This window comes from Epinephelus lanceolatus, chromosome 23 (genome assembly GCF_041903045.1).
Source record: "Epinephelus lanceolatus isolate andai-2023 chromosome 23, ASM4190304v1, whole genome shotgun sequence".
NCBI classification, from domain to species: Eukaryota; Metazoa; Chordata; class Actinopteri; order Perciformes; family Serranidae; genus Epinephelus; species Epinephelus lanceolatus.
In genome coordinates, this window is record NC_135756.1 from 24843127 (window position 1) to 24953565 (window position 110439).

General features: G+C 41.4%; 6 protein-coding genes across 8 annotated transcripts; 4 read left to right on the plus strand and 2 right to left on the minus strand.

Moving 5' to 3' along the window:
- Positions 1-1811: 1811 nt before the first annotated feature.
- LOC117249541 (suppressor APC domain-containing protein 1) lies at positions 1812-7409 on the plus strand. Its single transcript, XM_033615260.2, has 4 exons — positions 1812-2060; positions 6544-6711; positions 6818-6973; positions 7201-7409. Exons 1-4 carry the CDS (start codon positions 1962-1964, stop codon positions 7288-7290), a joined length of 513 nt encoding a protein of 170 aa, XP_033471151.1. The 5' UTR covers positions 1812-1961; the 3' UTR covers positions 7291-7409.
- A 7069-nt stretch (positions 7410-14478) lies between these two features.
- On the minus strand, positions 14479-15460 carry LOC117248924 (achaete-scute homolog 4). Its single transcript, XM_033614151.2, has 2 exons — positions 15327-15460; positions 14479-15237 (listed from the first exon to the last, which is right to left on the minus strand). The coding sequence occupies exon 2, from the start codon at positions 15231-15233 to the stop codon at positions 14694-14696; it is 540 nt and encodes a 179-aa protein (XP_033470042.1). The 5' UTR covers positions 15234-15237; positions 15327-15460; the 3' UTR covers positions 14479-14693.
- A 1479-nt stretch (positions 15461-16939) lies between these two features.
- Positions 16940-21978, minus strand: LOC117249634 (uncharacterized). The gene is made up of 9 exons (XM_078165495.1): positions 21967-21978; positions 18946-19561; positions 18568-18707; positions 18396-18495; positions 18111-18243; positions 17826-17931; positions 17472-17710; positions 17206-17364; positions 16940-17066 (listed from the first exon to the last, which is right to left on the minus strand). Exons 1-9 carry the CDS (start codon positions 21976-21978, stop codon positions 16940-16942), a joined length of 1632 nt encoding a protein of 543 aa, XP_078021621.1.
- Positions 21979-23294: 1316 nt separating this feature from the next.
- prdm4 (PR domain containing 4) lies at positions 23295-31614 on the plus strand. Its single transcript, XM_033614244.2, has 12 exons — positions 23295-23350; positions 23674-23737; positions 23944-24059; positions 24209-24397; positions 24523-25293; positions 25552-25701; positions 27289-27407; positions 27494-27579; positions 27695-27822; positions 27911-28486; positions 28907-29075; positions 30573-31614. Exons 3-12 carry the CDS (start codon positions 23945-23947, stop codon positions 30925-30927), a joined length of 2658 nt encoding a protein of 885 aa, XP_033470135.2. The 5' UTR covers positions 23295-23350; positions 23674-23737; position 23944; the 3' UTR covers positions 30928-31614.
- A 939-nt stretch (positions 31615-32553) lies between these two features.
- On the plus strand, positions 32554-42804 carry tmem209 (transmembrane protein 209). The gene is made up of 15 exons (XM_033614255.2): positions 32554-32622; positions 33009-33170; positions 33283-33341; positions 34367-34498; positions 34639-34868; positions 34991-35195; positions 35298-35473; positions 35692-35763; positions 35910-36006; positions 38168-38293; positions 38438-38535; positions 39629-39743; positions 39886-39983; positions 41676-41749; positions 41952-42804. The coding sequence occupies exons 2-15, from the start codon at positions 33031-33033 to the stop codon at positions 42004-42006; spliced, it is 1677 nt and encodes a 558-aa protein (XP_033470146.1). The 5' UTR covers positions 32554-32622; positions 33009-33030; the 3' UTR covers positions 42007-42804.
- A 740-nt stretch (positions 42805-43544) lies between these two features.
- On the plus strand, positions 43545-110107 carry ahcyl2b (adenosylhomocysteinase like 2b). 3 transcript variants are annotated; one of them, XM_033614662.2, is made up of 17 exons: positions 43545-43944; positions 84301-84412; positions 94223-94366; positions 95054-95154; positions 95249-95351; positions 95464-95558; positions 96000-96106; positions 97996-98112; positions 98279-98342; positions 100213-100301; positions 100389-100459; positions 101426-101520; positions 103570-103668; positions 105983-106051; positions 106225-106303; positions 107046-107166; positions 108662-110107. In XM_033614662.2, exons 1-17 carry the CDS (start codon positions 43609-43611, stop codon positions 108666-108668), a joined length of 1809 nt encoding a protein of 602 aa, XP_033470553.2. In that variant the 5' UTR covers positions 43545-43608; the 3' UTR covers positions 108669-110107. The 3 variants fall into 3 exon arrangements, with proteins under 3 accessions (XP_033470553.2, XP_033470554.2, XP_033470555.2); XM_033614663.2 differs by having other exon boundaries at positions 84304-84412; XM_033614664.2 differs by lacking the exon at positions 43545-43944 and adding an exon at positions 80384-80514.
- The last annotated feature ends 332 nt before the right edge of the window (positions 110108-110439 follow it).

The window sequence follows — 110439 nt, forward strand, 5'->3', positions numbered from 1 at the left end:
CCACTGCTGAAGGGTACCTTCAGTGTTTTCCAACCTGGACCCTATTTTCTTATATTTTCGTGTTTCTAAATGACTCACAGGAACAAGAATTTCTGAAACTGGTCCAGTATTAACGGAGAGGGCTGCAGCTAGCAGCTGCAAAACAGATTGTAATGTTACCATTTGGAGGAACATGCAATGTCAATGTACATCCAAGTTTCTGACAACTTATGGAAAAGATCCCTAGATAGACCTTTTTGTTAAGGAGTAAGATCCTTTTTGTTTAACCAGAAGTGGCTCCAAAATCATCATTGCAAATTCCACCAGACTCCATTTAAATAAACAGTATTTTTATTGTTATAAGACACACTCCAATTCAGTGTTGACAGAAACAAAATGAAACAAAATAAAACCATCTTGGCTCGTCTTTCCACTGCTCCAACAATCACCAACTCTGGTATGGTTGAAATAAACCCTTAACTCACGCAGTTAGATGTGAAAATATGCTGGCTCTATGTACACTAAAATGACCATTTATTTAAATGGAGTTTGGTGGACTTGGCGATGGCAATTTTGGGGCTGTTTGTGGTTAAACAAAAAGGATCTTATTCTTTTAACAAAAGATCTAACTCTGTATGGATCATTTCTACAATGTTGTCAAACACTTAAAATAAGAATCTGAGCTGTCAATGGCAAAAACAAGCACTTTTAGTGGATGTAGATGTGGTGCACAAATGCCCCGAGTGGGTACATTGCACTCGGTTTCGCCTCTGTTGGCTGCAGCCCTCTTGCTCAATATTGGACCAATTCCAAATATTATTGTTCCTATTAGTCACTTAGACACAAAAACATGGGAAAATAAGATCCAGGTTGAAAAATCAATCTTACCCTTTAATTTCTATTTCAGTTATTTTGCCCAAGAAAAAAAATAGGCTGAATCTTCATATTCTTCCCTCATATATCAGTGCACTAAAATCTTTCCAACAGAGTAACTGAGGATGTGAACCCATCCACTTGGTCTAACGGCCAATTTGGCCTGAGGCAGTAATAAAAAAAACATGTGCCACTGATTTTCTGTGCTGGCACTGACCAGCTGAACAGCTGAGCGCTGATAGTAATGACGTTAATGTCAATGCAGCGGTGCTGAAATCCATGAGCGCCCCACCCCTCTATCCCACAAGCAAAAACAGTGCCTGACTGCTCTGTTTGTTTGTCTTAACTGCTATACTCTGTTGCTAAAATGTCCACTGGCACGCATTCGTCTCGTCCCCAGGTTATGTCACATTCCTAAGAACGTGTCAGGACAGAGTGCTCACCTGAAACTTGGCAGGGAGCAATCACGCGCGCTCTCTTTTCATTCAGCAGAGGAATGTCATGTTTCCACCTCAGCTGCAGGATGACATGATTCCTTAACATTCTGCCAATCCCCTGAGCTGAGGAGCACCTTCAGAGCCTCTGGTTTGTCTCCTATCTGTCTTGGCAAACTGAGATTTTGAGTGAACAGCAGTAGTTTTGGACACACAAGCTGGGAAATGTCTGATCACACCTGTATCCTGCTCTCAAATCTCACATCCACAGCTCCCATTTCACACTTCCTGCCTCTCTCTGTTGTCTTTTCTCTTGCATTTGATCCTGTGCTGCCAGTTTCACCTTTTTTTCCACCCCATCTCTCTCACTCTGTGTCACTATATGTCGATGAACCAGTCATGGCAGTGACATGTGGAATTTTTCATTACCTCGCCCCAGGGGCACCATGCTGCCTCTGCCTGTGTATACTACTGCTTTTTTTTTCCAACCCTGCCTTCCCTCTCTCTCTCTCACACACACACACACACACTCTCACACACACACACACACTCATTCTCTCTGTGGCATTATTCTGAGTCAGCCCGTGGCGAGGTCTGTGGTTTGTTGTTTGTCATGCAGCCAGCTGTATGGGGCAGTCGTAGTAGTAGCAGCCATCAGTGACTGATCTCCTCTCCATGGCCTGTCGTCCCCCCGGCTGTGGCTCCTACACTGTGGTTATCATCCCACTCAGGACCAGCCTCTACAGCCTGGATGCACTTCGCTTCTTCCTATGGGTGAGGAGGGGGTTGGTGTGTGTGTGTGTGTGTGTGTGTGTGTGCATATGTGTTTTGAAAAAGGAACTGAGTCTAATCAGTTACATCTCACTGTGTCTTTGCCGTGTGTGAATGTAAGTGTGATTCCTATCAGCTGCTGTGCGTATACTCACATGTTTGAAGCACAATATTTTCTGGACAACAGGCAAAATGACTGTAGTTATACTCCACAGACTTGTTGTTATGTATGTTTAAAAGCTGGCTTTAAATTTTCAGTTGAAAGGACATGATGTATTACTCAAAGTTAAAAGCGTTCACCGCTTCTCGAGTGTGTGTAAGTGTCACCAGATTGGTACATTTGGCTGAGGCACATTCACATGACCTTTTCTTCTCTTCTGGAATGTGGAACAAATGATTTACGTGTCTATTTTTGGGAATTTTATAGAGGAGGGTGCACCATTTTTCAAAAATGTAATATTTCAGGTTGAGGGTTTCTTTATGTTTTGGCTCAGTTTAGACATATATGCTGCACAGTACATACAGTACATGCAATACATATAATGTTGTGGTACTAGACTACATCATATTGAGAGGTGTTTGTAATTTTTTGTCCTTCTCATTTACATACATGAGGGGGCAAAAAAATAGAAACACCTGTGGTTATAGTGCAGTTCAGTACACAACCATCACCACTAACTATGATCTCAATTATACACATATAACTGAATTATAAACCTCTATAACTGTCAAAAAACTGAACATTAGAGACATCATAAAAATAGATTATGGATTGGATTGCATTAGACTGTGCAGGTGTACCTAATAAAGTGGCCACTGAGTGTATTTAAATATGTATTTCTAAAATGGAGTCTCTTTAATGATGGCATTTAAAGCAATTCTCAAATTCTCAACCAGCTGCACGATATCTGTACATTATGTTAATGTTCACACTAAGAGCACTGGCAAGTACACGTGTCTACGTAGAGGAGACAATCAGGACCAGGCATCAGGGGGCAAAAAAGAAGGGGAAAATTATTTATTTTGCATTATGATAATGAAATTGAAATGCCCAGAATGAAGTTGAAATATCAAGAATTAAGTTGAAATATTGAAAACAGAATAGGTAAAAAAATATCTAGACTTAAAACAAATAAAGTCCTAAAACAATAAAGTCAAAATATCGAGAATAAGGTCGAAATGTCATGAATTAAGTTTAACTTTCAGTATTAGTGCCAGGCATAAGAAGAGATAAATCAGAGGAGGTTTTTTGTTTGTTTGTTTGTTTGTTTTTCGCATATTCTCAAAATTTTGACTTATTTCTTATGATGCAATATTTAAAATAAAAAAAAAAAAATCTTGATTCTCTAATTTGTTGTCCTTGAACCTGGCCCCAACACTCTTCTCTATCTTTAAGCATTTGAAAGCTCTATATATAAAATGTATCATATTATTTTAATATATGGAAGGAGTGTCAACAGAAATGCATAGTTGCAGTATGATGCCATGAGTAATGGAAAAATTGAAATAATAATTTCAAGTTCCGGCACCAATCCCCTTCAGAAAAAATGAAAAATTATTTATCACTTTAATTTTCTTAAATTTTGATTCATTATTTTGATTTTTTTTTATACTTTATTAATCTAGTCATACTGTCAACTTATATTTACTTTGACTTTACTTAAATGTTATCAAATTTAAATATATTTGCTTTAAAAAGACTGGATTCGGCCTTTAAAACACTCAGTATGTGTACTTTTCTCAGTTTATGTTACAAAACAAACATCAGGACAATAATTATATTTTCTCTGCTGACTACAAATATTTTGTCAAAATTTAATAATTTACATTTTGTGAAAGATAAAGAGTGGACAAAGAGCAATGACAAATATATTAGGGAGAGACATGGGAAAAAAATATTATGAAAATCAACAAGGTTTGCTAAATTAAACAAGATTACAATGTCATTCATTTGATACTGCCATAATATATGTGTACATTTTTAATTGTGAATTGAAAAACAAAATTATATTGACGACTGAACTGATCTTGTCTGACCAAACTGCAGCACTTACTGTGTATTTTTGAGACAGCTAAATTATTTGTGTAAACACGATATAAACATGCTTTCTTTTCATACTGGACATTTAACTTAAATGCTTAAATTGACTCTGTTTCCAGGCAGTTTTTTTTCACCCTTGCTACGTGTCTAAGTGTTTTGGAGGTAGCATGGCTGCAGTCATCCCGGTGACACATTCCCACGAGTCAAGTCTGCACCTCGCAACTTCCTGTTAAAGGCTCAATATAACCAGTTTCCCAGTAACTGTAAATCTATTATAATGAGAGGAGCTGTCAAACAGTAACTGACATTTCATATTGTTATTGTTATTATTATGGTAGATATACAGCTGTAAGGCCCTACCTAAAGCTGATTTTTTTGGGGGGGTATTTTGAAATTTGATTAATCAAACACAGCTAAAATTAAATATTCACTCATGATACAACAGTGTCAAGAGTTTCTAATTTCCTCCACTGATTACATTTCAATTGACAAAGTGACTGCGACGTCCTGCTCTAACTAGAGGTGGATCGCCCACCATCATATATTATGATTCCCTGCTTGTTAGCTCTGTGTGAGGCCATTTAAAGTGCATGTTATCCAACAGCGAGTGGACAATGGAACTAAAGGCCTCCTGCTGCTCTGTAGATTGGCTCTGCTGATAGAAACAAAGCCTTGGGGCCTCTGGAAGACAACAGGCAGCGCTGTGCCCATCACGCTGCTTTACATCAGGCTGCAGGCCCGGTTTTTGGTGGTCAGGCTTGTTAGTCAGCCCCATGGTGCTGTCAAAATACACACCCTCAACTAACCAAACTGGTTCTGTCATCAAACTTAACATTTAGGATGGATTTTAAAGGGACAGTTCACCCCAAAATCAAAAATACATATTTTCCCTCTTACCTGTAGTGTTGTTTATCACTCTAGATTGTTTTGGTGTGAGTTGACAGGTGTTGGAGATATCGGCCATAGAGATGTCTGCCTTCTCTCTAATATAGATGGCACTCAGCTTGTGGTCCTCAAAGTGCCAAAAACACACATTTGAAAAACTCAACAGTAATGTCTCTTTCCAGAAATCATGACCTGGTTACTCAAGATAATCAACAGAGCTTGTTGTGAGAAGTTTCACGTAGGAACTATTTTCTTTCTACTGAACTACACCCTCCAATGGTATCACTCCACAGAAGGAAGCATGCTTTTTAACTTGGTTGAACACCCAACTCGTCAAATACCAACACTTCGTCAGTGGCCCTTGGCATCAGATATGTACTGACGGCTGAGGAACACTTAGAGCAACTGCCATAGTATAAAGAGTGAAAGTCTGCATAGGGCAGGCAGCAGGGGAGGTGGATGGGTCAAACAAGCTCGGGACTTTCACCCGGGAGACCGCTGTTCATTTACTGTGGGAAACCAAAAGTCAGCTGAGTTATTTTAGTAACAACATAGTGTTCTAGCATGTGTAGCAAAGTATGCTAGTGACATGACACTGATGACTGCAATACTTTCATAAGTGTCTTATGTCATCTGCCACATGACAGAATAAGTTTCCTACAAGGTTGATGAGCATCAGAAACATAAACAGTGACACATGGGAAGTATGTTTTTCTAAACCTGAACACGTGTTTTGTTGCCCACACCAAAGAAAGTAAACCTAAAATCGGAAGGGGTTTTGTACCTACTTTCTAAGTTTATTTTAAAAAAGAATATACACATTTAACTGTGCATTTCCTGTCAAAACAGAAGTTTATTTTGAAAAGACACAATGCATTTAACCAACATAAATTGTCACACCATCCCTAAGGATCATAAACTGATGCTTGAGGGGTACATACAGTGTTACAGTTGGACAAGAAGGGCCACTGACCAAGTGTTGGTCAAGATGGGAGTGAGACTGTGTTGTGCATCCGCTCATGTACAAGAGACTCATGATCATGACAGCACAAGATGTTAACGTCAAAAGTATCTTCCTTGGCTGAGTTGTAACTTTAGCTAGCCCAGTGATGGTAGGTAAGCTAGCAGTAGATGCACACTTCCTTCTGCGCAATGATACAACTGGTGGATGTAGTTCAGTAGACAGAAAGTAGTTCCTATATGAAACTGTTCACAACAAGGTCTGTGGATTATATTGAGTAACCGGGTCATGATTTCAGGAAAGAGACATTGCTGTTGAGTTTCTCAAATGTATTTTTTGATACTTTGAGCCACAAGCTGAGTGCCATCCATAATATTGGAGAAAAGGCAAACAGTCCCTGTAAGTATTTGTGGGAACTTTTCTGCTTTATTGGAAAGGTAGACAGTGAAACTGAAGGGGGGTGACATGCAAAGGTCGGCTGCTTAACTTGACCCAGGGTGTGATAATATGGTCAGCATTTTGGGAAGCTCCAATTGTTCAGTTTAGGTTACGATTTAAAATTCACATAAACCTGATCAAGCTGTGTTCTCCCACCTCAGGTTAGGCGTCTGAGGGAGCTAGAGAAAGAGAAGGACGCTCTGTGCTCCGGTCTGGAGGTCCTGGAGAAGGCCCGTCTCTGGTACCTCCAGCGGCTGGAGGAGAACAGAGCGAGGCAGGAAAACATCGAAATCAAGACGGGGCTCAGTTGCCAGGAAGGTGCAGCAGAGGTACGAGGCAGGAGTGGGTATGGGGCCTCACTGATTTAACCAATCATAATTCAGTGTACTGTCACTTATGGAGTCTCTAAGCGCCCACCTGTCTGTATGTGTGCAGGCTCAGTCTTGCCTCCTCAGGTCTCGCATTCAGCGGGTGAACGGCTCCCTGGGTTCCGTGATGAGTGAACCCAATGTCACCAGCCGCAGCAACCCCTCTCTGCCTGACGCGGTGGCAGACAGCGACCTCCGGTGGCACAACACAGTACTGACTCAGGTAAGGAGAAGAGAAACTGAAGGTGAGGTAGAGGAAGGAGGAGGTAAATTGTACGTAGGCCTTGAAAGGCTTCAAACACATCTTTAAGGTCATGTTTTATGCTCATCTATTGTGACATAATTATTTTAAAGTGAGTGTTTTCCCCCTTTAATTTGCCTTTAGTAACAGAGGATGATTTTTCCATAACTCTTGATTGATGATATGTCTGTATTCTTCTCCTCTGACAGGAGGTGTGTAACAAGAATCATCAGATCTCCATATTAGAATGGGAAAAGGACGCGCTCCTCGAACAGCTCGATGAGCTGCAGGCCCACTGATGGCACACACACACATGAGCTGTAATGCAAATTTACATTGACCTTTGGGTAACACAGTTGCTAACTTTAAACCACTTGTAAATATGTATTTAAGTGAATAAATTAAAGATGCACCATTAGCTTCTGTGTGCTCCTTTCAATACGAACCAGTTTTGCTGAAGCATTGAATAACCTGACTAACGTGTTAATGTTGCTGTAATGAGTCAGTAACTGATTTTATCATAGCCGAGCCCTGCAGTTATATACACCCTGAAATAACTTCCCATTAACAGCACACACTTTGAACATAATAGGGATTTGCAGTTAATCTTATAATGATACCAATAAGCCTTTTTTCCTCTTGATGTAACAATTACTGCAATTTTGGGATTCATTATATTATCATAAGGCTCAGGCTGTTAGCTTTTAAGTACACTTTGTACTCCTGTAGGTGACTGTATGAAAAAGGTGCAGTGGGTGGACAAAATAATAGAAATACTTCTCAATACAGCACAATAGAGCTGCAACGATTTTAAATGCCAACTATTTAAATAATCGATCAAACGTTTCAAGCAAAAATATCAAACATTTACTGTTTCCAGCCTCTTAAATTCAAGAACTGGCTGCTGATCTTTGTCATTTATGATAGTGAATAAGGAGTCTTTGGGTTTGGGGCTTTCTGGTTGGACAAAAGAAGCTTGTCACTTTTGGTTCTGGCAAATTGTGATGAGCATTTTTCACATTTTTTTTTTAAATTTTACATTTTTAGACTAATCGATGAGTTGATTAATGGTGAAAACAATCAGCCAATTAGACAAGAATGAAAATAATCATTAGTTGCAACCCTACAGGGCAATATGTCTGATGGTCGTCGGTCATTCCTGTTATGCAGCATCATTTCTGTCCCCATGGATTACTTCCTCATATTTTCTTAAAACATGTCAAATATTTATTGCAGATGGTTCAAATTATAATGCACATTAAAAATACTTTTTGTTTTACTCTACTGGCATTTTTTGGTACATGTGCTCGAAATTACCACATCCCTAGAGCAAAGTAATTAACACCCTACAAGAACTACAAGCCAAAATATTCCTTAATAGCTTCATAGGCTATACAGCTATATAACTACAAGAACTATACCCATTCATTATTACTATTATCATTGTGATTATTTTACTATTTTCATAATTTCCTGTGTATCCCTGAAGTCATTTCCTCTCTGCTAGTTTGTAGTTTCTTGACTCGCACACAAAAAACTACAATTCCATTGAGACCATTTTCAGGAAGAGACACAGCCATGTGTTTTTTGGAGGGAACTCAAACAAGCAAAATAGGGTGAGCATACACTATCACTCATTTTCCCTAATGTTTCACATATTGATCTGTATGTCACACTCTTGAAGTTTTACCCTGTCAGGCAGAATTATGAAGACAGTTGGTATGGAAAAAAAATGTAAAAATTTATTTGATATATAATCAAAAAAATGTTGTGTTAATATGTATGTGCTAGCTTATCTCAAAATACCTGATAGATCTGTAGACCAATACAAACCAGTCCCCCCATAAAGATTAGTATTTAAGTGCCTGAGACTGGCCAGTATGTTTTCCCTTAAACATTACACTGCTCTTATATAATGCAAACCCTGACCCAACCCTACAAAACATTGTTTTTCCAAAAGTTGTGGGGCCCAAATGCTGTGGCACAAGTACTGTACTTAAGAACAATTTTAGGCTATTTAGGTATTTTCAGGTAAATAACATAACTCCACTACATTTTTTCCAACACTCGTGTTACTTTTGAAATTAAAAGTTCACATAAAAAACATGATCAATACTTAAAATATGATCTTTTTCTGTAGATTAACTACAAAAAAATTATTCAAAGCAGTTATGAAATTGTTTCGCCTTGACCAATTACAACATGAATGTACTGCTTGCATTTTAATGCATCAATCTTTTTGGATTTTAACACTTTTATCAACATGCCACAGATTTAATTACTATTATATTTTATCTATTGACAATGTTTAGCTGCAAAATTGGCACTATTTTTTTGTAGGAAAGCAAAATCAGTTGAATCCAAATAATTTTTCAGCATTGATACATTAAATGTGCTTTTGCAGTGAAATTAAATTTCCAAGGCAGCAAAGAGACCTTTAAGTATTTTAGCTGAAGTGTATCAGTATTTTCCCTGCAGCATGCAGAGGACAGCCCTGCATCATTGTGTGTCCTGTTCCTCGTACTTGTTCCGTTTCCGTGTCTGAATGTGGGCTCTCTGTCTCGACATGTCGCAGCAGCCTTTCCCGGTGGTCCTGCACTGATCTTACCTCAACTGATAAACTTTATCTGTCCAAGCCATCGTGCATGCTTGCAGGTATTTTCTCTCCTGTTTTGCACAAATCTGCAGCCATACACACAGAGGACAACATTAGCAGAGCTCAAATATAGAAATCTAATCTCTTTTCTTGCTACATTTCAACAAACCAATCTCTGTTTCACTGCTTAGCTACTTTACTTTTCTTTTGCCTTCTCATTTTTATGCTCCATATCTTTAATCAGAATCCTTGTTTGTTTGCTCATCCCCACAAGGTGAATAGTGAAGTTATTGTCTGCAAGTGTGTGTGTACTCTGAGGTATGGTGGCTGTGTGTCTCTGCCTGTATGTGTGGAAAGATGTTTTGTTACTTTGCGCTTCAGTGACTGGCCAGAAGTTTGGGAGGTAAATGGATTTGATAGAAGAGAGTAGTCCATGCGGTACGAGGGAGATGTGTTGGTCTCCTGGTTTAAGACAACAGGTAGTACATGTTGTAACATATTCACAGAATTTGATAATGTAGGGCAGGGATACTCAACTTGCTTTGCCCCAGGGACTGCAACAACCCTGTCACCAGAAGAAAATGTTGGCATTGTATGTTTTTTGTGAACCATGAATATGTTAAAATTTTTTAAAAGAATCATATCCACATTTTATAAAGTGGTGTAGTATATGAGCTGACTGTCATCTGGAGGTGGAGGGGATAGTGGATGGTTTGTCACCTATGCCAGGCGCAGACCACTTTTTAAGGCCAACAAACAAAACCAGTTGTGAAAGAAAAAGGTAGCAGGAGCGCTACTGGTGTCCCTCAGATGGCGCACATAGAGGAAAACATATTCCCAAAAAATGCATAAATAATCAGGTCCAGGCACTCAAAAGCACTAGAAACATTAAACATACACCAAGGCCCAAGCCAATACATGTTGGTGATGTATTTTTCAAACCATCTTAAGTGCCTGCACCTGCATCATTGATGCCTTTTTTGGTAATGCCTTTTGACCTCTTTTTCCTGGAACAAACCCAGTTGTCTTGTAACGAGTCGTTGCTGTGTTTCCAGCGGCTTTTCGGGTTCCAAATGTAGATGTTTTGTCGGCATGCCATGAAAAATGCTTGTTTTTTCAGAAATGGCTGCTTTTTCTGCTGGGACTGTGCCCCTCACCACAACCAAATGTTTTTGTGCCTAAAGTTTCAACATATCCACAACATAATACCTTGCAAATGTAATGTATCCATGGTTTGTTGAAACGTACAATGCCAATTTAACATGCCAATGTAACATATTTGTGGTTTTCCTAAGTGCTATATCGTAGGCAACTGGACTTGCTTGCGTTTCTTGAAGACCTTTCGCCTCTCATCCAAGAAGCTTCTTCAGTTCTAAATGACTGGTACAAAGTTGCAGGCTATAAACCCTGCAAAACATCTTCAAGAAGCGCAAGCAAGTCCAGTTGCCTACGATATTAGCACTTACGATTACCATGACCTGGATGACTGAGAATCTTCACCAACTATCTGTGGTTTGCAGACATGTACAATGCCAACATAATGTGCACATGTAAGATATGCATGGTTTGCAGAAACGTACAAAGCCAACATAGCATACACGTTACACATCCGTGGTTTGTAGAAACGTAAAATGCCAACATAACTTGCAAGTGTAACCAATTACCCCTCACTGCAATGTGCAGTGCAGGGCAGTGCTCAAGTAATGCATCTGTGGTTTGCAGAAACATACAATGCCAACATAATGTGCAAATGTAATGTACCCATAGTTTGCAGAAACGTACAATGCCAATTTAAGGTGCCAGCGTAACATATCCTCAGTTTGCAGAAATGTACAATGCCAACATAACATGACAATGTAATGTACTCTTAGTTTGCAGAAATGTACAACATAATGTGCAAATGTAAGGTATCCTCGGTTTGGAGAAACATACGTAAACATTACGTACACATGTAACATATCCATTGTTTGTAGAAACATACAATGCCAATATAACATGCAAATGTGACCAATTACCCCTCACTGCAATGTGCAGTAACATATGTGTGGTTTGCAGAAACGTACAATACCAAGTGAGTTGTTTGGAAAATAACAGGAAGCAAAGGTCTATGATTGACCCTTAAATGCAGTCAACAATTTCCTTACTGACTTAAATCACTGATAACACAAGTTATATGTTAGAATTAGAGCACATTTTAACATGCATCTGATACTCCCCTTCTGGTGCAGGTAGTGTGAAATGGTGCAGTCCATCAGACACGGGTCAGGTACGTGATGCGCAGAACTCACAAGTGGCAGTTGAGTGAGGATGAGGGGCCCGCTTTTTAAAATGTTTTCCCATTGTTTTAATTTCCTAACGGCTGGGCTGTCTGGGGGATCCTCCCTTGGCACTTTTTCTAATAATCAGGCACTATTTTGATGCTTACTATGCACTCTGATACTTAAAAGTACTAAAAAATCCCATATGTGCATTAGAAAATGGTAGCCTATTTCTACACTGTGGTACTGCTACGTCTACCTAACTGGAAGATGTGAGTACTTCAAATTTGGCCCCTTTAACAGTAAGTTGAATGTAGGAAGGAATACATTGAAATGATCCAGTGATTCCCGACAGTTATAAATTCTTCCTCTGTATTCAATCACATTCGTGCATTATCAACAACCTTTCCTGTAAAATAGAACGATGCCTGAAAGGAATCTGAGCTGGGGCCTGATTAGAATCAGCTTGTGTGCATCAGGGGAGAAAACATCCATTATGGCGGTGGCTTTCATTTAAGTAGCTTCATGTTCTCTATCTTCAGAGTGCCACTGAACCATCAAGCCCAGGGTACCAGCACTTGACTAATTATTGGGTCTAATTCACAAACTGCTCACCTTTTGTTATGGGTAAGTCACGCCGCTGTGGCTGTCAATGTCATTCTTCCATACCAGAACGGTTCAGCTGAGCTGCACTCTGCTGGTCTCTCCAATCCCCTTTTACTTGTATACAATATCATGTTTACTTTTTTATCCACGATTTGTGGTTTTGGTATTACTGAGAATAAGAAATTGTGAGCTGTTTCCGTGCAGGTCAGCGGAGGTGGGAAGTGTAAACACAAAGTATGGTGGAGAGGAGGAGGTGTTGGTGGAGGTTCCTCTTGCAGGGCTAAGGGCTTCCTGATAAGTGCATTCCTAATGATATTAGGGGAGAAAAACTTCCTGAGGACCCAGAGATATACGTATGGTACTGTAAGTAGGTGGTCTTTGAAGAGCACTCAGGCAACTCCTCTGAACAGACACTTGTGGTTTGAGGTGTCAGTTACTGTGCTTTGGGGACCAGTGAAGCTTTATGGCTGTAATGGTGACTTCACTGGCCAGAACTAAAACACGACACAAAACAATCAGTTTCAGACAGAATGAGCCTTGTTCATTGAAAATATTTTGACTTGTCACAGCAAGAAAATCATAACATAATGAAATGGCTGCATTATATTAAGGTGTAGGAACTGAGTTACTAATTAATGTTATCACCCACACTTGTGCCTCTCCTGCTATGACCATGCGTCCCTTTAACTTGCATTATACAACATTTCTGATGGCTGCACGACCTCTATACTTTTTGAGTCTTTCTTTATAGCTCTGGATTTATTATTCAGTCAGTTTCAAATGGTTCTTATTAAGTTCACAATAATTTTATATAGAAATATCAAAGTGATGGATGGAACTATTCTTAATTAATCTTTAAGACTATGTAAACTAGGCTGTGATAGTAATATATATATATCATATAACACACATTCAGGGGCATACATCCCCTTCAATATCCAAATATGCTCAGAACATCCACAGCTTTGCTATGACAGGCACCCATGCACTGCCATCATCAGCGAATGCAATCATAATCGTAAATATACGTAACAAATTGTCATTATTATCATTATTACCACAGGTATTAGTTTCACAGTGTACTGCAGTCCTGTGTGTGGTTTGTCCAAGTGGTGTTGCCGTATCCCAGAGGCTGTGGCTAGACTGCTGTGGTCAAACACTGTACTCTCTATTTCATTACCTTCAAATGTATTAAAAAGTGGAAAAACTGGAATGTAATATGGATGTTATGTAAGCTACATCACTGTGGGTGGGTTGTGATTGTTTTGTAAAATGTTAGTATGGCATAAAAAAGTCATCTAAAAAATCATATAGTATGACATAAAACATAGTAGGCTATGTGCATTAATACTTTGAAAATACCCACCACCCCCCGCCAGTGTTAAACAGGCCTATGTGCATTCAACTTGTTAACTGTCCCACAAAATAGTCATAATTCAATAGACACTGTTGTTTTTTTGTTTGTTTGATTTTTTTTTTTTTTTTTCCAAATCTTACATTTTCAATTTTCTAAAATTGTATTTACCTCATTCGGTTTATTATATATGGTAAAGAATTTGATCACCTAATTTTTTATTCTCAGCAATTTATTTTTATTTTTATTTTATTTATTTATTTGTATTTTTAAAATACAAACAATTATTTTATAGTAATAAAACCTACCGGTTTTACCACTATATATAGCTATTTATTTTTCTTTCTCCCTTTTTTTTTTTTTTTTTTTTTTTGACCAAATACCACACTATCAGTATTGCCACGATAGAGTAGGGTTGACTATTGGTGCTTCAACAAAATATTTACATAATGTACTTGAATCTAATATAATCTAATTTATATACACAATGAGTTTTTATTTAAATAATCACTATCAATGTGGATATAATGAGTAAAGGCAAATAATACAGCTAGAACAGTCTGGTAATTTCACATGACTTTACTGTGTTGCAGCCTTTAAAACCAGGAAAAGACGCTTATACGATATTACCATATCCAAAATCTAAGATGGTATCCATTTCATATCACCATATAGATATATTATCCATTGTGAATTTGCGTCTTATCTACACCTGAAAACAACTGCTGATGGGTGTTTATCCTATAGCTCCCTGTAAACAAGCGGTGTTTATGCTAGATGTACAGACTGATGAATTAAACCAGACAGTGGAAATAGTGTCCATCACGCATCTTTTACTTCCTTTACAATTTGATAAATGTACAGCAGATCACAAAGAGAGAGTGAGATCTAGTAGACTGTTTCCCCACTGTCGCTGAGGCCAGTTTTGGATTCTCCATCACTGTCTCTCCTCTGCGGCAGCGGCGCACGGTTACGCGCGTCTCCAAGCGACATCTCCATCCCGGACACGTTTAAGTCCAGCATGCTCTGCAGATGTTTGATATAGTTTATAGCCGCCCGCAGGGTCTCCACCTTGCTGAGCCGTTTGTCCTCAAACTCGTGCGGCAGATGCTCCCTGAGCCGCGCGTAACCCTCGTTTACGCAGCGCACTCGATGCCGCTCCCTTTCGTTCCTTTTCCGGATGAACGCAGGCTCAAAGGAATAATCACACACACCGAGGGGGACGTGGAAGGGGAAGTAGGATAACTGTCTGTAGGGTAACCTCTGACCGTGCACGGGGTCGAGGTATGCAGCGTCCAGGTGGAAGGACAGCCCGAGTCTGAGCGCATCCTTGTAGTGCGCGCCGCTGTTCTCCATGGAGAAGCCGTGGAGAGCCAGTGGAGGGACATATGGAATATGGTCCGTGAAGTCTTTATTATGATAAGACATCTCTCTAAGAGTAAAAAATGTAATCTTAAATTAAAAACATGGAAAATATGCAATTAATTACGCACAATATGACCTGTAATCGATCTAACTCACCCTGTCAGAGTCTCCTCACAGTCATCTTGTGTTCTCAGCCAGAGTTTCCTCAGAAGTCTCGCCACTTTGTGATTTAATATCTAAACTGAACACTGAAAACATGTTTGTTGGGGGTTTTGAGTCTGGAGGCATGGTGGTGGGTGTGATCCAGGGCGGAGATGCAGCTCTTCTTATCAAGATGAAACTGTTTACATAACGTTTTCATACTTCCGCTGACACTGTGAAGCAACCCTAACCCTCTCATCACGAGGCTCACTTTAAGGACTAATAATTACTGGTTGTATTGATTTTAAACCTTTATAAAATGTATATATCAACAATGAAAAGTTTTCTCCTGGAGGAGTCATTTGATTAATGCAGAGAATTAGAATAACATCATATATTTCATGACCACACACCCCTCCTCACTGTTAATCAGCATCTATTTTTCACTAAAACTATCGGGATTTTCTGTACATGGCAGCTCCTCTGGACACTGGGTGAATTCCTGCATTCAATATAACATGTTTTTTATTTAAATTACCTTAAATGCCAAAATATCTTTTTTCCTGTCTACAGAAATGACTAGGTTTTTCTCCTCGACATCCTTAAATCTTAAACCAATTCTCTTTGTTTGCATTTTTGTGTTTCCCCCGTCTGTGCCTATATTTTTTTTTACTGTTGTGTGTTTTCTACATATGTTGGATTTTATTTTGTTAATCACACATAAAGGTTTTACTGCAGCAATTCTGGCTTACTGCTGTTTTCTGCTGCAGGCTACACTCTAAAATGTAAGATGACTAATTCATTTTTACATAATATGTTGCAAAAAATGCACACATTCAACACTCAACCACAATATACAGAGTGGTTTATGGTAAAACGACTCTAAATGATTAAAAACAAACAAACAATGGATTTCCTGTTGTTTATTGTATGCAGGTGGTTTTGCAGGTAGTATTTTGATTGCGTTCATGTACATAGAGAAAGTTTTTTTTATAATTTGAAATGTAGAGTTGGTATTTAATGAACAAAATGTGGTTTTAAGCAGAAAATTGACCAATTGACTAATTGTAAGAGGCAGGTAGAAAGGTAAAAAAGTATCTTACGGAAAGTTTAGGTTAACACTTGTTAGCAATTGTAAAACTATTGATTTTATATAGCAAATATCACAAATTTGCCTCAAGAGGCTTCACAATCTGAACAGCATATGACACCCTCTGTCCTTAGACCCTACATATGGATGAGGAGAATCTCCACAGAGGTGGGATCCCTTTCCCAGGACGGACAGGTAGGCAATAAATGTCAATGTGAACAGACCAACAAGTAAAGTCACAGTATGAACATTAAGAATGACAAAGTAATAGACATGTTGTAAATGATTATGAATGTGTATTTTGGACAGTGATTACAACAATATAAAAATATATAACTATACATATTTACATTTATATATACATATATATATGAACAGTATAATAAATAGATAAATGAATGAATGAATAAATAAATAAATAAATAAATAGATAGATAAATAAATGAATAGGCCTAAATAGATAAATATATAAATAAATAAATAAATAGATAGCTGAATAATAAATAAATAAATAAATAAATAATATTTCAGATGTCCTCTATTTCTTGGCCTTCTTTAAGATCTTGTCCATTGATGATCTTTCGTTTACTAGAACGATCTTTGTCCACAGTTTGATGAAGTCCTTGTGGTCGGCCAATTTTAAGAGGACTATCTGTCCATGGTGCCTGTGGAGGAAGACATTTCTCATTTGTAGTCAGGAAAATTAAATTATGACTGTGGAAACACTGGACGAAGAAACAGGAGCTGCAAGACCACAAGATTGTGCAAAATGTTACACTAAATCTAAAGAACTTGATAACTCACCTCACTTCTGGTGCGCCATCGACACACATCTTGGAGACAGCAAGAAGGAAGCGCTCTGTGAGTGTCCTTCCTGCTGTCAAGATGCCAGCTGCTCCCAGGCTGTCAGCCAGCTGGTGCAGATGTTGAGCCATGCTGCCTCTGACTGCAGCACATCGGTGGCTGAGGAGGGACAAAGACAGGGGAATATGAGACACTATGTTTCATTATCCTATTTAACTTTGTTTTAAGGTTTTTGCTGATAAAATAAACCTCTTCTCTCCTCTCACCTCAGGCCTGCGTTCAAAAGAACGCTCACAATGCGACCACGGCTGCAGCTGTCTACCAGGGCGTCGAGAGCAAGATTAGCCTGCTGGTGAATGAAGGCACTCGTTGTCTGTGCCAGTTTCAGCAGCAAGGCTCGGCCTGTTCCCTCTGCCTCTGGGTCCATGGCCTTTTGGAGGTGAATGAACAGCTCTGCCAAGGTGTCCATTGCTTCACAAGCAACGGCTGAGCGTAAGTTGTTCACCTGTATAGTGAGAAGAAACATCATCAGTCAGAGCTGTAGTGTGCACACTCATAGACACATGTTGGCAAATGAAAATGCATGAATATAGATAGAAAGAGGAGAGTGTGTACAATACCTCCTCGATGAGAACCAGACACACTTCATGCAGTTTTGTCCTCAGTGTGTCTGGGTGGTGCTGTGCAAGAGCCTGAATGATTTTCAAGCCGTTGATTTTCTTCTCCCTGTATGTTAAAATGTAAAGTATAATTAACCTCATAAAAGTTAGTTACCAACATGTACTGGCCCCATATTGATGTGACACTGACAGGCTTCATGTCAAGCTAGTTGCAACATGACTGACTTAAGATTAAACATTTGTTGAGCTGGTACAACAGACTGCTCTGTGTTATCAGTGTCTTACCAGTCATCTAGGGAGAGCAGCTTGAAACAGGCAGACAGGCTCTGCACAGGGTCGGTCAACGGCTGTAGCTCCGTCTTCTTGACCTTTTTATCCATTGCAGCATTAGGGCTGCAGTCAGTGGTTGTGTCCTTGTCTGGTAAAAAGCAAAACAGTCTTTACTCACATGTCCTGTCATTCATAGCACTGTACTCACAGTAGCTATTATAATTCTTTACAGAAAACTATAAGAAACCCATGAGTACAGTTCACAGCTTCGACTACAATTATCAGGATATCAGAACTTACCTGCCACGCTGACGGCTTTTGCGGAACACAGGGCCACCCCGGGTCGAGTCCCTCGTTTCTGGGCCTGGGGAACTCTTGGAGGGGTGGGAGCCAAAGGCGTCTCCACAGGGGTTGCTGTTGGAGTAGGTGCAGGCCGTGTCATGGGAGGTGGTGCAGGGACCCTTTTGGGTGCCGCTGCAGGGGTCGTCTTTGGAGCTGCTGGAGGTCGAGGTGAAGGGATGGAGGCGAGCTGGAGGCATTTCAGTCTCTCCACAAAAGCCTCGACTTTCCCTTTAGCCGATTGTAGCCTACATCCATCAACTACCTCTTTCTCTGTTAGGGCAAAAAAAGGATCACATAAATTTCGACTGTTGTCATACCCAGTGAGTAACTTAGATGTAAGTGTTGTACTTGTAATAAAGTGTTTTAATATTTGAGATGATGTCCAATGATTTAGCAAAAAATTCCCATGCTGTTTGAATCTAACAGGAACACAAACAACCAGAAGAAACAGCAGGTGTTCCCACAAAAGCTAACCTGTCCCTAAAAGAGTTTGTCTTGAGGAACTGACCTGCTCCACTGTGTTTGGCTGAAAGCACAGGCAGACGAGACATTCTTCTCCTGAACAGTGGGACTGCTCGACGAGGAGGAGGAGGAGGAGGAGGAGTTGTTGGTTCCTCAATCAGAGCAATGGCCCTTAGCTCACTGGGTATTTGACAATCAACGGAGCTGAGGGAGGAGGTTGAGCTCTGGTCTCGGTCTGCCATTTGAGCCTCCTTGCATATGAGGGCAGCCATCTGGCTGCCAAGAAGCACCTTCTCCCAGAAGGAGTCGTCCTCCTCATCAAGACTTCCAGGGCTCTGGTGTCTGTCGATGACCTCAGTGTTGAAACGAGGAACATCTGAAAGAGGGGCGATCCTCCTTCTTCGTTGGGGGGATCTGATGCTTCTTTTTGGGAAAGGTGGTGGTCGAGGTGAAGGCAGGGTGATGTCCTGAACGGGGAGTCCCAGTCTCCCCAGAGCAGCGTCATTTCGGACTTTCGTCGCAGTGCACAGGTTTTCTGCCTGGCGAACTAACGTAGCCCTCCCTGCCCTCTGGGAGTCCAGGATGCTGGACTCACTGGTCGAGCCATCAGGATTTTGACGTCCACTGTGGCTCCCAGTTTGCTGTGGAAATAAAGCACAACACTATTGAGTAACTTGGTAATCATTACAGTTGAGATGATCCACTTTGACTCAGTTATGAACAGAAGGAAGATCAGAGATGATGGTCTTTCCTCAATTGTTTCAGCACATTTCCTGAAACTGTAGCTCAACTTCTCAAAACTCTAAACACAAAACTATTCTTTTGAAAACTCAATAAATGTCTTGCAGAATGAAACACTGCACTTAAAACCACATTCCCGCTTCTCAAGACCAATTCTTTCCACCAAAACAAAGCAAAACTTGCAGAATAGTTGATACTGCAACACTGTCAGAGCTCTGAGAATACACAGATGTTACCTATTTTGACAAAACTCACAATAACTGAACTGATACTATAGCTAGGTAACATGAGAAACAGCACGGTAAAAATATGATTTAGAATTTCGATTGTAGTGAAAACAATTAGAGTTTAGCAGTCTGGAGTCTTTTTGATGAAACATCAGCTTCAAGTTTTCAGAGCTGGGAGAATATTTGTGTTTTTGTGTGCAAAAGAGCTGATTACTTACACCACCATCCTCGTTGTTCTTGTGGATCCACTTCCAAAATGGGAGGCAGATCTTCGACAAGTTACAATTCTCCATTAGTTTTTCAAAAACCAACTCAAAAGTTGTTCGAAAGACGAAACAACTGTGTGTGTACTCTTCTCTCAGTGAGATCAGTGTGAGACTGACAAGTGCAGGGGGTATTTGTAGAGATCCAGGCAATCAAAGAGATTCTGTGTTCCATTCTAAACTGTCCTGTTCCATTCTGTTCTGTGCATGTGTGTAATTTACAATTAGCAACATAAATATTAGATTTGCATTGTACATACTATATTTCATCTCAAAACATGGTTCAAGTTGAAGGACAGGAACAACCCTGACCCAGCTCACCTGCACACCTCACCCTCACTTCTGCATATTTTCAGCTCTTTTACATCAATTCCCACTTTCTCTTCAACTGATCCATCTGTACATCCCTCAGTATGTCATCTCCAATCATATTTTGATGACTGTTTACTATAACCAGATCTAAATAGCTTGAATCAGACATTTACTGCCAAAAATTATTTTAATGGGAGAAAGAGAGAAAGGGTGTTCTGATACCTAATGTGAACTCTCTCTCTCTCTCTCTGTATTGGGGCCTCAAAGGGTAACTTTGGTATTTTTCAGCCTGGACATTATTTTCCCATGTTTTTGTGTCTAAGTAACTAATGGAGACAGAACTAAGCACTCGAGGCATTTGTGCACAGTCAATGTACATCCAAGTAAAGCTTGTTTTGGTGACTGACAGGCTCAGATTGTTACTATAAGTGTCTGACAACATGATAGAAAGGCTCCCGACAGAGACAGAGCTTTGCATTAATGAGTAACATCCTTTTTGTTTAATCAGAAACAGCCCCGAACTCACCAAACACACCACGGGTAGTCCATTACTATGCAATGACACATCACTTATTGTACAACAGCAGCTCCAAAAAAAAGTTGGGATGCTGTGTAAAACATAAATAAAAACAGAATGTAAGAATTTTCAAAAACTGATGTTCACTGCTCAAAAAAACACCTGTTAAAGCATTTCACAGGTTAACTGGTTAACTGGTGGTGCAAGGTTCACTACTTTGTGAAAAACTGTGTGGGCAAATAGTCCAACAAAATGTTTCTCAATGCACAATTACAGAATGCCCCTGTCCCAACTTTTATGGAACGTGTCCCAGGGATCAAATTCAGTGTGTTTATTTACAATAAACAATAAATTTTATCACTTTGAACATTAAATATCTCCTTTTTGGACTGTATTCAATTGAACATGGGTCAAAAATGATTTGCAGTTCTGTTTTTATTTACATTTTACACAGCCTCCCCACTTTTCTGGACTCGAGGTTGCTGCTGTAAGTTTAACTTTGAGGCAGCCTTTGGGCCTTGTACTATTTCCCAATTCTGTCTCATGACAAATTTTCCTCGTTGCACTTTTAAAAACGTCACTATCTACACATTGAAATTTAATTTAATTTTGAAACTTTATAAAACTAACAAACAAACAAAAAAAACGATTATTTTGTTCAGATCCAGATCAGATTTGTCCTATCATGCTGCTGCATAAACAATAAGTGAACATTTTTATTATCATTTCGTCAGGATAACATTAAGACAGGAGGAGCCTGTGTAAGAATGACCTACCAACACAATGTGTGCATTTGCAATGTGTGTTAAGTGGCAATAAAATATATTTCAGAGGACATGTCTGTACTATTAACAACATTTATGAGATGGTCGCACATTCTGTTGTAAATTTCATACCTGACAGAATGAGCTATACTGTACCTTTCACTACAATAACAGAGGTAGCAGTAGTACTCGGTGGTGTTAACAAACACATAAGGGAATTAATTTTGTGGCTTTTCAACATACCTCTACTGGCATGGTCATAAAAGGTATTAAGGTGAAAGCCATGCCCTATTGCCTTTATAAACTAATTATTATTTTGCTGGAAAGGTGACCGCTGTTTACTGAAGGTCAAAGTTTGGGACCATTTTCCCAACATACATATGGATAAAGAGAATTACACACATACAGTATTTTACAGTCTTTTTATTACAGTGGCGCACACATAAAACCAATGTTTCCATGGAGCATTTCCCTGCGTCATCTACGACCCTCAATGTAACAGTTCACTACAACAAATACTCACAATGCAGGTATTTTCAGTTGTGTTAAAACAGGAACTGACATTTTAAAGTTTAGTCTGTCTTGTTGTTTGATTAAATACTTTTCACATCAAGAGACCCTTCCTTTCTGGCACCCTTTGAAGGGTTATAGCCATTGTTACACTGTTTGACTAAAACATGGCAGCTTGCTGTTAGGAGTATATGCTGATATGCAGGTTGTTTTTATTTTGCTACCTGAGGTGTCAGTGCAGACATTTTTTCACAACAGTACTTGAGAAGGAAGAAAACAGACTGAAATTCAAAACGTCCATGTATCCCTGTCTTTGAGCCAATGATGTACCAAATATCAGAGGCATATGCAAGTACACAAGTAGCACACACAGCTACTAAACCAGCCATCTTGCTTTGATTTGGAAACTTCAGGTGTATAGTGAAGCTTAGCTGCTGAATGCACCCTGACGAAAAGCCATCATGTTTCCATTCATCATCATCATCATTCAGCTTGATTTGACTGTATTGAGTGTAAATATTTTCACACACGTACATCAGAAATCGAATAAGAACTTCTCCCAATATATGAAAATGAGCAGTTTAGGTTTGCGTCTTGAGACTCGTAGATCTATTTATCTTTTAAACTAAACTGTTAACAGGAATGTAAGACACCGCAATGTTAGTTATTTAAATAGGTCTAGGTAGACAAAAATGGTAAATTAAAACTATGCATCAGTGCTTGTACTTCATGCCACCCCTGCATAAGTCAGTGCCCTACTTGGGCCACCCCAACAAAAAAAAAGTTTGGACACGCCACTGCTTTATGTATTTCTCCTACCTAAAATGTTTTGGGATGGTAAGGGGATACTTGGCTTAAAAAAAGAATTCACAGGGTATTCATTGATGATGAAAGAAGTTTGACAACCACTAATTTATATCCCAAAAAGTGAAATTTTTTATTTGGCTCCTCTTTGCCTTCCTGGCCCCTGATGATCCGCTGTTTTTCTGGGAGCAGAGACGGACAGAAAAACTGACCTGTGATCAGCCAAATACTCCTCCCACGCTTACAGCGCGATTGCGCATGCGCACCAGGAGCACTATGCTGTCATGGCCCCGTTCAGGGAGGTATTGTGCTGGTATGTTGTTGATTTTAATGCGTCTTTCTTTACCTATAGTCATTATTTTTGTAAGGAAGCAACACACTCGGTCGTCACATATATATCTGTACTTTTAGCAAACTGAAAAACACGATATTTATCTGTTTTGACGATGTATGTAGGTGTAAGTTAGCAAGGCTAATGTTAGCGGTGTGACAACACTGGCTGGTGTTTCGCTAACTAGTTGCAAACAAGTCCTTATAAATGACATGTTTGCTGTTGTTTAGCTGTCTAATACATAGCTGTGTGAGAAGTGTCAGTGGCAAGTTAATTGTCTTCATAGCAGGTGTGTTATTTCACAGGGAGAGAAGTATAAAGGCTCCATTCAGCAGGACACGGTTACTGATGGACAGTTGTTGAATTCAGGTAAGCTAACGGTGCTACACTGCATACGTGTGTCTATGAAAGGCTCTGCACCACTCACAAGATTACAGAGCTGAAATTCATGTCTTGAAATTATTAACTGTGTCTAAACAGCAGCCAGAATCCCAAACACACACTTAATTGTTTGTATATTAGTTAGCTGGCTGGCCCATTGCTCATTCTTGGTTTAACTGATGTTGTTTCTGCAGGATGAACGACATGAACCTGAGTCCTGTGGGCATGGACCAGCTCAGTGTGCCCTCAGTGAGTGCCAGCCACCTGGGTCTGCCCACCTCTCCCACACACAACCCCATTCCCACCCCAGGTACGGAAGACACTGCAAGCCAGGCGTGTTTGCATTTCACTTTTAATGCCTTTGGATTGGAAAAGGTTTTGTCTCATGCTCCAGCTTTTCTCTCTTTGCTGGAGTCAGTCTTGGTTTATCATCTGCTCCGTCTCTTGATTATGGTCCAGGCATGCCAGTGGCCATCCCCAGCCTGGGCCCTTCCCTGGGCTCCCTTCCCTCTGCCCTCTCGCTAATGCTCCCCATGGGTCCGCTGAGTGACAGAGGAGTCATGTGCGGCCTGCCAGAGAGGAACTACTCCCTGCCACCGCCTCCATACCCCCACCTGGAGAGCAGCTACTTCCGACACATTTTGCCAGGTGGGGTGCTGTTTGTGTGTGAGATGTATCTCGCTTTATTGGACATGCTCTTACTTGAAGACTAGTGTTCCACCTATTCCATTTTTAAAATGTTAATCAATTTCCATCTGTCTTTCCTGCTGTAGGTATCCTGTCCTATCTGGCAGACCGTCCACCACCTCAGTACATTCATCCCAGCAGCCTTAACATGGACGGGACCCTTTCTGTTGCCAGCAACAACCCCTCAGGTCTGGATCCCTACAGTGGCCCTGGTGGCCCACTGGAGCAGGGCCTGGTGCCCATGGACTCCAGACAAGTCAGCGGCCAGGGAGACCTCCACCAGACCGGTGCTCATGAGCTGGACTCGACAGGATTGGCCATGGAGTCACGTGTCAGCAGCCCCATGTCCCCTGACCGGATGGGAGAGGAGCTGGCCACTATGGATGGAGTCGGGGTGGTGGCGGTGTCTGACACCCAGCAGCAGCTCGGAGGGGGAAGGCAGCCTCAGCCGCATGAGGGATTGACCGGGGTGGACTCATCTGGTGGGGTGATGCCCCTCCACGGACCCCCTGTGCTGGAACTGCCGGTGGTGATGGAGCAAGATCACATGGGGGGCAGAGTGGGGAACGCAGGGGGAGGAGGAGCAGGAGGACTTGGGGAGCAGCTTCACACAAACGGGGAGCTGAACTCGGGCGTTGTCAGCGTGGTGCTCACTGGCTCCATGGCCAACCAGGGCCAGCTGGAGCCGGTGTCGCTCCATGGACACTCTGGGATGGGGCTGGATGCTGTGAATGTGTCCCCCATCACTGCAGAGGTGTCACTGGGGCCAGAAAACAACCTGGTGCTGGTTAACTCCACCTTGCAGCTGGAGGATTCTACCTCCAACAAGGAGAACATGGTCACTGCCTACACCATCTGTGAGTGTGTATTTATAATACTTAAAAATTGATTTGGGAATCGTGTTTTTTAGATCTGACAAAAGTAATGGAAATCATATACAGCTAAAGCTTTGGAAAATACTACTTATTTAAACAGCAAGTATTTGTAACAAACAGTCGTAGAACTGAAGTGAAATGATTTTGGTGTTCATCAAGCAAGCACTTGACACTGTTATCAGGCAGTGTCTATAAGTGTCTCTCACCTGAACCAGCCTTTGTGCTGTTGTTGTCTTCCAGGGTGTACACTGTGTGAGCGCTCATATACCTCAGACTGCCCAGAGCACGGCCCAGTCACCTTCATCCCAGACGCCCCTATTCAAAGCCGGGCTCGCCTCTCTCTGCCGCGTCCACTGTGCCTGCGCATCTCAGTGGCTGACGAACCGCTCGGTAAGAGAATATACTACCTTAATAAAGGGTTTTTGGTTTAAAGTGGCCCACTTGTGATTTAATTCCTAGATGGAATTTTATGTAGAACCAAAAGACATCTCTTCAGCAATCTGTGAATCTTATTCATTGACATTTATGAAACAGAGCAAGAGACGTTTAAAGGATCACAAAAGATTTTATGCACACAAACATGAGTATTGAGACACTTTCTGGGAGTCATAACAAAGTAAAATCACTGTCAAAATGTCCTTATATAAATAAAAGATTAAAAAGGATGTAGGGCTGGACTACATGGCAAAAAAAAATGATAACGATAATTTTTTTCGTATTGATAGATAGATATTTATCACAACATATCATTTGATGTTACTGCCAGTTTAAAGAGTGTCCTGATGTGGCATCTGTGTCTTAGTGGATGGAGCAGGCACCCCATGTTCAAAGGCTTTGTCCTTGCCACAGCGGCCATGCTCGATTCCAGCCTGCGGCCCTTTGCTGCACGTCATTCTCTCTCTCTCCTCCACTTTCACACTTAACTGTCCTTTCAAGTAAAGGCAAAAACACCCAAAAATAATCATAGAGTATCCTGATAATGACTAAAGCCTGAAGGAGCCAGAGGGTTCATTAGTTAAACTGTAGAATATTGTTTATTTACGATATTTAATAGAATAACATTGAACTGTGCAAACATGCCTTGGTTTAGATTATATTTTGTGATAAAATGATATATTGAATACCATCTGTAAACAATGTAACAATGTAAACATTTAACTTTGCAAACATGTTTCATTTGACTTGACAAAATAGTACAAGTTAGCTTGCTTTGTAACATATATAAAAAATGGTGTGTTCAGTGGGAAGGTAGCTTTTCAAGTGATGGAAAAGATTTGTTGTGTTTCTTTTCTTGGTTGTCACCGACCGACGGCATATTTTGCTTTGTCGCCTTTGAGATATCCAAACCACTTCCATGTAATTGACGTCGTGTTGCCTTTTTTTGTCATCATTTTCCTCATCTATGGAGGATAAGCTGACTTTCAGCACTTAAGCATAATAAGCTCTGTGGCTGTGTGAAACAAACTGGATGTGGGTTAAGAGGAGGCAGCAAGTTACATCACATTTTCTGCAAGTTTGCGTTCTGCTTGCTCAGCAGATATTTCATAAATTACTCATTACTGTCTCATTTTGTTGCACTTATGTATAATCAGGTGAGCATAGTTGTCTGACTCCAGTAAAATAAATCCCTAAAGTCTGTTTTATTCTCTGTGCTGTGGGTTCTGCTCTTTAGTAACGCTGTGTGGAGCTTAGCCCTGCCTTTCTGCAGACAGGCAGCAAATCAGAGCAGAGACAGAGAAGACTGACTGGCTGTTGTCATGTTTATTTCTGCTGTGTTATAGACTGTTAGATCCATACAAAGTAAATACATCCAAAGCTTATCATCGTTATCGACATGATTTTTATCCTGATCCCCTGTAGAGAGCTTTCTATCACCTAGCCCTAAGAGAAAGGTAGCACATACCACAAATGATTTGACAAAAAAAAACATTTGGTACACCATCAGTTCGATCACTGACACAGTGTTTCTCCTTTCAGGAGTTTTTGCACGGGACGTCATTCCCCCAAGGACCTGCTTTGGACCAATGGTGGGCCAGCATTGTAGCAATGTAGATCTCTCTGACTGGCCAGAAAAGGACACACCACAAATATGGAAGGTCAGTGAGTGGTTTGGTTGGATCTTGGGTTGTCACAGTCAATGCAAAAAGCATTCTAAGTACATGAACCCATCTGTCCACTTCAGATGTACCACAACAATGTGCTGGAATTCTACATCGTGACCACAGATGAGAACGAGTGCAACTGGATGATGTTTGTCCGCAAAGCGAGGTATGAGTTCAAGTTCTCCTCCAAAATGTCAGTGCTTGTGATCACCATTATTCAACATGCCGTAAACCAATTGTTAAACTATTCGTCTGTGCTGTTTATATATTTGTGTGTTTAGGACCCGTGAGGAGCAGAACTTGGTGGCGTACCCTGCCAATGGTAAACTGTTCTTCTGTACAACCACAGAGATCCACCCAGACCAGGAGCTGCTCTTCTACTATAGCAGAGACTACTGCAGGCTGATGGGTGAGATGACAGATGATTAAAAATAGTGTAGTTTTGATTTTAAAGAAGCTGCTCTAAAGCACAGCTGACACCTTTTTCGTCGCCACAGGTATTCCTCAGGTGCCCGAGGGTCAGATCTGCCAGTGTGGTAAAGAGTGCTCCTCCTTCTCTGAGCTCAAGTCTCATCTTAGCAGCCATAACAGTAACCACAGCCATAACCAACCTCCGCACAGCCACAGTCCATCGCAGCAGGACCACTCTCAGCAACAGCAACAACCACAGCAGCAGCAGCAACAGCAGCAGCAGCAGCAACAGCAAGAGCAACAACCACAGCAACAGCAACACACTCACCAGGAGGAGAAGCTGACCAATGGGACCTCGAGCTCCTCCTCTTCCCCGTGGCCCTGCCACGCCCACGCTGCAGGACAAACAAACAGTGATAATAACAGCAGCAGGGGCAGCAGTGATACGAACTCTAATAATGTTACCGTCAGAGCAAAAGGTCAGGGTCATGCACGGGAGAAGAAATTTAAGTGCAGCATGTGCTCCCGGGCGTTTATCACATCCACTAAGCTCAATGTGCACTTCATGGGGCATGTTGGGATGAAACCGCACAAGTGTGAATACTGCAGTAAGGCCTTCAGCGATCCCAGCAACCTCAGGATGCACCTCAAGATTCACACAGGTGGGTACAGGGATAACTGAAGTGTAACAGGTCTGATTTTTGGAAACCAAAAAGCCATGTATGAAAAGTCACAAATAAGATGTGTTGCAACAGAGTGAATGCACAAATTAAAAGCAATTAACATTCTTGAGTTGATGTATACCACTCTCATATCTGTCAAGTTAAACATGAAGCTACAGCTAGAAGGCATATTTTGTTACCGTTGGACGCAGCCAGGCTAGCTGTTTCCCCCTGTTTCCGGTCTTTGTGCTAAGCTAAGCTAAGCTAACCAGCTGCTGGCCTTAGCTTCATATCAAATGGACAGACATTAAAATGGTATCTGTCTCCTCAACTAATGCTCACCAAGGAGTGTGTTTCATGAGTGTCAAACTTTTGCTTTAAAACTTTTCCACTTCTGACTCTCTTTTTCTCCACTAACAGGTCAGAAGAACTACAGATGCACTGTTTGTGAGAAATCATTTACCCAGAAATCCCATGTGGCGTCGCATATGCTCATCCACACCGGTGCAGAGAAGCTCAAGTGTGACCTCTGTGACCGGGCCTTCATCAGGAAACACGACCTGAAACAACACATGTTCTCTCACACACAGTACGTGACTTATTTATTGCATTCTTTATAAAGCTGTAGAATTAAATGGTTATTTTATGAGTTGGACTTGGTAAAGCCAATGTGGAAGTGCCTCAAACCTGCATTCTTTCTAATGGCCAGTAGGGAGCGACTCCACCATTGTAAGTCTGATTGTATGCAAGTCTATGAGAAAATGTTTGTTTACCTCAGTAAACATTTTCCGAATGAGTTTATGGCAGGCCCCCAGGAAGTGTGCCGGGGTTTGAAGACAATTTTTGTGTTGGCCAAATCGTGGAATTACAATGTCGGGGTCCATCACGTGATGCCATGGGGCCTATAAAAACTTTTCCCATAGGCTTACAGTTTGAAAGAGACATTTGTAAATCAGTGGATATCAGTTGATAAGATAAGATTTCTAAAGTAGCAGAGTTGTAAAATTTAAATAATTTTATCCCAAAATTATTCAAGTCAAGTTAGCTGATGGCTAAACTCGAAGTAGCTGGCTTGGCCAGAGGAAGTCTCTAGTGCACCTGCTCTATGGGCCCAGTGAAGCAGAAGCAGTGCTATTTTTCAGCGTTATTTGCCACTGAGTTACTTTCATAGGAATAAACTGGTCTCGCCTCAAATGCTGTATCCAGTTCTGTTTATACGTCCATGGTTTATGGTCTCTATTGCTATTAAGTCTTCTTCAACATTCATTGTGTAGCAGATACATTTATACTTTACTTTCCAACAGTGCTGTGGTTAGGATGTGGTTAGGTTTAGGCACAAAAACTACTGGAAATGCAGCGATGTCTTGGTGAAAACAACTGCTTTTTGGGAGCACAATCCTGCCTTAAAACACAGCGATGTCTCTGTAAAAAGCAACTGCTTTGCATGGCACTTATCCTGGTGAAAACACAGAGATGTGTCAATAAAGTCACCCTCATTTGGTGGCTAAAAATCCACTGGAGGATGCAGCAATGACTCACTAAAACAAAACCGGTTGTGTTGTTGTGACATGCCATCCACCACCATCCCCTCCACCTCTCAATTACAAAGTCAGCTCATATACTTTACTTTAGAAATGTTGATATGATAGGTATAAAAGTCCAAATGTTATGTATCCATGGTTTGCAGAAACGTACAATTCCAACACTTTTTTTTCTTATGACTTGGCTGCCCATTTAGAGTGAAATAGAAGATAAAGCAGAGTATGTTTTAGGTTGTGGCTACCTTATGACTGAGAAGTCGCCACCACAGCTATCTCCTCAGGTTCTCAGTCAAATCCACCCCTCACTCCTCCAGAATTCCAACCCCTCTTCCATATATGATCACACAATAGTCCACAAACCAGTGGGTGACGTCACGGTGGCTACTTTCATTATTTTATACAGTCCGTGGTTGGCAGACAAAAGGATTGTGATTTATTTTGCACTGACATTTTTGCAAAACAGATCTTGATCTCTTGAGATTACCTGATGAATAAAGGTTAGATAATGCGTATACTGTTTCTAAACTCTCTCTTTTTCACCACAGTGAGCGCCGGATACAGTGCCCAAAGTGCAACAAACATTTCCTCAAGACCAACCACCTGAAGAAGCACATGAACTCTCACGAGGGCCGAAGAGACTTTGTCTGCGAGAAATGCCACAAAGCGTTCCTCACCAAATACCACCTCACCCGGCACCTCAAAATATGCAAAGGGCCCAAGATGGAAAGGGCGTCCCGCAAGGAGCAGGATGTGGACGAGGAAGAAGACGAAGAGGAGGAAGAGGAGGAGGATGGTAGGGGAAGAGGAGGAGAGAGACTCGCTGACTCAGGCAGCAATGAAGACTGTGGTTTAGACGTTGGAGGATATAACTCTGAAAAGTCCCTGTCGCCCCCTCATTGACAACACTGTGCCTCTTGAGATGTTTATTTATTTAAATACTGATGTTTACCTCTAGTTTTTGCCAAATATCAGTTACTTTGTTAAATATGAATTTGCAACATCTTGCCTAATTAGTGCATATTAATTGCCACATTTAACATTATCAGAATTTAACAGTCAGTATATGTTTAGTCTCACATGAGCATATCAGAGCTGCTAAAATAATCTTTGTCACATAATAAGCCAACCGATAAAGATCTGACGCTTCTCTCTCTTCATGTAACTCAGGCATGTGTCATGTTGGTTTATGGGATTCATATAAGCTATCTTTAACTCCTTGTTATTCCATATTCCATTTCTTTTTTTTGACTGACTCAGTAACATGGGATGAATGGCTGATATTCATTTGTAGTTGCACAATAATGTCATTAATTAAAATTTCTGATGCCATATTCTTGCATTTTAGCCCCGATAATGTGTAACTGCTAAAAGGCCTGTGCTTTTATTCTTTATTTATTAAAAGCAGGTTTTGCATTTGTATGTATATCTTTTTAATTTAACATTTCTGCGTGAATGGAAGTGAGCCTCTTGAGGACAGGAATCTGGGCATTAATGTGATATTCCTCATCGTGCAAGTGTTATTTACTGTTAAAATCTCCATCCTATCTGTTGCATTATGTTTTAATAAATGACATTTACAGCTGTTTTATGTTGACTGATATACATGATAGAGATGAAAGCATACATTTTCTTATGTCTGTATTGGTTTTGAACATTAATTAAACCATAATTTTTAACCATAATGATCACATGATGAAGTCCAACGCATGATCGCTTGGCGCAAAACCAAATAGGTAAAGTAGAGAGCAGAGGTGTGGACTGCAGTCATTAATTTGATGACTTACAATAAGACTTGAAAATCAAAAAAGACTTGCAGCTTGACTTGGACTTGAACGCCAGTCACTCATGACTTCACTTGGACTTAAGCCCTTTGACTTGAAAATATGATTCCTTCCCCCAAGCCAATTCTGGAAGAGAAACTACACTTTATTAAACAATTTTGTTTTAAGAAATAAATACAAGTTTAAAAAGCTTTCATGATTTTGGTAGATTAAAGATATTACTTGGTTGCTGAGATGGCACTAAATTTGTGGAAGAGCCAGAAGAGCGCAGTATGACTTGTTTAGTACTCGAAACTCAAAGTTAAGGACTTGGGACTTGCCTGTCTCCACGGGTCTCCACCTGGGACTTGAGTGCAAAGACTTGAGACTTGTGACTTTCTCAGCAGTAACTTGATCCCACCAGTGATGGAGAAACAGCGCCCCCACGTGGTCGCGTGAATACCTCACCAATATAATTTTTGACTGATAACAGACCATGACCAACAAATAAATAAATAATATAATATATAAATATAATTAAATCACTTGGTCCCACAAGTACTGCACTATTTGAGGGAAATATTTAAACTCGGGGGAAAAAAATAATAAAAATGAAATACTTTTTATGTAAACATGACCAATTTTATAACTGTCGATATTGTTATGAAAAACATCTCAAATAATAATAATGTCATTAACTGTTATTTTATTCCGTGACTATAGTCAGTGTAGCTTCATATTTAGCGGCTTTGCTCAAGGGACCGGAAGTACTTACTGTAACTTCCGGATAAAATACGAACTATGCAGCGGTGCAGTTGTCATTCACTTCAGCGTGGTATGAAATATCTAAAAGTTATTATCTACATTTTTTATTTGTATTTTTGTCGTATTGTTGGTATACAGTTGTGTATTACTGGTTGTTAGTTTTACACTGAAACCATACTTTTCCCGCAAATTCTGTATTGTTTATATTTAAGCTAGCTAACTAAAGGTAACCGTTTTGCTAGCAGGTCGGCTAACTGTGCTGTACCGTCAATTCTAACTGTTCAGTAGGCACACAACAGTGTTGTGTGAGGTCTAGCTAAAGGATACTGATTTGTTCTGTAATAAACACACGCTACGTGTTAGTCGTAACTTTTAAGATGTTTAAATCTTCTCTTGAATACAGCACACTGTGTACTCGTTTTGCCTCACAGTGTTTGTCTCTGCTGCTTCCTCCAGCCTGAACAGAGCAGATGAAACCATGCTGACCCCAGGAAAGGACGGGATGCCCAGTATGATAGACAGGGCGCTGAGGATGAGGAGGGAGGAACAGGCTCGTCAGGTGGTCCTGGCCTGGGCTGTGCTCAACGTGTCTCTAGCTGGGATGATTTACACTGAAATGTAAGCCACCCTGAGTTCAGTAATGTAGCACTAATTAACTGTTCCACCACTCCAATCTCACCTCTTTCAGTGCACAGTGAAATGATATATGTCTCTCTTTTACTTTTGTTAGGTCAGGGAAATTGCTGAGCCGATACTACAACATTACCTACTGGCCTATCTGGTACATTGGTAAGGTCCCTACTCTTTTATTTATTTAAAGGGATAGTTAAGAAGTGGGGTTGTATGGGGTACTTGTCCATAGTCAGGTGTCACACATGGTAAATGTCAGTTGGCACGCCCCCAGTTTGGAGAAGCAGGCTGGAGTCCGACACGGAAGCCAAGCAATGTACTGCTGTGGATGGGGTCAGCAACAAAACATATTTTAGCCATCTAGAAAATATCCCACATAAAAAAATCAGTAACACAGTGTACGCTATACTGAGAGTATTTCACTCTGTTACCTTTTCCGTCAGGCAGTTTGTTCCCAGGGTGGAGTGGTTAATGCCTTCAGTTCCCCATCTATGCTCTCGTTGAATCCATCAGTCTCCATTGAGAAAAACAGCAATTTTAGCTCGCTGAACACAGGAGCTCCTGGCCTACAGCTGTTTTGATCAGTTAGTCAGTTTGTGTTATTGGGTGACTTTGGTGAATCGGAACTAACCCTTTGAAACGTCAAAGTCACACAATAACACAAAGTTACTAACTGATTTAAGCAGCAGTAAACCAGCAGCTCCTGTGTTCAGCAATGTTAAATCACTGTTTTTCTCAATGCAGCCTGGCTTTGAATAGAGCGATATAATTGCTTCATTTTCCTGTTGAAAATCACTGTTTGACAGTAAGGTAAAGCAGTGAGAGCATAGATTGTACACTTAAACTGATAATGATTTTTTTAGGTGGCTAAAATATGTTTTGTTGTTGACTCCACCACAGCAGTACAGTGTTTAGTCTCCATGTTTGACTCCAGTCTGCTTCTCCAAACTCTGGGTATGCTGACTGACATTTACTGTTTGTTACATGCTGTCTTTGGGTAAGTGCACCATACAACCCCACTTCAGAAAATCTGAACTATCCCTTTAAGGATGTCTACTGGAGTTGAAAAGCCATAACGTTTTTTAAATTAAATGATATTATAACTTAAAGGCTGAAATTTAATTTGACACTAACAGACACCAAGTGTTTATAAGTACGTCCTTCTCTTCTGTCCTTGTTTACAGAACTGGTGCTAGCCTCTCTATTTAGCCTCAATGCTCTTTTTGACTTCTGGAAATATTTCAAGTACACGATGGCTCCCGCCACCATTGCTGTATCCCCTGACCAGCACCGCCTCCTGGGTCTGAGAAACACAAGTGAGGCTCTATTTTATCCCTGCAGAATTTGTATTTGTCACTTATTTTTTTTACTCATTGTAAGATATGTGTACACTCAGGTCCTTGGTTTTCAGTATGGTTCTTTTTAAGTATGCGGGTTGTTGTCTGTCACCTTGCAGGTATTCAGGCCTCTCCGCCTCAAAAGCCAGAAAAAAAGGAGACCCCAGCTCCAGCCCAGTCGTCTCCGCTGCAGGGCCAAAGCGTGCTGAGCTTTAGCCCCTCACGGCCGGCCACAACCAGCCCCAAGTTCTCCCCCAGCTGTGTGCCCGGGTACAGCCCTCCTCTCAGCAACCCATCCACCCCAAGCAGTGCTGGAGGTCCTTTTTCCCCCTCAGTGGCCTTTGGAAAGGTACATCCAACACATCAGTGTAATCTGGCCTAGCCTGGAGTTGTGTGGTGGGTCAGTGTAATAAACGAATTTCCTCAGAAGTTATTCTTTACATTGAAAGCATTCTGTTCTTCCTTTCTTAGGTGTTGAACTACAGTCCCTCCCCTGGCTCCTCTCCCTACCCCAGTAGCATTGGACCAGCAGAAGGCTCCAGCTTGAGAGCTCGATATCGCACGTCCCCCTCAGTGTTTAACTCCCCTGGAAGCAAGGAGGACTACATGGAGGATCTGAAAAGCCTGGAGAGGTTCCTCCGCACAGAGGAGGAGAGGAGTCACCGCAGCCAGCTAGGTATAGTATAGCAGTGTTGTAAGAACTCTGAGTCAATGGGGACAAACACGTAGATGTATGTCATCGTAGAATGATGTCATAATGAACTGATGCTCACTGTAGGGAGTCCAGAGTCTGTGTCTCCGAGCCACAGCCCAACATTTTGGAACTACAACCGCTCAGTTGGAGATTACGCACAGAGCCTAAGGAAGTTCCTGTACCAGCCAGCCTGCCGCTCTCAGGCCCCGTCTGCCCACAAGGATGAGACGGACTTGGGCTCCAAACAGGCTGCAGAGGAGGTTAGTAAATAAACATCGTTTTTGTGCCCTCATAAAACAACGTTTTTCACAGTGAGACATGTTTGGAATGCACAATAGTATCGGCACATCGTTGTCAGATAAAGGCTTTAAAATGAAATATCAGCATCTGTATCCCTAGGCCATCTGTGTCTGTTGGTGTCAAGGGATGAATGCATGATTGTCATGAACGCATATCTGTTTCCCTTCCTGTTATGTAGGTGTGGGCCAGAATCACAGCCAGTCGCCCTGTTGTGGACCGCATTGACAGCTGGACGGCCAAACTTAGAAATGTAAGTGTTCAAACACATTCACAGAAATATGCACTAAAAACACAAGTTAAAAAGTTTGAAATGAATTCCATGCATTAGTTTTGTCACAAACCTTCCATCTAAATGTGATTTCAGGAAGTAAACAAATCTCTTTGTGTTTATGTCAGTGGATCAGTGACACCATCTTGGTCCCCCTGGTGAAGGAAACAGACTCTGTCAACAGCCAGCTCAGGAGGATGGGCTGCCCTGAGCTCCAGATAGGAGGTAAAACATCCGCAGAGAATATGAATCGTGACAAATGTGCTTTGTCCTCACACTGCTGTTGGGTTTCATAAAAGGGGCCAGTCATACAGGACCAAAGAATATAAACTTTTGTCTAAGAAATATTATATTTTTGTAAGTATCATTATGTAAATGTCAGAGAATGAAAATGTTACAGGTCATTCATGCAACTACAGTGAAAACTAAACCTTTTAGAAACTTGAGTTGTATATGTTTTATTAGACAAAAACGTGATGAAATAAATAAATAACACTTTGATATCTAAATCAACGTGCAAAGTTAAGTTAAAGGATTTTTTTTCTTGATTGATTCTGTCAGAAATGAAAATTAATACAGTACAGGCCAAAAGTTTGGACACACTTTCTCATTCAATGCGTTTTCTTTATTTTCATGACTATTTACATTGTAGATTCTCACTGAAGGCATCAAAACTATGAATGAACACATGTGGAGTTATGTACTTAACAAAAAAAGGTGAAATAACTGAAAACATGTTTTATATTCCAGTTTCTTCAAAATAGCCACCCTTTGCTCTGATTACTGCTTTGCACACTCTTGGCATTCTCTCCATGAGCTTCAAGAGGTAGTCACCTGAAATGGTTTCCACTTCACAGGTGTGCCTTATCAGGGTTAATTAGTGGAATTTCTTGCTTTATCAATGGGGTTGGGACCATCAGTTGTGTTGTGCAGAAGTCAGGTTAATACACAGCCGACAGCCCTATTGGACAACTGTTAAAATTCATATTATGGCAAAAACCAATCAGCTAACTAAAGAAAAACGAGTGGCCATCATTACTTTAAGAAATGAAGGTCAGTCAGTCCGGAAAATTGCAAAAACTTTAAATGTGTCCCCAAGTGGAGTCGCAAAAACCATCAAGCGCTACAACGAAACTGGCACACATGAGGACCGACCCAGGAAAGGAAGACCAAGAGTCACCTCTGCTTCTGAGGATAAGTTCATCCGAGTCACCAGCCTCAGAAATCGCAAGTTAACAGCAGCTCAGATCAGAGACCAGATGAATGCCACACAGAGTTCTAGCAGCAGACCCATCTCTAGAACAACTGTTAAGAGGAGACTGCGCGAATCAGGCCTTCATGGTCAAATAGCTGCTAGGAAACCACTGCTAAGGAGAGGCAACAAGCAGAAGAGATTTGTTTGGGCCAAGAAACACAAGGAATGGACATTAGACCAGTGGAAATCTGTGCTTTGGTCTGATGAGTCCAAATTTGAGATCTTTGGTTCCAACCGCCGTGTCTTTGTGAGACGCAGAAAAGGTGAATGGATGGATTCCACATGCCTGGTTCCCACTGTGAAGCATGGAGGAGGGGGTGTGATGGTGTGGGGGTGTTTTGCTGGTGACACTGTTGGGGATTTATTCAAAATTGAAGGCACACTGAACCAGCATGGCTACCACAGCATCCTGCAGCGACATGCCATCCCATCCGGTTTGCGTTTAGTTGGACGATCATTTATTTTTCAACAGGACAATGACCCCAAACACACCTCCAGGCTGTGTAAGGGCTATTTGACCAAGAAGGAGAGTGATGGAGTGCTGCGGCAGATGACCTGGCCTCCACAGTCACTGGACCTGAACCCAATCAAGATGGTTTGGGGTGAGCTGGACCGCAGAGTGAAGGCAAAGGGGCCAACAAGTGCTAAACACCTCTGGGAACTCCTTCAAGACTGTTGGAAAACCATTTCAGGTGACTACCTCTTGAAGCTCATCGAGAGAATGCCAAGAGTGTGCAAAGCAGTAATCAGAGCAAAGGGTGGCTATTTTGAAGAAACTAGAATATAAAACATGTTTTCAGTTATTTCACCTTTTTTTGTTAAGTACATAACTCCACATGTGTTCATTCATAGTTTTGATGCCTTCAGTGAGAATCTACAATGTAAATAGTCATGAAAATAAAGAAAACACATTGAATGAGAAGGTGTGTCCAAACTTTTGGCCTGTACTGTATATATACCAGACAAGAAAGCAACATGTTTAGGGAAGGGAATACCACACATTTCAAGTTGAATGAAAAAAAAGGTAATCTTAAAAATATGGACATTACAGTAGTTGTACTGTGATTTCAGTGTATTCTTCTTGTGGTTTCTCTCACTAGTCTCACTAGTTTTCACTCTTTCCTCCACCAGAGGCCAGTATAAGCAGCCTGAAACAGGCAGCAGTGATGAAAGCCTCGTCCATCCCCACGATGAACTCTATCGTTCAGTATCTGGACATCACTCCAAACCAGGAGTATCTAGTGGATCGCGTAAAGGGTAGGTTCAACAATACAACTCATCAAAAGTAATGTGATGCTGTGTGTGTAAATATATTTCATAGAGGTATGAGTTATAGTGGAGCACATTTTTAATTTCTTAAATGTGTTTTTTTTTTTTTTTTTTTGTATTCTGCCCTGTCAGAGCTGGCCCACAGCGGCTGCATGAGCTCCTTTCGCTGGAATGGTGGCGGTGATCTGAAGAACAGGAAGTGGGACACAGACCTCCCCACTGACTGTGCTGTGAGTCTACACAGTGACACATGCACACTGAGCTACTGGTGCAACTAAATATATTCTTGATTGTCATCAAATCATGGGGCACCAGTATCTCAGTCCATAGAGACTTGGGTTGGGAACTGGAGGGTCACTGGTTCAAGTCTTTGTCCGGACCAAATATGGAGTGTGGGCTGGTAGCTGGAGAGGTGCCAGTTTGCCTCCTGGGCACTGCCCTCAGCAAGGCACTGAACCCCCAACTGCTGGGGCTGTCTGTCCGTTGGCAGCCCCCTCACTTTAACATCTCTCCACTTAATGCATGTATAGGTTCTGTGTGTGTGTGTATATGACAGCAGAGTGGGAAAAAAAGTAATTTCCCCTCAGGGATTAATAAATATCTCCTTCCTAAAAATCCACATCACATGACTCCAGAGGGTTCGAAACTTAACGTCAGACATTGAAAGACATCAAATATCATGTCTTTAAATGTCTGTTTTTTGTCTGACATTCAGTTTCGAACCCTGAAGATATTTAGTTCGTAGTTACGTATGTAAAGGGAGTATGACTGAGCCTTGAGGTTATTATATCTGAAGTGTTTGGTGGAAACGCGGCTTAAAAAAGACAAAAAATAATGGAGTGGATCTGGTGGAGAATTATCTCTCTAGTAACTTAACTAGACTCACTAACTCACTCCATTCATTTGGCTCTTTGATTTGTATTTTCATGGAGCTTTGTACCGAATGCACAGAAAGAAACTTTATAAAGAAAAATATTTTATTGTTGCAGCTGTGTTTTATTCTTGTCACCGAATGGTTTCTTAGTTTTCTTATCTACAATCATCTATACGTGAGACAGAGCCTCATTCAATATTAGTAAGAGAGCAGGCTCCTCAGGTTGGGACTATATAGGATGACAGCTTGTTCCACTTCTCAAATACATGCAAGTGTGTCAGTTTACAGAAGACCTAACAATTATGTGAAATTCGACATGGCGTTCTTGAGTCTTCTGACTGCAGGATCTGTGCTGCAGACACAAAACAGTAACAGTCTTCGTGGCTCTCCTCATCAGTGTGGGATCACCGGCCACATCCCTCTGCTTAATACTGTGTCTGTCCCTCTAGATCCTCATGCATATGTTTTGTACATACTTGGACTCCAGACTGCCCCCTCACCCAAAGTACCCAGATGGGAAGACTTTCACTTCGCAGCACTTCAGCCACACCCCAGACAAACCTGGTACGTAGACACACAGGCACACACGCATAGGTCAAACAGGAAGGAAAAAAATAAAAGGCTTGTGATTTCACACAGCATTTACTTTCTGTCTTGCTCATGCTGTTTCTGTCCATGTGTCCCTTTTTGTGTTAAATCTCGATAGATGTTACCAAGGAGAGCCTCTTCTGCATCCACCAAAGCAGCACCACTCCCCCTCACTACCAGCTCATCTACCAGGGACACATCTACAGTCTGCCCAAGGTGACAGCAAAACAGTGCTCTCACACGATTTTTCAAAAATAATTTCTCTATTTTTCAGGCTCTTACAAAACAGCGTGCGCTCTTATTTTGGTCTCATCGGCTTAAACTCAAATCCAAAGAGAGGTCCATTTTCTGATTTTGTAGCCTGTAAAGTTGTGCTATTTATAGGTCTCTCTAAAGTGGCACTTAAAATCAAAATAAGATCAAATCCTCTTTATTGACGCTGTTAAGGACTGCACTTGCCAAATGCTTGTAGAACGCAGAAAAACATGCAAAGGCTGTAAGTAACAGGGAAAAATAAGACTTAATATTCCACATACATCTGCATATTATTGTGCCGGACAGATTTTTCAACAGAACGCACAAAACATTTGACAAATAAATGATTTTCAGCATTGTATAAGATTGCCAATAGTTGTTTTCTTACAGGGTCTTGTGGTTGAGATCCACAGGTAAAATTTAATGATACTTGGGCAAAGATAAAACTGAATGATAGCTATTTTTTAACCTTAGCATCTTAATGTTAGCTCATAAGCCCAGTGCTCACCCCATCCTCTGATTTTTCCTCTTAGTGAAGAGTTTAAATAAGGCTATGTCACGGTACAGGGCTTAGTACAAGAGTGGGCAGCTGTGGCTCAGAGGTAGAGCGGGTCGTCCACCAATTGGAAGATCAGCGGTTTGATCTGCATGTCGAGGTATCCTTGAGCAAGATACTGAACCCCAAATTGCTCCCGATGGCTGTTCCATCTGTGAGTTAGTGTGTTAAAAACTGAGTAGCAATTGCCATGTTGTATGGTAGCCTTGGCCACCACTGTATGAATGTGTGTGTGAATGTGACTCATAGTGTAAAAAGCGCTTTGAGTGGTTGGATGACTAGAAAGGCAGTATACAAGTGCAGGTCCATTTACCGATTTTGTCCCCCAGATCCAATCTTTCAGCCTAGACTGTTCACATTCATGTTTGAAGTGACCTATATCTGACATCAGTGTGGATGGATCTCTGCCCTGAAATGCCTCACGTGCAACCAATAATGTCCAACACATGCACGGGGGAACAACATGAAACACAGTCACATATGCGAGACACAGGCATTTGGGGAAAAAAAATGAGTGACATAGTGTTGTAAGCGTTTATCCTGTGAATGATTCGCTGCAGAGATTGGGTGACGATACATCATATGTTGCCGATGAAGATGAGAACGCAAACGCTATAGCTAGAGCTCTATCAGCAGCTATTGCCAGTAGTTCTGTGGGTCGAGAGGCGTGAGTGTGAGAGGAGTCAGGAGTAATGGGGCTGCAGTGTTGAGGGTTTCACCAACCAACAGCAGTGAAGTTTGATGTAGAAAAACCATTGTTTAGGAAACCATTGTTTAGGAAAAACACACATGAATTCCAGTATGATCCTGCTAACAGAAGCTCCATAGCCAGTGATGGGATATGTATTGAATTTAGGACCACATATGAAAGTGGCCCAGTTCTGTGTCACACTACTCTGTAGAAATCATTTCTGTTTTACATGAGAGCAAAAAAATTGGATTTGGGCCACACTTGCTTGTAATGTGAAAAGAGAATCTTACCTTACAACTGCATTTGGTCTTTGTAATAGACATCTCACTCAGACAGTTCATGATGTCTTCCTCTGCAGTTCCGCTCTGATTGCAACAACATGAACCCATCTTTATGTCTATTACAGGGCAGGAACAACCTGTTCCACACAATACTCATGTTCCTCTATGTCATTAAGACAAAGGAGTCGGGGATGCTGGGGTGAGTACTTCCACCTCTGCTACTAAAATCCTGTAAAACCCTGGCTAGCTCATGTAGTATATGCCATTACAGTGTATAATGAAATATTGATTCATTTACAACAGAAAGGTCATACAGCAGAGCGCAGATTGCATTTTGATTTAAAATGATCACTTTGACCTTGCCTGTAGGATAATTAAATCGCTTTTCATGCTTTCTCCAGGAGAGTAAATCTCGGCCTCTCCGGCGTGAACATCCTGTGGATCTTCGAAAACTGATGTGTCATCATTTACAAGAAACAAACAGCTGCAAGTGGATTTTTATTCCCACGATGCTGTGTGGCTACACTGGCTGGAGTACCGCCTCAACACAAGGACCGCTCTGGAGAAGCAGTACTTAACTTTAAAAGACAATAAATGCATATTTTTGGAGATTTTCTCAATTTACGTGCACAAACTGGTAACACTCTGTATTGTCATTTTAAGGACACATTTCTGTTGCACCACAGTGTGTTTATGATGCACTGCAGAGCTGAGTTTTTAACATTGTTTGGTTTTCTGATTTTGTATTTTGAGAATGTACCAGCATGGCAGCCTTGTAAATAATATACCTCAGATTTCTCTGGTTAATTGTAAAGGGCTCGGACCCATTTAGCATGAATGTAAATACAGTATGTGTGTGTTCTTGACTTTTGTTTCTTCTGCTTCAATGGCCTGTTGCAACTGGTATGTTTTGTTTTCCAATAGTTGAATGATTGCTGTAGTAGGGATGGTCTTGACATGCTTGAAGTCACCTTCAGAAACTGGACTTGAAGAAAACAAAAGTATTCTGTAGGAGTGAAGCTTCCCATAGTACTTGGCTGCGATGCAACACATAATGTACAGTGTTGATTCTTTTTGATATGCGACAGATAAAATGAAAAGCCTTTGAATCACCAAAGTCTTTTTTTTTTTGGAATATAACATCTTTTACAAAAGTCATTTGTCACATTTCAAACCTTCCGTGTTTTTTTCAATTATGCCATTTTACATTTGTCACAAGAGACGTGAAAATAAAATTGAGATATTAAAAAGAAACAGTTGAAGCATCTTATTTTATTTTTTTTTATAGTTTTGACTATCATGGGCATCCACTTGGTGGCAATGTAGATCGTTTTATAAGATGTGACCTTATGCCTGGTCCCATTTTCTCATATGACATACTGCATATCCACCGCACAGAGCACTGTAATGTGATGCAGTGTCTTCTGCAGCAACGTCCAGTGAATGTCTTGAGACTGGTGAATAATACTGACTGACAATTTATACGAATTATTCAAATAAATCTGTGTCAACATTGGTTGAGGACACACTGGGAAATTCCTTTATACTGTACAAGTGATTAAGTGTATCCTAGTGCTATGAGTTCACGTGTTAAACTAAGGATTTAGGACAAAATTAAGAAGATGCTGCATTTAAGAAAACCATGTAGACATTTTATATATGATTGTCCTGTGATCAAACAGCAATATCTGGCATAAATCGCGTTTGTTTTGTAGTTTAGTGTCGTCCTCTTTTACGACAAACGCAATTTCCCATCACGCACTTCGCAGTGTATCCTTTTTGGCAGGGAAATGTAGTCTTTCCATCGATAACGAGTGCTTTTAAGCTAAATTAAAATTCATATGTCAGTTGTTTTGTTGTATCTCCATCATTTTGTCTAGTGTTTGGTACACCTGCGTGTGTGGCTATCATTGGTATTGGAGGTGGCACGTGAGGGACAGCTTTAAATAGTTTGAGAAACTACACGGACCATAATGCATTTCGCCAGAGTCGCTCCTCCGCTCACATCCGCTCGACTCGCTATTTGTGTTGTAAAAAGGACTTTGTGAAACTGCAGCGATGTCAGTCCAGGTTGTGGCAGCGAAAATGGCAGAGGTCGAACTCAAAGACGTCCCCACCGGTAAAGACTTACCGGCCGGCTCCCCGATGACACCGACCTCGGAGGGCAAGACCCTCGGCAGAGTCGACCCGCACGAGGCCGGTTCCTCCGCCGCTACGACCCCTCCAGCGGAGCCCTCCGCGAAAGCCGGGGAAGGCAGCCTCGGTATGCTCACCCCGAACCCCGCGAAGATGCCGCAGGCGTCGGCTATGAAGCGGACGGACCCGCAGCAGAACGGCGGAGAGGCTTTTGTGAACCGTGACGGTACCGTCGCCGAGGCTCCGCGGATGAAAAAGGCAAGTGAGACAAGATTCCCCCCTCTATAGCTAACGTTACTCTACCCTCGGTGTTATTGGACCACCACTAAGCAGCTCGCCGCAATGAGAGCTCCCTGGGAAAGCTCGCATTGTGTGACGATGCTAACAGGCTAGCTTCACCCAGAGCTGATTCAGCTGTGTCGGTTAAAGCCTTTAATAACAGTATTCGGTGCTAATAACACTGTAGCGGGTGCAATAAGGGCTAAATACTGTTTTAAAAATAGGTGTACCCATTTCGTTTAGGCTGACATGGCTAAATCTTTAGGGCATGAGCCCAGTAGCTGGATAAAAGTGTCCAACTGTTCTCACAAGTTTTGCAGAGATTGAGAGCTGTAGTTCCCTTTGTAAAATCACAGCTCATGCTTATTTTTGGAGCTTTGTAGATGTGTGGCTAAGATTTATCAGTCGCAAAAATAAAATCCGTTATCTTAACTTTTACACAAAAAATTATAAACTGAACATTTTTTAAGTTACACATGATACAGAATATGATGCTAGCTAAAGTAACCACTGTCAGTTACTTGAAAGGGAGCTTTAAGTGCTATGTTAGCTGATGTATTGTTGTTTTCAGTAGCAGCTTCGTTATCTTATTTGGGAAACATTTGTGATGTAGCAAGCTGACTTAAATACAGTCGGTGCAAGTGACAGACTGGTTTACTTTTGCATCTGCAAGGTAGCTCAAATGACCTTTGCTCCCTGCTTGACCTCAGGTTAGTATATTGAATGTATTTACAGTTCACTGCTTAGCATAGATCCACCGGTAATCTTAGTTTGATTGATGCAGTAACACCCAATGTGTGTGATCTAACTGAGACGTAACATTAGTCTGTAATCCCTGACCCCTGAGTGCTCCTGTCACCTAGTTTTCTCAAGCCTGATTTAGCCTCTAGATCACCTATACTTGAGTGAAGGGAGTTCCTGCCCTTGTGGCTTAATTCAGAGGTCACACTGACTTAGCATGTCTTTTTCTCAGCAGGCAGGGATCAAAAAACTGCTTGGCTGTGGTTGTGACCTAAATGCATCTTATCTTTTTTGTCTCTCGCAAAGTCTTGATTAGGACCATAGTGGATATGAAGGGCAAGGTTCAAGGAAAGAACAAATTTTTGATAAGGAGTTCTTTGAGGAAGCCTCCAGCTCTGTCCCTTTGATCAGTTATTATTAACAATTGACAATAATTTATAGCCTGTGGTCACTCCAGTGCATTAATTTATTTTAGATATGCACATGGAGAGACTGATTCATTGACTTCCTGCGGCCGTGTGATCTTAACAACCCCAAAATGGGCTTGTTGTTGGTTTTGAAATGGACTTTCCTCATTGCGTTGGTCAGTTTGTGCTCCCCCTGTGATTTCAATGTAAAGAACATGTTAAGCGTGTTTTAATTTGTTTTGGAAAACCAAAACGTTGAATGACTTATCAGGGTGATACCAGTTGGCGTCAAACCAGTCGGATGGGATACATCAACCACTCACACCCCCTGCCATGCACTGACAGTGATCCTATCCTGTTAGACAACCCCTGAGGAAACCCCAATAGGAGCAGAGCTGGATTGTGAGAATGGACTGCGCATCAACAGCATTTCAGAGGAGACTGCTTTACGTACCAACTGTTACAGCAAGCAGACACATGGAAGTACAACAGCAGTCAGGAGCACTGGACGAACAGGCTGATCCACAATTGGTGGACGGCCTGAACTGGGATGTACCGGATGGCAACAGCCACATCTGGATTATTGAGGAGACCAATTTCACGTACAGGACCATGGTACAAAAAGTTAATTTCAGAATTACTATTTTATTTGGTAAAACATTTCATGATCATAAGTTTGTCATCATGTATCTCTTGAAAGAAGAAGAAGAAACTAGTATTTGGCTAGTCTGTCAGTGACAACATTTACATCATTAAACTTAAAATATTCAATAAAGTAGCATCAATGTTTTTTAAAACATGTACTTTTCATGGCTCTCTAAGGCTTACTACCTTAAAACAAATGCAGTTGATTTTATGTTGTAATGTAAACTTGTCATTATAGTTGGTGTATATTTTTTTTATTTGAAATTAAATGTAGTCACTCTGTTTATATTTAATAAGAACGTTTTTTCTGATGTTAATAATGAGAGCAATTTGTAGGATATTCTCTGTCAGTGCAGTCCATTTTAATTTAAAGAGATCATGTTAATGTAAAAAGACCATTTTAACCTAAAAGAGGGCATCTCTAAATTTTTAGGGGTCAAAGGTTGTTTTTCCTTATTCATATAATGCACAGACCAGTAAGCCTGAATAATGGATAATAGACACTCTAAATACACTGAGGCAGATTCAGTCCATTACGTTAATTTAAATACTCTGTTGTCACTGCATTTATCTGATCAACCACTTTAGTGTATATCCACCGGGACAGAAGGTTGCCTCTGTCCTATTTATAGATCACAAGGCATAGTGGGTCTTATGGCACACTGCATTATAGATATACGACCACAGCCTGGCCTTGTACATCTGCTGAATTCTGCTTACCCAGTGCAGTAAAGGGTAAGTGAAGCAGTGGAGCTGATGCAAGTATGCAGTCAGGCAGCAGTGTTGACTGACGGACTGGATGACTGGCTATCTTTTAATCCATGCCTTTATCATGTTGCCACATGAGGGGATTAAAAGGCCAGCTCTCTGTGGTAGGTGGGCCCAGATGTAAGCTTTTGGAGTCCAGTGATGAGTTTGATTGTAACCCACATGGCTTGGCACGAATACTGTATGTCCGGCTTCTAGGAAGTCCAGGGTGATACCCCCGGCTGGGAAGAGAGGGAAATTGGCAAATGGTTCTGCAGGCAGCAGGCGTAGTTGTTAGCATGGCAACTGTTTGTGGTTCTTGGCTAAGAGGGGTGTGTGTACATTCTTCTGGATCGATTTATTGATAATCAGAGATGCAAAGTGAAAACATTGATATATATATCTTCATCTTCAAGATGTGCCTTTTTATATTTAAATTTCCATAGCACGTCTGTGTTACAGTTTCTGTCCAAATGCACCTCTTTCCTAAACTTTCAAACAGTGCTTGTGACCTAGCACCAAGCAGACAATGGCAACTAGCCAAGAAAAAGACAACAAGGATACTTTCTGATATTGTCTAATTTTGATCGCAGGCCCCTGAATCAAATCAAAATCAAAATCATTGCAGACTCTGTGATATCAGCAAATGTCATATTGCTGTCCAACAAATCTGTATAATATCGAATCGTGATGAAACTTCTGATTTACATACCTATTGGCTAATACTGCTGCAGGCATTGTTTTAGGGCCCAGACACACCAAACCAAAATCAAAGAACTAGTGGTTGGCAAAGGCCAACAGTTGCATCACCTTATGTTGCCTGCGCCTTGGCCAAAAAGTTGCACTGAACACACCACAAAGACTGCAACAAGCAGCCAACTCACATATAAATTTTACGCCTGTGTACCATCAGGTGGCTGTAGCCTGTATTCGGCATTCAAGAACAGAAACCGAAAGGATGGATTCAAGACGCTAGTTAGCTAGTTAGCACATTAACAACACAACACCGACGTTGAAAGAACAAAGGATATTTACCTAACACTAAAAGTTGCAAATCATTTCTGCTGAAGAGCTCAATGGCAAAAAAAAATAATAATCTCACCTAATATAACAAATTTGATCTCACAGCTTCTTGGTTTTTGTTTACTTTCCTCACTTACGTCTCCTTAACTGAGCTGAACTAACAATCCAAGTGATTTCAGTCACCAATGGGCTCCACTGGCTCTGACGCAAATTCAACATGATGAATCGGCAGCAGGTAACAAGGGCCAACTAGTGCCAATGGTGCAGGACACACTGCAAAAACTAAGGTGACACACTCACCTGACACTGACCAATGGCCGATGGTTGGTTTGGTGTTTCATATTAGGTTAGTGGGGCCGCTTGCCTGGGGCCTTAATTGAAGAGGATTGTTTACCTGTTGGGCAGATTGACCAAACACAAGACTTTTCACTTCATAAGCCGTCATGGTACTGACTGACTAAAACACCTCTTCCCTGACCTTCAACAGCAACCACCCAATTTCCCAACAGGTTTTAGAAAAGCATGCATGGTGATATTTTTGAATGACTCCAGGGAGCAGAGCGTTGGTAAGGTCATCCCTCTCCCGTGTAGTGTTATGTCACCTACTAAGCTGTTGTTCCTGTAAGAGCTCGCTGGTAAACAGGTTTACAGTAACCTGTGGCTGCTCTACTCAGGAAGAGAACTTTGTGGAAGAAGACGTAATGTATTCAGAAAAACATGGGATTTAATGTAATGCTCCACTTTCTCCAGTGTGATTCTGCATTTGCATCAGTTCTAATGTAGTCCCTCAGTATTTGTATTGATGGCATTTTCTTTAAACTTTGTCTGCTGGCCATGTTGTTACACTACAGTGATTTAATCCTGGTGGGACAGGCAGGCAGGTAAGCATGTAGAACTTGTTGAACCCATCTGAGCTAAAGGTAAATCTTTAATGAAGAAGTTAATTAAGCTAACAGAAGGCCACAGGGTGTAGTTAGCTCTGTAGCCAGCTTGCTTATTCAGTTCCATTCGTAGTCTCACAACTACACAACGGTTACTAGTAAAAGATAAGCAGTTACTGCTCTGTGAGTTGTCAGCATTCTCATCTTCATACAAGGTCATTGAGCATCTTCAATTGTCCGTGACTGTCCTGAGCTATAATGGAGAACATGTCACTTTCCTTCCCCTATGCCCTCTCATTTATGAGTCACCTCCGAGACCGAGCTGGTCTGTACGTGTCTGTGAGTGCATGCACAGTGGTTATCGCATGCACTTCCCCAGAGGATCCTGTCTTCTTTTATTGGAGTCAAAATGTGGTCATAGCCTAACCCTACTTTTGTCTTTGTTTAGTGGTTTTGAGAATATCTACTATCTTGGACTGTACAGGAACTTGTGTAACTTTGGCCTTTATAGTAATCAATAGTATGATTGGCTGTATTTGTTTACATCAGATTAGAGACCAACAGAAAGATGCAGGGTTTTCAACATTAAAGCCAGAAAGATGTAATTAAGTCATTTTTTGAGATACATTTTTGTAAAGATCTGTTTCCCCTCTCCACAGTATAACACAAATGTAAAATTTAGTTTCAGAGGAGAAAATGCCATCTTAATGTGAAAGGACGTTAACAAACACATCTGGATTCAAAGTGAGTATACAAGCATTTGCCAGCTGCGCTGTCTTTGGCAGCAACATAAAAAGCGCCAAATGTGAGTATACTGCCAGCCTTTATGACACTTAACCACATTAGACAGAGAGAGCGTCTTTTAAGGCATACAAACACACATGCACGCATCTTTTTGCTGTGTGTTGATGCAGGGAATGTGGAACCCTGGTGTGAAGTCTGAGAAATGCCCCGAGAAAAAGCGAAGGAGTGAAAGGGAGCATTGGATCCAAATCTAGCCATCCTTCAGTCTTCCTTCTCTTTTTCTGTGGATGTTAAACTCAGAGGAAAAATGGACTTCCAAGTTTCTTTGTGGCTGTTAGTAGGCATGTCACGATAAAAACTTTTGTTAAACAATATAATGAACCAGAAATAATTGTAATAAACACTATTATTGTCATTTTAAAACCATTTTATGCCATTTTAAAACATTTTTAAAAGGTAATTAACACCTGTCAATATGTACAAGGGTAAATAAAACAGTTGTACTACCTTTATAGGAGTTGCCCAGAACCACTGAGTTTGAGACTTAATACAAAATTTGGCCAACAAAGACAAAACCAAGTGAGACTAATGGACAAGCTTAGCGAAGCTCTGACAACACCACAGTTACCACAGTAATCCTGCTGGTGTGCTGCAGTCTGCTCCCACGGATGTATGGCCTGGGAGTTGGGTGGTTTGCTGGTGGATTTACAGAGTTGAGGATGAAGATATTGGGGGGTAAAACTTCAAAAAATGGACTTTTGGGCTCATTGCCAGGGTTTCTTTTTTTTCCCGGACTCACACAAGCAGGCAGGGATGAAGAGAAAAAAGTGAGAACCCAAGTCTCATAATGTCCGGGCACCCTACTGTTTATTCTGGTATTATGTTGGCTAAAATGTTGGTGACATTTTTTTGTGAACAAACAAGTATGTAAACACAACTGATAATATGAAGGTCAGCAGAATGATCAAGGTCATGTCCATATATCTTACGATAACTCAATAATGCAATTATCGTGATAGGCCTACGAAGGAGTGAAAGATGAGTGTCGGATCCAGATCCAGCCATCCCTCATTCTTCTACCCCTTTTTCCATGGATGTTCAGCTCAAAGGAAATATGGACCGCCCATTGTCTGTGTCGCTGTTAGACTGTCCCAATCCATTCCCAACCTCTGATCCCTAACTTGTTGAGGTCAGAGTTTTGGTGAAAGCTTTGCAGTAGCCACACCGTTTATCCACTTTGTTCTCAGACAAACTGACAGTAGGTTTCTCACTATCATGACTATCACGTCACTTTTCTAACCATAAGCTTGATGTGGTCAATACACACTCTAGAGAGGAAATAGATGTAGAAATTGTTCTGCATATTTGAAAGTCATACTGTGTTCTCAAACAGGACTAGAAAACACTTAAAGAATCACTTAAACTTCTCCTCATCGAACATAACACTGTTCTAATTTGTACTCTTATCTTTCAAAGTAACTTATGTAAAACACTTGTTTTAATTTCAATTTAAATCACAGAATTTCTGTCTTACTTGTGTCTATAAAACTGCACAGCCAGTCTTTCCTCTTTAAGAGCGACATGAATATTGTTTTAGAAACTGAGTGACAAGAGTTTGCCTTGAAGCTCCTGCTATCTCTGTCTGGCTCTGTAATAGATTAAACATTGCTGTGCTTCATATTGTGCTGACAAGAGCTTTCATTGGCTGTTCAGTCATCATGGAGGACAGCAAGTAAGTTTGACCATTGTCAGAGGTCGCTGGGGTGGATGAGGGACAGACTGTGACCCAGGCTTGATCAGGTGGGACTACCTGAGAAAAAGAAGACCTAATCACAAGGCTTGGAACAGAGCCTCAGCCAGGCCTGCACATGAAGCACTTGCTAATGATATTATGCCCTTGGTTAGGGCTGTATTGAGAAACGGGGGTTGGGGCGTAGATGGAGTTTTTACATGCTTGTTTGAGCACGCCCTGGGTGTTAATGATTTATCGATGATCGGCGAGTCACTGGTAAGAATGTGATCAAGCAAGAACACAAGTTGGCTTGGCAGTACATACTTCTTCTCCTGACATGAGTTGTAGTGTTTCTTTAGCAGATACCTGCTGTGTACCTTGTCATGAACAATTATGGATTATATAAAATATTGTAACATGACTTAGGATGAATGCAAGACATTGCTGAAAATGTGCATTCCTATTAATTCCTGTTAAAGGGCCAGTGTGTAATATTTGGCATGGTTTATTGTCAGTCTGAATCTGAATCTGAATATTCTACCCATTAATATGTTTATACAAGTGTATGATCGCTATAAGATAAAATTCGTTTGGTTTTCGTAGCCTTATAATTATGCTTTTCTAATGTCCATTCCTTGTGTTTCTTGGCCCAAACAAATCTCTTCTGCTTGTTGCCTCTCCTTAGCAGTGGTTTCCTAGCAGCTATTTGACCATGAAGGCTTGATTGGCGCAGTCTCCTCTTAACAGTTGTTCTAGAGATGGGTCTGCTGCTAGAACTCTGTGTGGCATTCATCTGGTCTCTGATCTGAGCGGCTGTTAACTTGCGATTTCTGAGACTGGTGACTCGGATGAACTTATCCTCAGAAGCAGAGGTGACTCTTGGTCTTCCTTTCCTGGGTCGGTCCTCATGTGTGCCAGTTTTGTTGTAGCGCTTGATGGTTTTTGCGACTCCACTTGGGGACACATTTAAAGTTTTTGCAATTTTCCGGACTGACTGACCTTCATTTCTTAAAGTAATGATGGCCACTCGTTTTTCTTTAGTTAGCTGATTGGTTCTTGCCATAATATGAATTTTAACAGTTGTCCAATAGGGCTGTCGGCTGTGTATTAACCTGACTTCTGCACAACACAACTGATGGTCCCAACCCCATTGATAAAGCAAGAAATTCCACTAATTAACCCTGATAAGGCACACCTGTGAAGTGGAAACCATTTCAGGTGACTACCTCTTGAAGCTCATCGAGAGAATGCCAAGAGTGTGCAAAGCAGTAATCAGAACAAAGGGTGGCTATTTTGAAGAAACTAGAATATAAAACATGTTTTCAGTTATTTCACCTTTTTTTGTTAAGTACATAACTCCACATGTGTTCATTCATAGTTTTGATGCCTTCAGTGAGAATCTACAATGTAGATGTAGTGTGAAGGCACACTGAACCAGCATGGCTACCACAGCATCCTGCAGCGACATGCCATCCCATCCGGTGTGCGTTTAGTTGGACGATCATTTATTTTTCAACAGGACAATGACCCCAAACACACCTCCAGGCTGTGTAAGGGCTATTTGACCAAGAAGGAGAGTGATGGAGTGCTGCGGCAGATGACCTGGCCTCCACAGTCAATGGACCTGAACCCAATTGAGATGGTTTGGGGTGAGCTGGACCGCAGAGTGAAGGCAAAGGGGCCAACAAGTGCTAAACACCTCTGGGAACTCCTTCAAGACTGTTGGAAAACCATTTCAGGTGACTACCTCTTGAAGCTCATCGAGAGAATGCCAAGAGTGTGCAAAGCAGTAATCAGAACAAAGGGTGGCTATTTTGAAGAAACTAGAATATAAAACATGTTTTCAGTTATTTCACCTTTTTTTGTTAAGTACATAACTCCACATGTGTTCATTCATAGTTTTGATGCCTTCAGTGAGAATCTACAATGTAGATGTAGTGTGAAGGCACACTGAACCAGCATGGCTACCACAGCATCCTGCAGCGACATGCCATCCCATCCGGTTTGCGTTTAGTTGGACGATCATTTATTTTTCAACAGGACAATGACCCCAAACACACCTCCAGGCTGTGTAAGGGCTATTTGACCAAGAAGGAGAGTGATGGAGTGCTGCGGCAGATGACCTGGCCTCCACAGTCACCGGACCTGAACCCAATTGAGATGGTTTGGGGTGAGCTGGACCGCAGAGTGAAGGCAAAGGGGCCAACAAGTGCTAAACACCTCTGGGAACTCCTTCAAGACTGTTGGAAAACCATTTCAGGTGACTACCTCTTGAAGCTCATCGAGAGAATGCCAAGAGTGTGCAAAGCAGTAATCAGAGCAAAGGGTGGCTATTTTGAAGAAACTAGAATATAAAACATGTTTTCAGTTATTTCACCTTTTTTTGTTAAGTACATAACTCCACATGTGTTCATTCATAGTTTTGATGCCTTCAGTGAGAATCTACAATGTAAATAGTCATGAAAATAAAGAAAACGCATTGAAAGAGAAGGTGTGTCCAAACTTTTGGCCTGTACTGTATATATATTTTTTTCACATTCAAACCTGATGTCATATTTTATGACGTCACTACCCTAAACATTTTTAAGATCTTTAACAAAATCCTCAGTTTTATTTAAGTGATTCATCAAAATAAATGAGATAGTATTTTTTTCTGGTGGGGATAGGTTGCCACAAGTGGATCGACCTGCTATCATAATGCGGCTTGTTTTTAGCATTGGAGCTAACTAACCAGTGTAGATTGTGGGTAATAGCTTCATCGCTTTGTGTTGTCATTACCAACACCAGCCGGAATGAAACCATGGCTATCTAACTTGCCTACTGGAGGTTGATCTTTTGCCGCAAGCCCAGTCTTTGGGCCTGTGCTGGTAAGTCTGGTTCCCTGTGAAGCTAGCTTTATGCTTGCTGTACTATCTCAGGTGCAAGGTTGTTTGCCAGAGATTGATGTAAGAGCATCGAGCATGAAGGCTCCAAAAGTTGTCAGGGTTCTTGGTTGTGCACCTCTGAATTTTTATAACTAGTAGCCCACTGTGTTTTTCAGTTGAAGTGGAAAGGTAGACAGACTGGGAAGTTTCGCCTGTGCACACACAGGGTCCAAAACTAACTTTTTCACTTACCAGCCAGGCTGGTAACTATGTAGGGAATAAACCCAAAGGAATTGAGACTTATATGTCTGGACAACTGTGAAACTCTACCAGGCAGCAGCACTAGAAATGTGTCCTAAAATTAGTTCTTATAGGAAGTCAGTGGTGCCGTTGTGTAATTTGGCATGTCTTGGCTGCCTTTGCCACTCATGAAAGAGGGTGTATATTTGGCCGGCTTTGCTCTCACTGCACTTAGCCAAAGTTTATAGCTGTTTTTAATGACCTATGAGTGAAACCCTGATTTATCTGATCTTTCTCTAGTGCTCTCACTCTCCTTCTCAAATTACCAGGCCGTAACACTTTTATTTTTGCTTCCTCTCTCCTCTGTTTCTGCTGGGCTTGTTTGCTTCTTGTCACACTACTCAGCAACACTGTGTGTACCCTTCATAAAATTGATTTGACAGACTACTTAAAATAAACAAAAACTCATCACATACTCCTCTGACTGAGTTGCAATCTACACCCGCCCCATGGCTACACTTTCTCTGTTGTTTTTATTGTTTTGTTTTTGAGCTTGGTTTTAGTTTTCACACAGACTCAATGTGTTTATGCACTGTGTATTCTGTAAATCACAGCACCACACAGCAAGGCCGTGTGTGAGATCACACCTCGCTAACAATCTTCATCCCTGCCACAGAAGCCGACTCAGGAAACGGACTGTTGGTACTTTACACCAGTCTGAGTTCTCTCTCGCCCCCAGGGTGCCAGATAGTGATCTCTTCATCACTCTCTGAACGGGATGTTCTAGCAGCTACATTGCTGTAGGGCTGCATGATTGATTTGAGACCTCAATTTTCTCTTGATCTCACAAGTCTTGGGAAAAATATTTTCTAGATAGCAAATCTTTATCTGCCTCCAAACACCTCAACATATGAGTATACCTATCTATAGTAGTAAAAACATGCAAATACATGTGGTTAAAAGTTGCACCTGAAGTTTGGGGGGTTCCCAGATCCCTGGTTGAGAAACACTAGTGTGGTGTACATGCATGAGCACACAGTTGTACAGTTAATGTGCGTTGGAGTGCCACTGAGTGAGTTCAGCTGTGCCCTCGCTGAGCTGTGTCAATATCAAACTAAACTATGATATTAAAAGTAATTAATTCTATTGAAATACACCTGTGTTCAAATGTTAATGCAATTTTCTAAATGTCAGAGAAATTTGTCTTTTGGCCAGCAGCTCTTGTATTGATTATATCAGACCTTTTGTGACATTTCAAAACAATTAGTTAACCTAAGATTATGGAGGTGTAGCTGTCCTCTGTGGTATTAAACAGTAATCACCTGTACTCTACCTGCTAGCTCCTGTGTATATGAATCTTTTAGTTTCTGCCATTACATTCAGTGTTTCCTACACTTGTATATTGTTTTCAAATTAGGTTGATACCAATATGTCAGCTGTCATACTTGTCTTTCTAATGGCAGTGAGTGCCGAGGGCTGTACTCTACATGCCAAAATCAATTCTTACGCTCAGTATATTGGAGCCCTAACACTTATCCTAAGGCAGTTAAAGAGTAGCTTTGCTCTGGTTTCTGGCACATGGCTCTTGGGTTTTAGTATTTGGACTCTCTGATTTGGGTGCTCTGTTTTAATGCTGGTATTGGCAGTGCCAGAATCTGTGCTTCCTTGCTCCTGAGTGTACCACCCACACATGTGCATCTGTGACTCCCCGGTTGACATTCATTTCCTGCCTCGTCATCACAGCTTGCTATCACTGAGCGTGTACAGCTCATTGAGTTACACATCTTTCCATCAAAAGGCTTTTTACAAAGCTCAGGTTCTTGGAACGGCGATGTAAACGGAAAGAAGGGAAAAAGACCAGAGAGTGCTCACTTTTCCTGGAACCTACTTGTCCACATGTAGCCAGCATCATCTGAAATTTTAAACCCTTTCGTTTAGTTACTGTTGAATAAGCGAGTGAGCACCAATCTCAGTTGATTCGCTAACCCAAAGTGTTGAGTTTACAAGAGGATCAGCAGACAGTAGTGGACATTAACAGTGAACTGACTACGCAGCATGACGAGGAATGCAGCTCCATACTCAAGCACTGCGTGCGAACAAAGGCCCAACATTGTGTTCAAAAAGTGCTGCCTCACAAAAGGACCCTCACAAAGCCTGAAATGAACCTCTACACACCCATCTGTCTGCGCGGCTTCCTATTAGTTAGGCCAAACCACCAACCCCTGGCAGACACAGGCACATTAGGGTTAGGAAATGGATACATCAGCCTTATAGGAGTATATTTACACATCCAGCAAACAAAGAATAACATTGTCATTCATTTGGAGTTGTTTCTCCCATTTTCACTCTCCTTTATGCTGGACAAGGCAATATGGAGAAGATCAAGTATCACAATATTTTAAACGACATACCTCAATACTGTACACATTGGTGCTTTTACAAACTCTTTTCACAATGAGATTTTTGAGAACTAATCATCAGTAATGCGGATATAATACTAAGTGAGTAAAGGCAAATAATAGAACAGCTACAACATTCTGGGAAATTCTGAAAATTACATCATTTTATGATTATACAACCTTTAAAACCAGGAAAAGACAACACTTATGATATTACGATATCCAAAATCTAAGGGCCCTGATACACCAAGCTAACGGTGAGCTGTAGGTTAATGTTAGGCTGCCAGTGAGTGTCTGTCACCCTAGTTTCCCACATCATTGGCACTAGTCGGCCCTTGTTAGCTTGTTTTTGGCCAATTCAGTATGTTGAATAAGGGGGCATTCACACTGGCACTCTCTGGTCCGCTATATACGAATCCTGGTCCACTTTCATGGATAGTTCAGTTTGCAGTGATTTGAATGCTCATTCGAACTTCGGTGTGGACCAAACAAGCGAACCCTTGTCCGCTTGAAAACTGGGGGTCTCGATTCACTTGCAAGTGAACCCTGGTACGGTTCACTTACAGTGGGAAATGCAAACAAACTATCTAGCGAACCAAAGAGAGGAAGTGACATAGAGCGCAGTGCATTTTGGGTAGAAAAAAAAACAAAGCCAACAGCACTAATTGTTGAGAAGCAGAGGTAGAAACAGAAAAGGTAAAAACAGAAACCCCAGGACTGCATAAATTTGGTGTTGCTCCATTGTTTTTGTGGTGACCAAGCTGGCTGAAAGGGTTGGATTTTCGTTTTTGGTCCTGGCCAATCTATTAGCCAGGGTTTCTTCTTCCTCATGCTTTTTTTCTGCCTGGTCAGTGGTAGTTTCGGGCAATACCACCCCCAAACGAGCAGTTGTTGTAACTGCGTGACGTTGTCCAGGCGGTTCGACCCGCTTTAAAAAGTGCAGTGTGAAAGTGACCCGAACCAAATGAAGGTGTGAAATTTTTCGACATCCCCCGCCCAATCGAACAGTCCCCCTAACTATCCTGGTGTGAATGTGCGCTTAGTAGTGGAGTAGGAGTCCATCAGTGAGAGAAATCACTCTGATTGGCAGTTCAACTCAATGCACAAGAAGAGAGAGGAGAATAAGGAAAGCAAACAAATGACTTAAGTAAAGAGGGTATGAGATTGAAGCAAACTTACTTATTAAGTAAGATTGTTTTTTGGCCGTTGTGCTCTTTAGCACTAGTTTATGTTATTGTTCTATTGCACTTGGTAAATGTCATTGTTGTGTTGTTAATGTGCTAACTTGCTAATTAGCATCTTGAATCCATCCTGTCGGTCCTCCAATTTCCCTTTTTGAATGACAAATGCGGAGTTGAGTTATTTCCTTAAACACAGGCACAAAACATACGTGCCAGTTGGCTGTTGGGCGTTGTATTTGCGGTGTGTTCAAGTGAAACTTTGGGCTGTAACACAGGTGACGTGAGTTGACGCAACCATCAGCCTTTGTTGGCTTTGTGTGGCTAGCCCTCAAGACGATATCTAGTCTCATATCAAGTTATGAATAAGATATTGCTATATTGCCAAGCTCTACTTTTAGCTCTGTTTTGGTATCCACCAATTCATGAGGGAAGAATTGTGCTCTTTTTAGCTATTTTCACTAGCTAATTACTAACTTTATCTGCTGCTGAACAAGTAGTTTTCAGTGGGATTAGCAGAGCCTTTTTACTGAAAACCTGCCACACCTGGATCAGTGCTAAATAGAGCATAGACAGTGAACCAAAACAAAAACCTTAAACAGGTTAAAATGACCCACAGACCTGAGAGGTTGATGATAATTATCTGTGGGATCATCACTACAAGTCACAGCTTTCGCATTACACACAGTCATTTGATCTGTTCTTGATATAAAAAAATATCAGTAAGAGCAGCTTTAAACAATGCATTTCCTCACACTGCACATTTTAGGTTTTTTTTGTCAGCATTCACTGATCCGAGCTTTTGTCAAGAGGATTTACAAAAAAAAAAATCCAAATCCAGCCTAATAACTGATGAAGTATTGCTTCACACTCCTAATTAAACATAGATCATTGACCCCATAATGGGTTTATTCAGAAATAGACCAGCATCACCCCGTCTGTGTGCCTTTGATGTAATTATACCTTCCCCAGAGGGGAAGCTATTTTTGGCATTTCGAGAGAAGGCAAGAAAGAAACACAAACATCAAATTCAAGAAATGAACCACTTAATTTCTGAGACTTTTGCAGCTGTTAAATCTTAAAATCTGTAATTTTGCTTTCAAGAGTATTTCATGAAGCGTAATAACTGACATTGACAATCCATTTGTTGTTCAGGTCAGTGAAAGGATTTGACTCATCAGAGCTGGAGTGATTTAAAAATGACCAATATGATGACAAGCATGTACTAATGGAGATGGCTGACTGCATGTGTAAACAGATGAGTGGATGGATCTGGATACATACAGTAGATACAGCTTGCTGATTAATTCATGTAAAAGCCTCTGCATGGCTGATCTTCTGTTGGATTAAACATGATCATCTATGCCATAATTTGTTTTCCCTTGGATTGAGAGCCATATAGAGTTGGAAACAATAGCTTTCTAAACAGTGTGATCAATAGTTACACTGATCACTTTGCTGCCAGTGTCTCTAAATGCAATCACTCGGCCTTGGGGCTCCAAACTGTGTCCTAGTTTGGTCTACGTAGGCAACAGTACTCTGTTACACAACTGAAAGGTGCTGTGTGTATATGTGAGAGAGGACGATACACTGTAGGTATATTAGACCAGCACAATATAATAATTAGTAGGGATTTTAATTGTTTAATGTTCAAATAGTCTACAAATAATCAGCGATATTTCACAGTGCACATTACACGTTTTGAAACCTGATGAAAGCTGTAACTCGTCCTTGAGTGACATGCGAAGCCTGCAGTCTTGGCACTCTTCCTCCACTCAGAGGCAGATAAGAAGGGAAAGGCATGTGAACAAGAAGCACAAAGTTACAGAAAGTCTTGAGTGTGTTGGCTGCCCCCCCCCCCAACCTCTTCTCTGTTAAGAAGCAGGTAGGATTTAATCTGTCACTAAACCCCATCATTCATTGCCTGTTCTCCTCTGGTATCAGTGTCCCTGGCTTTCACAGTGACCACCAGACCATATCAGAAGGACAAGGATTGTTCTAGTGGGCAGCGCTCAGTGTCGATGGCCCTGCATACTTTCCATAGTTTTATAGGAGATTTGCGATTATTCAGGGCTGTAGCAGTCGGTTAGCCCATCTGAAGGGAAGTTGGGTTAATGGGAAATACTAGTTTTCTGTGTATCATGTATATTTTGTTGCATTTAGAGCACTCAGTGGTGAGCAAGATTTAAAAAAAGGTTAACCACAGTGGTGTCATGGCTGGACTGGAAATATGTCAGCAAGCATTTGATGGATTTCAATGAAATTTTGCACATACATTCATGTTCCCTCCCACACAATGTGTCCCTCCAACTTTGGTGATCCCATGACTTTTAAATCACCGCAGCAATGAGGTTCACATTTTTGTTCTCTAATGAAATATCGCAACAATTTAGTACAGCCATTAATGTTCCCGTCAGGATCAGTGTTCGGGGTTGGGGGTTATATTTGTCTGTAAGGCGGTAATTTAAAATGTTACAGTTCCTATATTAAGTAAATACATTAGTTACTAATCAAACAGTTATATCATTATTTGCGTGACATAAGTTCCTTAGTTATCTGCACAATGAGTTAACAGCAATGCAGTGTAGTGCGCCCATGGAGGGGCTCTTCAGCCTCAGTGGTCTTACACTGACTCCAAGGAGGAACAGGTTGTCTGACAAATGATTTGAGAGACTCCTCCTCATGAAGTATAACCACTGCTTCAGTAATAAACCTGTCAAAAAAGCTGGACGAGTCTGCTATAAAGGCATGGTTTAGTGAGCAGCTGCTCGAGTGAGTTTGAGTGCGTCTGACCAGTTAAATGCGGTTTATATGCCATTTAGACATGTTTTTGTCCTGCCTGTAATTGTCTAATGGTGTCAGGATGGCTTGTCTTATATTATTTTAATTAAGGACTTTTGATGTAATGTAATGAGGCAATTAATATTTGTATGAGGAGGTGTAAGAAAGGCTATTGTCTTTTTATGTTATTTAATGTACTGAATACAACTGCTGCAGAATCAAGACTGGGTGATTTGGAGAAAACCAAATTTAACAATATATTTGACCAAATACCTCTATCAATATTGTGACAGTAGGGTTGACAACCTGTAGGGTTGATTACTGGTGCTTTCAGGAATATTTACACAATGACATTTTGAATAAATAATGATGAGTAATGTGGATATAGTGACTAAGTGAGTTAAGGCAAATAACAGGGCTGCTAGAAGAGTCTGCTAAGTTCAGAAAATTACATCACTTCATCTAAGACGATTCCCCAGACCTTTGCAGAATTTATAATTGTCACACAACAAATTTTGCAGCTTTGCTTGTTGAGCATGGCCACCAGTTTGTCAGGCAGCAGGTACTTGTGCTGTTGACTCCTCGTGTGTATCTGAATCCTCTCTCACACTGTATATGCTCACACTGTGTTTAGGGTTCATAGTGAAAGCGCTGTGGATGAGTTCCTCTGGTGCTGCTGCTGGTGACGTGGCTGCTCTGAGTGTAGTGAAGCCTCTGGCAATATATATGCGGTGTGTGTGTGTGTGTGTGTGTGTGTGTGTGTGTGTGTGGGCACGTGTTAGGCCACTGGTAATTGCGTGTGGGCTCAGCAACTACCAAGTGTGTGTGTGACTCGTGACTGCGGGTGCGGGTGTATGTGTGCCATTATTTACAGTCTGAGCACTTGTCTGTGTATATAAATCATCAGGACCCATTCTTACATCACAGCGCCCCTCAGGGCAGCACGCTGCGCTTTGACACGCACTCTCACACACACCACCTCACGCTAGCTGCTTCCTCCTTCCTTTTCTTCCTTCTATTGGTCAGGGTGGTCAGGAAGTCTTTGCTATTGGATGAGTGGAGGGTAATTGAATCACGACTGGAGGAGCCACCTTCCCTTTGAGGAGCTTCTTGTACTCATGCTCTGGTGCCCTACCTTTTTGTTTCCTGTCCCTCTTTCAGTTTTTCACTGTGCATGCAGACTTGCTAGCAGCCTGTCTCATGTGTTGCATATGTCCAACAGATAATTGGATGTATGTGTAGTCCAGTGGTGGATGGTGGAACATACTGCTATATTGACCCCAGTATGGAAATAGTATGTCAAGATCATAACAGCTGCCTCACATCCCCCATCTGTACTGGTGAATGTTACACAGAGGCGTACACTGAAGGGCATACATTAGTATCATGCACTTGTGAAGATGTGTTCATCTCTTAGTTAGGGTTCCTTGTTTCTTTTCTGTGCGGCTCTCTCCTTTTACTTGCTTGTCTATCCCTTCGTCGGCGTGGCTGCCAGAGCTTAACAACCACACAGTCGTCTCACTAAGAGCCAGGCCTTGCTGCCAGAGTTGTACACTTGTTTTTGTGTCTGTCCAGCAAAGTGTCGCCCTGGTCTTTCCTGTGGTTTGACTTGAAGACATAGTCTCTGTCATTTGGCTCTTGGAAGCAATTGTTTCCACACAAAATCTGAAATCTTAACACATTGTTTCTTAATGCTGGTAATGCAGAGGAAGAGTTTTTCTTGCTGCTGTTGCTTCCAGTTTCAGTCTGATAGAGCAGCTTCTCATTATCATAGGGTGACACTACTACTGGCATGTGTTTGAGATGTCTTAGTCACTTGAACTGTGACACAGAAAGTGCTAGTGACACGCAAAATTAGGCATTAGTCAGACAAAAGTTGAACGCAGGGGTGATAAACATGCACATTGCCCCCCTGCTGGCCAGTTTGATTTAATGGACTGTGAGAAAAACTGTCGACAGCTGTTAAATGATAACCTACTGCACAACAGCAGAGGTATATGGAGCTGAAATGGTAGTCTGGTTCTGTCTGTCCTGTATACAGTGGACAATTGGATCAAACTTATGCATTTTCTGGTAGCCCAGTAGGAGGGATGGGACGATAGACATGTTTATTGCGTATCCCAAAAAAGGAAAAAACACACAAGAAGTTGATAGTGGTAATTTTTTCATTGTAGGGATAATCGTGAACATCAAGCTTTTCTCACTGAAAAAACGTCCACGTAGGTGAACTTGGAAACTTTGGACCCAAACCTCTGTTTATTTTTAAGGCAGTGCCCTCTGGTGGCTGTAGTTTTTATTGCAGGAGCAAATGAGGAGTGTAGGTGATGTAGTATACAATGCACACAGTCTATGTAATGTTGTGTAAAGCATGTATGTATAAAGAGAACTGGAAACAGCGCAGGAGGCAGGACCCTGTTCATTCCTATGGAAGTTGCTCAGTGGTACATGAAGCCAAAAAAGTTAAACTGCAGTGTATGAAATTACCCTGATGATCGGCTTCCGCACTGTGTGGCCCATAGAGCAAGTGCAACGGAGTCTTCTGCCGTCTGAGCCAGCTACTTCCAGTTTAGCACTCTGCTAACTTGAATAGGAATAAAATTATTTGATCATGTAACTCCTCTAGGCTTTCTAGATGGATCCGAATGGATCAATGATGCAAATAAATCAAATCATGATAGTGAAACGAGTGATTTCAGCATGTAAGTGAATGGGGGAAAAAGACTTTTTGGGCCACAGGGCATTCTCGTTAGGGTGTAATACCACTTCTTGGCCACTATCAAAATTGGCTTCGAAGCACGGTACACTTCCTGGGGGCTTGGTATAAAGATTGAAGAAGTCTGGGCCAAAGCGTGGGCTGGAGGGGTAGTGGATGGGTCGGGCAAGCACAGGACTTTCACCTAGGAGACTGGGGATTGTGACCTCAAATCAACACTGACTTCTTTTAACCATGACGTAGCGTAGTATGCCAGTATGTGTAGCATATTACACTAGTGACATATGTGGAGTCATGCATGTAACATCTGTCACGTGACATACGTGACCTTGTGTTAGTAACGAGTAGTTATTTAAAGCAAAATTATGATGATTTTTGTAAACTTAACGACTTAGACGTTGATATATGCTGTTTTGGGGATGGATATATATGTGGTTTTGGAAGTCAGTGGAAATCGACCTATTCTGTCTTTTTGGTATGAGATAGCATTGTGAATATTGTGTCCAGCAGCACCCAAAGGGACTGCTGGGCAACCAACAATAAAAGAGACTTAAAAACAGGCTGCATACACACCAACCTCTTCATTAAGAGTTGGCATATCGAAAGATATGCTGCTATTTCAAATAGTTGACAAGCCTGGCTTATGAATTAGGATTGTTATTGTTTTTCAGTAAAATGGATGTTCACTACAAAAGATGTGTCCTATTGTGATGTAATAGAAATATTTGTTTCTTAACAAAATGTAAGATAAATGTATCCCAATATGTTTTAGTGTCATTTCAAGAGTGTGATTATTAGGATAATCATAAACTACAATTATTTTGGCAGGGATAATGATGGCATGAAATGTTAATATTGTCCCATGCCTACTCTTAAGTCCTCATGAGGCCATTTTTCTAAACCATAACACAGTGCTCAGTTGTCATCACAAACGCAGGATTGTTCAGGAAAATAGAGCTGTATCTAAACTGAACACAGTGAAACACCAAAAGCATTAATTTTTTATGGACTGCAGGTGCCACAATGTTCGCAGATGCTCTCACTGCGCTTGTTTCATGAATATCACAGATATTAATGAAATGAAAACCACTTCAACCCGCTACTCTTTCCTTTGGTGACAAACTGAAGAGCTTGAAACTGCTGCTCCTACAACCTGCATTTCTAGGTTTAAAAACAAGAACTTAAAAGCTGCTGCTCATGTGTCTAACTGAAGACAGCAGTCATACCGAGGCTGCATGGCCTTGGGCGTGACGGACTGTCCTGTACTCGACAGTAATGGATTGTCCGCCCATGTGCCAATCAACAGCAGCGTGCTCTGTCAAGACCAGGAAACCTTTCAGCTCTGTCGTGGTGAGCTGCGCCAGATAACAATGTTATCTAGGTGTAGGAAACCTGCATTTTGACTCTGCTGTGAAAGGGTGGCAATGAAAAACAGAAAAAATGAAATAGGAAACAATTTTTTTTCCTAGTTGCCACCAGTCTGAGGCAGAATGCAGCACAGGCTGTACTTTTTTCATGCTCAGACATCGACGCTGTGTGAGTTGAATCGGAGGGCACTGTATCCAAGGTTAGCTGAGATTGTGTTTGATCTAGCTTCAATTAGGGAGGCAGGGAAGAGAAGGGGACGAGACTGTATGTGTGGAGTGGTAGTAGGAAGACTGTAAAAGAAAAACATGGGCACCTCTCTGTCTGCTACAGTCTATTTTTATTTTCCTTGTACACAAGCATAATAGTAATCCAGAAATAGCATTTGAAAGCACAGAGAAACATGTCCTCAGTCCACTACTCTTTGATGTACCATCCAATGGCTTCCTAAAAACATGCACATAATAAACTGCGGTCTACTCTACAGTCTGTCAAGTTGTATAAGGGACGAGTGTTGTGGCAGTGAGAATGAAGGAAAGGAGTAAAATGACTGAAATAAAAGGAGAAGAAAGCACAAACAAGTGCGTGTCCTCCACAGAGTGCTGTGCGTGGGAGGAAACAAGACATCCGTTGCTTTGTCCAGTCACCTCTCATATAGGCCTTAAAGACAGCTGAACAGAATGACTTGTGCTGCTTTAAGAGCCAAGGCCAAATGCACAGGTAATGAGAGCTGTCACAACAATGTGCTGTTCCATCAAGGTGTGAGTGCTCTGTGCAGTCAATGGATTCTTTGTACTACCCTTCTGATAATGGAGTGACACATCGCTATTTATTCATGCCCCCAGGAGTAAACACTTTGTGGTGACTGCCAACAAGCCTCTGTATGTGAGTGTGTGTGTGTGTGTGTGTGTGTGTGTGTGTGTGTGTATGTATTAGTGAGTGCATGTACGTGTGAATCAGAGTTTCATTCCAGCTTTATATTGATCGTATAAAACAAAATGCATGCCATGTTTCTGTAAGAGGGATGCCATGCCATTAGTACCTTATGAAAGAAGCCAATGAGTTGCATTATGGGAAATGTAGGGCCCGGTGTTTTTGGAGCTTGACCCAAACCTTAGTCAGGTTATTTCATGTCTTTTGCTTATGCTGTTTGTGAATCTTTATGGAAGTACAATATTAAATTGCTAGAACATCCCTTTAAACACCTAGTTATTAATTATAGAAGGCTTTAAAAGGACCTTTCCCCCTTCCTACTGGAAAAACCCACTGACATCTGGTTTTTGTCTCTAGTGGGAAAGGTTGCAATGGGCATTCATTCCCAGGACAAATGGCTGTAGTAGTTCCGGGTATTTATCAGCTCCAGCTCCAATCAGCAGTGATGGAAACATGACACCTGGGTGGACACAGTAATTGGTTGCTGGGAAACTGATATCTATGTGAGTATATAAGACCCTAAAAAAGAGGAGAAACCACTACGTCATCCAGGAGCTTCACTGGGATAATTTAAGTTCAGGGTTTATTTTTGGATGAGTCAGAGACAGTTTACCATCTGCTGTCAACTGTCGGGCCTGATTATGGTTGGTTAAATGTTAGAAAGAATTCTTGCAGCTTGCCTAGTGAGGCAGAGTTGAAAATGAGCTAACATAAGCTTCACACAAACCTTGTACGCTAGTACTTCTCATCGCCACTACAGGAGGCCTGCCCCTTAATTCACCAGATTAGACAATGGGAGAAGATCCCAGTGTCTTTGGGAGCTGCTTATGCTTTAAGTTGAAGTTTTGCCAGCTTGAGGTGTTCAGGGAAATCCTGCAAAAATGCGAGGGGAATTGAGTGAAAAATGCGTGGTGCTCAGCAATGCAGAAATCAAATTAGAGCGTAAAATGCTTTACTTTCATTGAAAACTATGACAAAAATCCCCCTAGGTGCTCTGTCTGATCGGGGCTGTAGTTGGCACCAAATTTGAAAGAGAGACTGAACAAGTAATGAATCCAAAAAAAAAAAAAAGTAACCACCACCGTAACATTTTCACTGGCCATCATGCTGCTTTTACGGTTTACTAACCCGTTTCCTGGTGTGTACGATGTCAGACTTAACACACCAGGAAAAAAAAACTGCATATACACACCAATTTTGGTGGAAAAAGGGTATTCGAGACTCCCATAGGAGTAAGTTACATTCTGATTGATTTTTATTTTGGATTTGTAGTACTTAAATTTTGTTTTTACACTTCTCTGCATTCTTTTTTTTTCACCTCTCTTTCAGAAGATTTTGTAGAGTTGTAGGCCTGTCTTTTTCCCCCGTAAATGACTCCCACATTTGGGACAGCCAGGCAGAAGCACTTTTAGGATTTAGCTTTGAGAATATTTCCAGACATTTGTTTATAGCGTTAAGCCGTTAACAGGACATGTTCCTCTTTGCCTCTCCCTGCGGTCTTTTTTTTATGCCATCACTCACTTTTCAAGGCCTTTTGGCAGATGACATCCAAACATAAAGCTATTAAAAGCCCACTGGCACTTTGATTTGCGAGTACCCCCTCCTTGCACTTAGACCGTCTCATCTTCTCTGCCTGTGTGTTCTCCTTTTAACTTTGTTTAGTCATCATCAGCTTTTCTACTGCTATCATCACCTACAGTACACATGCTGCCTAATACCCTGCCAGGCACTGTGGAAAAACACTGAAGCTGACTGCTGGATATATGGTGGTGAAAGTTGCTGTAAAGTTTGTCGACCGAGGACTTTGACAGCTGTCTCATTAGTGGTCATGCCATCCTCTGAAAAACCATATTGACCTGAAGACTTATCCACAAATTTAAAGAGTTGTCAGCTATAGGACACTAACTATTAGGCTTCAGCTCCACCCCTGTATATCTGAATAGAAACCATATCACAAGCCTGACTGAGCTACTTGTTGCCAACACAATCACCCCTTCATCTCTACTACAGACTTTACGTCTGTCTGGTAATATGAGATTTCCTGCTTCATTCTAGCTTCCCGGAACGGAGCAGGTGTTTACACAACACGTAGCATACAGTAGTAGCAATTCAAGTTTTCAGTTAACATTCGAATGGGTGGCATTGAAATGGGTCACTGGTATGTTGCGTTTTGGTCCAGTACACCTGACTGTCTGATTCAGTGATGAGTGAAGAGCCTGCGTGCCACATTCAACACATTTTTTTTTTTCCAGTGTCTGGTTAAACAAACATCTTGTCATTGATATGACCAGAGCATACTTGAATATTAAAGGGATGCTTCACCCCAAACAAAATCATATTTTTACTCTTACCTGTAGTGCGATTTATCAGTCTAGATTGCTTTGGTGAGAGTTGCTGATAGTGGGAGATGTCGGCTGTAGAGATGTCTGCCTTCTCTCCAGTATAATGGAACTGCTCAAGATCCACAGACCTTGCTGTGAGCAGTTTCTTTCTACAGAACTACACCTGCCAACCATCTCACTAAGCAGAAAGTAGCACACAATTAACTGGGTGATGACTACTGGAAAGAGACATTGCTGTTGCGTTTTTCAAATGTTTTGTTTTTGGCGTCTGTTGTATCGAAGAGAAGGCAGATATCCCCACCGCCAATATCTTCAACAATCAGCAACTCACACCAGAACAATCTAGATTAATAAATAGCACTACAGCTAAGAGGAAAAACATGTATTTTTGATTATGGGGTGAACTGTCACTTTAATGTAATGCTTAACATATAGCTGTAATTTCCTAGTAATGATCACTGCCCATAAAAAGAGCAAAAAAAGACAATGTTACATGATGGTTGACAAAGCAATAAACAGTGTTTTGTATTGCTATGTAGCAATTATATCTTTTTCTTATGGTTATCCCCTGTGAAATTAATATAAATGTAATAGCTTTCTCACACTATTTGTTGCTTTAAAATGAATGCCAATAACATATTTTTAACAGGCACCCAAATACATTGACCTTTCTCTGCTACTCTCTGGTCTGTGGTTATAAGGTTCAACTTGCTGAAACATCAGGCTGAGATTTCTGTCAACATTAATCATGAATCAATACAGAAAATACACAAACCAGAATGACTAATTAGTTTGGTTTTTTAAAGCCCACTCCTGGCACATATACCCATTCTGTGTTTGTTCTTTGGCTGGAGCTCAGGTTGCGTTGCCAGCGATGGGAGGCTGGGTTCCCCCAGAGGGGAGCCACAGTGAGGAGGTATAAACAGCCAGCTTCCCAATGGGCCTGATGGAGAACACTTCCTTCCTCTCTCTCCCATTGGGTTTCCTCACAAGGGACCTTGCAAGAGGTCTCTGCTGGCCCAGCCTAGTTTGCCTCGAGTGCTTCTCTTCTTCCCGATTCAGATAGACATACAGGCTGACTGAGAGATGTTGACAGAAGTGTTAAGTCACCAAATGATGGAATCTGAAAATGACTACAGTGTTCTGCAAGTAATTCAAAACTCATTTTGGGAACCACAGAGCCGAGAAACATAAATCCTTAGTAGTGAGGTCATAGATACCCTCTCTAGGTCCTGTAATTCCTACTGAATGTTACTGTGTCAGTCTGTTTAACTAACTCCTCTAAATGTCATTGCATTGTGATAAATAATTACATGTATATCAGTGTCGTAACTAGGAGTGTCAGTTTTGATTAAGTCTGCTTTTGATAGCCCAACAACCATTAACGGATAACTAACCAGTAAACCCAAAATGACCTGAAACACAAGGCCTTTTCTTTTTGTCTGACGCTTCATGGATTCAGTGAACTTTAGTGCCACATCTTAAAGTGCTATCCATGTAGAGGAGGTGAAATATTGTTTTGTTGTAAATGTCTTTCCTTTTATTTTTCGTTGGTCTGTTGTTAACAGACAGCCAACTAGCCATGTTACCATACAGAAACACAGTGCCCACTGCCCACCCTCGATTCTCCACTGGTTAGCTAGCCTTGGCTGCTCTACACTGTGCACCACTCCAGTGGGGTGGGAGCTAGCTAGCACAGCTGCTTATTCATGATGGCTGGTGGTTGATGTGGAACCATGTTGGCTACCCTCCAGTCTCCCCCTGGATAGCGCTGGTGAGTATGCAGTGTCATTTTGAGCCGCAAAACCCCTTTAGCATTGTTAAGTATGCTAACACCACTTGCTGTGCTGGAACTGCTAACAGTTAACAATGCTAAAGGGGGTTTAAGCCTCTGATTGGCGAGCACTTGTTTCCTTCGTTGGTTGGATTGGTTAGGTTTAGGCAAGAGGAGTGGGATTGGTCAGGGTTAGGATGAGAATGTCAGGGTGTGCCAATCAGATGCAGAGTAGCCTTTGCTATTCTAGGATTCGCAAAGGGTTTGGGTTAGGAATGACCCGCCCTACTCTCCCTGTGATTTGCTACTATTTGTTGCCTTCGTTGGTTAAACTGCTAGGTTTAGACAAGAGAAGTAAGATTGGATACGGTTGGAGTAAGAATGTAAGGGTTGACCATTCAAAGGCAGAGTAAGGCGGGCCATTCCTTTGCTATCCTAGGAAATGCAAATGCGCTCATGGTGCACAAGTGCAATAAACTGAAGAGTTGCAAAATTGACATATAGGCCAACACACACAAGCGGTCGGAAATATTCTCGGTTAATGATTAATGATTAACCATTGCCATCCCTAGTCCTACCAACCTTGCTTTACGGAGAGTCATCTTGACCTTGTAGAAAGCTTTAACAGTTGAACAGAGGTAGGAAACAACACAAGCATACCCTTGTTCGTTCAAATTAAATTCACTAGAAAAAGGCTTCACTGCTATAATGGAAGGATCACAGCTGCTGGCAGAGTTTTCTCAGTCAGAGAAACATACACACAATCACATGTCAGTCAGAAGAGGCTCCATTTCACTGAACATGGGGTCTCAGTATCTCATACACAAAGACAAATACAGGGTTTCTCACATTCAGTTTTGTCTCTGTGGACAATGGCTCTTTGGTTTGGGATGGAAGGGGGTTGAATGATGTGGCTTTCGATGCTCTGTGGCAGCTCTTTGAGGTGGAGGTGTGGAAACAGTAGACAGCTGTCTGAGTTGATGCGTGATTTTGAGTCTTCAGGGCAGTAATTATGGATGTCTTGCAGCTTGAAAGGCTGCATTGAGGTGCGAATGAGGTTTATCTTTTTAAATATGATTTAATGATGAGAGCCAGGGCTCGAGTCTTTATGTCCTCATTATATTGACACTCTGGCTCTTCTCTCTTGTCCTCAGTTCACCGGGACATTCCTCTCTCATTTCCTCATTTCTTTTATGCTAGGGAACAATCGCTCAAAAATTCAAACTGTTGTCGAACATGACACTGCATACAAATATCTGTATATTAGTGCAGTGTCTGTTTATACTGTACAGTGACATTTGGCACCAGATGGAAGAGCTGATAAATGAGCTTCCTGTGAAACGGGAGGAATCACTGCCTTGTCAGCCCCTGCTTTGTGTCGTAATGCAAGCACAAAACCTCAGCCTTGAGCTTAGATGAAATGAATACAAATGAGCACAGAGCACGATGTAAACAGAGAAATGAATCAGAAACATGTAAGCCAGAGGAAACATGCAGGAAGACATTACTAAGCTCATAACCTTGTTGACCAGTTCAAGGTAATGCTGTGTAGTGGAGAGCTGAACAATTTAAGGCAGTGTACACATTATTTTAGTTTGCATGCGTCACAGCAGATGAAGCCATCGCAAGCTGGCCATTTTATGAACATCATCAAATTTCTATTTTCTTTCTAGTACATTAGCGCTTCACGAGAGCTCGTCAGCAGCAACCTCCTGAGTGATTCTCTAACCCCAAGTGTGCTGCTGTCTGTCGCTCCCTTATGGTTTCTCAACACGGTAATCATGGCAATCTGTATAAAAGTGACACAGTTACTGTCTCCCTCAAGGCTTCAAGCCTGTAGAATATTCAGGTAGGGTAATGATAAACATTCATTTTAAATCAGATGATAAATTCATCTAGTGTATGTGCAGTTTTATGAGGCATGCTTTGTTGTTCTGAGAACTACTCTCACAGTTAGTGTCATAACTGGCTGCAGATAAGGTTTTTAATTTGTGGCGACTGCACAAAGAAACATGAAAGAAATCAACTGTTTATTGCAAAGTTTGATATATTCATTATAGTTAGCATTTTAGGCTTAAGTTCATGGATGAAAAAAGGGAACAGGATACAGCATTGGATTCAGAACCCCATTCATTTCCATGAAAGGTACTTGGTGGTGCATGATGCCAAAAAAGTTTGATTTCAGGGTATATAATTACCCAGATTTTCTGCATCCGTTGGTCCACAGAGCAAGTGTACAAGTGTTTCCTTTAATCCCGCCTCCCAACTGCTCAGTCTCTGGTTCACTCACATGAATGACAGAAGGAATATAACTCTGAATTCGGCTACTAGTAAAGTTAACAACTTTTAAGATGTAGAGATTTAAATAAGAGCTGTCTAATTGGGAAGCTGATGTACCTAAAAACGGATTTCTCTTTCACACTGTATGTCTATGGGGGGAAAATGCTACTGGGCCCAATGGTATCATGTGACAGATCTGGGAATTGTAATCACACGGCTTGGCCACTATGTCAGATTGGCTTCAGAGTCTCGGTGCTCTTCCTGGGGAACTCACAAAGACAAGACAGTTTCGTAACTGAATGTTAATAGTGACATGTTTTCATATGTGGACCTCAGACCCAGCTGACTGCATTAGATGCCCAGTGTTGGGTTGCTGCAGGGGTCTTCATCCCATGACCCCGTTGTGTTTGATTAGGATTGGGTTCCTTCTGAAATAAGTGTGGAAACAAACAGAAGATGAATTTCTTCTGGTATGGATTGACTTAAATAAAAGCTGTGTAAGCACAGAAAAGGCTTACATACAACGATATGAATCAGTTGGGTAGAGTTGGGTACTTTATTTTGCGAAACCAAAATGCTCAGGTCTTCTGCAGAAACTTAAATGAGGGAATTTTCACATTAGTTTGTATGGACACCCTGCAGACAATACAGCTGTGAAGACATTGCTGTATGCCTGTAGCATTGCATACCAGCTTGTAGTTACAGCTGAGTATACACACTTTGCACACATGCAGTGTTGTGTCGCAACCAATTTCAGCATCATGATAAAGCCTTCTTTATATGTTAAACATTTGGCTGATGGCATGTAACGCAGGGGAAGGAGCTTGTTGGTCTCCAGCGAGAATCCTAACGGGAGGAAAAACAAAGAAAGGATAGAATGATGAGTAGTGCACATTTAATCAGTTACTCATTACCTGTTACCCTCTATAGGGCTGCAACTCACATCCCATTGCCATGCCCTGAGTCACTGTTTTCAGATTGCTTATTTTCCTCAGCTAAAAGTCCAAAACCAAAAGATATTCAGTCTCCATCCATAAAAAATAAAGAAAAACCATAAATACTATACACCAGCCACAACATTAAAACCACTGAAAGGTGAAGTGAGTAACATTCATCGTGTTGTTACAATGCAATGTTTTGCTGGGAAACCTTGGGTCCTGGCATTCATGTGGATGCCACTTGACACGCACCACCCAACCAACTGCCATTGTAAACCAAGTTTCCTCCCCCTCATGGCAGTGGCACCTACAGATGGCTGTAGCCCACCCAACAGAACAGCGTGCCCTGCCACACCCAAAAAACTGTTCAGCAATGGCTAGATGAAGGTGACAAAGAGTTCAAGGCATCGACCTGGCCTCCGAATTCCCCAGATCCTAGTCCAATCGAACATCTGCCGGACTTGCCACAACAATTCCGATCCATGGAGGCCCTAGCTTGCAACCTACAGGACTCAAAATATCTGCCGCGAACACCCTGGTCCCAGAAACCTAAGGAGGCCCCACTGTGTGTTGGACTAGGCTTTGACCTGTTGAGGCATGGAGACAGGACCTCTAGGGTACCGGCATATCTGACCGATATTCAATCGGAATGGGATCTTAAAAATTTGAGGTCAGATTGATGTCCTGTGCAGTTTTAGCAGTGTGGCAGTGCACATTGGCCTTCTGGGGTGGCACTGCCATCAGGGTGTGTTGTTGCCATAAGGGGTTGGTCTGCAACAGTGTTTGAATAAGTGTTGCATGTCAGCTGGCATCCACATGAATTGCCGGACCCAAGGTTCCCAGCAGAACATTGCATTGTTATTCAGTTGACTTGTGGATGGTTTTAGATGTAAAAACCTTTCATATTACTTGCCTTCACAAGTGTTTTCCATATGACAGTATGTTGCTGATTTTGCTGGGAAAAGAGTAGTCATGCTCATTCAACTCTCCCTGGTTAAACACAAGCCAAAGAATGTGTGTTATTTCGGGCCTGTGTCTATTTAATTTACTAATGTGTATTGATAGAGCTGGCTCATCAATCAGTGACATCACAGGTGACATCCAACTCAAACTCTGCTGTAGTCTTGTTTCCGTTAACTGAAAGTCATGATATCAGACATACTGTACAACTATTTCAAGACATCATTCACTGCTGATGTTCGGCCAAACCTCAAACTAATGTTCCGAGGTTTTAGACAGCCTCTGGGTTTCATTTTGCTTGCAAAGACTTGGAAACATTTTAGTAAAACATATTTTTTTTCCTCTTGGAGTCCTGCCAAAGGCTGATTGAGTGCAGCTGAAATGCAGAGGGGGCTCGGCATTTTGCACTTCATATGAGCATTGTTCTTGTGTAGAAAACTATTGGGGTTTTGTGTGATTGGAATAAATAAAGCTGCTGTGTAGAAGAGAGAAGGGACTTACATTGATCCCTTATTAAGAACAGACACCCTTAATGACTAAATCCAAGCTTTTAGCCTGAAGTTGGCCTGCAGCCGTTTGTTGTTGTTGATCTCACCTTGGCATATTTGCGTCTTTATGTAAAGATGAAGGTAGCTCTGAGGTAATCTTCTTACAAAAGACTGCATGCCTCCTCTTTGCCATACAAGATTCAGGTTTCACACATAAACGCAACACTACCTGTAACCAAATCCACCCACCTTGCATTGTTTTTGCCTCAGCATCTGTAGTTAATATTTTGTTCTCTCTGCCTCTTAGTGAGGGTACAGTACGAGCAGAGAGAATTGTTTTTGTGTGTTATATGGTTGTCACTGAAGCATTTGCACACCTGCGAATTTTGAATCAGATTTTATGATTGAATTTGGCTGAAAAGGAAATGAGAAGAGTGTGTAACCTGATGGGTCTCAAGACGATGGAGAGGAGCCGAGAATCTAAGTACAAGGTAGTGCTTCGTGTTCATGGTGGTGGTGCTCAGGTCATTAATACTGGAGGCTGTTGCAGTTATGTAATACATATGGCTAATGGTTTTTAGTTTTTACTGGTTTGTTTGTTTTGTCAGTGGATACCCAACTTTGTTAAATGGAGTTCATAGATCTGTCAGAACTTCCTGTTTGTTCCTCTGCTGTTAGTTGTTCTGCACACATAGGAAGAACCTTTTAAAGGGTTTATTCTGTGACACTATGACATTCTTCGGTAACTCTTTACTTTGTGGACACCCATAAGTGTAGGTTAGTGAATAAACATACAATTTATGACCATATTCAATGACCAAAAATATAAAATTAAAAAAAAAAAATAAAAAGCTGCTGCATCAGCTGTTCAAGTGGCCAGTATCAGATGATCTTGTGGTTGAAGATGGACCTTGAGGTCCTGAGCTGGTGTGGTTACACATGGTGGTCTGTAGTTGTGAAGCTGGTTGGATGTACTGCCAAATTCACAGAAACAGCATTTGAGACAGCTTATCATAGTGAAATATTTCGATATGCCCCACCTGTCAGGTGGACGATTATGGATTATGTTGGCAAAGGGCTCAATAACATAGATTTAAACAAATTCATGAACAAAATTTGAGAGAACTAAGCTTTTTGTTTGCAAAGAAAAAGTATTCGATCTTGTATTTCAACTCATGAAAAGTGAGATCAAAAACATTAGTGTTGCATTTATAATTTGGTCAGTGATATAAAACACAGTGTTAATACATAGGAGAAGCTACAGCTGTTGACAAACTGTACTCTAGCATCATTTATATGTGCCTACAACTGCTGATAGTTCTACGTTGTCAGTTCATCAGGATGAGCTGTCTCTGCACTAAATGGCTGTGGTGAAACCGTACAGTATCATATCTCATCACATTTGCTGCTACAGTACATCTGCGTCTGTTTGTTTTCCTTGCCTCTCTCCCAGAGGGGGTTTCTGTTGTTTCACCAGGCCCGGCCCAGATGTTCTACATGCCCTGCACCGCAGATCTCATGGCGTTCCACTAGCTTGTTGACCGTGGTCAGGGGGGCAGAAGAGTTCATGCCGGTCATGGCGGGGGCCACGATTTAGATTATCAAGCATTTTATTGTGATAGATGTCACCGTATAGTGTCATGAGTTAGATAAGCGGTGGAACAGCCTGTGTGTGTGTCTGTGTCTGTGTGTTTGTGCTCTCTGAGGTCAGATATGCATTTGCTCTGGCATGGGTGCTGCTCCTAGGGCTTCTAGGTGGTGTTAAATGGGCATAAATTATTAGTTAAAGCTGGAGTGCTGAACTTTTGTCTCCCCCCTCTGGCAGTGAGAGTAACTACACAAATGTTGTTGACGCATGCTCATGATGTATGCTATGGTGAGCTTCCACCATACTCCTAGCTGCTGCTTTATCGCTATGGCCTCTTCCTCCTTCCTGCTCCCTTTTGCTTTGGCTGGTTGACTTAAAGGTCCAGTGTGTAGGACGTTTATTTTCTTTGGCGCATAATCATCTGAAGCTAAGAATCAACGTGTTTTTTGTTACCTTAGAATCAGCCCTTTATATCTACTTAAGGAGCTGGTCCTCGTCCACAGTGACTACAATGTTGCACTGCCACGTTTCTACAGTAGCTCAGAATGGTCAATCCAAACACTGGCTCTAGAAATGGCCATTAGTGTTTTACGTCAGCCAACGTAGTTAAAAGCCCCTTGGTGACAAGCAATATTGGAAAAACACTATTTTTTGGAAGTGAAACTGCCTTATTCAGTGTTTCTACCAGTTTAAATTACTGGGTCTGTTTGTTTTGGAGATGAAGAGTCCTCTGTGGATAATTCAGCTCCTGGTAAAAACCTCCTGAACGTCTGGATCTTAAGTTATCAGAGAAAATAGGTGAGCACACATTAGCAGGTGCTGGGCTAGCGGCCCAGCTGCAGTGAGTCAAACAGCATCAGAGAAACACTGACTTGTAATGTGAAACTGCTTATTCAGTGTTCAGGCAAAGGAAATGCAAGACTGGGTATTTTCTTATTTTCGTTTTTATCACAGTACTAGAGTCTGGCAAAAGTGTAATAGTTGCTTAGCAACATTAGGAACTATTATCTGTGTTGTGCACATGCATTTGTATAAGACTACTAGCGTCAAAACAAGTGTGAACATGCTGTCCGAGTCATCTTTGCCAACCATCACAGTCCAACTCAGTGGGATTACCCACATCTGGCTTCACTCTCAGTATCCCATATCTCCTCTGATGTGTTGCAAATGGATCCTGGTCACTACTACTGTGTTTTTCTGCCAGTAGAAAACCAGGTTTTAGCAACACAACCTTTTGGCACCCTGCGGTCCAACTTAACTGTGGGACACATACACAGATGAGTGGAAGGTAGCAGTCTTTGGTGAGCTCCCATGTGTCCCAGTATTGAGTTAACATTCATTATTCACATGTCATTAGGTTCCCAATCAGTCACCATCCATAATGTAAAGGAGTTCACTCCAAGGTTAGAGAGGCCACGAGAAGGGTTGAGGATCGTAAATGTCACTATGGTGGAAAAAGGATGCAGGAGAGAGACTGACAGAGATTTAAAAAGTCTATTTTATGTCCTGTAGTTGATTTAAAGGAAAAAACTCATTGTTTATTCAGCCCAAAATATGTTTCTTGTCTCTTAAAATATTTGCCTCAGTGTTTTTAGTGTAAAACAAGAGATGAAAGAAATTCAAACGCAGTTGTGTTGTAAGTATCAGGAGGCTTTGGGTTGTCATAATGACATTTCTGCCCCCAGCTGCTCTCTAAATTTTAGACAGATTGAATGAAATCCACGTCATATAGACCTATTCAGTGTACTAGTACAGGAGCAGAGTGTTGCTGCCTCCGTTAGTTGTCCTCAGTGGCTTTCTTATATAAGACATAATGAGTCTCTCTGCGAGGCTCTGTCATGTCAGGTTACTATAAAGTCATGTTTGTAATGTCAGTTTAGGTCATCCAGATTTGATAAACACATGTCTAGTAGTTATCTTATTTTTCCATATATCAGCATATAAGCACTCATAATACGACACACTTCATTCATAGATACAGAGAGACCCTAAGCAGGGCAGTAAGCTGCAGGAACAGCTGACCAGCATTTGGCTGGCGGGTTTTATTAAGCGGCTGTGAGTAAGAACATCGGCTCAATCACTGCCTTGAAATTAATTAAGAGATCTCTGGCCTGTTATATGTGAAGGGATGGTTCATAGCAACAGAAATTTGCACCATCATTTCTTCTAACTTTTATATAATATGTAATATTAATGAATCTGAAAATGTTTTTGCTTGCCAAGGACCAGCTACAGAATAAAACAGAATTCTTGCAGATCCTTAAAATATCTTTAAAGGCACTGGATTCATTAATATATTAACAAGGCCTTAATTGGTATTAAAATGTCTTAAATAAAGCTTTAGAAAGTCATGGAAGACATGGAAAGTTGGATTTTATGAATCGTCCTTTTTTTTCTCATGTTATATTGTTAAATTTTAGAATAATTGGTAGCATCTGTTTTTTTAAAATAATTTGCTAAATGCCTCTTACATTAATGTCATGCAAATCAGGATAGCAGAGCCAACAACACATGTTTTAGCCACATTTTCACAGAACACTTTTGGTACAGTACACCTAGAACTGGTAGGTATCCCATATGCACATGTACCTAAACCTTAGATCTGTTCAAGGTTTCACTGTAGGTGGGGTTACTGTTACTCACTGCTCCATCCAGCTCTCGCTTTATTTCCTCTTCACTGGCGATGCAGAGACATGTCTGCACCTTGTTGAACCTTCACAGGATGGAATTGCGCGCAAACCTTTTCAGTGTTGATGTGTCTCAATCAATGGGATATTTAAAAATAGCAGGTTTTTGCATCAAGCCCTTGTAGAGCAAGAGTGATGATTCTCTCTTGACCAGTTAATGGACCTCCAGCTCCACTTTTTAGAATCGGATCAGTGTGCTAGGTAGGAGTAATGAAAGAACGGGGCAGAATGGAACAGTTCTTTTGGTACCATCCACAACTTTTGACAATGGAAATGCAAAAAATTAAAGTTTTAATGTGAAACAAATTGAACTGAACTAGACTGTCTGGTAGAAACAAGGCCTTTGTTTCCAGACGGGGTTGCTCAGAGCAGAGAATCCAGATTTTGTGACATGGCTAAAACCGCTCAAGTGTATTTTATGCCAAAAGTTTTTCAAACTCTGCACAATGTGAATCGAGGCAGTAAAATCCCACATGCAGAGCTGAGAAACACAAAATCTCAAAGGAAACCTGCCAGCAAATGCCAGGTATCTCCCAGTACAGTTCTACCCTTGTCTCTGCCAAACCTAGATGGATAAAAAAATCTAAAAGAAATGTTTTATGTAACAATAGACATTTGGGCAAATGTTGTCCCTAACTCTAAGTAAGTGATGTAACAGATGATGTCCAGTTTTGGTTCTTAGAAAACTGGCCTTAAAGTTTATGGTATGGTAATGGTATACAGCATTCATAACTGGTCTGCAGGTCCCCTTCCAGTCTGCTATGTTGTGTCTACAGTGGCCTAGAAGAGACAAACCATCATCATCGTCATCGTCACTGTCACATCGGCCTACACGCTTGGCACGTCGGAGATGTTTCAGTCAGTTGAAATCTGCAACCTCACCACTAGATGCCACTAAATCCTGCACACTGGACCTTTCAAAAAGTCTTAAAAAGTCCTAAACCTATTTGTCTTGAGCAATAGGAACCCTGTATAAATTAAATCTTATGTTATTACAAGTACATTTGTATGTAATATGTGCAGAGTAGTACTTTAAGAAATGCCCCAAAGAGTGAGAGCAATAAGCAAACCACTGTGTCATTCTCTCTGGCAGTACCCCCTGTTCTGAGGCCTGAGCTAACCTGTGATAATCTTGTCCAAAAAAACGTATCATAATCCCCTGTATCCCCTGCTCCTGAGCTCCCAAAATGACCCTCAACCCATTCACAGCAACTCTGAGCTCCTAAAACCCCTCATCTAACCTCCATCCGATAAACCTGAAGAGACCAATAGCCCCATTATAGCCTGTTATAGGGGTCAGGGTTATAAGCACCTTCAGCTACACTCCTAAATGAGTTTTATCCTGCAGTTGTATGACAGTCGCCTTTTACAAGGAGCATCAATTTATTTTTCATCATCTTCAAACTTGTTTGTAGTATGAGTAAAACCTCACAGAGCTGCAATCGTTGCTATAGTTACCTTTGTTTTTTTAGGTTTACTGTTCCCTTTTGTGTATTGTGGCTTGATTAATTAGTGTTTTTGTGTATTAAATTTTGTATCATTGGCAAGGTCTCAGGACGCTTTTGGATACAAAGTCATTTAGATAACAAGTTTGTTTTTTCGTGCTACAGTTTGGGATACCTCTCTCATAATTCCATGGAGTCTCACCCTAGATTTTGAGCAATGAATTTTTCATTTTTCCATCACTTTCCTTAATGTGCAGTCCAAATGTTACACATCACAACCGTCCTGGGTCAGCAGGGGCCCCAATCTCTTGAACAATCAACAATTAAACAAGAATACAGAGGTAGGAGAGAGGGAGAGAGGGAGGGAGGAAATGAAAGGAAGGGGAAACAATTCATCGCATTGTGTTTGCCGGCACATGGTCGGACCAGTTTGGGCTGGATTGCCAGAAAGCGGAGGCTAAAAGGAGGCAGAGGGAGAAGAGGTAGCCTGGGAAATGATCAGACCTTGAAAGGCGAGGTCCCCTCAGTTCACAAGGGCCTTGAATCAGACACCCGCCATAATCGCAGCTTCATCACACACACCCACACATACTGTATGTTGCAATGCTGAAGAAGAAAAAGAATGGGGAAAGCAGTGAGCCCTGTGTGAAAAAGGTAAGAGGAAAGGACAGACGAGGATGGTTGAGTCTGGCTTTACAGTTGGTTGTAGTGAGGTGATGCCCTGACGTCAGTTTCTGGAGGTTCAGATTATCAGCTTCAGGAAAAAAAGGCAGCAGCCAACAGTTGGCTGGTAGTGGAGGTGAAAGTAGGCAAATAGTACAGTTGTTTGTGTTGGCTTTTGGCAATTTCACTATCAGGAAACTGTTCTACAGCTTGTCTCTGTGTGATATGGTTGATTGTATTGTTCTCTGAGAGCTGTAATATTTCATTCTGGACCTTTCCATAACTGCTTGGAAAGGCGTCCAGTCTGCATTAGAGCCAGGGGTCACTAAGTTGTGAGGTCACTGTACTGAGAGGAAAAGTAGGATACAGAAATGAGAAAATGGCTTGATTATTTCAACATGTTCTTTGTGATTGGACAGCAGCTCTGCCCCGTGTCATTTGCTGAGCGTTTGAGGGTCTGAAATGAACTTTTCTCACTCCCAACCACTGTATTTGTTTGTCTGCCAATCAGAAATTGTATCCGTCACTTTTAAATCTATGTGCTAAATGAGGGAAAGACATTTAGGTCATGTACTTTATAGAAAGGTGTCATGTAATGTTAAGTATGTTTACAAAAAAGGATCTCATGTGTGGCAAATTCCAGTGTTCAAATCACACAGTGGCTTTTGGGGGAGCCCTGACAGTCAGTACAATTCAATTAGAACAGAGAATATTTAGACTGGGAAAACAAAGACACAGAAAAATAAGTCACTGATGCACTCTTTTGACATCTTGTTTCGTACTCGCACCAAAGGGTTTTAGTTCACAGTCATGGGAGAGTGTGTAAAGCTGCTGATATTTGAATGTAAGAAGCTGCAGTAAGAGTATTTTGGGGTACTTTTATAGTACTTTTCTATGAAAAATGACTCCAACCGATTAGTCAACTACTAAAATAGTCACCGATTATCTTAATGGTTGATTAGTCATCGATTAGTCGACTAATCGTTGCAGCCCTACGGGTGGCGGGTGCTATTTCTCAGACCCTGGGCATGAATGAGCAGTGGTATGCTGTGTTCCCACCAAACGCGATGAATGCAATTTACTCGCTCGTAACGCCAGTAACGCGCCACCCGTAACACGCGAGTTTGGACGCCTGACCATTTTGTTAATTCGCGTTATCGCGTCATTAGCGCAAGCTAAGCTAGTGCTAACGTTCATAGTACAACCATTCTGCAAACTAATTAAAGACACATATTTACAGAACTTACCAAGTAGACCAGTCTCCTCTGCGACTTTCACCCAAGCCTGCTCCTTTTTGTTGCAGTCTCTGTAGAGTAGACACGTAGTATCATATAGCTCCGGGTAGCCACTGACAACCATGGCTGAGATAACCACCATCGCTGCTTTGTACCTGCTCTGGAAGTCCCAAATGCGTCGGAGGGCCAAACGCCGTCGTTTTTGGGTTCACCCTATCCTGCAGAAGCACATTCAGCTCGGTGAGTTTCACCACCTCCTCCAGGAACTCCGTCTGGATGATAGCCGCTTTCAGCGGTACTTCAGGCTGACTGGGGACCAGTTTGAGGACCTGTTGGCGGGGGTTGGCGCCAGGATCTCCCGGCAGGACACCAACTACAGGCGCTCCATTTCAGCTGCGGAGTGTCTGTCCATCTGTCTCCAGTGAGTAGCAGTTTATTGCTGGCCAGTGACGTCGGGAGAATCTCAACGCTGATTGGCTTTCGCGGCACAGCGTCACGCGAATTCGCCTCAAAAGTTCAATATTTTCAACTCGAGCGATGAGGCGTTGGACGCGAATTTCGCGTCTATCGCGCTGCGCTAGATGCCTCTATCACGTCCATTGTGTTCATCGCGACGCGTGAGACGCGTCCATCGCGCTGCCCGGCGCGAATTCGCGTCTAATCGTGTCTTTGCATTGACTTGGTATGTAATCTTGACGAGCGAATTTGCGAATTCGCGTTTGGTGGGAACACAGCAGTAGAATGTAACTAAGTACATTTACTCAAGTGCTGTACTTAAGTACTAATGTGAGGTACTTGTACTTAAGTGTTTTCTTTTCGTAGCTACACGTCAAACTGTACTGTTTCACTTCACTGTAATTATTCGACAGCATGAGTTACTAGTTGCTTTACAAATTAAAATTTTTGCATAAAAAAATAAGGAAGTCTTACAAAACATGAGGTTTTCTTGTAAATTAAACTACCCAACATTAAATACAGGAAGTGTAGCCGAAACTTTGAACGAGTCAATAAAAAATAACAATAATAATAATAATAATAATAATAATTGCATCAATTTTGAAAAAAGAGAGCTGACTGGCTGCTCTGTACATACAAATGTTGATCAAAACCTTGTGTTGCCTGCTTGTGCAAAATGGGAACAAACAGGATTCACAGGAAGTCAATCGAGGCACTCCGAAATTTTGATAATCTTTAAATGCTTCCTTTTTCATGCAAAAATATTTCACAGATTGCTTCTTTTCCTTTTTCGTTAATTCAGTGGTTTTAATTATTTTTTATAACATTTTTTACTACTGGTTGGACAAAACAAACATGGTGAATGTGGCACTTTGGGCTCTGAGAACTTGGAACAGCATTTCTCACTATGTTCATAACTTTTGTAAACCAAACATCAATTGATGAATGGAAAAAATAATCAGCAGATAACTGATAATGAAAGTAATCATTACTTCGGCTACAACTACAGCAGTAAAATCCTACTTTAACGTTAGTGCATGAGTAATAATAAGCTATTTTTGATAGTATAACCATCAAAGTACATTTTCTGTATTGTACTTGCATAGTTCCTCCACCACTGTAAGTGACACCCACACACACAGCTCCCTGGTATCTGACACGCATACACACTCAGACTCAAGGACGGCCTTTTTCAACAAGGAGAACGATGATGGAGACTGAATGAGGAATGCCTCTGACTCATCCTGCTCCTTTTGTCAGATCTTTAAAGCTTTTCACCACTGCCGTCAGAGGACTGTGGCATTGGCGAAATCTTTCACTTGCCAATACATTTCCTGACAGAATGACCTGCTGTGATTTGTGGGCGTCATTCAACAACTTTATCAGACAGAGATGAAAAAATAAAAACCTCAAAAATTCATGCTGCACTACTCACATCCCCACCAGTATGTTTTGTTCTTGTTGTGTGGTTTTATGGTCGGAACAAGTCAGCTATTTACACTCCTTTATTATCAGTACATGGATTATGATGCACAAAGCTATTGACTCTGTAATAATGGAAAGATTAACAAAGCAATTGAATCATGGTCAGTGTGTGGCCTGACTACAGTTAATAGCCAAACACCTCCCACCTATTACATTTAGCCAGGGTGAACTGTTGTACTTTGTGTCAGCTGAGTGGCCTTGTCGCCGCTTGATATAAGCCCCATTGTCTCCATTATCTTGTAAAGTCAGAGTGAACTTAAAGCTGGTCTCCTTCCTGAAGACTGCAGTGCACTTGATCCGTCTCTTATTTTTACTATCTCATATCTCTAAAAACATTTTGTGTATTTAAAAAGCTGTCCTGACATAAACCCAACATGACATGGACTCATTAAAGATACAGTTCAAGTTTCCTCTTCATGGCTGGCTATCAATTTTCAAGTGTCATCATAACCTGAGTTAATGTGTTACTCCTTGGTGGTCGTTTCCAAGGAGTATGAGAAACCTTACATGTGCCCATTTGTTCATGTGATCTACATTAATGCCCTTGTAAAATCTGTATTGAGTTCTGATCTCTGTCTGCCCTCTGCTCTCTGTCCACCAGCAGATCCAGTTTGCAGACCAGAAACAGGAGTTCAACAAGCGTCCCTCCAAGATCGGCCGGCGCTCCCTGTCCCGCTCCATTTCCCAGTCCTCCACAGACAGCTACAGCTCAGGTAGATGCTCTCGAACACATTCTCTTCCTGTTGCTCAATCTCAACAGCCCACTTATCAGACACGCCAGTGATTATGACATGATTCCATTGCGACTTTTATGACACCCGAGATATAGAAAGTGTTTCACCTGGAAGAGTAGTTGGCTGAATCTGGTTTTTTTTTTCTTTGCTTGTTTGTATTCTCTGTCTGGTTCACTTCCCGCCTTGTCTCCCTGACTGTCATTCTCAGACTACATCCACACTAATATGTTCATTCTTGTTTTAAAATGCATAACTATTGCTACATTAACACCTAGCGTCCACACTACTCCAGCGATTTGGAACCTCAAAAATGGAGACCTGAAAACACTGCTGATCCCGTTTTCATTCGAAAACTCTGGGATAGCATTTTAGTGTACGGAGACTTTTGAAAATGATGACCCAGACACCCACATCCGCTTCATGATTGGGTCTTGCATCTTACATGTCAAGCCAAAATATAAAAGATCGGTCTACATACCTTTTGTGATTTCATTCTTCTTGTGTGAATACTCCTCTCCCATTGTCATTGCTCCCTCTAGCAAAGGATAATGCTTCCGATACCGCTCTATAGGGCTGTACCCGACTTAGAATTATGTCAGTCAAATCAGATTTGGCTGTTAAATATGAATATTCATCTGTACGTTCCTTTATTTCCATAGAGTTTGAGAGTTTGAATGGAGTTCGGCAGGACGTTCAGGGTTACAGAGATGTTCACATCATACAGTAAACAAGCTGTGTTAGCCTCTCGAGCTAATGCGCGCTAACTATGCTAACTATGGATCAGAAATGTGCGACACTTTTTGCCCACACTAGATATCAAACAACAGCCAGAGACTGTGTCATAAATTCACCACCTCTAAGCCGAAGGCCGAAGATAATGTTATTGCAGAGCTTGACTGGGCACAGCCTCTCCTCCTTTGGGTAGCTGCCTCCGTCTCACTCAGATTCACCCTGGGTCTGGGTCCACAGCTGCCTGTAGCAGAGGGCAGCGTGAAAAAGAGGAGCGCTCACTCTGCAGCTACATCTGGGAATCAAAACATCCCAAGAAGTACACTGCAAACTGACGAGAAAGGGGCAGCCCCACTGCTTTGTAACAAACCCCAATCTGTTTGCCAAGGCCTTGACCATTTTATTCTATATTACCTAGAGTAACAGCTCGCCTAGTTTTCAGTCCAAGCAAAGAATGTCTGGTCTTACTTTTTGCCATTTCCATAAGATTTTCTGTAACTAAGAAACCAACCGCAGAGTAGACAGTCTGCTTCCTTTTTACACAAGCAAGCATGTGTGCAGTTTTTATGCGCGTCATTACAGACAGGTTATTTCTGAAATGCTGCTAAAACACTTGTGTGTATGGAGATTATCTTTTTAAAATGCCATTTTAAAATGAAAACATATTAGTGTGGATGTGGCCATCAGTTTTCTTTGCTTGCTGGTAATTTCTGCCCAGCTCGCCTCTGTCCTTGTCTCTACAGCTGTCATTTGCCCTTTTACACGGAGATCGCACTGTAAGGCCCATTTTGACACAGAGCCAAACATCAGTGGCATCATGCTGCTCCAGTGTGTCATTTTTAGGTAGCATGCTGGCATCCTGGAAACAAATGAGGTGTGACGGGCGTGACATAACAATGTCAGCTTCTAGTGTCACATATAACAAACGTGTCATTAGCGCTTTATAAACAATAACAGAGGAGTAACATGGCAATAACAATCATTTATCATCTGTGTTATATGGAGGCTGATCTCCTCTGCTTGGAGGGTGAGAAGCTTCCAGACCTCATTGTCTACCCAATTTTTGGACATTTGCTGCTCTTCTTCTTTGACTTAGTTCTCAACTGCTGCTTACTGCTTTTTAAATCTCCCGGTGGTGGGTTGCACACACATGAATTGTCAAAACTACACACCTGTCCCATCCATGCTCCCGTTCTGCAGGCTGTGCCTTTTAGACCGACAGTTTTGGTGCTGTTAGTACCTTCGCTACCAGCTTGAAGTTGAGACAGTTCTGTCCCCTCATTCCGAGATTGCACCTTTTCATACGGTGGCATACTGGTGTGACATTCCCACCTTTAAAGAGGCCGTGTAAAAGGGGCTGTTCTCACACTCTGTCACTGCAGTTCATGTGAAACTGGGGGCTCTGTGTCAGAGGATTAGCTGGTGGTGGTCTGCTGAAGACTGGGGTAAAGAAAGAGGGGAGCGGTGCAAAGTGTTAGGTGTGGTTCAAACTGAAGTGAGTCCCCAGTCCCATTCATGACTGTAGTGGTGTGAGAGAAATGTGTGAATGTTTGTTTAATCCAATATGTAAAGATATAAGAACATATTGGGACAGGATCAGAGATGAGAGAGCACAGTCTGATAGGAATAATCCTGGTCCCCTTTTCCCTGCCTACTGTTTGTCCCTTGTCCCTCTCGTCTTGTCATCACCACGCAAAGAGCCTTCAAACTTGAAGCAGCTTAAGCAGTGTATAAACATTTCCCAACACTCTGCTTTGAGAGGTCCCGCTGTGTGTCAGGGTCATTCGCAGGCCGCAGATCTTCCAATGACACCATTAACGTGATGAATTAATCTGCACTGCTCGGACAGCGTCGCTTCTAGTGGCAGAATATGATGGACAAACAGATGGACGGCAGATGGACAAATGGACTCTCAGTCAGTATTAGTGGATGGTCGTAATGGGCAGGTCAGGGGTGCTAAAAAAATGATAGAGATTATTCAGTACCTACTGAGAAAGGATGAAAATGCTTGGGCCTGTGAGTTCCTGCCGTCACATGTGCAGGTGCCACATGTTTTATAGGCCAGTATCGCCAATCAGGGTCAGCTGAGAAAATGACCTTGTGGTTGTTTTGTTTTTGAGACAAGACCACAGTCATATTTGCTTGAATCTTATATATTTCATATTTTGATTCTTAAATTCAGCTTTGTATTTGTTTTGCTGCTCTAAATTCAGCATTGGCACACTCAGTGTAGGGTCCCTTTCTAAGGTGAGAGTTGGATTTGTTCCAGTTCTCCTGTAACACACATCTTGTGCTCTGCGTTCTTTGTCTTCCCTTTTTCTTTTTTGCCTCTCTCCTCTCGGCTCTTATTCACGTCACTGCTGCAACCACATCAGGACTCATTAAATCATTGTACCTCCCAAGAACCTTCCTCTCCAGCCTGAGGCTGTCAGATCATGACTGAAATAACGATTTGGATTTTCTTTCCTCGATATTGGGATGGTGATGAGAGCACTTAGTCTGCATTTATTTTATGCAGTGATTTGTCAAGCTCATTTTTCCCTGTGGTGTTGGATCCTTATCTTAACATCTTAACAGCTGCAATTGTAATTGAGTGAAATGTTTCAGTGTTGCTAATATTAAGGTTATTTTCAGAAACTTGTACAGCTCTTTTATCTCCCCTTTTGAACAGTCTGGTTTTCTGCCCTTTCTTTTTTTCTGTCCCGCCTCTCTGCTGATTCCCTGTCTTCTCCCATAATTCCCTCACCAGAGTGCCTCTTATTGCTCTGATGGTTCCCACAGTGCAGAGGACACACTCAACACACCAGTAGTACTTTTCCCAAGGCCACTTTTGTGTAGGTTCAAGACACAAGAGCAGCCTCGTCATAAGGGTTCCCCTTACAAAGGAGTCTGTGAAGAGCATAGCAGATACATAACAGACACATATACATACAACATGTTTGTGTTTTGGGAGGATATATGAGAAAAATAAGACATAACAGTTTACATGGCAGTATTGTATCGATACAGTTGTTAAATATGAAGAGTATAGAGTGTAGATTTATATGACCAAAGTTTAAAAGTAGTTCTTACACTTAAAAAGGTGAAATCCACCAATTTTAGACATCAAGGTCCATTTACAGGTCTTGGGGAGTGCCACTGCATATGTGAAAATATTGTGTAAAGCCTTTTGTGACTCTGGAGCGATCACAAATTGCCTTAAGTGATGTCACTTGAGTTCATGTTCACTGGGGCTGAAGACTACAAGTCTAAAAATGAAGAAAATATGGGTCTTCAGGGGTAAAAAGAAGCTTACCAGACCTCTTTGGCTTGAGGATCCAGGCTGCATTAGCCACAAGTAGCATAACAAACCTAAGTCTCTAACCTGAACTGTTGGCGGTCTGATTGCACTGTGGGTAATGTAGGCTTGAGTTTAAGCAGAAGACTGTGTGAAATAAAAACGACAGTACTGTATGCAAGTACAACACATTGCCTCTCTGGGTCTCAACAGTAAAACAATGCTTAAACGTAAATCCGCATTTTTCTATTAGTCAGCAGTGGGCAACTCAAAAAAAGTCTGATTGTATAGTAGTCAATGAGAAAATGACGCTACTCCCCACTATTACCTCAATAAATATTTTGCTATTGAGTTCATGCTCAGGTGGCACGGTGGGGTGGTGGTGGTTAGCACCTTCTGTGTGGAGTTCATGTTCTCCACTTGTCAGCGTGGGTTTTTTCCAGGTACTCCGGCTTCCTCCCACAGTCCAAAGACATGCAGTTTGGGGATAGCTTAATTGGTGACACTTAATTGTCAGTAGGTGTGAATGTGAGCGTGAATGGTTGTCTGTCTCCATGTGTCAACCCTGTGATAGTCTGGTGACCTGTCCAGGGTGAACCCTGCCTCTCGCCCAATGTCAGCTGGGATAGGCTCCAGCCCCCCCACGACCCTCAAGAGGATAAGCGGTTAGAAAATGGATGGATGGAGTTCATGCTCTCTTTCGCTAGTTTCAAAACTGCTTTAATGTAGCATGATGCTCATTGTGTGACTGATGGTTCCATTTGAAGTAAAATAGACCATCCAAATATCATCATTTCTGGCTCTAAGAAAACAAGATGATGACTGCCAAAATGCCAAACATGGGGCATGGACACAAAGTGTTATGTAAGCAGGGCATGACTTTTTTTACCTGCTACACAGACTCTGTCTTTGTTGCATATGGTTGCTGCCAGTTTTACCCTGTATGTATTGAGTTTTGCAGAGTGATAATAAGAGTTGGTTATGGAGGGTTTGGAAGCGTAGACTATATTAACTGGTATCAAATTAACTGGATTTTTCTAAAAACATGATGCATTGATTGATTGATTTGAAAGTGACGTGCAAGAACACAGGCAATGTTGCTCTGCTGCATCATTCTTTAATTCAAAAGGGACCATGTAGAGTTGAAAACCATACCAAATTATAGCTCAGCACTAATTTGCATCTGCAGTCCCTCGGCAGGTCAGAACAAAGACAGCCCAGTAACATAGAGTTGTACACACACACACACACACACACACACACAGACACACACACACACACACACAATACAGAGCTACACACAACAGCACATCACAAGTGAATGCTTGTCAAATTTACAAGTCATGAAGTTCAGATTTCAAGGTCAGTGAGTTCAGAGCTGAGCAGCTTTTAACCTTTTTTTTTTTTTTCAAGTTGGTTTTGAAAGTTCTGATAGAGCTGCAGCTCGGCACATCATCAGGCAGAGTGTTCCACTGATTTGTAATTTTTACAGAAAAAGCTGATTGCCCAAATGCAGTGCGACGAAATGGTGCGTCACAGTCTTGTAGAGAGGATCTATAAAACTTCCTGAGCGAGTATTTACCAAGTCACATAATGGAGAAGGGGCCAAACCATTTAGATTTTTTTAAAAATCATCTAAAATTTCCAAAGCTCAGTAGATTGTGTTTCTCCAGTATCCTACTGTGATGACAATGCAGTGGCTTTTCGTCCAAAGTTTTCAAGGTTTGTTGGTATAAGGACTCAAGGGGTCTCGAGGCTGTTTCACCAGCCAGCCCCCCAGCATGTAATGCAACAAGACATGTGTGAAAGGATCATAACATGCTTTAATATCTTGGCTGCATTCAGAGAAGGAAAGTTTCTAATGTGTCTGAAGTTTACCAAGTTATACTGTATGGTTTTCACCGTTTTCTTTATATACTTCTTAAAGTTGCCTCTGGAACAGTGAGGTATTAATTTTAACACAGCTTCCGTGATCAGTGTTGCAGCTTTAGTGTTGTATTTCAGCTGTAAATTCAATACAGTCTATGTGCTGCATTGATTTTTATCCTTGAGTCCAACAATGTTATAGGAGTGCAATGCTAAATCAACGGAGTACTCTTTATAAAGAGATACTTTGCCGATGTTCCACCAGCGCCAGATGATGCAAAATGCAACATTTCTTAGCATCTGGTGACTTTTGGTTGAGGTACAAGGAGCTCGAGCAGGTGTCCCTTAATGCACAACATTTTAGCCTTAAATTAAAAATTGTGAATTTGTAAAAACACTCTTCGTACTGTCCAGTACTTTAAAAATGAGAGCAAGTATTAAGTTTGTGTGGTATGGCTCTTGGAGGTTTCTAAAGTCCTTCACTGTGAATGTTGAAGAGAACAGTCTCTGGCTTTGTCCCAGCATCCTTTTTAACTATCAGTACATCAACCCTCATGACCCCTAAGATCTCCTCGGCTCACACCCTCCCCCACCCTGTCTTCCTGTCAGTACGGATGGGAGATTTTAAAAGAAAACATTAGACTCATGGATTATTACCTTTTTTTCAAGCCTTTCCCCTCCTGGCACAGCACAGGATGTTCTTTAACTTCAGTATTGTTACCGTGCTGGCGAGGCACCCAGCATTATCTGGTACTGGTCCACGGTCATTTTGAAAGGGTTGGTGGGAGTGATGTTGGCAGCATGTATGTGCTTTACACAAGAGGGACCGCACCTGTGCAGTGAGTCAGCCTGGAGCACAGGAACCACACAGTGCTGGTGCCAGACATGGAGGCATCTCATTACTAAGTATGCCGCCGTATACTGTGGGCACCACTGTTTATATCTCCCAGAGGTGCACTGATACCTCTCTGTGACATGTTCCTTTTTTTACATACAAGTGTTAAAACACATTTGTACGGTGTTTACTCTCTACTGCAGTCTGGTATTGGAAAAAGAGACCAGAGCTTTTGCAGACAGCTTTATAATCAATTAAACTCTGTGCTGTGCAGAATCTGTGGCCTACCAAAGTCAAATTGCTGGCTTGGGAAAAATACAGGCTTTATTCACAGTGAAGAAACCAAAGGCACATTGTGTTTGTTCTGCACTTTGAAACCTTAAAGCTCTGAACTGCCTTGTTGTTGAAAGGTGCATACAAATAAGTTTGCCTTGCCTTATTTAAAGTGCGTTACATAAATCATAAAGGCATTGAGACAAGGCATAAAAGAAACATAAGGCATTAGAAAAGATGCATAAATAGGATTTAAAAGGATTAAAGCAAAGTAAAACCCAAAGATTAAAATAAGATACAGTAGAATACAACAGATTAAACGGTAAAATCAACCTCACTTTGCAGTGCAAGACATGAAACAAAGTTGAAGTTAATAAAATGCAGCGGCAAACAGAACGTTTTAAGCCCTGACTTTAAAGAACTGAGTCGGGGCAAATTCTCTGAGTTTGTTCCAGATACGTCATGCATACAAACTGAATGCTACTTCCCCATATTAAGTTTCCCCAGACACTGGGGACTGTAAGCAGACTTGTCCCAGACGACCCAAGAGCCATGGACGGCTCAATGAGCAGCAGATTAGAAATGTATTTTGTCCCATTTAGCGAGCAGACATTCAATTCTTGACACGCAGGAAGCCACAGTGTAAAGATCTGAGGACTGCAGCTGCGTGATCCATTCTCCTGGTCTTAGTGAAGACATTCCATGTCCGATAGAAGAAGAAGAAGAAGAAGAGGCGTATAGGGGGTAGTAGAAGTGGGCAAGGACTGTGTCTGTGCCGGGCGTCTTCTGTCTAATGTCTGCACTGAGGCAAGACAGATTTACTTTGTGCTGATTTGAATGGAGATTTGAGATGTGACAGTGCAGCTTAGTGGCATCCATTTACATCACATCCACGTCCTTAATCTCTTGATCTTATATTATTAGAGATGTCAGAGGGAAAGTGTGTGTGTCTGTGTCTTTATGGTCAGCAAGGTTCATGTGACAGAATGTGCCTGGCTGGGATGCAGGCAGACGACGTGGCAGTGACCAGGGGCTGAATTCAGTGCTTCCATTTTATCAGCGAATCCCAAAATTGGTGAGGCAGGGGAGAGGAGAGAGTGACAGGAGGAGGATTTAGGAGACTGATCCATAAGCTGGTTGTCAACATGCTGACATTGAGGCTTTGATGTTTTGTTTTTGTGGCGCTGAGGCCGCTGTGAGTCAGGATGCGTCATCTGAGGCCTGGCGGGTGTCGAAGACTGAACCAAAAAATGGTTCATCGGTACTTTCGGCTGCCCTGAAATGATGCCTGTGTTATATGTAATTGATCCCTTTCAGACCAGAGGTTTTGTTGAGCCATGTGTTGAGTCCTGAGAGTCTGCTGAACCTGTTGATTCAACTGTTGCCTGTTGGCACTGGAGAAATTTGGTATTTTTCAACCTGGATCCTATTTTTCCATGTTACTGTGTCTAAGTGACTAATGGGAACACCAGTTTTTGACACTATTCCAGTATCCAGCAAGAGCCCTGCAGCAGGCAGCGGCGAAACAGGCTGCAATGTAACCACTCTGGGCAATATGCACACTAAATTTGAGTCCACTAAAAGTGCTTGTTTTTGCCACTGACGGGCTCATATTATTATTTTACATGTTGTACAACATTATAGAAAGGATCCCTACAGAGATGGACCTTTTTGTTAAAGAGTAAAACCTCTGTTATTTAACCAGAAATGGCTTTGAAGTTGATGTCGCCAAACCCACCAGACTCCATTTAGATAAACGGTAATTTTAGCATTTATAGAGGCAGCATATTTTCACATCTAAGTTGTTGAATTAAGGGTTTATTTCAACCAAACCAGGGTTGGTGATTGTTTTTTTTTTTCCCTGTGGACTTAGACTGAGATGTGTTTTAACATGATGTAACATGAAAGTTACTCTATTTTTAAATGGAGTCTGGTGGGTTTAGCGATTTTGAAGACTGTTCTTGGTGAAACAAAAAAACAACCTTACTCTCAGTCTCTGTCGGGATCCTTTCCATAATATTGTCAGACGCTTACAATAATAATCTGAGCCTGTCAGTGGCAAAAAACAAGCACTTTTAGTGGACACACATGATGGTGCACAAATGCCCCAAGTGGTAACATTGCAGCCTGTCAGCAGTCTTGCTTAATACTGGACAAATTTCAAACATTGCTGCTCCCATTAGTCACTTAGACACAAAAACAAGGGGGAAACAGGGTCCAGGTTTAAAAAAACAACATACCAAACTTAACCTTTAAACAGTTCAATGAAATTCAGCTTTAGTACATCTGAGAAAATTTGTCTGTCAGATTTCATAGTTCATTAGACACCATATCCGAATGTATCAGTAGACATCTCAACCTTGGTCTCATGGAGATTTTTTAATGGATCAAGCCTTTTTTCCTGCTTGTAACGTCAGGGTAGTCAATATAGACAGCCAAAGGCATGTGGACATAAACACAGACCATAGTCAGAGTGTTGTGGAGGTCAGAATACTAGTGCAAATATCCTTGTTTTGAGTACGAGCGATTGTTGTTTCTGATAGCAGAGAAGCACAGTGCAGTCCAGGGCACAGTAGTCTACTACGTTAATGTTTGGATCATTTTAACGTTGTGGATAGCAGATAGCAGAAAGCAGTTCAAAGTTGACAATCGTAACCTTCACTTGTCATAAGTTATCCTCCAGTTGTTACAGGAAACCTCCTCAAAAGTCTTGTTGTTTGAGGGTTACTCATATTGCAACAGGACTTTTCTGTCAATATTTTATCTCGTATATGTGTGTGACATACTGACAATACTGTTTGTTTTATAGCGGCATCATACACGGACAGCTCTGACGATGAGACATCTCCTCGGGACAAACAGCAGAAGAACTCAAAAGGCAATGGAGACTTCTGCATCAAAAACATCAAACAGGCCGACTTTGGACGCAGAGAGATCGAGATCGCAGAGCAAGGTAAACCAAAAAAATGTCAACACTACCTTAAAAAAGGGTGAACTTAAAGGGATAGTTCGAATCTTTATAAGTGGGGTTGTGTGAGATACAGATTTTTTTGGTGGCTAAAATACGTTTTGCTACCAAATCCTGTCCACAGCAGTACATTGCTTAGCTTCCTTATCAGCACTCATGCGTCTTCTCCAAACTGGGGATGTGCTGACAGACATTTACCGTAGGTAATACACTGACTATGGATAAGTACCTCATACAACCCCACTTTAAAAAATCCAAACTATCCCTTTAAGGGTTGGTGGCTGCACATCAGTAGCAAAGGTTACATTTTAACCGTGATAGCAGTAATACAAACACGGCATACTACATTCAGAGAGTGTTTTTATGTGTGTGTGGCGCTGCTTCCTCCGCACTGATGGGTGGCCATATGTCCCCTGCCACTGCAAGTGAGAACACCATTTAAGAACCAGCACATAAACACACATTACTCCCATCATCTGCTAATTACTCTACAGAACATACAGAGAGACTCAGCTGAACCCTGCAGGCTACACACACACGCAGCATCAGTCACTCCTTCAGCTGGATGAGTCGATGGATTAGCGATGAAGTATTAGCAGGATTAAATGATGGGAATTCCTTAATCATCCATCTGATTATCCACTCATGTGTCCGTTTGTGCGTCTCTTTCAGAGATGCCAGCCCTGATGGCTCTGAGGAAGCGAGCCCAGGGGGAGAAACCCCTCGCTGGTGCCAAGGTGGTGGGCTGCACCCACATCACTGCCCAGACTGCTGTGAGTAGGAATGCAAATCACACTCACTCACAGCCCAAACATAATCTTGCAGCGGCTACAGCGATAAGTTAAACTTTGACCCTCTGCTCCTTAGGTGCTGATGGAGACTCTGTCAGCTTTGGGGGCTCAGTGCAGATGGGCGGCCTGCAACATCTACTCCACCCAGAATGAAGTGGCAGCTGCCCTGGCAGAGGGAGGTGAGACCGGGAGATCCTGCCGCTTTTCTTCTCCCCTGTCTTTCACTTCTTAAAATATTCAGATGCTCTCTTCCCGTCTGCCATGTGTAAAACGCTTCCCGTCTCTTTCTAGGTTTCAGTGTGTTTGCATGGAAGGGTGAGTCAGAGGACGACTTCTGGTGGTGCATCGATCGCTGCGTCAACGTGGAAGGCTGGCAGCCCAACATGGTAGTGCACCTACGTTCTATTTAAAGCTCGCTCAAGCGTCTTTTCATTTTTATATCCAGCCTACAGTCCCTGTTGATGCTGCTGCTATTTTCACCAGACAGCCAGATCTTTTTAAATACAGTCAATCTATTTTTACACTGGGCAGAAGTTCAGGGGAGGATATAGCAAAATAAAACGTGCATTTATTTTTTCCAACCAGAACATGCAGACATGCAGGACTGAACTGCAGAAAGAAGTTATTAGAATCTTTTTATGTACTTCCTACTTCTGAATCTCTTGACTGAACTGACCCTGCAAATAATCTTCAACTTTGAGAGTCAGTGTCAGATATTAACAAGGTTCTTTCTTTATTTTTTTGCTGTCTTCCTCACCTTTACTTATGTATCTTTCCTCTCTTTCTCTCTTCCACTCTGTTCTTCTTCTTCTTCTCTCGCCTGTCAGATCTTGGATGACGGTGGAGACCTGACTCACTGGATCTATAAAAAATACCCCAACATGTTCAAAAAGATCAAGGGCATCGTAGAGGAGAGTGTAACCGGTGTGCACAGGTGGGACTCTCAACATGCACACATCCTGTCTTGCCTTCGTCGTTGTCTCAAGCAGTGTTTTGGTAGAATTTTACATTTCCTCACATAAAAACAAGTTCTCTGTGTTTTAAATGAGAGAATGTGAAAGTAAATCTTTACAGACACAGACATACACTTACATACACACAGTTTCTGGTGTGGTGACATCGCCATCTAGTGGTGAAAAGTATACCACCACTAACAGTGTACTGAAGCTTATTAAGGCATTGTTGTGTACATTAGAGTAGAAATTTCTGTAGCATGTTTGTTTGTCACTTAATGATGAATAATACTTAAATGAATACATGATTAATAGTGGTGTAACCAGTGGTTTAGTGGTAGTTGATGAGGTAGGTGTACCACTAGGTAGATGGGTAGTTACTGAGGAGGCAGTGGGTATACTCTGCTATATATTCCAGTGGCTTTATGGCTGATGGCTGAAAAATGTAAAGGTGCCGGAGACAGGTCCTTGATTTTTAAAACTTTTAATTATTTTATTTTATATTATTTTACTTACCAAAGTAAGATCTTTTTGATTTTGAACAATGATGGAGCTATACCTCAGTGACCCATCTTCTGGGGCAGTGGCTCCCAACCACAGGGTCCAGATTTCTCCACAGTCATCAGTTCAAGGTCCACACAGTTTAATACATTCAGCGTACTACTTGCCGTTTGGTCATGTTGTCAAGCTAGTTTACTGTCTCTGTCAAGTAACTGTCCGTTAATCACTCAATCTACAGCAGGAAACGGCACTTCAGATTGAAGCACTATGCTGGAAATTCACTATATATCAAAATTAAGTGTGTGTTTTTTACAAACTTGACGCACTTTTGGACCACAACCCACCGCAAAGTGTCTTCTTAGCAGCATATAAAACAAAAGCAGCTCCTTGTAAAATATATTGAGTATTGTGCTCATAAACAAATACAGCCAAAATAATAATAAAAAAAAACATAACACCAGAATTTGGGCTTTTTTTGTGTGTGTTGTGGACAAAGCAGGAATTACAGTCTATCTGAAATGGGCTCATGAAGGAATACTAATGGGGCTCGAATACATTAAGCCTGTTTGTAAAGACAACGTTTGCCACAACAGAATAGGGTCTCATATCCACTGCGATAAATGTATCACACGCAGCAGTGATTTCTTTTTTGCCATGTCTGAATCAGTTGGGAATGGCTGCCTAAATGCCGCGGAGATAACATCTCATACATATACATAATGTGTTGGTCCTCATTTTTCTCTAGTTCCACATGTCAACACACTGGAGTGATGTTGATTCAAGGTAAAATGAGTTGACTTGTTTGAAGTGTTTCCACTAATGTAACCTGCAATGGTGTAGCAGAGGTGACATACCATTGTTTTATGATTCACCACTCTGACAGTGAAAACAGTGTCCCCAAACACCAGACCCTTAGGTTGTCAGAGAATTTTTGGTCCCGTAATGGTGTTGCAACCATCTTACAACGAGCTAGCTCACCATAGTTGCCTCCCAGTGTGTCTCAAGGCAGTAGAATGTATTGGTTTGGTGGTGGTAAGGGCAGACAGTATGTTGCCTGCTCCGTCGTGTGGGCTGCCCAGTTGAGAACATTATGTTAAACACAGTTTAAGCTTTATATTTTATTTTCCAAATGTAATAGGATAGTTCAGTGTATTGTTCGGTTTGTACCAAACCGAAAGCCTCGTAACGAACAGTTCAGTACAAATACGTGTATCGTTACACCTCTAATGATAAGACTTAAGTCTGTCTTAAAATGTAATGACTGGTCGTTGAACCTTCACTTAACATGAAAAATGATCTATTATAGGATAACTTGAAATTTTACGCATGTTTCTAATGTGTGTGCTTGTGTGTGTGTCTATGTGTGTAGGTTGTATCAGCTGTCCAAAGCAGGAAAACTATGTGTTCCAGCCATGAACGTCAACGACTCAGTGACCAAGCAGAAGTTCGACAACCTCTACTGCTGCAGAGAGTCCATCTTAGATGGGTATGAAACAGTCTGCTGTTTAACCATGATGAAGGTTTACAAAACAGAATATGTTTGTTGTTTGAGCGTTTAGCGTTGCAGGGCAATTACACCCACCTCCTCTCCGCTCCAAACAGTTTGAATAAATATTTGGCTGCTGGTGAAATAATTGTGTTTCTGTGCTCAGGCTGAAGAGGACCACTGATGTCATGTTTGGAGGCAAACAGGTGGTGGTGTGTGGATACGGAGAGGTAAGGCTGACATTTTCCTACAGGTTCATACACAATGCTTGTTCACTGAGAGACCTGTTTGTTATGTCTCTTCCCTAAAATACAAGTCAGGTGGAATAACATTTAAGCTTTAATAAATCCACTACTGAGACAAATAAGATAATCATTTCCCCTTTTAAGCCATCACATCTTGTAGGGACAGTGTGCAAATGTCAGAGAATTCAGCATATAAAATGCTGTCGTGAAGCAACTTTATTAATAACAAAAAGGTCACTGGAAAGCTTTGTGCACATAGAAAATCTGCATGACTGTAGCAGAGACTAGCTGCTGTGGAGAACTTCGGTTAGAAATTACCAGAATTTATCATATTTTGACCAGCTTTTCAGTATTAAAGACTGCCAAGGCTCATGGTTTGCTACCCATACATGCATAACTAAGCAAGCAATTAAAACCTTAAACCACTTGTTGATTTGTGATTGCAAATATTCTCTATAGAGAATATTGCTAATCACGTTCCTTAATAAAAATACTTATTCTGAAAAATTGACTTAGTATCTCCAAATGCCTACTGTTGCTGCTTCCTCTGCAAGCTGATTTGCAACCTGCCTCCACCCCAGCTCCTCCTTTTCATGCTGTGTCTGACTTATCAATGTCATTTCTGTTTGTCAGTGATTCTGCACTGTTCTGTTCCTGAGGGGTCTTTGCTGCTGCTCTCCCTGCCTTAGGCTTTCCGTGTAGGTGCATGGAAGGGCAGGGAGGTTTGCTCTCTCCGCCTCAGGCTTTCCACGTAGGCACACAGAAGGGCGTAGAGCTGTGCTCTCTCTGCTTTAGGCTTTCCACGCAGGCACATGGAAGGGCGGAGAGATATGCTCTCTCCACCTTAGGCTTTCCACATAGGCACACAGAAGGTCAGAGCGGTGTGCTCTCTCTGCCTTAGGCTTTCCACGCAGGTGCATGGAAGGGCAGAGAGGTTTACTCTCTCTGTCTTAAGGCTTTTCACGTAGGCACACAGAAGGGCGGAGAGGTGTGGGCGGAGAGGTGTGCTCTCTCTGCTTTAGGCTTTCCACGCAGGCGCATAGAAGGGCGGAGAGATATGCTGTCTCCGCCTTAGGCTTTCCATGTATCCACATGGAAGAGCAGAGAGGTTTGCTCTCTCTGTCTTAAGGCTTTTCACGTAGGCGCATGGATAGAGGCTTTCTGCATTGGCCCGAGGAGAGGCAGAGAGGCCCCAGAACAGAGCCATACCGCCAAATATAATACTGCAAATGGAAAAAAAGTTTTCTTTGACTCAAGTGTTCCTTGCTGAAATAATGACAGACCTTCTCAAGAAAATTAGTTGTCTCAAAAAATAAATTATCTAAAAGATAAAAAGAGAGAAATATTCTCAAAATAATGACATAGTATTTCAAAATAATGATAACGTTTCATCAAATAATGACCTTTTCCAAAATAGTGACTTAATATCTTATAAAATGAAGAAAAATTGTTTTGAGAAAATTTCTCATTTTGTTGGAATACTGTGTCATTTTTTGAGGTACTAAGTCATTATTTTGACCAAGTTTCTTGTTATATTGATTTACGGTATCTTTTTGTCTCCACATTGGCAGAAATGGACTTCCATAGGTAATTAATGCAATTTGGGGAAAAAAGTGTGTTTAAAGGGAAGATTAAAAACAAGTGATATAATAAACATATCATTAGTAAGCCAATTGCATCGGACTCCACCAGCCTTAGTCAGCGGTAAAGCCTGACCACCACCTGCTGCTGTGATTGAGAGTACTTTAAAACTAGTCAAACAAGCAGGGAAGTCACAATGGCTAAAAATAATTAGTAAATGGTTACAAACCTGCCGTTGTTCTGTATGATATCATCCCGTGTCTGTCATTCTCAGGTGGGGAAAGGCTGCTGTGCTGCTCTCAAAGCAATGGGCTCCATCGTCTACGTCACAGAGATCGACCCAATCTGTGCCTTGCAGGCCTGGTAAGACTCCGCTTGTTGAGCTTCTCATGGCTAACTGCAGGGGTTTGACGTCGCAGTGGTCTCATGTCATCATTGTCTTAATCACAGCATGGACGGCTTCAGGCTGGTGAAACTGAACGAAGTCATCAGACAAGTGGACATCGTCATCACCTGCACAGGTTGGTTCAGCCACTGTCGGTGAAGTTGAAAATGCATAAGAAACATACAGCTCTGTCAGTGTTCCTGCAGGATGACTGGACAGATTTTCAGTCATTGTCATCAGAGTCTAACAGTCACTAATCAAGCTCTGAGCTCAGCAGCCGGGGAGTCGTCCTGAACACTTAATTGGAGCAGAGAATTACTTGTCTCTCTGCTTCATTACCTAATACTGCTGGCAGGCCTGAAGCAGAGGGCTCTCTTAATTGTGACTGCAGTTAAACAGAAAAGATAATAAGAGGATAATAAAGTAGAAGGAGGCGCATGGCATTTCTGTAAGACTTTCCCAATTAAGTTACAAAGTGGTGTAGAATAAATAAAGCAGGACTAGCATTAGCTTTAATAAGGTCATGTAGTGGTAGCTCCACTAAGGTCGACTCATTAGAGCCCTCGCAGCAGAATTCAGAAAGCTGTGTGGATTCCTAGTGAATTAATAATGCTGCCGTAGTGAAATACGGGCAAAATTAGTCTTCAGTTGATTTGAAATATAATAAAATCTGCTGAGAAATCATACATGAAATTATTCACACCCTTTGAAGCTAAATACAAGTCATCCTTTGGCATTTTCCCGGTTTATAAAAATGTAACTAGTGTTCCACGTGTCTGCACTACCCAGACAGGTGGAGCACTCCAACTTAATCACACCTTTAGACATAATTAACTAGCCTAAATGGTGACATGAGAGGTAATTAAAGCCTCATTTTACAGAAATGGATATAGACTCAGTTCCCAGATTTCCCATATTTGAATTTAGAGCTAAATCCAGTCCCTTTTCAACATGTCATTCAATTAAACTTCAAGAACACTCTTTTTTTGTCTCTATCTTTTTGTCTGTTTTACATTTTTGTTTTCTCTCTGTTTTAATCTCTCGCTTTTTGTTCATTTGTCCTCATCTCTCTCCCTGATATTAATCTTTCTCCGTTCATCAGGCAATAAGAACGTGGTGGTGAGAGAGTACCTGGACCGCATGAAGAATGGCTGCATCGTCTGCAACATGGGGCACTCCAACACTGAGATCGATGTGGTCAGTTACCAGTTTGTATTAACGTGTGAAATTTTCATCTGAAGATGCATCAGGAAAAAAAAAGGAGCTGCATGAAATCACATTATGCATTGCTAGAAGGTCCCTAGTTACTATTTACCTGAGAAAAATTTAAGTGACTCATATCAGTCTTATGTGATTGAAAAGGAGGAGACACTAAGACACATTTTCCAGTACAGGAAAAAACCCACTGGACTCAATGAGTAATGTGCAACTTGTTAGAGAATATACACCGTCAGTCTATCTTCAAACCCTCTACAAAACTTTAACGGCACCTTCAACACCAAACGAGACGGAACCATGCCTTTCCAGTTGCAGGACCTGCTGTTATAGTCATTGTCAGCATTGTAAAGTTACCATTTGCTCTAGCGGCTTTGTAGCTAGCTAGCCAAACATTAACGCAACTCATACATTGGCTACATCGTTTTATTGAAACTAATATGTTTTTGTTAACTGCTGTCGATGTTTAGCTGTCTCCTCCTCTCCTTTCTTGCTGTCACAGTAGTATTTTCATATTTCTTCATCACTTCATCCGCAGTTAGTTTCGCTGCAAGATGACTCGCATTAATTTTGTGCATTACTTCTTGCTACATCTTCTGATTGCTGTTTGGCTGGCTTAAATTCACTTTGGATTATGTCCTTGCGTTTTATATATTCTTCTCAGTCTAGTTTGACTTTCTTTTTGTTTTGTATTCTCTTCGTTGTCCATTTTGGAGAAGCTAGCTAACACAGACAATAATGCTGCCCAGTAACGTAGAAACTGTACTATGCAGGATTATCCAAAAAACAATTTACAGACTCATACTAGAGGAATCCCTCTCAATCATCACTTATAACTCACTAGAAGTGTGTGGCCGTGTATTCATCAGCCGAGACCCTGCCCTCTGCCTGTATTTCTTTTTATTTTCTTCTTATTTTGCTGTGGTCAGGATGTTCATGGGTACAGCGAATAGCTGAAATCAAGACTTTACAAAAAGGCAGCTGCGGACACAGAGGCAAGTAAACGCAAATAAAGCAAGTTGAAACGCCAAGGGGACAAAGCTCGTTCTAAAACTAGAGTGAGTCTGTGGTTGACTTTTTACTTTCACTTTTGCTGGCAATGTTTACTAATGGTAACCAACAATATCGGCATAGTGTACCCCTAAAGAATGAGATGATGTGAGTGAAGCGTAACCATGGTAACCCAAGTGCACGTGCTGTATTATGACACTAACTACCGTGAAAGCCTTAGTCTTGACACTTTGGCATGGAGACAACATAAGAGCCTTTCGTAACGGTCCTAAATGAAGCGCTCAGCTCAGGGAAATATTTTGCATAAGGGGATAAACTTAAAGGTAGTTTATGCAACTGGGAGGGCACTGACCTTGGGCAGTGACTGTTCAAGGTTGTCACGGTGACTGAGGTTTTAGCTTGAGTTAGTGGGGTTGCTGTAAAATGCTGTAGTGATCAGAATCAGGCTTCTAGACTCCCTCTGTGATCAGTTTGGTCGATGAATCAGTTTAAACCATTACCTTATTTCACAACTATCTTTACCACTTTGACCTTTAACGGTCCCTTAATAAAGGTCATTGCTTTGTGACGTTGTTAGAACAGCTCAGTTCTGAAGTAAACTAACAAAGAGGTTCAAGCTTTTTACTCACATGCTCATCAGTGTCTTATTTTGTAATGCAATAAAAAACACCGACATTAATATCATCCCATAATATAAAGCACAAAGATAAGGGGTCATGGTGAGACAATAAACAGTGAGACAGAAGCTTGAGGGGAAAAATGTAAGAGGAATTGAATGTTTTTATTAAAGAGACAGCAATCAAGGAAGCAGTTCAGACACTAGAGGAAGTTGTGACTCACTTCTTAAAGTACCTCAGTGCTGGAAAAGACCAAACACACAATGAGTCAACTTCTGGCCCGTGATGGCTGATGGATGACAGCTCAGCTCAACAGAAACAAGAAGTCGGGAGGGGGGGGGACAACAACTACGACTAGAACCAAAAACAAATAATTGCTCATGATGTTGTGCTCATCCTGTAGGCCAGCCTGCGGACTCCTGAACTGACCTGGGAGAGAGTGCGCTCTCAGGTGGACCACGTCATCTGGCCTGATGGCAAGAGGATAGTGCTGCTGGCTGAGGTACACACACACTGGCTCACGCTGCATCACACACACACACTACTACTCAGTAGAGGAACTTTAAAATTCAGAGTTTATGTTTATGTGTGCGTGTGTGTGTTACAAGCTGTGACAGAATGAGAGCAGTCTGTCAGGGCCAGACAGACAGACTGCCAGCCCGTCAGTGCCTTTGTCTCTGCTGCTGTTTGATCTCCAGCAAGTTTTAACCACATCAGGACACCAGCTCCTCACCTCTCCCGCCTCCATCTGATCCAAAATATTGTTGTGTTACAAAAAAGACATTTCTTAAAAGAAGTAACACTTAATATCATCTTTTAGTATCTCTGAAATAAAGAGAATTTTAGATAGGTGGTTTTCTTTACTTTGTCATTTCTTTTTGTTTCATAATTGTTTTACAGTCTAATACTAATGTAGAACTGTACACATTTATTTATACAAATTCATGATCTGTGATTGGGTCTATTGATAAACCAGAGAGAGACGGGCCATGCAATCAGGTTTTGTCAGCCAAGACACCGACTACATTTACATGCACAAAATATTCTGGTTTTGCCCTTACTTTGATAAAGACAATATTCCTACATATTTGTTCTTCCTGTTTACATGCAGCCATGCATACTCCAATTAAGGTGCCACAACATGTCGTTTATGATGTCAAATATGGAAAACAGCTGCTTGTGTGGCAGCTGTGGCTCAAGAGGTAGAGCAGTTCACTCGACTCCACTAATGAAAGAATCGGCGGGCTAAACTCCGGCTCCTTCAGTCAGCATGTTAAAGTGTTCTTTGGCAAGATACTGAACCCCAAATTGCTCCCAACAAAAAACTGGGAGTGTGTATGATTGTTTAAACTGAGTAGCACGAGGGACCTTGTGTGGTGGCCTTGGCAGCCAGTGTATGTATGTGTGTTTGAATGGGGGAATGTGACATGTAGCATAAAAGCACTTCAAGTGGTCGGTTGACTAGAAAGGTGCTATGCAACTATGCAGAGTTTCCGACGTGTGGCAGCCTTTTTCGACCGTGCGAACACAGCGTCCCTCTTTCATTCCTTCAGTCATCAGTTTTTCGTCGGCCTTAAAATATTGGCCCATACCCAAAAACCTGTTAATATTCAAGTTATTCATGATGTTAAAAAGTAGGGCTGTTTCTTCCTCAGACCAGAAATGTGGGCTTTTCTTTGGGCATGCACCTCTACCACAGACCAAACTGTTGATTAGTTTGTGTGTGTGAAACGTATCCATGACAACAGGTCCAAACAATGCTCCAAAAACAAATCGGCATATCCAGTATGTCAGTAGGTGCGGAATAAGGCCTAATTCTGTTGGGGGTCACAGGTGGGCTGGAGCCTATCCCAGCTGACACTGGGCGAGAGGCAGGGTTCACCCTGGACAGGTCACCAGACTATCACAGGGCTGACACATAGAGACAGACAACCATTCACACTCACATTCACACGGACAATTTAGAGTTACCAATTAACCTGCATGTCTTTGGACTGTGGGAGGAAGCTGGAGTACCCAGAGAAAACCCACACTGACACGGACATAACATGCCAACTCCGTACAGAAGGGCTCCCCCACCCTGGGGTCCGAACCCTCCACCTCAGGCTTGAACCTGGAACCCTCTTGCTGAGGGGCGACAATGCTAACCACTGCACCACCGTGCTGCCCTTTCGCCATTCCACCATTCTGAGTCTCTTTGTACAGTAGTGAGAGGTCAACGCAGCACGGTGACACAATAAAGAAACGTCTTCCATAATTAACACATATGGTTTTAATAGAGTATGGGAGCGGGGGACTCATTAAAGGTCTGAGTTTCGATGAGTCATGTGATTTTTAGTGCTCACTGGACACTCATCAACCTTATTAATGGTTTCAATTCTGCTTTCACCTTGCCGTAACAACACAACCTGTCTCTGTTCCCTCTTCCTCCTAACTACAGAGTGTTTCACTTTTACATACTAACTACCTAATTTACTGCAACACTTGGGATCCAAATTTGCTCACTGCAATGCAGCATCTCAGGCAGCAGCGACAGTTTAGTATGTTGGGCAAAACATCATCTCTCTTAATATGAATTTCACAGCAGCGAGTGTCAGAGCGAAGACGAGAGAAAACAAACAGTTGCAGATGAGACTTCATAAACCGACGGGGCTTGTAAATGTTTGTGTGGGACTTGTTATCCCTGAAATAGATTTCTACATCATGTCACCCAGAGTGCATGCTCTGACACTTTGTTCTCTCAGCTGCAAATTTAAGACCCTGTGTGCTTTGCCTTTGTGTACTCTGACCTTGTGTTGCTTTGTCTTCCTCTGCAGGGTCGTCTGCTGAACCTCAGCTGTTCCACTGTGCCCACTTTCGTCCTCTCCATCACCGCCACCACCCAAGTAAAAACAGCAGATGCATTTCTGTCCAATTTACAATGTTGCACATGATTAGTTTTGTATTTTACATTTTGTGCTCTGCTCTCACTTCATTTCTTTTCATCACTAACAAAGATGTTCACACAAGCAGTTGTTTGTGCATGAGTGTGAGTTAACACTTGTGTGTCTGTGCCCAGGCGCTGGCTCTGATAGAGCTGTACAATGCCCCAGAGGGACGCTACAAACAGGATGTTTACCTGCTACCCAAGAAGATGGGTAAGATTTCTGTCAGTTTGGATTTTAAGAAAATAAAACTGCCGAATGCATGAATACAAAAACACAAATATGAGTAGAAATGCCAGTTTTATAACACAAACACAGCAAGATATCAGGCCAGGGAGACACAAAATAAGCTTGTTTGGTGCTTAAGTAGCCACCAAGCAGGAAGTGATAACAGAGTTTATTTTTGCCCCGACAGAGAGCCTGCAGGCATATTGCATTTATCTCAATAGACAACACAATCCGTCTCATCTGTTCAGTCCAGAGTCGTCTCCCTGGATAGCTTATCATTCACAGTAGAATGAGCCCTGTATGTGTGTGTATGTGTGCGTGCGTGCGTGCACGCGCGCGCACAGCCCACAGCATGTCAGCAGCGTTGCCCGTCACATTTCCTGGCGTTCTCTCGGTGGGTTAGAGCGGAGCAGATACATGTAAAGAGAAACAGGGAGCCAAATGTAGGTCACTCTGTCAGTGAGTGCTACCACAGCACGCACTGACAGAAAGATGATGGAGAGGAAGGAGGGAGGGATGAAAGAAAGGGCTGAGATGAGGAGAGAGGGAAGTAGGGACACAAAGAAGAATGAGGAGTGGAAAGCAGATGAGGAGAAAGAGGAAGAGTGAAGAAAAGAAATGGAGGGACGGTTAATCTGGGAGCCTCCCTCTTCCTTTTCCCATTTGAATGATTAATCAAGCACAGGCGCCTGATGAATGCTAACGTGTCCCTCCTCTCTTCTGCCAGATGAGTATGTGGCCAGCCTACATCTCCCTACGTTTGACGCACATCTCACAGAGCTGAGTGACGAGCAGGCCAAGTATCTGGGCTTGAACAAGAATGGGCCCTTCAAGCCAAACTACTATAGGTATGGAAACACTTAAACATGACATTCTTGTTTCGACAGGCCTGTAGGTGGTTCAAGACGTAATCTTTTGAAAGGAAGAAACTGTGAAGTTCTTAACTCATTATGATTAGAAACCTTCTTAAAATAATGACTTAGTTTCTCAAAATAGGGAATTATTTTCGCAAAATCATAACTAACTTACCCCAAAAATAATGACTTACTTGTCTTGAAATGACTTTTGAATCTTAAAATAATGACTTATCTTGAAATGACTAACCTAGCCCATAATAATGACTTACCTATCTCAAAATGAATTACCTATCTCAAAAAAAATAATAATAATAAAAAAAAAACCTTACCTCAAAATAATGGCTTATCTTGAAAGTACTTAACCTATCAAAATGACTTACTTATCTCAAAATGACATACTTATCTAGAAATGACTTACCTATCTCAAAATTACATCTAAATTATCTCAAAATAATGTCTTATCTAGAAATTACTTACCTATCTCAAAATAACAACTCACTTATCTAAAAAAAAAAAAAATAATAATAATTTACGGTACTTCAAAATAATGACTTATCTTGAAAGTACTTACCTATCAAAATGTCTTATCTTAAAAATCTCGAAAGTACTTACCTATCAAAATGACTTACTTATCTCGAAATGACTTACTTATCAAAATGACTTATCTTAAAATAATGACTTACTTATCTCAAACTGACATAGTTATCTAGACACGACTTGCCTATCTCAAAATTATATCTAAATTATCTCAAAATAATGACTTGCTTATCTTGAAATAATGACTTACTGACTTAAAATTATTTTCCTCAAAATAATGACTTATCTCTAAAATACTTACCTTTCAAAATGACGTACTTATCTCGAACTGACTTACCTATCTCTAAATAACATCTACCTTATTTCAAAATGACTAACTTAACTCGAAATGACTTACCAATCAAAATAATGACACACTCATCTTAAAATATTGACTTATCTCAAAACAGACTTCATATCTCAAAAAAAAAGACTCTTTTATCTCAAAATGAGGACTTACATATCTCATAATGACTTTTTTATGGCAAAATAATGACTAATTGCAAAATTATGAGACACTGTCAAACTAATGACTTACTCTTTATTTTGGTGAGATAAGTAAGCTGTTATTTTGAGATACTAAGTCATTATTTTAAGATACTTAGTATCTCAAATTGATTCAGTACTTATAACTAACTTATCTCAAAATAAGAACTTTAGTATGTCATAATTATTATTTAATATCTCAAAAATGTCATTATTTGCAGTAAGTCATTATTTTGAGATACAAAGTCATTATTTTAAGAAAGTCTTCATTGTAATGACTCACTTTTTTCATCACTTTTGCAGATATGGGCTTCCATAGAGTCCTATAGGTATAGGGTTAGGATTTGTTTTTAGGTTGCAGCAGCACCTTTAGTATTTACAGCAACTGTCATCCTAACGTGTGCTTTCTCTTTTTCTCCATCAGGTATTAAACCAGTGTCGGGGTTGGACTGCAGATAATACTCCATGAATGGCACAGACTCAAAGAGGGAGAGGAGGAGGGTGAGGGTGAGGAGAAGAGAAGGAAGGACGGACGGACAGAACAGTCAACACACCTGCTTTATATTCGGGGGGGGGTAGGGGAGGAGCTCTAATTGAGCCTGAGGGGAAAGGGGAAGGGGGTGGAGGGGCGTGGCTCCTTCTGCGCTTATGGCAGCCATTTTATTTATTCATGCTCTACAACAATAATTGTAACATTAATTCTAACTCTGTGGAGCTGCTCCTGCCATTCGCTAGCTCCCTGACATCTTCTCCTGGAAGATATTTTACTTCCCTTCCACTCGTCATTTCACCACCATTATCTCTTTCTCTTTAGACGCTCATTTGTGTGTGTAAATCCTCCATCCTCCCTTCCCATTGCCAGATCTTTTATTGTTTAACTATTAAAGATGAAATTATTGATGCTAAAAAGATATATACTATATAAAAAAACTTGATTAAAAAAATCTGTGTGAATGAAGATTACCGTTGAAGATTTAGTGACGGACACTTTTTCCTGTCCTTTTTTTTTCCGCCGTTGTCTTTTCTTTTCTACCTGTGATTATGTTTTTCTCTTGTGTAATATTGTGAGGGCGGGGTTAGACGTAGTGGGCGGGGATTAGGCGGGATCTCAGGGTCCAATCATATCATGTCTTTTATTTGATCGTTTCATTGAGATTCACCGTTGTGTCTGTTTTTAAACTCTTTTTTTTTTTTTACGCGTTCTGTCCCTTCAGATCAGCCTGTAGTTTGTCATCACTTTTCTCGTAGTACGACTGGACAGTGATCGGGTCTTCCCACCTGTCACTCAAAGCCACAGTGAAACCATCTCATTGGCTGCTGCATTCTCGGCTTCCAGCTGCTCACATGGCGCCAGTGTTGAAGTAATGAAAAGTATTTCAAGCTTGTGAGAGCTAACCTTTTCATTTTGTCTCTTTTTCCTTTGCCAAGAATGACTATACTGTATTAGAAGCATGGCACGTTATCAGATCATCAAAAGGGGTATACTGTATATTTAGATATTTATATTGAAATTAAGATTTTCTATCTTTTTCTCTCCTGCCCCATCTAATATCATTACTTTCCGGGGGGGAAAAATCAACATATGTCATAAAGATAAGCAATTAAATGTTCTAATGATAAGTGTAATAAATGTACTTTAACCCTCACTTTGAATACTGTGACAGAACATATTTACAGAGATACCAAATGAGCAGCAAGTCGCTGCCTGGCCGGTACTTAAACAGATATCTTCAATCAGGTCCTCATTGAAAAGTATGGTGCTGTTAAGATTTACTGTACTTACCATACACACCACAGCTCTTTGGTACTCACAGATACTGTATAGTCAGGGGGTTCATCTTAAAAAATAAAATCTGGGCTCTGAATTCCACTGATTTATTTTTTTTCTATCCAAGAAGCACATTTATACGGAGCCCTCAAAGGCCCAAACAATGATATTTCTTTATCTCTTTCTGGACTTTAGGGGCTCCGTACATCTACCGTCTGTAAAGGGATTTTTCACCTTTTTAAATCCAAACTTAGCGTGCTATCTCTGATATATTTTAGCTTCTTCTTCCCCACCTGACAGACTTTAGATTCCACCAGTACAATGAGCTGCGCAGTCACCATCCCCGGCAGCTCGTCCCCAGCTGACCTGACGCTGGAAATTACAAAGTCCTGACAGTCATTTCGCCTGACAGCCAAGTGCACCCTGCTGCTATA

Excerpts from the sequence above, each read along its gene's own strand:
- LOC117249541 (XM_033615260.2), top strand. The coding sequence starts at position 1,962 with ATGGCCTGTCGTCCCCCCGGCTGTGGCTCCTACACTGTGGTTATCATC. Across the intron at positions 2,061-6,543 it reads CACTTCGCTTCTTCCTATGG|GTTAGGCGTCTGAGGGAGCT; the intron begins GTGAGGAGGGGG and ends CTCCCACCTCAG. Across the intron at positions 6,712-6,817 it reads GCCAGGAAGGTGCAGCAGAG|GCTCAGTCTTGCCTCCTCAG; the intron begins GTACGAGGCAGG and ends GTATGTGTGCAG.
- LOC117248924 (XM_033614151.2), bottom strand. The coding sequence starts at position 15,233 with ATGTCTTATCATAATAAAGACTTCACGGACCATATTCCATATGTCCCT.
- LOC117249634 (XM_078165495.1), bottom strand. Across the intron at positions 18,496-18,567 it reads CAAAGACGACCCCTGCAGCG|ACGCCTTTGGCTCCCACCCC; the intron begins GCACCCAAAAGG and ends ACCCCTGTGGAG. Across the intron at positions 17,932-18,110 it reads CTGCTCTCCCTAGATGACTG|GGAGAAGAAAATCAACGGCT; the intron begins GTAAGACACTGA and ends TTTAACATACAG.
- prdm4 (XM_033614244.2), top strand. The coding sequence starts at position 23,945 with ATGAACGACATGAACCTGAGTCCTGTGGGCATGGACCAGCTCAGTGTG. Across the intron at positions 27,580-27,694 it reads ATGTTTGTCCGCAAAGCGAG|GACCCGTGAGGAGCAGAACT; the intron begins GTATGAGTTCAA and ends TTGTGTGTTTAG. Across the intron at positions 28,487-28,906 it reads GCACCTCAAGATTCACACAG|GTCAGAAGAACTACAGATGC; the intron begins GTGGGTACAGGG and ends CTCCACTAACAG.
- tmem209 (XM_033614255.2), top strand. The coding sequence starts at position 33,031 with ATGCTGACCCCAGGAAAGGACGGGATGCCCAGTATGATAGACAGGGCG. Across the intron at positions 35,764-35,909 it reads GGACGGCCAAACTTAGAAAT|TGGATCAGTGACACCATCTT; the intron begins GTAAGTGTTCAA and ends TGTTTATGTCAG. Across the intron at positions 39,744-39,885 it reads CCACACCCCAGACAAACCTG|ATGTTACCAAGGAGAGCCTC; the intron begins GTACGTAGACAC and ends AAATCTCGATAG.
- ahcyl2b (XM_033614662.2), top strand. The coding sequence starts at position 43,609 with ATGTCAGTCCAGGTTGTGGCAGCGAAAATGGCAGAGGTCGAACTCAAA. Across the intron at positions 94,367-95,053 it reads GATCGAGATCGCAGAGCAAG|AGATGCCAGCCCTGATGGCT; the intron begins GTAAACCAAAAA and ends CGTCTCTTTCAG. Across the intron at positions 101,521-103,569 it reads CCAACACTGAGATCGATGTG|GCCAGCCTGCGGACTCCTGA; the intron begins GTCAGTTACCAG and ends CTCATCCTGTAG.